Raw genomic sequence first — 143023 nt, forward strand, 5'->3', positions numbered from 1 at the left:
AGCCCTGAGGTGCTTGGGTGTTCAAGGACCAGAAAGCCTGCTGCCTCCTGGATACGGCGGCTGCCTGAGAGAAGGCAGGCCCCAAATGAGCCTTGCTGAGGCATTCTCCTTAGGAAGAAGAGAGGAGTGACTGAAAGGAAACAGCCTTGGAGACAGGGATTTGGAGACAGAGCCCAGCCCAGCCCTGCTGGCTGCCTTTGCTTCATGCTGTCTGGGAGCACAAGCCCACACTTTCCAGCGTGCCCTCAAGAAGGAAGTGCTTGTATTGGGTACTCAGGAAAGGAATGAAGCCCAGCGTCCTAGAGTGGCTTGTTTACATCATTTTGCTACAAAGGCCTTTCCTTGAGAGTGTTGCTTGTTTCCCTGCTGACACAGGAGACACACTTGAAGCAGGGTGGAAGTCATGGTCCCGCCTGACCTCATCTTTTAACAAGATGCTGCCTTAAGTTTGCAGACACACGCGTTTACATGACACTGCTCGAACACAGCCTGGGTTGTGTGTAATCATCGTCTGCTGTAACCACAGTCGGATGGGATATACCTCATAACGTCTGAACACAGGTTTCAACAATATAATACAAAAATATAATTGGCATAGCTAGGGTGCCAACGTGGCTCTCCTTAGGAACTGATCTGATCCAAAGCAATTTAGTTCCCGGGGTTCATTATAGCCTAAGTGGGCAGAATGGGGATGATCACTAATACTTACACAATGGTCTTTATATTCCTGGTGACAGGACTGTTGGCTTTGTGAAGGCCCCATGAAAGGTTCCAAGAATTATTGGTTATGACACCCTCTGAAGCCGTGACATGTACAGACTAGAAACATAAGAATGAAATACAGACTACAAACCCTTAGCTAGTTTATCCTAATCATATTGACTTGGGATTGGAAGAGCAGTAAAAGAGGTGTGACCTTCACACAGAGAAAGACAGGTGAGGTCAACAAAGACAACACACCCAGGAAATGAGGGGTGGCCCCAGGGGTTTACCTGGAACCTGCATTTGGAAACTGACCCAGGTGGCTTGTATGCCTTTGAAGTAAATTTTAGGTCCCAGTGAATATCTTCTCCCTCTATGTTGTCCCCAGAGTAAGATTTATCTAAACACTTTCTGGTGCATTTTCAAAAGGCCAAGCTTGCTGTTGCTTGTGGACACTGGTGTCTACCTGGAATGGCCTGGATGGCGGGATGGTCACCTGTAGTGCCTGATCGCGAAGGCAGAGCACGCTCACTAACACCTAGGCTGCTGCAAACCTCCAGGGACAAGTTTCAAGATTCTGTCTATGTGTGTGTTGCGCCTGAGATTGGTGATAATTCAGAACAAAAATGCTTGTGAACTGCAGCAGATTATTCATTTCGGAAACAGTGACCTGCTGCTGTCAGGACGAGCCCGTCGTTGACTGTGTCATCAGGACTGGGAGATGCCAAGACCAAATCTTATGCTTCTGCTGTGTTTTTATCCTCTACACCTTGCCCAGCACTAGGCCTGAAGGCATGAGCCTAAACCTGAATGAATCCACAAAAGCAAACAGATACCGATGGAAGGATTTGGTGGGATTTTCATGGCAACTTCAAAGGAAAACTTAGAAGTTAGGGAATAAGGTGGATGATTCTTTCCTACTATCCAAATGATCAGTATAGGAAATGCTTTTATATTCTTGAAATCTTTGCTAGAGACTACCCTTGTCCAAAGACGAGTAAGTAACTACCTTCAAACAGACTGGGGATATCACTAGGGCTGCTTGGGCCACATACAAAAATTTAACGGCAACAGAACACTGATGTGTTTTTTACTTCTATTCCCTGGGGGTATGGGGGGTGGATTCCCCAAAGTTCGTGTTGCTCTGAGGTTAATGGACAGCATATGAATGTCCATCTGGGCAGTGTGGACCTGCTGGAGGGCAGCCACGGGTGACTGAGCCACTCAGAGACACGTGCCCTGATCTGGCTCTGTGTCTCACCAAGGGTGGGCCTGGCCGGGGGCTGCTAATCCAGCCCATTTCTCTGTGTGACTGCTGAGCTGGAAGATATTTCCTTGCCTGCAGATCTGGAAGAAGTGTGCCTAACAGCAACAGCAATCAGCCAATACAATGGTGTCTAAACAGGCATGTGGTGTGGGCCAAACCCATCATGCATGCCAGTGGGTATTGGGCTGAACATGTTCCTGAACCCTTCTTACCCGCTGGTCACATTTGCCTCTTGCAGAAGGGACATGACCCCCTGAAGGGACATGTGTTCAATTATACAGTCACAGGCAGGGGGGTGAAACAGGCACTCTTGGTAAATGACTTCTAACCCCTGGCTTAGCCCATTGGGTCACACCAACTTCTTTGCTGTCTTTCTTAGGTTGCCATCAACACCAACTGCTTTATCTAGAAAATGCTTTTCTCTTATTTCTCGCTGTTGTTTTTCTTTCCCTGCCTCTGTTTTTTTGTTTTATTTTTTTCCAGACACACTTGTTGGACACATAGATCAGGGAGGCCCCCAATTACTCGATCTGGGTGGGCTGTTATCATGTATGGACACATCTGCCTGCTGGTTCGCTCCTCCCTCACAACTGGCACCTGCAGCAGGGAGATGGCTGCTGTGTTGGAATCTGGAGAGGCACAGCTGTGGTGTGGCTCAGCTGAGTCCTGGCTTCCCGCCCCTACATGTAACCAAGAAGACTCCACCTGAGTGCTCCCACCCTAGCCCAGACACACCCCTCACAGCCTGTTTCTTCTCTCCTCCTGTGATGTCTTCTCGCTGCTTGTTAGTCAGGTAGACGCACCCTGGGCTAGGAGGCTGTCATAGCCTGGAGCGTTACATCCGGGTCAGGGATGAACCTGAAAGGGACATCTCTGAGGAGAACTGACCATGACTGCTCCGGATCAGGAGGTGGTGTGTGTGGAGCCAGAGAGCCATCCTGTTCACCCACTGTGACTCAGTTTTCCAAGCAGGACCATTTACCTAAAAACAATGGACTGTTCTCAGCGCAGAAAGCTTGGAGAAACTTGAACAATATAAAGAAAAAACCACCCACAATTCTCCCACTAACATCTCACTGTTTTGCATGTCTTTCACACAAGCAAATCACACTGTGTGTGCAATTATATATTCTGTTTCTAAACAATAACCTTTCTTGTTGTAAACATTAGACATGTCATTATGTAGCATTCAGAAAATTCAAACACAGAGAAGGAAAGAGAAGCAACTTCTTGTTACTCCATTGAGAAATATCAAATGTTAATGTTTTGATGTATAACTTTTTGATCTTTTTCATATGCATAATAGATCAAAAGGAGGGAAGCAAAATAGATTCATACTTCACATGCTATTTTGTAACTTCACTTTTTCACTGAACTCAGTCTGAGCCCTGTTTATGCCATTGAATATTCCTTCACTTCAATTAGATGACAAAGCATATGGATTGTTACATTTCCTTTAGCCAGTCTCCTATAAGTCCCTTGCTTTGGTTTTAATTTCTCCCCATTATAAGCAGGACCAGTTGTAGCTAGATCTTTGCATCCCCTGTCCAGTTGGATGTGTCTGAATCCCCGGAGCCTGGTCCCCTGATAGATAATGCAGAGACTCCCCTGTGCTTGCAGGGGGTTTAGGGGTACGAGTGCTGCTGCACTTCCTGGAAGGGTTACTGTTGTTTGTCAGTTCATTCAGGGAGTAGGTGGTGTTGGTGGAAATGGTGCATGTAGTAAGTGAAGAATATTCATAAAAGCAAACACTTCCATGGCACTTCCCATGTGCCAGGCACTGTTCCAAGAGCTTCATTTTATTTTTCAAATATTTAATCCTCACAACAACCCCATAGCACAACAAGCACTATTAATTAGCTTAGCTTTTAGGTGAGGAAATTGAGACCCAGAGTGGCTAGGTATCCTGCTTAGGGTCGCAGAGCTGGGAAGCGGTAAGGCTGGCCTTCCAAGCCCTCTGCTCAGGAAGCTATTTCAAGGAGCCATTTTCTCTGAGGGTATGCCGTTGGGAAACAGGGGTGCAGCAGGGTAGGCATGAAGCAAGATTTCCAGATTCCTATGCATCCTTGCTGTCCCATGTGATGGTAATAGGCCAGTGACACAGGCATAACTTAAGGGAGCTCTTCAGCCTTTGGGTTCTGCCTCAAAGATCGGAACACCTTGATAATAGCAAGGAAGTGATTATTTGAAATGGGTCATTATCTTTTAGACACACACACACACACACACACACACACACACACTGTATACTTGGGAATTAAATGGCAGGCTCTGTTTTGTTTGCCTCAAAATAATCCCGGGGGGAGGGCCTTGCATAATGACTAGATGGAGTGTGAGTGATACAAAACTAGCCATTAGTTGATTTTGTTGACACTGGCTGCTAGGTACAGGGCACTCTCTTTTCCCTCACATTTGCCGAGACAATTTTCAACAATCTCAACTCATGGAAGAGTGCATGAATGCTCTTTGTGGGGACATTCTAGCAATGTGAGGGTTTAGAGTTGAACACAAAGACAAACATGGCTTTTTATTGAAACTTTCTAAGAAGTGTCCTCAGTGTCCACCAGTCTGCAGAGAATCCTCTCAGCAACTCCACCTGGGCCAGTGAAGCGAGTGCTAAAGTTCTCTCTGTTATTCAGGAGTTGTCATTTTTCATCCTCAGCCCAGGAATGACCGGGATGGGTAGAGCGGAGTTCAGGAGATAAGATACCCAAGTAAAATGTTAACAGCCAAGGTTGTCGGTAAATATCCTAAACCCTTATAGGAAGCTGGGGCTGGGGCTGGGAAGCAGGGCTGTGCCCCCTACCCCGTGCTTATGCCCTTTCCTAAGGAGAGAGGAAGAAAGGAGCACAGAGCACAGAGCTACTCCCACTTTCTCAGCATTATCCTTCTTTTTTTTTCATTAAAGATTTCTTTATGCATACAAGAACTGGGGTGTAGGCCAGAGGTGTGTGTGGGGGTGCGAAAGGATTCACCAGAGACAGAGTGGGGAACAGAACAGGCGGATAGACTAAAACACACTACTGAGGGGAGCAGCGGGTGAGGCAGGAGAGGTCTGCTGCGCCATGTGAGTTGCTCCCTGGCCAGCCGGGGATTGAACTCATGCTATAGAGGCTGCAGACAGCTTCAAAGGGCTGTGCTTAACCCCTTGCACCACCAGGGAGGCCCTCAGTATTATCCTTCTATGGTGTTCACAGCTGAGCCTGTGTCAGGGGCTGGATACAGGATGTGGCACCTTCATGGCCCTCAGCTCCTCTTTTATTTTTATAACTAGTGGCCCTCTCTGGGCTGAGCACTTAGCAAAGGGAGACTTACTCTCTGGTTGACTGAACTAAAGAGTGAGAAAACACCTTTCTTTTAACACCTCTGTCTGCCATATTTGGTGGCAGAAGTTAAAACAAACCAGGCAGCTTTGTATTTCCTCAGTGACTTAATTTGCTGGGAAGAATAGCAGTGTAAGGGGATATATATAATCTGCTTCAAAATGGATTTTACATTCTAAGAGAGTAATAGGAAACAAAACCCCTAAAAGATGAGGCAGTCAGGCCAGTGACAATGAACTAGCTGGAGGGACTCCCGTGGTGGGAAGATCCTGGCCTCTTGGATCACAGTCTCCTATCCTGCCCACAGAAGCTCAGGGGCCACCCACCCGCCCCACCCTCTTCCTGTTGCCTCCTCTTTGAAAGCCAATGCTCAGTTCTCAGCTTAACTCAATATGGTCTACACCAGGCCTTAGGGGAGCAGAGAAAACCGAGATCCACAGCTCTGTAACTAGGCCTCCCGCAGGATTTCAAGCAGCGCCAAGGGTGACTATGCCTGATATTTCCTGTCTGGAGGCAGCAGGAGAGGCCTCCAGCTCTGCAATCTGTCCCCGCTGCTATGGTGCAGCCCAGGGACACAGCTCCCCGGTGGAGTCACCACAGTCTCTTGCCCACGTCTGCACAGCTGGCCTGGGATTGCTCTGTTGGGGGTTGGGGGCTGGGGGCTGGGGGCTGGGGGCTGGAGTGCAGGTGAGTGGGAGAAGGGTGCTCCAGGAGTCAGGCTCTGCGTGGGTTATAGAGAAGCTGCCCAGAGGGTCCCGCCGAAGCTCTCTGGGACCCTGAGGGTACAAAGTAACTGGGGTCCTGAACATTGTATTTTGCATTGTGGACAGACTCGCTGGCATAGACACATCAGAAATGTGAGTTCTCCGGCTCCCAACCAAGCCCGAGAAACAGGAAGCCAGACTGAAAAGGTGTGAGAGCAGATTGTCAGTGCCCTGGCAGCTTCCGAGCACACAGCCTGGGGTAAGCACTCTAGAAGTAGGTGTCCAGGGCTTCTTTGCTTATGGGCAGGCACCGCCCAGCTCCCTGGAGCATGGAAGCTCCCACAGGGCCTGCAATTCCACCACAGGTTTTTTCTGTATAGAAAGCCCTTTCCTTTCCTTTTTCTTGACTTTAAAGACTTCTTCCAAGTTTTACCAAAGTTCCTTCACCTTTACCTGTGAGATTTATTCTCTCACTCATGTAAAAAGGTCCTAGATATTTTCTTGACAAGCCCAATGGTGAAAGCTTGAATCTGCCGTCTCGACAGAATGTAACCAGAGGTGTTTTCATTAAAAACAATGCCAACTAGAAGGAATGCAGTTCTCCCAATCTACTGTACAGCTCAGATGGAATCTGGGGAATGATGTGTTTCATCTCTAAAAGAAACATTGACTATTTCACAATATTTCCAGAGGAGAGACCAGGATGTTGGGAGATCTAGAAGCAGGTGCTGGGAAGACTAGTTTGAGGAATCAGGAATGACAAGTCTGTGAAAGATAAAACAGAGTAGGCACGGCAGCCACCTTCCAGCCAGTGAAGGTGTCTGGTGGTTCTAAAGGTAGAACCAGGACCAAGGGCATGGGGTGGGGGTGGGATAGGGTACAGATTTTGACTTTACAGCAGCAAGAACCTTCTGATCATCAGGCTATTTAAACATGGATAGAGCTCAGTGAGGCAGTGAGGCAGGGCCTGGCCTGGCAGGAGCCCAGCAGAGGCCCGGCAGCCACTCCAGGAGAAAGGCTGCAGGAAGGCCTACAGGGGGCTGGTGATGAACTCAAGTTCTGCTCTTCTGTTGCTCCCTAAAAGGCATGTCCTGTTCACCATCACTTAGGTAAGCGGATGTGCTAAAAAATTTCAGTGGCTTTCTAGCAACATTTAGACTTCTTATATATTTGCAAAAAATGAATTAAAGTGAACAAATGAGAACCATGAATCATTTTTAGGTTACTTTCTTATTCTCTCTCTCTCTCTCTCTCTCCTTCCCTCTCTCTCCTATTACACAGAAGGTTTTTTTTTACTGTTTATTTTTTAAATCTTTTTATTTATTTATTCTATTTTAGATTTATTTATACAAGCACTGGGTACAGAGAAGCGTGGGAGGGTGAGAGAATTCACCAGAGCCAGAGCGGGGAGCAAAGCAGGCAGAAGGACCGAAGTACACTGCTGAGGGGAGCAGAGGGCGGCAGGAGAGGTCTGCACACCATGCGGGACCCTCACCGGTGGCCGGGGATCGAACCGGCGCTGCAGAGGCTGCGGGCAGCTTCTCAACCCAGCGCTCAACCCAGTGCTCAACCGCTGCGCCACCGGGGAGGCCCCAGAAGGTTTTAATTTAAATCTTGGGTGGTAGAGTTTTGGAACACGTTAAGGAGTTTAAGTTCTGTTTTTTTGTGAACAAAATGTCAGTAATATCTAATCTGGTAAGTGCTTCTTTATACTTTTTTCCCTTTTCCACCCATTACCTCTGGTTAAAACCATATTTGTGTTAAAGAAAAATCATTAATGCTCAACATATTACAAGAAAAATGTAATAGAATTGCCAGAATGATCCTGGAGGAAAGAGCACACAAGGACAACACAACTAATATTGAAACAAAGAAGATAAAACAAAGGAGGAGGACTTTCCACAGTACTAGAAAGAGATACCTTTCCATTACAATAATGAAGATCGTGCGAGAAAATACACATCAATTTTAAAAAAAAGAAAGCCCAGAAATAGCCTCAACTCATTATTACCAAAATCCCCTGTAAAAACAGTAAGAAAAAGTTAATTATTCACAAAATAATTAACTAATTGAAAAAGAGAGCCCCATTTAGCCTTTAGACTAGAAAAACAACAACAAATAAAACCTTGGGAAGTATAAGGGAAGTATTAGGGAAGAATAAAGGTGAACATTTGTATAATCCCTGGTGAAAATGCATTAAAAAATACTGAAGACAATCTGAAATGAAAAATATTGATAAATTTAACTTATAACTGTCTAGGTATTGAAAACAACAAATGAAATCTAAAGGCAAATGACAAAGCAAAAAGGAAAGTATTAACAACATACATGAGAGTTAATATGAAAATGTATAAACAGCTCTTACTAAGCAGTAAAAAGACAGACAGACAGACAGACAGTCACAGATGGTAAATCAACCTGGGGAAATGTAAGTGTGTAAATGAACATTGGGCATTTGAGTAGTGTGGCTCATGCAAATTAAAGACATGAGATTCCATTTTCTGTTTATTCAGCAGAAAACAATTTTTTTTTTTTGATGTAAACTTTTAGCTTTGGCTTCAGTTTGGGGAAGGAGATGCTTTCATATAGTGATGGGTGTGTGAAGTAATGTACTTTTTGGAGGTTTATTTGGCTATATATCTTAAAAGTCTGGATAATATTCAGACTCTGACAAAAAAAGTCCATTTATGGGATTTTTTTTCTAAAGAAACAATTTGGGCTATTTTACAGGGCTGAATTGTAATGAAGTTTGTTCAAGCATTGAGCTCTGGTACCTATTGAAATGTCTAACAATGGTGATTGATTAAATCAATCTTGCAGTGTCCTATGCCACCATTAAAAATGTAATTCCATTAATTCCATATTTAATGATGATAATTGCTATATTGTTTTCCATTGTGTAACCATCAGAACTCATCACATGGAAAAATGTTCATCGTGTAGACTGTTGTTGTGAAAATAGCTGTCATTTATTTATTTAATTCTAGTTGGTTTCTTTTTTAATAATGGAATAAGCTTTGGATCAAAGCAGCAAGATTTGGTCTGGAAACTTAAAGAACTGGAGCATAATTATGGCCCAGGGTGCTGTGGTGTCTTAAACCATCCCCCTGGCTGAAGCACTCAGCCTCTGCTCTGGAGGACTTTTCTTGGATGACCTCTGAGTTTTGTGAGCCCTGTGTTAATGCAAAAGGTGCACCCAACTGGAGGGAGGGATGGAGGTGTGCAGTGTGCCAGGTGGAATCACCCCTGGGAACTCATCACTGCCAGGGGGCTTCTGTTGCATCTCCCCCAGGCCTGGAACTGTGCTGAGCCCTGACCTGCAAACCACCATTCCACCCTCTAGTTTGCATTAAACATACACTCAGGCACAAGTGCCCAAGAGCTGGCCAAGGTGCCAGGCAGGCTCCGAGGAGACAGCAGGTTTTGGGGAATGATGTTTCCCTCACACCCTCAACCCCTGTCCTCTCCTCTCCTGCCCTTCCTTCTCCACCATCACCCATAGGTCTGAAACTAATACAACTTGGGAGAGGAGATCCTCTTGAAGAAAAAAGGAGTAGAAATTTATGAAATCAACTTAAAGATAAGACCTTGAAGAGGTCCATGTAAGTGAGTGGTCTGAAGCTTAAGCTTTGTGGTAAATCCAACTTCAGTGCTGGATTTGGGTTTTGTCATTTGCATGGATTATCTTTTAATTTTTATTACATATCTATTTCTAAGTTATATTAAATAGTTTAGAATTTATTAGATATATATTTCTAAACTATATTAAATATATTTCTAACCTATATATGTTTAAACTTTATACAAATGGCATTCTCCATGATATTTTATGCAACTTGATTTTCTTTTATTTGTGTTTGGGAAATTTCTCCATGTTGATATGCATAGCTTTAGTATTTTTTGCTTATTTATCTATTCTATTGTGTGATGATCAGAGTTCATTTACCCATTATTCATTTTTAATTGCAGTTTTTTCAGTAAAAATAGCAGGTTGAAAGACAAAAATAGATTGTAAACACACACACAGCAGGGCAATTAAATCAGAGTCATTTTATTTTAAGTCTAGAATAGAAACTAGGTCAATAAAACAGGATCTTAAAAAGAATCCAGAAATAATACCAGGAAATCAGTATATGATACAGATAGCATTTCAAATCGGTGGGGGACAATTACCCATTTATCAAGTGGTACTGAGGGAATAAGCTACATATGTACAAAATAAATAGAAGCCAATGTCTACTGACATGACATACTGACATTATAGCCCAGATGAAACCCTCAAAATAAAAAAAAATTAAGTTATTAGGAAGAAAAGAGGTTAGATACCTAGTCAGAACTTTGCTGGCTTTGCCATTGTAAAGGTTGCCCGATGTTACACTGCCAGTGTCTGTCTGAAACACCCCCTTTGCTGCTAATCTACCACCGGGTTAGAAGATAACTTCTTGGAATTGTTTGTAAAATTATCAGTGTGAGGGCTCACACTGAGAGGATTCCTGAGATAAAAGAAGACAAGTTTTATGGCTGCTATTTACTTATTTATTTATTTGTTTGTTTATTTATTTATTTATTTATGTACTGTTTTCTGTGTGGAGTGGTGTTTTGAAGAAGTGCTGGCTTCAAGTCTAGAAGGTGGCCAGGTAGAGAGGCAGGTACAGCTTCATTTATTACTAAATGGCAAAGGCACTGGGTTTTTGCCATAGGAATGAGCTGCCAATAGCTGAAATGTGTGAACAACCCTTTACTGAGACAGAAGCTAACGTCATACAGTATCTGCTCTTTTTTGTGGTTTTCTGCAAGGATATCCCTAGACAAGGCATGTGATTATTAATGAAGAGTTTATAAGCAACAACCTTTTGCAGCTGAGAGGAATGGGGCTGGCGGGGTGGTGCAGTGCTATAATCTCAGGCCTGCTCTTTGCAAAACCAGAAGGGGGAAGGGAAGGGAGAGCCACAAAGTCCATGTGTCACAGATAGGGATTTCTGTGGATGTCACTGTCTTCGCTCTTCTTCATACCACAGTAACTCAAATGTAATAACTCAGAGGAGTGGTGGGCAATCCACAATGACCCCCAGGCCTGAGAGCAGGGCCTGGGGTGCACGAGATGGCACCAGCTAGTTGGGGTGGGGAGTGATGACCAGATTTAACAGAAACACATAGAACGAAATCTCCAAATTCCTTCCAGCACCAGTGCTGTCACTCCAAAGAGCACAGGGCCCATGCAAATTACTGCTGTGATGTGTATGTACAGCATAAACTGTGGAAATGCTGCAGAGAAGAAATGGCCTGCTCGTAAGCCTCATCCCAACCATGACATTCACCTTGGGCAGATGCACAATAGATGGAATCTCTTGGTGGAGATGCCAAGAGAATGGAGACTCCGGGACAAAGCACAGGAGTCCAGGACGGGTGGGCTGTCTATGTTCTTAGCTTCTCCATCTCTGTGCCTCAGTTTCCCTTTAATACATGGGGAACTTCACTCTTTGCCTTGCCTGAATTCTAGCTTTATAAAAGGCAAAGATAATGTTCCTGGAAGTGCTGTGAGCTCTCCGGGAGGAGACAATGTTGTGGGCTGAAGTATGGCATTGTCTCTCCTGAAAGGCCTACCTTGAAAGAGAGAATCAAAAGAAGGGTCTGTGGACTGTTAATGCAGCCTCTTTAGGATACAACTTTTTCTGAGGGATGGCTACCATTCTAGCAGATTTGGAACCCTCACAGCTTTGGGAGGGCATTGTAAATGTCCCCAGATTGATGGAATACTGGTCCTGGAAAGGGCCTTAAAGATCAACTTCCTCATTTTACAGCCACAGAAAGGGAGACTCAGGGGGTCAAGGGACTTCTCCAAGGTCACACTGCTCCTCCCAAATCCAGGTCTTTGGTTGACATGCTGAATGCGCTTTTCACACAGCTTCACAAAATGTGGTCCTCTGATGTTGCATGTCAGAATCACCCAGTGTGTGTGGGTGCCAGGGAGATGGTGGCAGTGGTAAATGCAGATTCCTACCCCAGACATACTGAATTGAGTCTCTGGGAGTGTGTATTTTAGCACTGACAATACTGAGGATACTCTGCTCTACTTCAACAACTCCTTGAAGCATTGGTTCTAAATGATTCATGCAGAGTAGCTACCACTTAGAAACTCTCTTTGAGAACATAGAAAGAACATACTGGAAAAACTGCCTCTGAACGATGCCATGCCCTCAGCTAACCACAATGTATGGTGTGAATTGAATGTCCTTTAAGCTACAATCACAATGTATGATGTGAACTGAATGTCATTTGAGTTGAATGTTCTGAACAATCAAAGCTTGTTTGGGAAACCCACATGCCTCATGTGGCTCCTTTAAGAACTGTTTTCCTTTTGGTTCTGGGGTGGGTGTGTTCCCTGAGCCTGTCACTCCCAGCTTATCTTTCCATACCCACCACCTCTCTGACACATCTTGCTTCATCCATGTGCTCTTCAGGGCTGGACAGCAGGTGGTTACTGATACAAGTTGAACCCACCTCTCCCCCTAATCAACCAAGAAGGAGCTGGCAAGGCCATGGAGATAAATATAGCAGAAATCTTCCCAGAGGGAGCCTCTAGAGAGGCTAACTATGGTATGTGACTGAGTGTGGACAGACTGGCAGCTTCCACCTCATGCCCCTAAGGGCCATTGCAAGCTTGGTCAGCTGTGCCCAACACTTCCAAGCAGAATTACTTTGATAGATAAACCCTCTGAAGCCAGTTTGGTCCCTGGTTGCTCCATAGCTGCCTGGGTAGGCCTTGGGGAAGGTTAGTCTCTGGGGGCCAAGCACAGGCTGCTCCCCACCTCCCCCCTGAGCCTAGTAGGCGTGCTGGCTTGGCACCTGCAGCTCTGCACCTCCTCTGACCAGGTTATCACAGCAAAGACAGAGAGTTGCATTTCAAGAAGGGCCCCATTAAGGGGAACCAGTCATTGAAGGACAACCTTCCTGTCAGGGCTGACTGGACAAGGCTGCAGAAGTTTCTTTCAGTCTCCTTTCATTTTGCATGTTTTAAAAATCACATCTTTGGCCCTGTGAAGCCGTGGGAAAGGGCTGTTATTTTAATTTCTCTGAAAGTTGCTGTAGAAGTCACAGGAGCGTAGGGCAGGCTACCCCCCAAATTCAACTCAGTGTGGAACACTAAAAAGGTGCTCACAAATGGCATTCCAGTAAATAAGCTGGGTGTGGCCCTGGGGGCTGGACATCTGGTTGGGGGGGCATTCATTAACATCTCTGAGGCTGGCCCCACCGTGGGGTGCGGGCTGCAGACTTCCAGACTCAGAAACCTGTTTTTGTTGGCGTCCTGAGAGTACTTTAGTTTCTCAGGGGCTGATCCATATCTATCAAGCTCACAAGATTAATATGTGGAATTAGTATGCCAAGTTACCCATAAACTTAGAGTGAGAAATAAGTGTGTCAGTGCTCTCTGTAGCCAATACTCGTGGAGCCAAAGGCTGACTCAAATGCTGACCCAGTGAGCACAGAACCAGATATGAACTGAATGATTCTTGGCACCAAGATAACTGGTGAAGCTTTATCAACGGTCCAGCCAAACACACTGAGGCACTGGCAGGCCGCCAGCATTCATGTCCTGGGCCCCGGCGTCATAAGGAGTGGGCCACAGAGCTCTTGCTGGAGTTTCCTCTTTTTTTTTTTTTTTTTTAAAGATTTATTTATCCATGCAAGAGCTGGGGTACAGGCAAGAGATGCGGGGGGTGAGAGGATTCACCAGAGACAGAGTGGGGAGCAGAACAGGCAGAATGACTGAAATACACTGCTGAGGGGAGCAGGGGGTGAGTCAGGAAAGGTCTGCTTTACCATGTGGGCTGCTCCCTGGCCTGGGATCGAACTCGTGCTGCAGTAGCTGTGGATTGCTTTATAGTGCAGTGCTTAACCTGTTGCACCATCAGGGAGGCCCTGGGGCTTCCTCTTTCCTCGTGCTACAGGGACAGGTGCTGCCAAAGTTTCTATCTATGGCTCTTTTTCTGCTACCCGATTTTAAAGCACCTTCTGATGACTTCATTCTTTCCCCCTCTATAATTCAAATAGTGCTACTTTCCATCCCCTGGAAGTCAGATTCAGCATCTGTGCTCTCACTCAGGGACTGCACATTTCTGATGTGTGGTGTGTAGGCTTCCGGATTTTTCACTCAGAGGAAAGCAAAATATCCCTCATTGCCAGAATGGTGAGGGGCCGCCATCCTATAACACACCCCTCAAACACTAACTGACAACACTTACAATCAGGCCTCCCCAGAGAAAGTCAGTGTCGGGAATTTTATTTGACCTTTTCCTCCCCCGCACTCAGTGGTGCAGTGTGGATAACAGAGAGCTTAGATGGAAGTTGGTTAAAACTTCCAACTGTCGTCGAAGGAGGCCACTGACACTAAGGAAACCTTGCAGTAGGGTTTCCCAGTGGAGCGGTGTGGAGAGGTGTGGTGAGCATCCCTTTCCTGCCATTGATGGAGACATCTGCCCTGCCCGGGGAACCTCTATTCGAGATAGAAACATCCAGCTTGTCCAGGTAGTGGTAACAGAGTCAACATCACCCAGACACAAAGCATTAGACATAAAGGATGTGACAATCAGCACCGTACTAAGTGTTCCTTGGATATTAGACACTCACTACTTATTGACTGACCGACTGACTGGCTGGCTGGCTGGCTGGCTGACTGGCTGACTGAATAAATAAATACCTGAAGTCCAATACCGCATTTCACACAGGAGGAAGCTGAAGCCACAGGGGGCCACTAGTTTGCTCTGACTCTCACAGCCAGGTGGTAGCACATGGGACAGACTTGTATTGACTTGAGCCTCAGCTCTGTGCTGTGAGATCACGATGATGGCAACTGGATACATCCAGGAGAGCAGGGGTGGGAAGAAAGAAATAAGGGTGAGGTTAGGAAATGTGAAAAGAGTAAAATAATTTTGAACAATTACAGAAGAACCCAACCAGCATCAGCCACCGTGCTTGCCTTTGTCTTGGGCCCCTACCACCAGGTGCTTGTTCTCCCTCCTCTGCCCCTTGCCAGCCAGCTTCTTCCCGTGCCGGGTGCCATTAACATTACCTTGCTTCCAACTTTAGTCTCTCCCCCACAGTAGAAATATATGATCCTGCATCCCATACTAAATAAAACTCCACCCAACTCATCTCAAAACACATCTTTTATTTCTCTTTTACTCTTCACCATCAAGTACTCGAGAGGAAAGATGCAGACTTGCATCGCTCCATATTTGGTCACTAATTCCCTGTGGTTAAAGCACTTTAAATGCATCTGGGCTCAGCTGAGACATGTTGTGAGTATAAAATAGACACTGATTTCAAAGACAATATGAACAAAGAATGTAAACCACCTCGTCAATAATTATTTTGGATAAATAGGGACAAATAAAATATATTACATTACTTTCACTTGCTGCTTCTTGCATCTTTCATGTGGCAACCATGGAATTTAAAATCACGCGTGTGGTATGCATTCTATTTTTACTGGGCAGTGCTGGTCTAGACTCTGCTTCCAAGCCTTTACAGACCACGTCAAATATAAAACATGATGCTCATAAATCAAAATGGGCTTTGAGTCTCGGGAAGAGCTTGTGTTTTCAAACAAGTGTCTACAACAACATTTTAAAGGAGGGGAACAGAGAGGGTGTGACCTGGGAAAATGTGATGGAAATATTCCTGAGGACAGCTTAGCACAATGTGACTGAATGGGATGCCCATGTGGGGCGTTTGATGCCCAGGTTGGAGGAGGAGAGGATGGGAGGCAGTGGGAATCACCGGCATTGCCCAGACAGCATCAGAAGACCTGGCCTGATGCTATTCAGGTGACCTCCTGGAAGTCTCCAAGCTTCCCAGCATCCCTCTTGGTAGAGTGTATGCACTGCTGCACAGCTCTGTCCTCCAGCCCCTTCCTCCCTCTTCTTAGTACCTGGGAAGGCTTGAGCAAATGACTGGAGATTGCTAAACCTCTGTTTCTCCATTTGTTACATGGGGACTGTGATACTGAATTTTATGGTGTGGTGGGGGGGTGGTCAATGAGGTTAACACAAAGTCTTTTTTTTTTTTTTTAAGATTTATTTATTTATGCACACAAGAACTGAGATGCAGGCCAGAGGTGTTAGGGGTGAGAGGATTCACCAGAGACAGAGTGGGGAACAGAACAGGCAGATCGACTGAAATACACTGCTGAGGGGAGCAGCAGGCGACACAGGAGAGGTCTGCTGCACCATGTGGGTAGCTCCCTGGTCGGGGATCGAACTCCTGCTGCAGTGGCTGCAGATAGCTTCATAGGTTGTGTCTCAACCCCTTGTGCCACCAGGGAAGCCCAAATGTTAACACAAAGTCTTAAGGACAGAGAATCCTTCAGGGTCACCCAGCTTAATTCCTGCCCATACACAGGCATGACCCCCAGTCTGTGCTGTTCATGCCATGGGTGGGAAGCTCTTTGTCTCACGGGCCTTGTTTGTTTATTTTATTTTATTTTATTTTATTTTGCTTTGTTTTGGTAAAATAAACTTAACATCAAATTTGCTATCTCAACCACTTTTAGGCATACAGTTTAGTGGCATTAAGCACATTCACGCAATTGTGCAACCTTTCCACCACCCTCTCCAAGACATTTTTACCATCCCAAATGTAACAACAGTACCCCATTCCCCTGTGCTCCGAAACCTGGCAGCCACTGGTTTTCTGTCTCTGTGACCTCAGTTACTCTCGGTACCTCGTCAACGCTGCATCCTAGAGTCTGCATCCTCACATTTCACTTAGCATAATGTCTTCAAGGTCCGTCCTTTTTACAGCACGTGTCAGGCATGCCCTTCTGTTTTACACCTGAGTAATATTGTTGTGTGGAAACACCACATTTTGCTCACCCATTCCGCCATTGTCAGACCCACAACTATTGAAATCTCCTCTCTCCCTGTTCCTGCATATGGTGAGCTGAAATCTGCCTTCCTGTCACTCACACTCCCTGCCAGTGCTGCCCCTGGGGTCACACACTGGCCCCTTTCCACAAGAATCCCCGGATTTAAAGAGTTCCTGAATCCTCGCTGCCAGCTCCTTTGAGGATAAGCAGTTTCTGACTGTTTCATAATTTCAGGCCCTTTGCCGATGTGGTCACGGTCTTCAGACCCACATCAATGTACCGATCTCCTTTTAAAAAGGAATCACCCTGACATTTGTTTAGGAAAAAAAAAATTATATCATCTTGCCATGTCAAATAACCAGGTCTACACAATTTGGTTTTCTAAATAAATTAGAAGTTTTATTAAAAAAAAAAAAGCAATCACCCTGAACTGTGCTGCCAGCCCACCCAGGTACTGCAAGCTCTCTTATCTTGACCCTTTACTAACACTGCCTAAGAATGTGTTGCCTATTTCAGGCATCCATGTTCCCCTGATTCATTTATTGAACTATTTTTATTGGGTGCTTTGCAAGGCGAGGCAATTCGGTGTAGTAGTTTAGGACTTGAGCTCTGGAGTCAGACTTCCTAGGTCAGAATCTAGGATTCATTCCTGGCTCTGTGCCACTGGATATGTTTTTAAATTCCCAGGGCCTCAGACTCCTTATCTATAAAAAGAAATAATAACAGAATTTGCCTCTTGGGTTGTTGTGAAGATTAAAGGAATTAGTACAGGTGAAACATCAGGAGAGCATCTGGTCCCCTATCACTGGGCCATTTCCCAGCACCGGGCTGAGGGCTGGGTTTCGCAGGCGGCCAGGCACACCAGTTGTGAGTTCCTGTGGTTTGCTGTCTAGTGAAATGGTTAGCCAAGTAAACCATTCCATGACAACTAGAATTTATTCACAGGCAAACATATAATTAAAATATGTATTTTTAAGTAGAAATAAACCCCAATTATACTGCAGTGCAGGTGGTCTTCTGATCAGGGAATTACTAGGTGATATAGGAACACCTCACTTGCCCTCATTTATTCACTCATTCATTAAAAATAAATATGTGGTAGGTTCCTGCCGTGGTGCAGATTCTGGGAAATATTGTGAACAAACTGATGATTTCTTTCCTGAGAAGCTTACATTCTACTGGAGGGAGACAGAAACAACATCATAAATAATAGTAAGACTGACTATATTTTTTACTAATAAGAAATGTACATATCTATTGTGTTTGGGGGATGTAGAGTTGGCGTGATTGGCAATGAGGACTTAGAGATGACGCCAGATGCTTTTTTTTTTTAAGATTTTATTTATTTATATAAGCACTGGGGTACAGGTCAGAGATGCAGGAGGGTGAGAGAATTCACCAGAGACAGAGCAGGGAGCAGAGCAGGCAGAAGGACCGAAGTGCACTGCTGAGGGGAGCAGCGGATGAGGCAGGAGAGGTCTGCCCTGGACGAGGCAGGAGAGGTCTGCCCCACCATGTGGGAATCTCCCTGGCCAGCTGGGAATCAAACCGGTGCTGCAGAGGCTGCAGACAGCTTCACAGCGCTGTGCTCAACCCGCTGCGCCACTGGGGAGGCCCTCCAGATGCTTTTGCTTGAGTAACTAGAGACAGACCTATGAGGAAGGGTGGCTTCCCAGAGGAGGTGATGTCTAAATGGGGGTAGGAAGAACAGGTAGAGGTGGTTGTGTCAGTGAAGAGAGCCAGGATAATGTTCTGGAGCTGGAGCTGATACCAAGCTTACTCCGGTGTCATGGGAAGTCTTACCAGCTCAGGACTGCTCTGTCCTGTCTAGTAGATCTATGCTGTACAGGATTTAATGGTACATTTTCACATTTTTTAATTTTTAAATTTTTTTTAAAGATTTATTTATTTATGCTTACAGGAACTGGGGTATAAGCCAGAAGTGTGGAGGGTGAGAAGATTCACCAGAGACAGAGTGGGGAACAGAACAGGCAAATTGGGTGAAAACTGCTGAAGGGACTAGCGGGCGAGTCAGGAGAGGTCTGCTGTGCCATGTGGGTATCTCCCAAGCCGGCCAGGGATTGAACTTGTGCTGCAGAGACTGCGATAGCTTCATTGTGCTGTGCTTAACCCCTTGTGCCATGAGGGAGGCCCCTAAATTTTCAAATTTTCGAAGATTTTTAAAACAAGTTACTCTTTGTTTTGTGTCTTTTAAGAGTTGGTAAGTGTGCATCCCATGATTTTTTCCAGTAGTGGATTTAAAAAAAAAATTGGTTTAATTGAACTTGGTCAAGGGCAGAGACCTGAGTCACACCTTCTTTCCTGCTGATATTGGTCCCATTAGTAAACCCTTCTGGGGTATGGCCACAAATCAACCCAACAATAATACGATATTACACAACCTGCATTTCTCCCTCTTATGTAATAATAACAGTCCTGTTATTAGGAGATAAGATATATGAAAGTGCTAGAGTGTTCTCCAGTTACAACTGTGACTTGGCCACCAACTTCTGGGAATGGAGAGACATGAGGACTAAGTGAGCACGGGGCTGTCGTAGAGCAGATGCTTCAAGGCCAGAGGAGCCACTCTGTGTTGCCACCTGTATAAATGTGCTAGATTGCACATTCTGTCCTTGGACATGTACACAAGTCTTTAAAAGAAACATGCTTTACTTGCACAAAACTGAATGGTTTTGAGAGACTGTTAATGCAATCTTGAAGTAACTTTTGTGGATGTGAGACAAATGGTAAGAATTTGAATTGGTCCTTTTATCATAATATTAAAATCAAGTCTACTGAGATTATCATGTTGTATTGTTCATGCTCTGGTTTTATGTACTTGCACTTATCAAAGACATTTTGATAAGAAATATATGTACTTGCATTTGGGTAGAAGAAAGAAAAGACCTAAAAAAGTAAAATTAACTGCTGATTAAGCAGTTAATTAATTCAGCAAGTTATGAAAAATACCCATAGTTACAGTAAGAGCTGACAAACATTTGTCAAACATTAGGAGGAAATGGACATTTGGGGATATAGATCTATACATATTATATATAGGCTTTATATCCCTTCTCTTTTAATCATGCAATGTAGAAATTCTTTTGCCTATTTTATAGTTGAGAAACTAGATCAAAATAGCTAAGTAAAATTTCCAAGAATATACAGCTAGATAGTAAGTGGTAAGTCATGACTTCTGACTTCAAAGTTCACCTTTCTACTATGTCCTGCTTCCTCCTCAGTTGATTAACAAATGTTTATTGCTCCCCTCTTGTGTGCAGGAGGTGGTGCTTGGTTCCTGGGCTATGGGGGAGTAGAAATCAGGGATTCTACTTTCCCTGGGACTTAAGATCTAGAAGGAGGATGAAGACATGTTCTGAAACAACCACAGTACAAGGTAGTAAGTGACACATTTCATGAGTGTGGTATAGCATGCAAACCCTGCAGAAATTCAGTGGAGGAGCCTGTTCTATGCCAGGTGGAGACACAGTTGTGAAGATGTGACACCTGGTGTCTTTCTCTTGAAGCTGTGTGTGTGCTGGGGAGTGATGTATAGCTTGGGGTGGTAGGAAGGAGAACAGGTGTGTGCTGGGGACTGGAGTAGCCCTGTAACAATGATGGAGGGCAGACATGTGATCACCCTAGACTCAGCTCTAAGTTGCTGAGGGAAGAGGAAGTCTTCCATGACTTTTCCATAGCACAAAAAGTGGGTCAGTCACTTTAGTTCTGAGTCTCTCATGCACAAGTCTCATGAGTGTATAAGAAGATAATATATTTTTCTTCCACATGCATAAATATTTCTGAATTTATAGTTATGTGTTGATTTATACATGGGGGGAAAGCATAGAAATCCCAAGGACCCAGCTCATGAATTTCTACAAAGTGAACACAGCCACATAACTAGCACCGGGGTAGAGAGATAGGACATAACCACATTGTGTCCCTCGTTGTCCTGCGGCCACGAGGGTGATCACTGTGCTCATTTTTATCAATTAGTTTTGTCTGGTTTTGAACTTTATATAGCAAGAATTATATCTCTTTCTACTATTTTGTGTCTTCTTTTTGCTCATCATTAGGTGTGAGATTCATTCAAGTTCTTGCTTTAAGTCCTCATTCTTATGCTGCATTGCATTGCATTGCATGAACGCACTACAATTTATCCCATCTGTGGGTGTGGATATTGGGGTTGCTTCCATGCAGGGACTACTGTGAATTGTGCTTCAGGAGTGTTTTTGTACACGTCCTTTAGTACATTAAGTGTGCATTTTTGTTGGGTGTATATTCTGGAATAGAATTACTGGATCCAAGGTTATATGTATGCTCAGCTTTAGTAGATGCTATCAAACAGTTTTCCAAATTGTTGCTGGTTAGTTTTTAAAACCAGACTAGAAATATTCCTTCTGATTATGTTGACCAAATGCCCTGGTTTTTGTTAACCTGTGCTGGGCAGGCAGGTTTCTTGGGAAAATCTGCTATATAGCATAGTGTTATATGGACAAACATGATGAATTAACACTTGTGGGTTAAATTTAGAAAGATGTATTTATCACATTAAGTGGGACTCTGGAAGTACCAAAGTAGAATTAAGGACTTCGCAGTTCAAATGTGCCAGGATTTTCCCACAGCCTGAAGATTTAATTTAGAGGAAAAAAATACCATCCAACTCCATTTAGCAAATTGGGGGCTTTGGATACTGGTGCTCCCTCCCCCAGCACAGTAGCTGAAAGGTTCCTTCTGGGAGCCCAAAGAAGGGGGAAGATTTGGCTGTTCTCTGAGGCCCCTCCCAGCGCCCCTCCTTCCTCTGTGTCTGAAGGCGACCGTGCATGTGGGGACCCAATGCCCATCCTCAGTTCTCCTTCTTCTGAGAGGCTCCTGTAGTAGCTCAGCTCTGGCGGTGGCCGTTGGTGACCCTGGTCCTGGCGTGTCTTTCAACTGTACATTCACAGTGGCTCTGCCATCGCCCTCCAGAGGCACCCGAAACTGAGGTGCACACTTGAGAGACACAAATGACTAATGGCCAGGAGAAACATTGCATGCACAGCAGGACACTATGGACAGAGAAGACAAATGTGACACCCAGATGGGAAATGGCATTGTTGGTGCTTCACAGTCCAGGTGAGCTGCATCCCGTGAGGGCAAATCCTGGGAGCAAAGGCGCTTATCACCAATCTGGGTCTGTCTCCAAAGTATAAACTTTGGAGCTTCATTATAGCCTATGCCATCTCCTGAAGAGTTTCTTGACACTTCTCAGCCATCTGTTGGAGACGTTGGCTATATGGCAGCGGTGCTGTCTGAACACTAGTGAGCTCTCGCTAATGGAGTGCAGGGCTCGGTATAAAATTCACCTGGAATTTGGCAAATGAGGCCGTATGCTAACGAGCCATATCAGGCAAACCCAGCAGAGTAGAGAATTAATGACTATTGATTTTTGGAGAGCGGGTATCTGAGATAGGACTAATGACAGCAATAAAGAAGTCTTATCAGCCCCAGGGTTTATTTCCAAGGCGGGTGGTTGATGAGTGCTAAATGGAACACCTGGTTTTAACCCAGCTCTGCACTACTCACTTTTGTGGCCTTGGATGCATTACTTTAGCTCCTGAAATTCTTCAGTTTACCAGTGAGATATGGCTTCTAGATCGCATCATCATCATCTAGGTCTCTTCCAGTTCCAGGGCTTCACCATTCCATGTTCCTAAAAAGGGCAGCACACTAATTTAGCATTTGTGACATGCACTTTGGAAGGAAAAAAGTGACTTTTCTCTCTTCTCCACAAACTGTGTGCAGAGCTTCTGGATCTGTGTGCAGCATGTTTTAATTTCCTGGAGATCAGGACTGTGATGTTTTAATGCTATTATATAGGAACTTGGGAGCTCTTTTAAATGCAACTCTTACTCATTTAATAAATAATTTTTTGCATGATCTACATTTTCAAAGACCTTAGGGTGTACAGGAATGTAAGACATAGCTGGCAGACTGTAACACAAAGTGGAGGGTGATGGGAAGGAGGCGTGGAGAAGCCATAGACTTCGGCTCACCTCCTGGGGGTCAGAGAAGGCTGCTTGGAAGGGGGACCATCTGAGCTAAGAAATGAGTACTCCCCAGGTGGAGGCCTGGGGAGCCCTTGCTAAGAGGACCACTGGTTCAGGGAGATGGTTTGGGATGGAAAGCAAGGATGGCTCCAAGTGGGGTGACCATATGTCTGAGCTTTCCCAGGACAGTCTGATTATAACTTTTGTCCTGGGAAAGTAGAGTGGTTAACAGTGTCCCATTCACTCTTAAAAACTGTCCAATTTGAATGATAAATTATCTGGTTGCCACAGCTGCAAGTAAGGCTGTCTCAGGGACTGAATATACCCATGCAACAGGATCTGAGAGGGAGAGAGAGAGGAGTCAGTGGCTCTAAGCTGACCAGTTGGTTGCCTGGGAAAACAGATAAAATACAGACAAAAATGGCATCAGAAAGAGTTGTTGATTGGGAGGAAGGATTATGAATTCAGTTTTAAATAAGAAACATGAGCTGGATGGGCCTGTACACCACTGAGTCCACCCCTCTTTCTGCAGATAAGGGTGTTAGGGGGAAAGGATGTCCTGAGATAATCTCATACAGGCTTTGTGGACTCCACCCCCACTCCAGACCAAAGCCATCAGGACATTGGGAAAGACAAATCCCATCACCACCAAGGGGAGGGTGGCTGGGACCTGAGGGTGGAGTTGGGCAACCAGGTTGGATATAAAAACCAAACACGTGGGCCTTGCTCGCTCTCTGGCTCGTGATCGCTCGCCTCCTGGCTTCACCGCTCCTGGCTGGCGGCCAGCTCTCAGAGCGCCATTTTGGGATTCCTGATCGGCGGATCGGGTAGGACTCATTTAAAACTTTGTCTCCCACTTTTCTCCCAGAGCTGTACATTTCCTCATTTCCCTTTCCCTTGTAAATAAACCTTTTATTAACCTTTCACGTGTGCCTGCAGTAGAGCATTGATAAGTCCTTTTAAGCGCGCGGGTGAGGACCCACAGTCAGGCACCCCGTTTTGTATCGGGGTTGCTCTACAACAAGGGAACTAGGGCAAGAAACATTAGTCAGATGAAAAACACAACAAAACACAACAAAACAAAAATAAACAGACAACTATAAACCAGGGACGTCATGCAGGGGAGGGAGGAGGAGGAGCAAGGGAGGGAGGAGCACAGGGGACTGAGGTGATGGAGCACAGGTGCCTTGGTGGTGGAAATTCTACGGGGACTACCTGAGAAAGGAAAAGCAAACATTGTTTAAAAATGAACAATCTCATGCCATTCGCAGCAACGTGGATAGAACTAGAAGGAATTATGCTCAGTGAAATAAGTCAGAAGGAAAAATATTGGATGGTTTCACTTCAGCAGGAATATAGGGGAACCAAATAAGACATCAGTGTAAAAAAAAAATAATAATGCAAAATGCAACAAAATAAAAACAGACAATTATAAATCAGAGACATCCTGCAGGGGCGGAGGAGGGAGAGGTATCAGAGGGAGGGAGGGAAGAGCACAGGGGACTGAGGTGATGGTGCACGGGTGCATTGGGGAAGGAAACTCTATGGGGACTACACCTGAGGGGGTGGGGGGAAGCAAACATTGTTTAAGAGTGAACAATGTTGTAATAATAATAATGTGATATACCTAAAAAAATAAAAATTAACAAAGATAAAATATATATATAAATAAATTTTAAAAATTAGTCAGGACTGGAAGCCTGGCCTCCTGGCCCCTAGTTGGTGCTCTTGCCTTTCCAGCTCACTGGATGAGTTGAACAGAGTCTCCCACATTGCTCAGATCCTACAAATGGGACCTGATTGGGAAGTAGGATCCTTGCTGATATAATCAAGTTAAGGTGAAGTTATATATGCATTTGCTGGGTCTTTAACCCAATGTGACAGGTGTCCTTATGTGAAAAGGGAAATTTGGACACTGACACAGACTCGCAGGGAGAAGCTCATGTGCAGACAGAGCAGAGAGTACAGCGATGTACCTACAAGCCAAGGACACCAAGGATTACCCAGAGGCAACAGACACTAGGAGAGACAGGGAGGATCCTCCCTTGGAGGGAGCCTTGGCTCACACTTTGGCGCTTTAGCTGTTACATTTTTGTTTTTCTTTGAAGTCACCCAGTAGGTGTACTTGTCTCGGCATACCCGGGACAGCGGTACTCTGAGTTCTAGATTCAAGTGGAATATTTAGGTGATGCAATCAGAGAGGCACATGGAATGTGGGCCTGGAGTGCAGGGGAGGGTTCAGGGTTTAAACCTGAGCCAGGGCTGCTCACAGGACATGGGAAGAGAAGAAAGGAAAAAAGGGAAGAGAAGGAAGAGCTGAGGGCAGGCCGTGGAGAGGAGGAGGCAAAGGGCGCTGTGGGAAGGGCAGGAAGGGAGAAGTGAGAGGAATTCCGGAGGAGGCAGAGGTCAAGAGCTTCACGCAGAGGGGCGGGCTGATTGGGGACTGAGGTCATTGGTGACCTTTTCAAGAGCTCCTTTAGAAACGTGCAGGGCTTAGAAGCCAGGAGTAAGCGCATCCTGACTCAGGAGAGGGCAGCGGAAACTTGTTCTTTCAGGGACCTCAGCTTGGAGGGGAGCAATAGGTGTGGAACAGGGATGAGGGATTTTCTTAGGCCATGAAGACATTGAGTGTATTTACAGAAATAGCTGAGGAAGGGGGGAAATGACAGGTGTGGGGTACTGAAGTAGGTGGTCCTTGCAGGCAAACATGCAGCCAAGGCTCAGGATCTAGCCACTGCCTTGTCTCCATGAGTCTCTGCTCTCCTCTGCTACCCACTCTGCCCACCTCTGGGGCCCTGAGTCACCCTCCTGGACACAGGATCCGGAGCAAGCGTGGGCCTGAAAGCCGTGCAGAGACAGCATGGCCCCAGGTGGTGAGGGGTCCACAGGCACCTTTGGGTCTTGTCAGTAGAAATGCAGGGGGCAATGGAAGGAGATGGTGCAGAACAGGAGTCAGGGGGCTGTCTCACAGCAGTGCAGGCCCAGCCTCCCCATGAGTGACAGCCTCCGTGGATTCAAGCAGGAGAGGCTGTAGCGGGTGAGCCCTGGAAACAGGCTCCGGGCCATTAGCATTCCTCACTCCCACTGCTGATTAAGCCCCAGCTCTGACCCTTATCCTTCTCAGCCTTTGTAAAAGAGAGCCTGGTGAAGTGAGGATGCTCAGTTTTGTGCATGATGGCCTCTCCCACCTGTACTTTATTTGACGTGGGTTTCCAGAGTGAGGCTAGCTTTTCGTCTCCATGTCTTCTTCTGTCTCATGGGGACACCCTCAGTATTAATCACAGGTAGAGTTTTTAGGAAATAGTGCTGTATTTAGGAAAACAAGGGACTATGGGATTATGGGGCCAGATACATATAGAGGGAAGAACCCCACATGTCCAGAGACCTTCCCGACCCTCCCTACGTATAAGCTTGACTTAAAATGAATGGGGCTGCAGATGAGCATACACTATACAAAACAAAAACAGAAAGCACCTTCTCCCTATTCCCGCCACACCCCATGCCGGCACCACACCATGCAGGGTCTGGGAGACGCACACTAGCTGTGCCTGTTCAGTGGCTCAGGTAGTGTGCTGGGGTCCAGCAGGAGACACAGCATTGGCTAAATCCAGGGTAGGGTTAGGCATCTCTGTGTTGCATGGGTGGGCAGGCCATGTCAGGGCTAGGGCTATTGTGGGGGGGAAAAAGTAGATTTTTGGAGAAAGGCTGAACCTCTACCCTTTATACTCTGCACTAAACACCTCCAAAATTATATACATTTCACCATGAGCCTTAATTCTATTTTTTTCTTCTGTATTTCTTTAACCAGGTGATAAGTATCAGTGTTCATGGTCAACAGATAAGGTTGAGTCTGTTGACTTAGCTGGTCAGTGGTGGAACCATGAATTCAAAAGGTCCATGATTCCAAGACAAGTGCTCTTCACCCTGCAGCTCTGTCGCTTCCCTTTTCTGAGTGGAGCTCAGCTCCCGGTTGGGTTAGGGCATTGTGAGGCCATCTTCAAAACTTTAACATTCAGGAACTTTACGTAAGACCTGGTGGCACCAGCAATCATTGTGAGCCTCTCACCCAGCAGGAGAGAATCATACTTCTGCTTCAGGGCCCTCATGCTGCTCCCTCCTGGTTTGACACTGTGGTCAAGGCACCAGGTTATGGTGTCTGGGATATCACCAGTCTCTAAGCAGGCCTTCCGGAGAGGTCGAGGACCAGAGCTGGCCACTGTGTTCTAAGATCCAGGAAAGGCTTCTTCATCATTACGTCCATTTGCTGCCAGACACAATATTGTTGGAAGGGCTAGAGGAGTCACCCTTAGGTTGGACTTCCAGGAGTAACTCTCAGATCCATATCACCAAACTGGCTTCCAAAGGGAAGCTCCGCCACATCCTCCACTAAGGAAAGACCCTGAAGCTATGGTGCAGGCATCAAAGGTTGCCACCATCCCTGCTGCCATCCCCACTGCCCAGCTCCTCTCAATACCCATGAACCTGGGGAACGGACCCTGCAATGCTGTCGCAGTTGCAATACTGCCCTCCCCCACTGCTCCTAACGCAAGTGACTATGACCTTGCAGGGCAGCAGCAACATCAAAGCAGCAAATGACCTCTCTTTCTCCGGTCTACCTTCCAGATCTCTCCAGTTCATCTTCTCTGCAGAATATAACTCATATCTTGACTCCCAGCTCCAAGGAAGTCTCTAGAACATGGTTTTAAGTTTTAAGGTTAGGATGGGTGCTGAGTTCCAAATTGCCATTATTCTCCATGGGTAGGGAGAAAAAAAATATTGAATCCAGATGATAAACATTCTAAAGATTTTGTAAATGGTTGTGGCTTTACATCAATGAAATTAAAATAAATCTTATGTTTCTGAAGTTATGTTTAGAATTGTTTACATTAACTGACCAAAAGGTAACTTCTTTCCACCAATATCACCATTGCAAAGTTCAGGTTTCCCACACAGTAGATTATATCCTGAAAGAAAGATTCATTTTTTAAATTGTAGAAATAAGTATTATTTAAGCCTGAAAATAGAGTAAAACTCATTACCTGTAATCCTACGTCCCCATCACAATAACCACGTCATTCTTTCCATGTGCATGTTTACATCTTTTTAACGTGGACAGAATTTTTATTTTTCACCTACTTTTACATCATAATAACTTCCTATGCTGTTATATAATACAGTCATAGTATTTAATAGCCCATAATATTTCATGAATACATATGTCATAATTTACTTAGTCATTCCTCTAGTTGAACATTTAGGTTGTTTACAACTACTAATTACTATAAATAATGCTTTGAGGAAGAGCTTTGTACATATGCAGGCTTTGTGTCACATTCCCAAAAGTGGGAGAATGAGTTAATATGTACTGGCTAAAGGGTATTCCATTTCTAAATGAGTTTCAACTGCTTTTGATCAAATGGTTCTTAAAAATCACCACTGGTGGGCCTCCCCTGGTGGTGCAGTGGTTGAGCGCTGGGCTGCAAAGCTGCCCGCAGCCTCTGCAGCGCCAGTTCGATCCCCAGCCACCGGTGAGGGTCCCACATGGTGTGCAGAGCGTTCCTGCCACCTGCTGCTCCCCTCAGCAATGTACTTCGTCAGTCTGCCTGTTCTGCTCTCTGCTGTGGCTCTGGTGAATTCTCTCACCCTCTCGTGCTTCTGACTGTACTCAGTGCTTGTGTAAATAAACTAATTAAAAAAAATCACCACTGGCAAAAAAAGTGAAACTTTTTTTTCTCGCAATCACTAAACACAGAGCTTGCACTAATCTTGGGAGCTACAATTGGCAGCTACGAAAGTGGGACATGATGTCTGTGGGCTTGAAGCCTCTGTTGACAATGCTCAGATCCTGTATCCCTGGGAGCTGTCTGGTTGTTGTGACCTGAGCGTTGGGACCAGGCTGAGTACAGAGAGTAGGTGCTGCATCTTGAGGGTTCCACCCTTTCATATCTCAAGGCCCAGCTGACCAAAGCCTTTGCTGGATAAGGTGTCTGGTGTGGTAGTAGCTGATCAGCTAGAGCCAAGCCTTAAGCCCTGGAACATACACACTCCAATGTGCAGGTGCCATGCTGTCATGGAGACTTGCAAAAACATAAGGACTTCCTTTACTTTTTGTATTATTATTTATATAGAATAACTGGGGTGTATAATATAGTATATATAGAAAGTATAATATATTTATATGTATAATATACTTATGCAGTAAGTATAGTATACTTACATAGAAGAACTGGAGTGTATAGTATAGTAGTGGGGTGGGGAGTGAGAGGATTCACCAGAGACAGAGTGGGCAGCAGAACAGGCAGAGCGACTGAAATACACTGCTGAGGGGAGCAGCGGGTGAGACAGGAGAGGTCTGCTATGCCATTGGGTCAGCTCTCTGGCTGGGGATAGGCCTCAAGCCATAGCAGTGATAGCCCTGAGGCCCTCCTCTACTTTTGGATTCCTCACTTTCCCTCCAGATTAGCAAGACAATTTTAGATTAAAATAGAGCAGTCTGGGTTGCACTGTAAGGTGCCAGCTTGGGATGATTTTAAGAAGGAGACAAGAGTCTTAAACAGGCAGATGAATTGCTGCAAGACTACCCCTCGGCCATTTTGCACTGTGAGGCCACAGCCCTCTGAAGACCTCTCAGACATATTAAGCCCAGGGAAAATGTCCTGGAGGTGTCTACACAGAAGGACTCCATCCTGGTTACTTATTTTCTTGGTCAGTCCAGGGCAAGATAGATGTAGGCCCTGAGAATCAAAAGAGGGAGAAATTTAACTATGTATTTTCAACGAGACAAAAAATTCAAACAAATGGGTATTCTCTCCAATAAAGTAGCCAAGAATAGGACTTTGCCTTTCTGTTACACAAAAGGAGGTTCACCACTGGTGTCCCCAATTCTAGAACTCCACTGTATTCCCATATACGCCTTCCATCCGAATCTAGCCACCATAACCTCTCCATAAATGACACTTTCCCAGTTCAGGCCTTAGGAATGCCAAAGCTTACAGAGCAACCAATACTGTTTGCAAAACCCGGGCTCTGGGGAGGGGTTCCCCCTGAACCACTCTTCCTGACCTCCCTCCTGCCCAAAGCACATCCCTCCTGCGGCCTGGCCGACCCTCCCCACTGACCAGTCCCTAGCCTGTCCCAGCCGGGCAGCACCACCCTCCAGGTAGTACAACTTCCCGGGACACCTCTCGCCCCCGTCCGGCTGCTTGGAAATTTACACTGGACACGACGTCACATAGGGAGGCGGGTCCCTACTGTCCCAAACACCAATGGCGCAGCCGCCGCCAGCCCCTTCTCTTCCCGTGATTGGTGTCTCGGGCCCCTCCGCTCCACCCCAGCCCGCCATGGCGTCAGGCGCCGCAGCACCAGGGAGGTGGGTCCCACTTTAAGAAGTGAAGTTTTTCGCCCCCTCCCCCTCCCTGCCCACCTCCTGCAGCCTCCCGCGCCCCGCGGAGCTGGCGGATGGAGCTCCGCCGCGCCGGCGTAGGGAGCCAGGCCGTGGGGCGCAGGATGGATGGGGACAGCCGAGATGGCGCCGGTGGCTGCAAGGACGCCGGGTCGGAGGACTACGAGAACCTGCCGCCCAGCGCCTCCTTATCCACCCACATGACAGCCGGAGCGATGGCCGGGATCTTGGAGCACTCGGTCATGTACCCAGTAGACTCGGTGAAGGTGAGGCGCGTGGAGCCCGAAGTTAGGCACCGGGCGAGCCGAGAGGGGGGCGCGCTCGCGCGCGTCTGCAGCCCGCTCCGCGGCAGCGTGGGGCAGCGCTCGGGGCCACGCGCTCCCGGGCCGCGGCGCGCGTGGGCTGCGGCGCGCGGGGTCTCCCCGGGGCTGGGCGCGCGCAGCCTGGGCGCCGCGAGTGCGCTGCGCAGCTCCTTCCGCCGCTCGCCGGGGCGCCGCGGGTGCCCCAAACCCGCCCGGGTGCCGCTGTCGGCGCCCGGCACCGCGGTTCCCGCCGCCTCGCAGGGCTGGCTCCTGGCGGCGCTGCGATCGGGGAGGAGTGGCGAGTGCCACCAGCCGTGGCCGGGCGGCGGGGCCCCGAGGGAGGCGGTCGGCGCAGCTTCAGGCAGTCGGACCACGTCTGCCCGCGCGATCCGTGGTTTTGGGGCTCGGCTTGTGGCAGCTGCCGCTGCGGCCGCGGTATCCAAACCGCGACGGGGCGGCCACGGGCCGGTGTGGGTGGCCTGGGCTGCCCCCACGTGCGGGCTGTCTGGGGAGCTCGGCGCCGCCGCGGGCTGGTAACCAAGCTGGGGCGGAGAAGCGGGGCCCCGCGCGGCCCGGCGCCCTGCGCGAGCGTGTGTGTGTTTTCTGCACCCGGGGTTTTTTTTGGGTGGGCGGGCATGGGAACAACAGTATTTCTGCTGGTTGTGGCAGCTCTGTTGGGGGTACGGGTTCAGCGAAGCCCTGTGTTGTCTTCTCTTCTCAGGGTTTTGCACCTCTTCCCCTCAAATTCGGCCGCTGAGGGGCAGGGAGTCTTGCAGGGCCACTCTCCGGAGGTTTCTGTTGCGGGAGATGGGCAGGCGGCAGAGCCTGTGCTCTGCCACCTTTTCCTGGGTTGTGTAACAGGCGCTCAGCTTGCCTGACACTTCCCGGGTAGTTTTAAATGCTTTTATGTAGGGAGGCAACTTTAGCCAGGCAGCTCTCTCTTAGCCTTCTGGACTGAGAACTGTAGGCCTGTTCATGTCATGGAATTACCAGGGGATAGAGTGGTGCAGGGAAGTGATGCTAATATCACACGCTGCACTTTGTAGGCTGACTCCAGCCACAGGCAGCCCTGGGGTTACCAGATGAAGAAGCTGCAGCTTGGGCAGGTGAACTGAACAGCCTGCTCACATGCCACATTGTATTCTCTTGACTCCAGCCCCAGTGTGCTTTGGTAGGTTTGGGGAAGTTATCTTGGGGGGCCACAGAGCCTCCCACCAGCTGCTGTATCTTATTGCTGATGCTGGCCCCACATGCCCAGTAAAGGCCAGAATGTGGGACTTCTTGTTTTCCCAGCCCTGGGCAGCTCTGCAGAGCTGGTGGTCAGTGGCTGGACAGCCACAGGTCCTGTGGGAGAGGACCTGGTTCTCATTAAGGTGAAGTCCTTAATTGCGCTGCTGGGCCTGGCCATCACCCCTTCTGTTCTGCCACCATCCGCTTGGGGTTTCAGAAGAATGGTCCTTACCATCCACAGTTCTGAAGGCCTCTAGGGATATCGAGTCTCTTAGGTTTTCAAAGCTCCTCCCGGGAAGACCCTGGACAGAAACCAGGTGATATTTATATAGGAAAGAATCCCTCACGTGTAGTAAAATTCCTTGTTTTTTGAAGTTGTTGTCTCAAGTGTCCCACAGAGTGTGGGGAAAGTTAGGCAGGGGGAGATGTCATTTGAGCGGGCACTCAGCCCACTGGGTTAGGGAAATGAATGTCCCGTCAAGAACGATACCACTTCTGAGGCCCTTGGCCTCTTTGCTGAGAGTTTAGTTCAGAACATCATTCTGGCTTCTCTTTAGAAATCATTAGTCATGCCTTTTGAGCTGCCCTTGACACTGTAAAGAGGCATTCATCTCACATCTTTAAATTATGTGATCTGTGTGTGTTTAGTTTCCTCCCTGCCCCTCCTCCTGCCTGGTGCTGGTATGTTTTGAACCAGGCGTCACTGTGTACTTAGTATTCCCTTTCGTAGCCAGTTTCACCTCCGGGCAGTTAACACATGTGGCACGAGGAGATGGTGGGGCCATCCTCGACAAGCCGCCTGCCTTAGAATGGACTGGAAAATGAAGGCTTGGGGTCAGCTAGTCGGTGAGAGCGTGTAGGTTCTGGGACTCTAAATGTGACTTTGAATAATGACCTGTAGGTTTTCCACGCTTTTTCTGTACCGGGGCTTGTTTTTACAGCACTTCTCATTTACTGTTACAACTTTTTTGGAAGGGGTAGCAAGGATGATTCCTTTCATTTTTCAGCCGAGACAAAGGCACAGAGAGAGTTAAGCCCTGTTGCATGATCCCAGCGGGGAGGCTGTAGCCCAGTGACAAGGTCTGCCAAGATCAGCACAGTTGTCTGTGCCCAGCATGAGATATCAGCCCTGCGTTGTCATGGACAGGCTTTACTTGGGGAGACCTCAGTGTGTTCTTCTCAAGTACGCTGGATGATGGGGGTCCTGTGTAACTGAGGCAGGAGTCCTGGAGGGGTTTCAGACCCTTTTCCTCACATACTTCCTCCCTTGGGCTCTGTTCTTTGCCTTGTTTTATCACTCCCAAAATAGGCACTGTGGACCACTTCGGTGTCTCCCTCCCCCTTTTTAACCTGTGCCCTGTTCTGTGACTACAGAACACCTGTCAACCTCCTCCATGTTACTTGAAATTCCCAATAATTATTGCAACTGAAGCGAAGTCAACGTAAATCGTATCTTGGAAGAAAAAAAAACTTAATTTTTTAAACTTTGATCTTGTAAGGTTAATTAAGAGTCTTGGGTAGGCCTGCTTTTTTCCAGCTTTTCAGTTCCAGCTGTGTGGCTCGTGGACCCTAGTGTTGGTCACTTTGCGCACTGAGCCTGGCCAGCTGCCAGATTCTGTTATCATAAGTGCAGAAAGACAGCTCACTGATGCTTACAGTTACATATTAAATATCCTTGCCTGTGAGGTTCCATCCAAATCTCTGCTTTTCAAAGTATGGGTTATGACCCATTAGTGGGACCAGTATTTTAAAAAAGATTGGGGAGAGCACAGATTATAAGCATGCATGGCATGCAAATAAGAAGTGTTGCTTCATGGATTTCTGTTTGGGTTCTGTGTGTCTGCATGTTCCCGGGGTGGCTGTGTACAGCGCACGCTGGCTGCGGATCAAGGTTATGGCCAAAAAAGAATGAAGAACGCAGAACCTGATGGTCACTAATATCAAGCTCTAGTGGTCAACAGCCTGTGGTTATTAAATGGGGATTTGCAAGACCTTTGGCAACTTTGTTTCTCCTTGCTGTGTTGTCTTCCTCCTTCCCATATGGGATGAGTGCTCCCAACCTGTTAAGGGCCAGGCTGCTGGGGCCTGTGGCTGCAGGCTGCTTCTGCAGTTGGAGCCCTGGCAGTGGGGCCACAGAGGGAACCCCAGCCCTGTAGGGTTTTTGCCTTGTGATAGCAATGACTTGTTCCCTCCCAACTAGGGCTTTGCTGCAGGTCTCCCACGTGCCTCCTCCTGGTGCTCCAGAGTGGCCAGTGGTGTGCTCACCTAGCCTAGTGCTTGGGGTGGATGTAAGAACCCCTCGTCGGGAACTCTCAAGTCTGTGGGGAGAATGCCAGGTGGGTGGAGGAGGAAATTCCAACCAGATTAGGCACACCACTCGTAGACCATGCGAGTCCCGAGGTGGTGAAAGCAGGGGCAAAAGGAAACAGGAAAGATTTGAAGCGAGGGAACTTCCTCTGACCCTCTCATAGCCTCCTTCTCCCGTTGCTTGTCAGGGAGATGATCTGCTGGGAGAAGCCCTCCTTCCAGCCAGGGCGCCGAGGGACCTGGAGCACCGCCGAGCTGACAGCCGTGTGTAAGGCTCAGCATCCGTCTAGGATGGTGGTGTTGAGCTGGTTGCCAGCTCTGCATGGCCCAGTTTTCTATATCCCTGCTGACTCTGACCAGCTTGGAGCCAGGCAGGTCCAGGGCAACTCAGCTTCTGCCTTTACACCTCATGGTCCCAGCATAGCAGGCCACCCGGTGGGAAGGGTGCTCAGGGAGGTGAAGGCAGCTGCTGCAGCTGGCTGCAGGCTGCTTCTGCAGTTGGGAGTCTCCTCACCTACTTTAGTGCTTTGGAAATGAAGTACAGTAATGCCATTAATTTTCCAAAGGGTGTAGGTCTTGTCTCTCCTCCCTCTGTCTTTTTCTGGTCTCTCCCTTCTTTTCTGTTCTTTGTCATTGGGAGATGGTTGGCTTAAAAGGTAGACTTGAGGGGGCGGGTGTCATGGGGTCAAAAGGAGGCCCAGAAGTGTCTATTGAACTTCTGTCCTTCGTTTCTGAACTCCCAGTAGACATGCTGATTCCCAGAGTGGGGGTGCTGGGCCTGACGCTGTGTCCCCCCCAGTCCCAGAGTCAGCACTTGGTCCCCAAGTGCTGGAGCCTCCTGCCTGCCTTCCCCTGACACCCCTCAGAAATAGGGGGGAAATACACCATGGCAGGGGCTGGAGGGGACCTCTAGAATTATAGTGACCAGTGAAGGCAGCCCCAGCTTTTCCGGAGGGAGAGGAGGTTGGGTTTGATGGGGGGATTTAGTTGATTTTATACCTTAGGCCACGTGGGGGTGTCCCCCTGGGATGGGCCGGGGAGGCTCAGGGCTTCCCATCCTTCTTCCTGGTTTGCATTTGGGCATGTTTAGCGACCTGTGCCCTGCGTTCCCTCGGGCTTTCATGCCCGCCCTCTTTGGAGCAGTGACAGCGCTCAGGCAGGACTCAGGGCCTGTTTCACATGCTTGTGTTCCGGCCCTCCTTCCCACTTCCTCACCCACTGGGTGAACTGCCTGGCTGGTGAGCAGCCTCTGGAAGCCTCTCTCACACCCCCAAACTTTCTGGCTCTTATCATGTCTCCCCTAGTATCTGGCCTTTCTTTCTCAAAGAATTTTATTTTTGTTTGTTTCTAATCTTAAGCAAGCCGTCTGGCCCCACAGAGCTGGCTGCAGACACATCACCGCGGCCTGTGTTTGCTGGGCTCTTCACCTGCGGCCGAGGCCGCCCCGCCCAAGGCTGCCCTCCGCACCCCGCCGCCACCTTGCATCTCACAGCTGACATTCTTCACGGGATGGGTGTAGCTAACCACTTTCTCTTCATTTAACTGTGACCCTTCTCTCAAACTCCTACTGAGTTTTCACACTCAGAAAACCATTTTGGACTATTTAACTTACTGGGTGTGCAGGACACTCAGCATTTCTGAGTTTTCATGTTCTTATCTGTAAACTGCAGATATTAATTTTCTTCCTGCTTCCTCTCTCCTGACCCAGCTTTGCTTCCTTCTCTTATTTTTCCACTGTGCCCACTGGAAGTTCCTTGTAGTGAGCTCCCTACGTCTTCACCCTCATGCTGCCTGGACCCTGTGGCCCCGAAGTGTCTCTTGGGTCCTCAGGTCTCTCTGCCACTGTTCCTTCCAGTACCAGCCGGTTCAGGCCCCAATCCCGATGGCCCCTTGTTCAGTTGGGCAGCTGAGTCCTTCCAGAGACGTTGCCTCATTGGTACCCAACATTCCTGTGTTCTCTGGCTCCGCACAGCCTCCTGACCTTGGATGTTTTCTGGTCAGTCTGCATGGTCTTGCTTCTCAACCGCCGTACCCCCACACTTCTCAGCCTCCTCTGCCATCTTGCTTCCTAGTTCCTAAAGAAACCCGGATCCCAGTTGTTCCTCTCCCTGCTGCTGTCCAGCCTGTTCACTGTGCTAGCCCCTCCTGTCACAAGGTGAGGAGAGTCCACTCTTCCTCAGGAGTGACCCCTTGGGGCTAGGGAAGGGTGATTTGTCCAAGCCATCCACCAACACCTGGATGGCAGGTGGCAACAGCGTACATGAAGCTGTTGTTGCATGTCTGGCTAAGTTCTCAGTGAAGGTCACGGAGGTGGTTAGTCTGGCATCTTTCTCTTGACTCTCCTAGTTTCTAGTATCTCTAAACCCCACTGCCACCCCATTTGCTCCTTCTCTAAAGTCTTTGTCCATGTCCAAGGCTGCCCCCTCTTACCTTGGTGCCCGAGTACTTCCCTCCTTCCTCTTGGAAACAAACTCTTGTTGCTCTTTTTTCTCCTTAAAATAGCAAGTACATGAAAATGTCCTTCACACTCGGTCTCTACTTCCTCACCTTATCACCTCTCCCCCGCCCCTCCCAGGTCTTGCCTTTTGCCCAAACTCGCTAAAACCTCATGGAGGGTGCCAGTAACCTCCTTGCCTAGACCTGACATCCTCTTCCTGGCCCCTCTGTTGCCCCTGCCACTGCTGAAGGGGCTTGTGTGTCACCCTGACACCCTGCAGCTCTCAGTCCCTTGGCAGCCTCCTGCTCTTCTCATATTCTGCTCTGCCCTCTTCTCCCCCAGGCACCTGCCTCAGTTTCCCCTGGGTCCTGACATCAGAGCAGGCCGGGGTGTGGTCCAGTCTCAGTGGGCTCTGGGTATCCACTTGACTGCCTCAGTATCCAGGATGTCCCTGCCCTTTGACCTGCACCCCTCTCTCAGAAGCTTGGCTTTGGCTTTTTCTCGACCCCCACACTCCCCAGTCTGCTTCCAAGACTTGTTCCTTCTGTCTGCAGCGGTGACGCCTCTGTTCTCTTCTCCCATGACAACCTCGGTCCATGGACCCAGCCTCTCCTCTTCAGTGATGGCTTCCTCTTTCCTCCCAGCACCACACTTCTCTATTGCCCCCTCTGCTGTGTATTCCTCCACAGCACTGATTACTTTCTAACACATAGTGTTTACTTATATATATTGTATATGGTTTATTTTTTTCATAATGTTTTTCATGTTGCTAATGGCCTGTCTCTTGTCATTCAAATGTAGGCTCCCAATGGGTAGAATTTTTTTTCTCTTTTATTCTCTGCTGTGTTACATCCCTAGAAACAGCACCTGGCATGTAGTGCATGCTCAGTTAGGTATTTGTTGAATGAATTACTGCAAATCACCGATAGCTGATCCTGCTAACGTTCTCCAGGAGCAGTAGAGCCCTCAAGGGGGCTGAGGGGAAGCTTCCAGATCTGGTGGTTTTTATCCCCATCTAGCATCCTCTAGCTGCTCCGGTTGTCTTCAGAATAAAACTTTTGTGGAGTGCGCAGAGTCCCAGGCCCTCCTCCTGCTGACTTGTCCACCGGAGTGTGACATGGAAAGGTGTTCTGTGAGTTCTGGTTGAATGAATGAAGGCAGAGTTTTAAAGAGTTGTAGGGGAAAGGCTTTGAAGTCTGCTATTAAATGATTACTAGGTTTCCATTTATTTTTAAAATTTGTCAGTGTTGAACAGAATTAGATATTTGTATATGTATATATTGGATGTTTTGTATATATTGTGAAACGATCACCACGATAAATCTCATTAATATCAGTCATCATACAGTCACAAACTTTTTTTCTTGTGATGAAAACTTTTTGATTTACTCTTTAGCAACTTTTGACTATGCAATCTGTGTTAGCTATAGCTGCCATGCTCCACATTACATCCCCAGGAAGTCCTTACTCATTTGGTAACTGGAAGTTTGTGTCTTTTGACCACTTTCACCAACACCCCCCACCTCTCCACCCCGACCTCTGGCATGAATCTGATCTTGTGGTTTTTCTTTTTTCTAGATTCCACATATACCTGAGATGACACAAATGACAGGCTCTCCTTTTTATGTCTGAATAATATTCCATCATATAGACTGCATTTTCCTTATTCTTTCTCCTTTCACCCACTGATGGGATCTCTTAGGTTATTTCCATAGCTTAGCTGTTGTAAATAATGCTGCGGTGAATATGTGGGTACAGTTACCTTTCAGAGTTAGTGTTTTGTGTTTTTTGGATAAATACCCAGAAATGGAATGACTGGATCAATGTGGTAGTTTCTTCTATTTTAATTTTTTGAGGAACTTCCTGTTTTCTGTAGTGACTGGAATTTACGTTTCCACCAACCGTGTAGGAGGCGCCCCGTTTCTCCACATCTTTGCCAACACTTGTTATTTCTTGTCTTTTTTAAGGCAGCCATTCTTACAGGTATGAGATGGTATCTCATTGTGGTTTTGATGTGCATTTCCCTGAAGATTAGTGATACTAAGGATCTTTACATCCACCTCTTGGTCATCGATCTGCATGTCTTCTTTGGAAAAATGTCTAGAGCTTCTGCCCATGTTACACCTGAGCTTTTTTTTTTTTTTTTAAGATTTATTTTTATTTATTTATGCATACAAGAGCTGGGGTGTAAGCCAGAGGCGCGGAGGGTAAGAGGATTCACCAGAGACAGAGTGGGGAACAGAACAGGAGGGTTGACTGAAATACACTGCTGAGGGGAGCAGTGGGCGACACAGGAGAGGTCTGCTGTGCCATGTGGGTCAGCTCCCTGGCCAGGGATCACACTGGCTAGCGATAGCTTGATAGTGCTGAGACTTTAACCCCTGTGCCACCCAGGAGGCCCTGGACTTTTTTTTTCCTTTTTCTATTTTATTTTATTGCATCGTTTTTGAATCCATATTGTATCATGCCCACAAAAAAAACTTTCTCTGCTCTTTGGGTTATCTTTTTTTTTTTGGCTATAGAACCCACAAGCCACAGTTACACCCCACGAGGCTGTTAATTCATCTGGCTGGCTATCTGCTTAATTCGTTCCACCTTTACTGAGTGCCAACCTTGCCAGGCACTGTGCTAGACACCAGGCTGGTCACCAAAATAAGTCCTGCCTGGGTCTGTTCCCAAAGTATGCTCTCTATAATTAGACCCTGAGCTTAGGCGGCAGGCCGCTCCCTCTGAAGAGAAGAATGGCTTAACTTGATGTCACTTTCAAATGGGCACAGGGTCTGGGTGTCTGGATGCCCCTGTACTCAAGCCTCCATTGGAAGGGTGAGGCCTGCCGAGGGGTGTCATTCCAGGCTTCTTTGCCTGGCACCTTGAGTTGGCTCCCTCTATAGGGAGACAGTGACAAGCCCCCCATTTTCCCCACCCCCATTCTCTTCCTTACTTCTGCAGTTGTTAGTTATTCTGGAAGCTGAAATTGGCTCCCAGAAGGTACCTTTGAAACATCCCCTACCCTATCCGTAATCCCAGACAGCTGGGAAGGGCTGTTGTCTGGTCACTAAGAGGTGTTACGGTTTCACATTCATACTTTCTCTCTGAAGAGGAAACAAAACATGTTGAAATAGAGAAAAATCTGAGCAGCAGCTCGGTTGAAGCAAGAGTTGCATAACAGGTTTAGGAAACGTCTGGCCACCTGGGGTCAAGTTGAGGGACTGCAGCTTCGCATCACTGAGAGGACCTCCTTGTGGGCCACCAGCTTCTGGAGCCATTGGGCGTGTTCAGCTGAGAAACTCAGCTGTGGCACCCTGAGGTCTGGCTGGCAAAAGCCCCTGGCTGATCTCATGGCACTGGCAGCTTTTGTTCCCTGGCGTGGCCCTAAATACTACATTCGAGATGCTCTTATAGGCGGGGGCCGGTGAGAAGGGCGTGTGTGTCTCAGACTACGCTGGTGTTGAGGGCCCTAGAAAGGGAGGGAATGGATCCATGAATTTAAGTGCTAGTCCTGCCACCAGCCAGCTTGAAACATTGGGTGAGTCATCTCTCCGGGCTGGTGGCTCCTCGTCTAATAGATTATATTAGTCTCCTGGACTCATCTCCTTGCTTCCCTACTTGTCAGGGTTGTTGAGAAGCCCAGTGGGCAACTTTTGTAAATCTTAGCATGCCCAGCTAATGACAGATCCTATCAGAGGTAATATGCTTAAGATTAAGACAAGAGCAGTTTAGATTTCAGCACAGGCTCTGGGGCCAGACAGCCTGGATGATGCTTGGCAAGTTACCAAAATCTGTCTTGCCTTATTTTTCTCATCTGTAAAATGGGAAGAACAATATCTACCTTGGAGCATTGCTATGAGAATTATGACGCACCTAGAAGGATAAGAATTGTGGCAGGTACACATTAAACCCTCGGTATTAGCTTCTAGTATCATTTCTAGAAGTGTTATTACTGGAAAGCCTGGTTATATTTGTATGCTGGTGTAGCGATGTATACTGCAGGATTTTTACGTGATTTTGACCTATTCTGTCATATGATCCTCTTTAGCTCTGCCTTGAAGGTAGGAAAAGGTGTGTGCTGTTTCTTATTTCACAGATGAGAAATTGAGTGTCCGAAAAATAGCATACCCTGAAACTGAGGCCTCTTTCTGTTACACCAGAGCGAAGGGGTGACTTGAGAAAGGAATTGGGTGGGAGCAAGCAAGCGAGGTGCTGGGTGCAGACTTAGAGGTTAATGATGCAGAGCCCCTGAGCTGGGCTCTGAGGAAATGATGGACCCTCTTAGGAAGGAGGAGCTAGAGTTGAGGAATCACTGGCATGAAACGTAGGCTGTAGCTTGGAGCTTACTGGCCACATACAACTGTAATGGAAGGCAAGGGAAAGATGACATGGTTATTGCCACCAGACCTGGAGCAAATTGCAGCTGCCTTGGCTCTTTCTTGTTTCAGCAGGGAGATGACTCGATAGAATAAGTGAACTGTGACCGACTTGAGGGTTTTCCAGATCATGGCATAAAAATGACTTCTTGGGGGCCTCCATGGTGGCGCAAGTGGTTAAGCACCGCACTATGAAGCAATCTGCAGCCTCTGCAGCACAAGTTCGATACCCGGCCGGCAGGGAGCAACACACATGGCGCAACAGACCTCTCCTGTCTCGCCCACTACTCCCCTCAGCAGTGTATTTCAGTCAGTCTGCCTGCTCCGTTCCCTCCTCTATTTCTGGTGAATCCTCACACACCCCACCCCACCTCACATCTCTGGCCTGTATTCCAGCTCTTGTATGCATAAATAAATCTTTTAAAAAAAAATGACTTCTTGGGAAGAGCAGTGCATCATAGTGCCTTGGTCTACAGGGCTGCAGTTTTCTCATTTTAAATAGGGAAGAACACAATGCTTGTCTTGCCTACCTTTCACCTCTGCTTATTGTGTCTAGTAAGAAAATACAGCCAGGTTTGCAGTGAACAAGCTTTTAACCATTTAAAAAGTATAAATAAAGCTCTCTGCAGGTGCCAGGTCATGGTATTTATTATCAAACTGGGATCCTGTTAAGGAGTAAGGTTAGCTTATTGGAATGGAAACTGCAGTCTCTGGTTCCAGCGACTGTAGGATTCACTGCAGCTGCACGGCCTCAGGTGCTTAACCTCTCTCCTTACACAGTGTCCCCCATCTGCTGAGTGAGACGAGTGTGGCACCCTGCTGCTGCCTTTGTAGCTAGGTGATGAGGATGCCTGTTATACACCAGGTGTGCTCAGAAATACATTTTAAATGGGTACCATAGGACCCAGGGGAGGTACTGCTGAGGCCAGGTGGCTGCAGACCCGGTAGGAGGCTACCTGGGTGCCGCATCTCCGGGGGGCTGTTTTATAAGCTCCCTTTTCCTTCATAAGTGAGCCTGTCCCTTGAGTGCCAGGCCCATGAGGCTGAGGATGTTGTCGAGAGGGAAGGTAGCAAATCCTCCCAAAGGGTGCAGACCCTTGGCCTCCTCCCCACCTTGTCTCTCCTGCCTGTTTTCCTGGCTTGCTCATGATCATGGGAAAGTAAGGAAAGGAGGTAGGACACAGATGCATTTGTCTTGGGGTCCCCTGTCCTCCTGCTACTACATCAAGGGCCTTGCTGGTGCTCTGACTGCCCCCAAAGCCTGGCAGGAGGAGCAAAAGGTGGAGGGTGGGTGCCTGCAGCCCACAGAAAGCTTTCTACCCAGGGTCGTAGAGGACAGGAGCTCACCAGGCGCTGCCTCTGACTGTTGGTGCTCTGCTCCCTGGTACTAGAGGATGCCCCACGGGTGTCCTGGTGCTGTTGCCAGCCTGGATTAAAGGAACGGGTGTCTGACTCATGATCGTATCCAAAAGTCAGACCAGAAAAAGAAGGTGCCAGTGTGTGAGAGTGGAAGGGGTGAGCCCGGGTATGTCTGTCCCTGAGGAACCAAGAAGTCTCTTTTTTCCATCTCTGTTTCTGTGGCTTGTTTGGTAAATGTTGTCTTGTGCCTGATTCATAGCAATGTCTCTGCTGAGGAAGGGTTGAAAGGCATTTGCGAAAATGCAACTTTATGCCCTGGACTTCACTGAGTGACTGAATTAATTCAGAAGGTGGTGTCTGTGGCGAATGGCCACATGTGCTTGGTGCTACAGAGCGGGGGCCCTGACCCCTCTGAGGTCCTCTCACAAGGTACCCCTCTGGCAGGTAGGACAGAGTATTGAGGAGTCATTCTTGTTAGGGGTACAGAACATGCCCTCCCTCTGGCAACTTGATCCTTGTTGGGAGGGATCAGGAAATAATACCTTGATGTCCATATCTGGACTGCAGGAGACACGCATTAGGACTCAACTGTACTATTCCCTCTGGCCCCGAGAACGTCACAGCGTGTCGCCGAGGTGCCTGGTCATCCGACGGACACCCATACTCTCCTGACGCTCTGATTTATGGCTCTGCAGAATTGGCTGAGAATGCTCTTGTGGTCTGGAGGCACCACACTGGGGCCTGTGTCCCTGTTAAGAAATTTCCTCCATCTCTTCTAAGATTTCTTCATCTTTTCATCTCACTCCCTGTTTGGTCACCAAGCCCGGGAAGCCTGGCCTCCTGCCTGGTGGGAGTGTCCGCTCCAGAGCTGAAGACCAGAGGTGGCGGGAGCGAGGCGGAAGGGAGGGGAGCTGCCATATCCAAAGTGTTTCTGCTTATAATGGGTTCATAATTAATAGGTAACATTAGTGGCAAATGCCAGAAGGAGCAGCAGCCAGATAAATGGCTAAGAATTAAATGGAGTCATGTGGTTTGTTGAGATGAGGGTTTGCCCGAGTGACCTTTGCTCACCCAGGTCACAATTTGTGGGATGACGAGGGAGAAACTTGACAGTGTGGGCAGCGGCTCCGCTTTCCTGAGGACAGAGGCCATCTGGAGACACCCAGCTAGCTGCAGGGCCTGTGCCTGAACCAGGCTCCTGTAGCATGCTTTTTAAAGACAACCCTGGAGCTGAACATTTTTCTGCCTTCTCTTTCCTTTACCCCTACTCTCCCCGTCAGATGCAGAGGGCTCAGTTTCCAGGGCTCAGTTTCCAGTGATTTGGGGCCTCACCTGGGCTTATATAAAAATTTTCTTCTGGGGTTAGACAGAAGCTTCTGGAAAATGTTTTTCCATAGACCAGCCCAGTGACATGGCAGGAACCACGGACCCCAGGCTGGCCTCTGTTTCTGTGTACGTGGATTCCTCTGGCATAGCAGGTCTTTGTTACGAAGCCTGTGGGCTGGGTGTTTTGAAGGAGGACGCGCGTGGGCCTTTTCTAGTGTGATTAGACACTGCTGAGCTGTTACCCAGAAGAAATGGCTGGGATAGAAGCAAAGATTTAATCTGGTTTAAATAACACCGTAGAAAATGCCTGTGTGTCATTGTCAGTGAAAGGTTTAAAACCCCAAAGTGCGTTCTCTTTTAATGTAATTAAGGTTAAACTTTTTTTTCCCCATAAATCTTGGCTTCTCAGACAATTTGTCAGTTAATGTACTTGTGTTGATGCAGGTCAGGAAGGGTGAAGTGTTACCGTACTTTGGAAATTATAGAAGATTTATATTTAGTCCTTAGACATCAATGTCAGCTTCGGAAACAACTCTTCATTGTAAAAAGAAAATATATGCGATATGTTTTCAAGTTGGAATGACTCTCAGCTCCCTCTTTGCTTCCAAAAAATTCTTCCAAGTTGTGGAAGGAGATAGGAGTAGGGCTGCCCTGTATCACTATGGGGTGCTTATCAGCACCGTCGTAGGTGACAGCAGGTGTTATCCCCCTGGGATCTAGTGCTGTTCCCGCCACAGCCTTCTGAGAATGGACCCTGATGGATGATGACGGATGATGCTTTTCCAACCTGGGCTAAGAACTCTCTCTTTAGGCTTTCCTGAGTGTCTCTTCCAAGGGTCATTTGTATTTTCTGATAATGCAATCATAAGAAAGTTTCTGAAATTCCCTTTCAGGACCTAAAAACCAAAAATTACTACAAAGCTGAACTTTTACCAGAAACTGCTTTAAGTTGAAAACAAATTTCTGGTTTCTGAGCAGTCACAGTTTAAGGGACAGGTGGAATGCTTGGCAACTGGGATTGGCCACTTGGGGTGTTGCTTGAGTGTAGAGGGAAGGAAGTGAGGAGAAATAGGGAAGGAAATGGGGAGAAACAGGGCCTAAAGTAGATCCTTTCTGTATACACACACATAACTTTTGTATTTGCATTTTGGCGTAAATTATAAATACCTTAACATGACTAGAGGCCAAACAGTGGGGTAATACTGGGAAAACATTTGTCCGAGTCTCTCAGCTTCTTCATCTTTAAAATTTCAAGATTGAACTGAAACTAAATGGTCTTTTAGGATGTTTTCAGCCTAAAATTTCCACTCCTTATTTCTATCAGGCAAGGCAGTATAACTTGGGGGCACTCTCTTTTGACTGTGAATGTAAACTATAGATTTAGAAGCACTTCTGCTTGAAGAGGATTCTAGAGAGACCCCTGCGGTGGAATTCTACCTCTACCAGAGCCTTTGCATCCAAGGGCCCCTGCCTAGAAACGATCGATCGATCGTTTATTTAATTTACATGAAACCTCCAACTACACTTACAAACTGCGAACGATTTATTCAGGCAGTTTCAGAAAGAGTGAATGGCCATTACCCCACCCTTGAATCAAGGGGAGACTTGCAACAGATGCTTCTGGAAGGCCCTGTTTATGGCTCTCTGTCTGACTCCTTCCTGCCCGGGACCTTTTGCAAGTTCACTACCAGGAAGCTGAGTCATCAAGGGTCAGACAGCATAGCCAAGGTCGCCCAGCATTACCAGCTGTACAGATGGGGTTAGTCCAGATGGCTCGGGCATTTTGGGGGAGCATTGGCGGGCATGATGGTGGGGGAAGCTGCTTCCCACCTTAAAAAACTAAATACAATATGCCTCCCCTGTCCCTCCTAGATCCCCCAAACACTCCTTGGTTTGTGCCCCTTTCAGATTTCATAGTTTTGTGCTATTCTGTTTCATTCACCCTGTTCTTCCCCCTCCCCACTTTCTTGTCCTACATTCACGAGTACAAGGCCAGACAGAAACCTAGCATTTAAGTAAAAGGCCCTGCTATGCCACCCTTTTCAGGGTCAGCTGACTCTAGGATTCTGTGTCCTTAATCCTCTTCAGACACATCTGGTACTGCCCAGCCTGCTCAGGACCTCTGGCCACATCCCACCTCCTACTACCTGTACCCAGGGAGCTCGTTTCTCCTATGTTCACCTGCTTGGATCCCCCTGCCTTCAGGTCTCCACTCCCCAAACCTACATGAGATCTCCTGCCCTTGTCTGCATGGCACCTTCTTCTACTTTGCTTCATGAGTTTGCAATTTTTCTATGAATTTTGCTTGCCCTTCCTCCCCTGCTAGACTATAAACTTGAAGGCCACATCCCTACGCCTGCTTTGCTCCCCCCAACACCCCAGCAGCACACTGATATCAATGTCAGGTGGAAGGTTTGGGGGACCACTGCAGTCTGATCCCTCGTACTCACTGGGAGACCCTTCTCCTGTCCCTGCTGCAGACTCTGTATCAGAGAGTTTAAGCTATACCCCTGAGCTCTTTATTTCCAGGACAAGGGTCTTAGTAGTGTGAAGTTTTAGCCATGATTGAAGGTTCCTGCCATCCTCTTTGGCATCCAGAAAAACTTAAAAGGGGCTTCTCAAAAAGCTTATGAAATAATTTGTACATGCAAGTGGAATCTGGAGGCTGGAAGGTGACTCTTGAGGATGTTTCCATTGGTGTCTCACCATCTCTCCCCCTTAGGGCCTCAAGTCTGCCATTTCTGGTATTTTGTCATTTTTCTCTGTTATTGTCTGGTGTGACAGCTGTGTGAAGACAGCAGAATGTCCCTTCAACTGACCTGGCCCAGCCTACACATAAATCATCTGATGTTCGGGAGATCATTTGATCGTTGTGTTTCTGGGATATGTGACTTCAATACCATCTGGGCAATTTCACCTGGGCACCTAAGTAGGCCTCTAGTATTCCCTGAACTGTGAAGCCCGGCTCCCCCAGGCCTTATCTTCTGGACCATGGTGCCCCACATGGTTTGGGGAGGACCGTGTATATGGGGCTTATTATTGCCTGCTTTTGTATATGCCTATGGTGAGGTTTCATGTGCCTCTGAATCCTTGACACTCAGCTAAACTACAGCACTGGGCCCCAAGATCGTAAGTGAATGATTTTGTCCCTTCCTTCATGTTTCCCTTAGACATTAATGGGGGGCAGGCCTACAGACATCCCCTGATATAATTACAAGCAGAAGAATGAGTAAGAGAAGGCTGGCAACGGGGCCACTTTGAAAAGTCTATTTTCCTGGCGGGTAATAGGCTAATAGTGGGGCAAGCTGTGGAAGGTGTGGCCTCAGGGAAGGGTGTGGAAGTGAGTCTTGCAGAAGCCGGCAGGACCACACTTGACTTGAGAACCATGAATAGGGTTTCTGAGGAGTCTGGCTCTCTGGGTCTGTCGGGGTTGGGTTCCAGGAGACTTGTCACCCATAGCGCTCCCTCCTGGGCTTCCCTCCTCTCCCTGGCTCAGATGACAGCGGCAGACTTGTGGAACCACCTGCACCATCAACCAGTCACTCCCACACAAGCATTTGGCTGGTCCTGGGCACTTGCCTCCATCCCTGAGCAGTTGGAGTACTGACTCCTGAGATAGCTTTGGGGGTGGCCAGGAAAGTGCTGTGTCATCCGGGCCAGGGGCCAGTGGGAAAGAGGAGGAGCCAAACTCTGCATCTTAAGCATTTCTGCCTTCCCTTACAGCTCTGCCTTCGGCCCCAGAGCCCTCAGGTGCTTCCTTCCCACCCAGGCTCTGGAGCTAGGGATAGTGCTGTGCCTTAGAGACTTACTGCCTTCGCCAGAAACACGCATGCTACCATCCCAGGTGTTAAAGCCAACCTGGGGAATTAGTACAACATGACAATATTTTAGAACATGAATGCCTGTGGAGTGAGCTTTGATTATATTTGAAATCTCTTAAACAATTGAGGTGGAAGACACATAACATAAAATTTACCAACTCAATGTTTTCTTTACGTGTACAGTTGAAAGGTGTAAAGTTCCTTCACATTTTTATGCAACCAGTCTCCCAAACTTCTTTCATCTTCTCGAGCTGAAACTACACCTATTAAACAACAATTTCCCATTACCCTTTATCCAAAGCCTGACAGCTGCTATGAACGTAACTATTCTAGGAACCTCATATAAGTGCAATCATACAGCATTTGTCTTCTTGATTTGCCATTTGTGATTGGCATATTGCATAGAGTCCTCAAGGTTCATCCATGCCATAGCACATTCAAGGCTGAATTATATTCCAGTGTATGGACATACCACACTTTATGTATCCATTCAGCTATGGGTGAACTCTGGGGTTGCTTCCACCTTTTGACTGTCATGAATAATGCTGCTGTGAACATGGAGGTGCAAGTATCTCTTTGAGACTTTCCTTTCCTTTGGATATTACCCAAGCAGCAGGATAGCTGGGTCATATGACAAGTCTATTTTTAATTTTTTAAGGGATTTTCATACTGTTTGCCATAGGGCTGTGCCATTTTACAGTCCCATCAATAGAGCACAAGGATTCTGATTTCTCCTGGAATTCTGTTTTATATGTGTACAGGTATTTTTATGCTGCAAGTAGGCCTGATAGGTAGATTGACTTCCTTTCAAATAAAATACACCCACACATACTGGTTTTTCACAGGACTCTGACTTAAAATGTTAGAGGCCAAGAAAGGATTTACTTAGAGACTATATTAATTCTATTCATTCAATAAATATTTGCAATTGTTGAATAGAATGTAATTGTGAACAAAACAGAACAGATCGCCTTCTCTGGTTTACCTGCTGGTGGCAATTTGTATTGACTGTGGGAGGTTGATGCCCAGCTAGGTGAAATTGTTACAGGTCAGGAAGGGGGCACCCCAGAACCCTCAAACCTGCCTGCTCTAAATAGATTCTGCCATCTGCTGCATCAAGACAAAACATATAGACCCTTAATGGAAAGGCATTTTAATACAGTTAGTGTGCAATACAGAAAAGACAAAGAATGTAGTTTACAAAGCAAGAACCCAAAGTTACCCATGCTCTCATGGGTAAAAGTTCCACCCAAACAGGACTGGCCAAAGCAAGACCTGAAAACCTGCCATAAGTCTAAAGCACCTTTCTGCGGGGATCCATAGAAAAGGATCAGAAACAGTCAGACAAGTCTGGGAGGAGAGACCAAAATCAAAACCAAGATGACAGCTGCCATTATTAACCTCCCTATGGGTCTCTCACCCACATCTGTTCCAACCAGTCCAGGACCAAGAAGCAAGTGCAGTTTCTTCACTTGTCTCTGCTCCATGTGCCTCCTCTAGGTCTTCTGGCTCTCCATCCTGCTTCCTTCCTTCCCCAGTCTCCTCTCCAGCTTCTCGCCTCCCTGTTCAGCTCTGCCCTCCTTTGGGTGGGGCAGGGAACCTGGAACCTCCCCTTTTCCCGGGGACTACCTGTTACAAAATGACTCAGGGATTTGGATGAGAGTACTTTGGTCTTCTTGGAACAGGCCTCTCTCTGTTCAGCCATGTTCACTTTCAAGTGCATGTTTCAGGGAATCACCTGCTTGGTTAAGTGAGATACACTTAACCAACAAGCCCTGCGCACGACATGGAGATCCAGAAACCAAGGAACCTCAGAGCTGCCCGCACCGTAGTGGGGACTCAAGTCCTCCAGGGCAACTGTGTAGCATCGGGGAGGGGGCAGAATTCTCATAGAGCTCCCAGCCCAGCCTGTAGCCTCACTCGGCCCGTCCTGGCTATTTCCCTACAGTCCAGGGGATACAAGCTCAAGCTGTGGGGAGGATCTTCTCCACAGTGGTCACCCGGCGGGGGTGGGTGGCCTTCTGCTGTGCTAGGAACATGGTGCTGAAGGCCCCTGCCAGGCCCCAGACTTCAGCACCATTAAAGGTCAGAGCTGCCCTTGGCTCAGAGCTTCCTGGAGTACTTTCACCTGGACCCTTTGTGCCCCTGTAAACTGACACTAGTGATTCTTCCCCCACTGCTCTAGCTGTCCAGGCTGCCTCTGTTACACAATCAGGATTTATGTAAGCAGCCTGGTCCATTCATTTGGAAATGCTGAGCGAGAAAGCTGAATATGGGATTGGTGGGGGAACAGAATCCCTTAAGGGGCTGCAGTGGGCGAGTCTCCTCACTCTTCTGGGCCTCACTTTTTTCTTCTGTTAGAAGGTGCAGGGAGCTAAAGGAAACTCAGGAGCCTCCCTGGTGGCACAAGGGGTTAAGACGCAATCTATGAAGCTGTCCACAGTCACTGCAGCACAACTTCGATTCCCGGCCAGGGAGCTACCCCCATGGCGCAGCAGACCTCTCCTGGCTCACCTGCTGCTCCCCGCAGCAGTGTATTTCAGTCAGTCTGCCTGTTCTGTTCCCCATTCTGTCTCTGGTGAATCCTCTCATACCCACACCTCTGGCCTGTACCCCAGTTCTTGTATGCATAAATAAATAAATCTAAAAAAAAATAAATAAAGGAACTCAGGAGGTCTTCTGTGCCAGGCTGTGCAGGCGGGTGTGGGCTTCCCCCCAGGGCTTAGATAAAAACAACAGAGGCTGTACACCGAGCCCAGGCAAAGGGCTTTCATTCATCCTTTCCCTTCGTCCTCTGGAGGCCGGTTATTATTAAGAATCCCATATACAGATAAGGCAGCTGGCTCGGAGGGATTGAGTAACATGCTGAAGGTGCAAGGTGCGAGGAGGAAGTGGCAGGATTTAGGCACAGGTGGGGCCCCAGAGCCTGTTCTGCTGGCCACTATGCGTCTGGACTGGGCGTGAGGGGATTGGAAGGCCACCTCACCTTCTCAGGCCTCTTTATGGTTAGAGGGCACTGAGGTGGGGTTTCACTCCTGTTCTCTCAAAGTCAGGTTGTAAGAACAGAGGACTGGAGTCGAAGAGTGCCTGTGTGCCCTGTGCCTGGTAGCTTCCTTCTGGAACCCTAGGCTTTTCCTTGTGTGGTTTATGGGCTGTCCTACTTTGTAGTATAATGATTCGATTCAAGCATGTAATGAGATCCTTTGTGCCAAACTGCCATTTTTCATCAAGCAGGCAAACACACCCACACCTCTGGGAGAGATTCAGCTAGTGTTGGTGTGGTTCTTCATGAGATTTCCAAGCCCTTGTGGCAGATCAGGGAGCATGCTGGAGAAGTCATCATGGTGATGACAAATGTGGGGTGAGCAGCGGCTGCTCTGGGCTAGATGGTTGACGAGCTTCCGTTTTCTTATGTGTCCATCTTTGGAAGCTTTTGAGATAGGGATTTTTACAGAAGAGGGAATTCAAGTTCAGAGTTTAGTGAGTTCCCCAAGTGCATCCAGCAGGGGAAAAAAGTAGACTGGGGCTTCATTTGTCAGGGGGTTGAAGACAGGACCCATCTTTGGGTCCTTGGGTCTTAACATCTGGCACCGGGTGGGTGGCTAAGTGAGGTTTCCTTGAGCTTCTGGGACTGGGATGTGTGGGAAAACATGGTTGAAGGGGATTAGACAGGGAGGGTCTAGTGGAGGGTGATCAGCTATGGAAGCTTGGGCAAGTCCTATAACTGTGTCCTCATTAGCAGGAAAAAATGGGGGGTAAGGGGGGTGGCAGCACTCCAGTCAAACAAAGGACCCTAGGGAGTCCCCCGTGCAGAACCAATGGTGGCAGCACTGCCGGGGCCGAAGGAGGGACCAGGGAGCACAGCCACTGTGCAGAAATCTATGAACTCACATTCAGAGCCTTCACCCTGCTATTCTGCACACAGTAGGTGCCTGGTGCTCGGGGTGCCTGACGCGCCTTGTGGCGCTTCCATGTGGACTTCTTCCGTAGTTAAACTTGTTCTCCCAAATGACATTATGATGCTTCAGCAAGTTTACCTCAATGCCAGGAGAATAAAAGTCTTTTGAGAAAGAGGCGTGTCTCCAGTTCTGCTGTTGACATCTTGTTCCTACTTGTAGGTGGGGTGTTTATAAGCCAATGACATGGCCCGGGCTGCTGAGTCAGGGGAGGCCCTGGGGAGGCCAGCTTACTAGCAGTGAATGAAATTCCTTCTTGAAAGCAGCCTGACCATTGGCATATTCGTGGATAAGAGCCTGGCTGAGCCAGACCATCTGCCTTCCATCTTGTCTGTGACATTGGGCAAGACATCCCCTTGGAGCCTCATTTTCCTTGTTTGTAAAATGGGGATGATCAGCTGTGAATGTTACTGCTTTAATTAGTACAATTATTTTGTGAATGCTGCTTTGGAGCTCAGGGAAGCAAGTTGATCTGCTGAGGACACACTATCTGATAGTCTGGCTGTGGCACCAGGACGTCAGACCCCAGCGCTCTGCTCATCTCCTTGGAGCTGGGCAAGGTGGGTGCGGTGACCAGTGCTTCAGACTTCTCCATCCTGGTGCCCTCCCTTCTCTCTCCATCTGCCAGCGAGGTCACCAGTGCCACCCATGAGATTCCCTGGTATCTTGGGAACTTGCCTACCTGTAGAGCAACAATAATTTAATCCTTTGGGCGGACCACAAGCAGGGTGTTTTGAGTGTGTCCTGGGCATGTTGGGCCTGAGCCAGGCATGGATTCTTTCATCTCTCCCTCCGCCTGTAGAATTTTCTAGAAAAGAGGAGAGACAAGAGCTGACTCCTTGGGATAATAGAATAAGGGGATGGCCTGCTGCCTGTGGGTAGGGAGGAGACCTCAGCGGCTTGTGGTGTGAGTGGCCTTGCAGATGGCCGCAGCTTTGTGAGCATCGCCGGCCTGCAGGAAGACGTGGCAGAGGCCCACTTCTTCCAGTGTGAGCGCTGGTCTTGCTTACTGTGCGGCTCCTGTCAACCTGTGCAGTCGTAACCGCAGAAAATGCTTGACTATAAAGTAAATTCCAAACTCCTTAGCAAGCTGTTCAGAGCCTCTCATAGTCCAGCCCCAACCTGCCTTTCTCCCAGCAAGTAGGTATTGATCTGCAGTTCAGCCAGGTTCCGGTGTCCCGGCCTGCATCTCCACCAGGACCTGCTCTCCCCACGCCCTCCCAGCACATGGCGTGTTCACACCCCGCAGCTGAAACTGTTCCATCTCTCTGCCTGTGCTCTGCCTTTGTTTCTCCTAAGCACCACTTGTACACAGTCAAACACCCAAATGGTGTGGCAGGGGGTTGGAATGGCAGTTCCTTTTCTATCTGATGGGAATATGTTCCCTCCTTCTGGGCCCAGCTCAAATAACCCCTCTTCACCCTTTCCAGGTTGGATGTGATTTGGGGTCTGAGATCTTACACTGTGGCCTGTTCCCAGAAGTGGTGTTTGCCGATGTGGCTTTTTCCCTCAGAGACTGAGAAACTTGATTTTGGTTGTCTTGGTGGCTTTCGTATTTTCTCCCATGGGTATGGAGGGGCTTGGAAAATGCAAGGGGAGGGGTTGGGGCCCTGCTGTCTACCTTAAGCATTTGACTGTTGTTGGACTCAGTGACTGTCAGTGCTGCTTGAAAGCAGTTGGCAATCAGGATAGAATTAAACTCACTAGTCTGATTTCTATTCTGAAGTAGACACTAGATGGTAGATGCTAACATTCCCTGGCATTTTCCTAGTGTGTTTGAGGCACCTGAGCCTTATTTCCTTTCTCTGAGAGAAAGTCTGGAACAGATTACTGGCCAGCCTTCCTCAGCCAGCGCTGCTGCTCGGTGGGAGTCGGCCTACTCTGTGGGGTGCTGTGATCCTTGTTCACCGCGAACCAGGACCCCAGTCTCCCCACAGCACCTGTCTCAAAGGAGCAGTGAGGCAGTGGCTTTTGAATAAAGGATTACTGGTTCATTTTTGAGAAATTGGGAAGGAGGGTCGGGAATTGTCACATGTGTCCAGGCAGTAACATAGTGACACTGCAGGAGCCTGGACTGGGCTCTGCTGGGCCCTGAGGCTTCCCCACCAGCCCCAGCTGTTCCTTTACTTTTTTGGTCCTTCTCTTATGTAGCGCTCCCCTTCCTTATACTCTTGGGCTAGTGCCCATGATCCCGTCTGGGCCTCTGGGCCTCATCTGAGAGCAGGTGCTATACTAGGTGTGCTCCCTACCTGGGGCCTCTGTTACATGATCCTGTGAGCTCACCTGGGACAGAGCGCGATTTTCCACTCCTCCCTCCTTCTCTTCGTAGTGAGCAGGTCAACAAGGCTGGCCTTCGTGTCTTCTTAGGAAGGAGTGTCCCCCTCCCCCACTGTGCCTGTGCCAGGAGATGATGGAGCTGGTTCAGTGCAGATGCAAAGTTTGTCATTGATGTGGAGCCCTTCTTGTAGTGCGTTCTAGACCTGGAGGGAAACCAGGCCAGAGAACCAGGCTTTCTGATTTCTGGGTCAGGTACTCCTCTCCATCCTGTCCCTTGAGAGCAAACGCACATACACTTGCTCTGGAGTAACCGCAGAATAGCCCAGAGCCTTTCCCCTATATGCGTGGCCATTTGCCACTCTCTTCCAGGCTTGACTTCCAGGCCCCCTGCTGAACCTCTACCTGGGCTGCCTCAGCGGCCTTTTGGACGCCTGGGGCTCATTTCTACACCACTTCTCCCGAGGTCCATTGTTGGCTACTGCTGTGTTTTCTCAAGTGTGTTCTGCAAGGTAGAACTAGTTATTAACTAAGACAAGGCTTCCATTGCCAAAGACAGCTAAGAAGTGCCTTGTTAAATATTATAGTTCAACAGGCTGCTTTCCTGACGGATTTCCCAGGGCCTTTAATATGCTAATATGCATTATGAATTTTGCATTAATGTGCAAAAAAGGAAATTATAAGGACTGCAGAGCCTATCAGCGAGGCCCAGAGCAGCAACCGAAAGCCTGGAGGCAAAGGCTGCTTGTAAAATTCTTTTTTTGTTGTTGTTTTTTTTAATCCTAGTCATCTCTTTATGCAAACTGTTTCACTCATTTTCTTTTTTCCTTCTCTTCACCACCCGCCTCCCCGCCACCCACCCCCACCCCGAACTAAAAAATAAGTCATGGTGAATGAATACACAGAATATCCAATTGACCTGAGTGTGAGTTCAGTGACGTCCGTAGTTCATGTTCTTGCCCCACCATCACCCTGTCCAGCCAAAGACCTCGTCTTTGTTTCTGCAGAATCAAAATTGCCTCCATTAAACAACTCCCCTTCCCCTCCCCCACCTTGGCACCTACCATTCTACTTTTTTTTTAAAAAATTTATTTATTTATGCACATAAGAACTAGGGTATAAGCCAGAGGTGCAAGGGGTGAGAGGATTCACCAGAGACAGAGTGGGGAACAGAACAGGCAGACTGACTGATATACACTGCTGAGGGGAGCAGTGGGCGAGACAGGAGAGGTCTGCTGCGCCGTGTGGGTAGCTCCCTTGCCGGCCAGGGATCAAACTTCTGCTGCAGAGGCTGTGGATAGCTTCACAGTGCTATGCTTAACCCCTTATACCACCAGGGAGGCCCCATTCCACTTTCTGTTTCTGTGGTTTTGATGACTCCAGGTACCTCGCATACAAGTGGAGTCATACAGCCCTTGTTTTTCTGTTTGGCTTATTTTACCCAGTGTCATGACCTCAAGGTTCACCCACGTGGTAGTGTGTGTCAGGTTTCCCTTCCTTTTGAAGGCCGAGTAATATTCCACTATGGGGGGGTCACCTTGTGCTTGTCTATTCATCCACGCATGGATGCTTGAGTTGCTTCTAGTCACCCCCTTTTTCTCCTTCTTTGGACCAGCCCTCAGGACCTTCTAAGGCAGAGTCACTAGGAGAGAGACAAAGACTAGATATCTCTCTGGTCCCCTCCTCTGCCTCACTTCCTAGCTGCCTGCTTCAACTGCTCTTGCCCTCTCTTGGGGGGCACTCCCAGGACCATCTTGGTGCATATCGTTTACTCAAGTCTCTTCTTTAAGCCCCTTATCTTATACTTCCTTCTCCCCACCATATTTTCCTCTCTATCCTCGTGCTTGACCCCAAGTGGGTGCTCCCTGCAGGCAGGTTGAAGAGGATTTGGCCCAAAACATGGTTGGTGTGGCCTTGGTGGACCCAGAGGGGTCTTGATGGGCTACCTGCCTTTGTCCCCAAACACGTCAGTAAGTGGTGCCCACCTTTGAGTTGACCACACTCTGAGACTCCTGAGGTGTCCTTTTGTTTTCTGTAGCAGCCTGATGTGTTTGGGTTTAGTAAATTACTCTGATGACCTCACCCCTGATTTAAAAGGGGGAGGTAAGAAATCCACCCTAAATCCCCCTTGTCCATCTGTGTGAGCTGACTGAGGAGTGGGTCTGTAAGGACAATGCCTCTTGATGCCTTCACAGATAAAGCGTGGCTGGGAAGGGGATGGCCATTGTTGGTTAAGGTTAAGGAAGTGGCTCCAGGTCTCAGAGTTGGGATCCTGACACCATCACCTGCTTGGCTGGCTCTGAAACCCTGGCACCTCGTGGGCATCCCAAGTAACCACAGACGACTCCCTGACTTGCTAATATGGTTATTAGCAAGTGCTGGGGCTGGCAGGGGCTTTATTTAGAGCTTCTCCAAACTGAGTGGTGATCAGAGTTATCTGGGGAGTTGAAAAATGAATTTTGAATGAATCTATGCTGGACTGATGCCTGGATTGATATTTTTAAACATTTCCCAGGTGATTCTGATAATCAGCCAGTGTTGTGATCCTCCTTCATTTTCCAGTTGAGGACACTGGGGACCAGAGACAAGATGCCACAGGCAAGCCCCCTGGGCCCCAGCTCCTTGCTATGTGTTTTCTCCCATGGCCACCGCTGCTTGTGTTGCTCTTTGGCTTCTCCTGCAGGAAAGCCTTTGATGGGGAGAAGGCAGAGACAGCCCCACAGTCCTTCCCCAAGATGGGACTTGCCCCTGGGAAGGAACTAGCCTGCCCAGGTGAGGCCTCCAGGGATGGGCTGCCTCTGCTCTGCTTGTGGCTCTGCAGCTCACATGCTAGGCTTGAGCAATACATCAAAATGTGAACCTTTTTTTTTTAAAGATTTATTTCTTTATGCATACAAGAACTGGGGTGCGGGCCAGAGGTGTGGGGGGGTGAGAGGATTCACCAGAGACAGAGTGGGGAACAGAACAGGCAGACTGACTGAAATACACTGCTGAGGGGAGCAGCAGGTGAGCCAGGAGAGGTCTGCTGCACCATGTGGGTAGCTCCCTGGCCAGGACTCGAACTCATGCTGCAGAGACTGTGGACAGCTTCATAGATTGCATCTTAACCCCTTGTGCCACCAGGGAGGCCCCAAAATGTGAACTTTTTATAGGGAAAGATCTAGATTAGGTGTGTGGGAGGGCCAGGTCCCTACAGAAAGACTGCTCATATTTAATGGGGGTGAGTAGGAGACAGAAAGCAGCCTCATCCCAGCTGGTTTCCTAAGTTGCCTGCATTTGTCCATCCATTCATTCATTCATTCATTCAGTTAGTATTTGTTGGATCCCCTGTGAGCTGGACACCATTCTGGGGGTGTATGCTGTAGGATGACTCCCCCACCTCCGCAGAGCGATCCCTTTGCAGAGTTACATACTAGAGCTGGGATACCCAGACTCTTGATGGGTTCTTTGTTGTTTTCAATAATAGTGATAGCAAAAGGCGTGGGTTTTCTCATTTTATTTACTCAGCCATTCTCTCAAAGGAGGAAATTGAAGTTCGGAAAGTGACCATCTTGCCAGGGTCACAGCATAGGTGGTGGAATCTGTGTTTAGCCCTGTACCCTGATCACAGAGTTGAAAACTGGACTCTCCTTGTACGGCTGCCTGCACTAAGCTCTTGCTTTCCAGCAGGGCAATAAGAAAAAAACTGGCATAACACAAAATTTTATTTGCCCTAAAACTTGCACGATATCGATTGTCATTTAGCATGTGGTGCTGCATAGCCTTTGCTGACTCGGAGGAAGCAGCTCTGCTCTTCCAGAGTGAGCCTCTGTGTGTCTCCCACTTTGCATGGTCCCCAGCAGGGTGCCAGGGAGCAAGGGGCTGTTCCTGGCACCAGCCAGGTGCCCTCTGGGTAGGTGGATCAGTTGCTTCTCCTTCCCTTGGTCTTGCATCCTTCATTATTAAGCTCCTGCAAATCATTTTTGAAAATGAAGGGTTATAATAGAAAATAATTAAAAGTACAGGGACACTGGCCCCATCTATCCCCACTGGGTCCTCTTCTGGGAATGTGGCATCCAGGTGCCCTGTGGCGCCTCTGCCTAGGCCTGGGATGTTTTCATTGGTGATAGGAAAAGAGGTAGAGCAGTGAGTCATTAGTAAAGTGAAATTTAATTTAAAGTAGTTTTTTCATTAGAGGTAGTGTTTGCTTTTTTTTTAAGCATTAAAATTATCCTTTCTCTGCAGAAACGATGATTATCATAGTGGGTGATGGTGTTTTTTTATATTGCTACTGTTTCATGTCCTTTCTTGGTAAAATAAAAAGCTGGCAATGATGTGCCCATTGTCTTTGTGGTTTTACTAGCTGTTGAAAGCCAAAATCTCCTGATTTAAAAGTTACTTGCATCTAAAAAAAATGCCTCCACAGCAATGTCTAGACTGTTAGGTCATAGTTGGAGCCTGTGTGGGTACCGTGTGGTACCGTGGCCTATAAGGTGGACACAGGTGACACCTACTCTCGTGTCTAGTGGATGAGAGATGCAGAAAGGAGACAGGAGTATACATAAGCATTTAAGAACAAGGCCATTTACATTTAAGTGCTGACTTGAAAAGACAAAATGTAGAAAGTATTTAGAGTTGTTGAGGGGGTGAGGGCTGGACTATTCTGGGGAGATTTCCTGGTAGGAACCGAACAGGAGCTTTCAGGACATGGAGGTTTTGGATGAATGAGGACAGAAGACATCAACACTGGTCTGGAAGCCATAGGACAACACTGCTGCTGACATTTCACTAGGTGACTTTATTAAGGGTCTTCACAGACATTGATTTGTTGCAGCACCATTATTTTTAGTTGAGGAGCCCAGAGAGGTTAGGGGATTCATCAAAGGTCACACAGCGTGCCAGTGGCAGGGCAGGTCTTCCTGCTTCAAATCCTGCCCCCCTCCATCTTTTCCCCGCCTTTGTGAGCATAATGAAGTGATGTGACTGTGTGTATGTGGGGGAAGAAGAGGGGAGGGAGAAAGAGAATAAAGGCTTTTCTTAAGAATTCCTGTTATAATAAAAATCAATTGTTTTCTCTCACTCTCTGGCCTTTCTTTCCTTCTTCGCCATCCTTGTTAACGCCCCCTCTTTTCTTGTTTTCTCGCCCTCTCAAGACACGAATGCAGAGTTTGAATCCAGATCCCAAAGCCCAGTACACAAGTATCTATGGAGCCCTCAAGAAAATCATGCAGACTGAAGGCTTCTGGAGGCCCTTGCGAGGCCTCAACGTGATGATGATGGGCGCCGGGCCGGCCCACGCCATGTATTTTGCCTGCTATGAAAACATGAAAAGAACTTTAAATGCCGTTTTCCACCATCAAGGAAACAGCCACCTAGCCAATGGTATTTTGAAAGCATTTGTCTGGAGTTAAAAAGTTCTCTCCTTCAACAGACCTTTCCCCAGGGTTCTCTTCCCTGTGACCCAGCAGCCTGACGCCTCATCTCTGCCACGCTTGCTTATGAATAAAGAACTCTAGAGTCGTGTGTGCCCGCACACCCAAGCACACACGCGCATGCACACGCGTGCGCACACACATACACACACACAGAGAGTCCTTTTTCCGTTCCCCTCCTTTGTTTTCTGAAGCCTGGGGAAAGTCGGTGACAGAGGTGTTTCTGTTTTTATTGTTGTGTGGGTTTTTCATTTTGTTTTTTAAACATTCCAAAGCCATTAATGATCAGATCTAGGAAAACAAAAACCCTGAATAGAAACAAAACTTTTGAATGCTGGATTCCAAAAAAAGTTTGATCTGGACAGCTTCTTTGAGACTATTTAAAAACTGGTTCAACAGGTCTCTACAACGTCAAGATCTAACTAAGCTTTAAAAGGTCAAGAAGTTTTATGGCTGACAAAGGATTTGCACCAGCGCAGATGGCCTTTCTCACCTTAAGCTTCTGGGGGTTTGGGAATTGCACCCCATTTCTGTTCTGTCTGAGTTGCATCTCTGCGAGCAAGGGCTGAAGTAGTTTCCTTTGGTTGTTGCAAGGGGAGGTGGGAGGGGCCTGAGTTTGTGGGCAGCCCTTGCACAGGCCTGTGTTACTGGCTTGGTTGAAGGGTGGGTTTTGCTTGTGATGTGGGTTTGACTGTCAGGTTTTCTCTGAGTATGAATGGGACTGTGGATAGCAGCATAAGGTGCACCTACTTCAAGATTAATCAGTCTTCTACCAGCAGGGCTAGATGTGAGCTGCAGGAACTTTCCCTTCCTGGTCTCAGAACCCGAGAGCACCCCGCCATCCTAAAGCCTTGGTAATAGCTTCCCCTGGCTGGTTCGCAGACCTTTGTTTTACTTATTAAAAACTGGCCTCTAGTTGCATTTATTGAGATGGCCATGTAGACCCATGCTCTGATGCACCCCGAGTCTGTGGCCCTCTTGCTGAAATTGCCTTATGTAATGGTTTCGCTTGATCACTAAACCTCTTGAAGGGAATTTAACCGAACCCAATTTATTTCAAGTTCTGCCCAGTGCTGTCACTGCTGTGTTTTGTGTGCCGGGTGCTTTTTGACCTTTGGATAAATGTGCGTGGAGGAAGGAAGGGAAGTATATGCATTTCTGAAGGCTCATCCGGTGTCCGTCAGTCCTCCACCTTCCAGAGGTTATTTTAATAATGGGCAGTGTCACCTGCAGAGGGAGAACAACCAAAGCCAAAAGCAAAATTCCAGTCTGATTCAGTCTTTGGAAGTTCCTGGTTTTGGAAATCAGACAGGATGAGCCCCTCAGAGGGGTCCGCCAGCTCCGAGACCAGCTTTACAGACTAACCCTGGACATGCCACATGCAGATTTTCCTGAGCCTTCCCCTGCCCTTGCCTGTTTTCTTAAAAATGCCTCAATTTAACTAGGGATTTTCTTAAAGATTTCTGACTTTAACCCTTTTCGCTGTGTACATGACCTTATCCCCTTCGACTGTTTCAGCTTACGGGCAGAGGGAGTTGATCTGTAGACAAAGGCCAGGGACAAGAGAGAATTAAATCTATATAGTGGAAAAAGCCATCAGGTGTGTTTTCCGAGCACCATCAATGTTGGCCGGTCTAACCTTTTCACAGGGTTGCCTACAGGAAAGGAAGTGAGGTTGCTGCAAGATTAAAATGTGAATAACTCTGTCTGTGTTACCCCCTCATTTTTATTTAACATTTCCATGGTCATTTGAGGATTGTAAGAGTCAATGCTTATCTGGGAGGAGTTAGTAGTAAATTTTCATTCTTAGAAAACTATATCCAGGATTCCATCTGGTTTTAGGTTCCAGGAGCTTCCTGAGATCAACCAATCCCACCCAGAAGGTAATTTTTTGGAGTTTGTTTTGCAGGGATAGCTGGGAGTATGGCCACCCTGCTCCACGATGCGGTAATGAATCCAGCGGAAGGTAATGTTTCATCGTCCCAGGGAGTGGCAATCGGGTTGTGCAAAGGGGCAGGAGAAAATGTGGCTGGAGGTGTGGGGGGCACAGAGGGTCAGACAGGTGACGCCTGGCTCCCAGAAGAAGCAGAATTCTTTAGCACCTTGTTAGAGACCTGGAGAAGGAGTGCAGGCATTTGAACTACATGGTATTCCTGTTATCTCTAACAGTGTGATTCCACGTAACGGCAACATTCCTGGGAGCATGTTAGAAGTGCTGATTCCTAGGTCCCACACTAAGGTCAAAAGCTCTGGGGATAGAGACAGGGAATCTGTTAATGAGCTCTCCTTGTGATTCTCTTGCACACTTTTTTCAGTGCTCTAAAACCTGTGCTCCCGCACACACAGACCCACAGACCCACAGACACATAAACACACATCTTTCCTCTAGCCCATAGAAATCTGTATCAGCCCTAGACAAATTTAGGGGAACCCATCAAAGGCCATTTATTAGGACTTATGTTCAATTTGCTTTTTTAAAACATGAGTTTATTGTGGGAAATTTCAAACATATGCAAATATAGAGGAGATATTCTTTTGACCCTCTGTGTAACCCTCACTGCACTTCAAAGATTCACATTTGGCCATACTGTTTCATCCTGCCTTTTCTTTTTTCTTTTGACTTGGGAACATTGTAAAAACAATTCCTAGCTGAACAGATTGGAATTCTGTCAGCTTTTTCTATGTCCTGGTGTCCTAAGGTGACTCAGTCTGAATAGTGAGGGCCTATAGGCCTGGGCATACTCTCCACCAGGTGTCTTTATGTGAGGTGGGGGACTCTACCTCCCTCCCCACCTGAAAGGGGTCCTTGCAGACGGAAACTTGAAGGTAAAAATTGCAACATATTAGTTTGAGTTTGTTATACTTCTCTGTGTTTTGTCTTTTAAAGTTTCTTATTTGTTCTCAGCTGTTTGCATAGCCCCATAGACTGGGGACTTGTGACTGGGACTTGTTCTGATATTTAAGGATGTGATGTGTCAAATTAGGAGGTGGGGTTTTCTTTTTTTTAAGGGAGGGAGGAGGGGTTCATGCAGACACTTGGTCAGTGAACAGTTAGTTAACATGTCTCCCATGGCAAAAGTATTTATATTTTTTAAAGAGAAAAAATGAGACTCAATTCTGTCCTCTTTGTATTGTACTAATTTAAGGACTTCATTTCTTTAAAAGTAACGCATATTATTGGAGTTTATCTGGCAATGCATGAGGACAATTTAAACTCTGTCTGAGGGACCATAGTTGGCCCCCATTTGCCACCTGTCCTTTAAACCATCAGTTACTTTCGTGTTAACAGAGCTAGGAACTTAATTGGAGTTCATCATTAAACTTGGACTGACATAATTCTAGTGTCTCTTCCAAGAATACTGTGACACTGACATTAAAAACACTCAGAAGCACAGGCCACTGGGAACTAAGGACAGAACCCTTGCACTGGGAACTGAGGGGGCAGTGGGTCAGGGGCCAGGATTAGGTTGGCAGCCACTTCTACCCAGTGCAGCCAGCATCTCGGGGATGAGATCAGTGAATCTAAGTGGCTGCCTGCTTCCTGGTTTAGGAACCACCTTAAATAAGATTCAGGCAGGAGAAACTTCATGAACTAGCCGCTTTCCTGGCCCTAAGTCTGGAGCCACGTTTTTAATAGGATTGCCTGGAGCTGGCCCTCCGTGGCTTCTCAGGCTGGGCTGTGTGTGTGCTGGCTCTTTGTGACTTGTTACCGGTGTGTCTAAACTCGCTTGTTTCTCTTTATGGCTTGGCTTCCTATTTCACTCCGACCCGGGGTGGGGCCAAACCCAACCAACTGCCCGTCTGGCCTGCCCTGCCTGTGGACAACAGTTGTGAAGCAGCGCTTGCAGATGTACAACTCGCCACACCAGTCGGCCCTCAGCTGTATCTGGACGGTCTGGAGGACCGAGGGCCTGAGGGCCTTCTACCGGAGCTACACCACGCAGCTGACCATGAACATCCCCTTCCAGTCCATCCACTTCATCACCTACGAATTCCTGCAGGAGCAGGTCAACCCTCACCGGGGCTACAACCCTCAGTCCCACATCATCTCAGGTGGGCTGGCTGGGGCCCTGGCCGCAGCCACCACCACCCCACTGGACGTCTGTAAAACCCTTCTCAACACACAGGAGAACATGGCCCTCAACCTGGCCAACATCAGCGGCCGGCTGTCAGGCATGGCCAACGCTTTCCGGATGGTCTACCAGCTCAACGGCCTGGCCGGCTACTTCAAGGGCATGCAGGCCCGAGTGATCTACCAGATGCCCTCCACTGCCATCTCCTGGTCTGTCTATGAGTTTTTCAAGTACTTCCTTACCAAGCGCGAGCTGGAAAATCGAACTCCATACTAAAGGAGCAGGCTGTGGGAAGTGATTCCGGAGTCTTTCGTTTTCAAAAGGCTTTCCCTGCCTGCTTCCATTCCTGGCCCTCACACCAAGATTGTGTTTGCAGGGTGGGCCTTCACTCTCGACGCCCTAGAGAGAGAGGAGGACAGGACAGCTGCTCTCCAAGAAGGCCGTCCACAGGCACATCCGAGGTGGTGGTAGGTGGGGAAGGACTTTGGAAGGGGAACGAGAAATTGCTTTTTCTCTTCCTCCCCTAAGAGGAATGTAGCTTTTCTGCTTCACTGGAACAGTCTCCTCCCTAGAATCATAGATCACGTGGGAGGGCAGAAAATGTGCGTGACTGAAAACATTAAAGAAAAGAAGTGTATGTATATAAAAGTTCCAGTACACAGTGTAAAATAGATGGATAATGTTTATCCTTTATTTTTCTACATAGATGTTTTTGGATTTGTGTGTGTGACTGTGTGTGTGTACAACTAAGTGTTACAGCTGGAAATAGAAAGCTGATTTAAAAAAAAAAGATGCAGAGGGCTGTATCTTTCCACAGGGGAGGTAATAAAAAGCTCTGAAGTAATCAACTGCTGAATATGGCCTAAAATTGTGTTGAGCCCCTGGTGGAAGTTTGACTTGAATGTAAAATAATAAAGTTTTTATTTTGAATTTCTCTTTTCATGGGGGACCAAAAGGTACGTTGAACAACAACAAAAAAAATAATTTACTACTAGCCACTTTTTTCCAATTGTTTGGTCTTACCTTCATGTGCCTTTTCCCTTACGCTCCTAAAAATCCCAGAACCATCTGCCTGGGGTAGTTTCTCTTGCTGTATGTAAGCCACATGCTGGGTGGCAGGGTCACCTACTGGGCGGTTTGGTTTTCTTTCCTTGTGAATGACAGGAGTATGTGCTCCCAGGGTCAGCACTTACAAGCCCTGGAGTGCCAGTGTTGGGCCACTTAGGGGCAGGTCGTTGGGATTAAACCGACCTTGATCTAGGACTTCATTCATCAACCTTTTATGCAGGCACTTCAGGTATTCTTGACTATATTGACTAAATCTCTTGACCTCCTGTTTTCATGTTCAGTTTTAGGGATTTAAAAAAAAAAAAAAACAACCTAACAAGTGTGTCTATGGCATTTGTGTCTCCCCTGCCTGCCATTAATTCCTTTCAGAGGTTCACAACGTACGGCAACAGGAGCCAGGTTCTGGAGCCAGCCGGCTGCTGAATCAGACCCTAAGGCACAAGTCGGGTGCCTCTCCAGCGCCATCCTTGGCCTCGCCTGGTCTGCTGAGGATGGAGGGCTGAGCCACCTTTTTCTCTGGATTGGTGTGCTGGAGCTAGATTACCACTAAGAAAACGCAAACCTGTTTCCGCCAGCCTCACCCTTCACCCTTCGACTGATTCCCAGACCCCTCTTCAAGACCGGATGGCTTCACAGTTTCCTTTTGGAGCCTTTTTAAATGAGCAGGAAGCATGTGTGTGTTTTCATTTTGGAAGGCCTGGTCCTGACCTTGGCCATGACCTCAGGCAAGATGAATGTCATGCAGCTCGCTGTGGCGCACACTGAGCTCTTGGATGCTGTTACCTCCTGGGAAGAACTCAGGTGGCCCTGGACAGTTCTCATCTGGGGCCCTGCACTCAGTGCCTCCAGCTGTGCTTTCTGGTCAGAGAGGAGTATTGCCTCAGACAGCTTCCACGAGCACCCTGTGAGTGAGCCCCTGCTTTGGAGTTGGGGGCACATCCACTGGTGTCCCACTAGGGGGTGCACAAAGCCCGTGGAGATCATGCACTATGAGAAGTGTTTACATCTCTTCATGTGCCTGCCTTACTGTTCAGTTCTGTGAATGGAAGGAAATACTAGATCAAATTCTGAAAAAATTAGTCACCCCTTTTTATCCACTTACAATATATCACACAGCTTGAAAATGTTCCTTATAGCACTATTTTTTTTCTACAATATTTAGAAAAGCTGTCCACCTCCCTAGGAAAGTTCATTGTGGAGGGAGACCAAATGGAAAGGTGGGAAGCGATTGGGAGAGTCCCTTGGCTGCTCCTGAAAGTCTGGGATTAGCTGGAAATGCTTTCCCCACTGGGTCATCCTGAGCTGAATGAGCTGTGTTACTGAAAAAGCTCTGAAAGTTGTGAAGCACTATAAGTGGTCATTCATTTTGTGGGAAATGACTTCCCCTGGCCCTGAGCTCCAGTCTCTGCTGTTGCCCCATGCAGATTGCAGTCCAGCTGCTTGTGGCTGACTTTGCAAAGTTCTGAACAGGAAAAATGTTCTCCCCGCTCCCCAGGCCTGACACAATCATGGCATGTGTCCTTGGTCCTTGGGAGTGGTGTCTGCAGCCAGACAGAGCCACTGGAGTATGGTCCTCACACGTGAAGTATGTGCATGCTTGCACACATGTGTGAGCTCTTCTTAGACCACTATTTGAGATGCAACCACTTGTACATCAGTTTTACTTTACCTCTCTTTTTTCTTTTTGTCTTTTTGCTTTCATGCTTATTTATTTTTGTTAGAATTGATTTTCCCAAATGGGATGAATCTTCAGCCCATGCCTATTTTTTTCTTAACTTTGGATTGAATCCAGCCATTTGCCTGGACTACATGTGTGGGTTTTTTTTTTTTTAATGTTGGTGTATTATTTCAAATGTTGTCCTCCAAAGTCCCCCTCATCTCTAACACATTAAGCCAAGAAAGTTTTATTTATCTTTATTTAAGAAAGGTGGTGCCTGTTAAATGCGATTGTATTGCTGCTTCCTGCCTGCAAACGCACAATGTATGTTATCAGGGTGAATAAGTCTTATTTCTTAAATACCTCTAGTGAATATCATTGTTTTTGCCTCTCCTTTGTTGCCAACTATTTGAAGAAGGGGAGAAATGTGTGTTTATGAGTGGGGATGTTTCTGATATGCTGCTAAGGCTGTGACATGAGCTAGAGAAAATAAAGCCTCGATCTCTGAAGTGTTGTGATTCTGTGGGGGGAGTATTTAAGAGGTCATGGACAGAAGTTACCTGATTCATGGGCTTTTTTGCCTATTCCAGTCACTCATTAAGGACTGGGACCCATGGTTTTGGTGGGTCCCAGCCACCAAAACAGAGTGCTTTTTCAGCCTCTTGTGAAAGTGGGAGCAGATTCCCTCCTGGGCTGCCGGAACCGCCCATGTTATCACCTAGGCCAGGCGCTGGAGCCTCCTGCTGGCTTTGCTCACAGTGCTGGGGAGGCGTGGGAGTGGGAGTGGTACAGGTTATACCTATGTGGTATTCACAGTCCTGGGGCCCGCTAGGGTGATGTCCTCGCTTGTGTGTGTGTGTGTGTGTGTGTGTGTGTGTGTGTGTGTTCGCGCGCACGCGCATATACACACGCACACACACAGTGGAGGTTCTGGAGCCCTAAACATGGAATACTCAGAGGGTAGTCCTTCCAACAGGTCACAGCTTGAGCCAGAGAACTAAACCTTTTGGGGAGGTGGGGGTGGGGGTGGTCCTGGTTTCCTTTGGGAAATCAGGGGTAACACCTTCACAGGGTCCCGCAGGTCAGAGGTGCTATCTCCACGCTGACCACTGAAAGCCTCGGGGGTGGAGAGTCTATGCAGGTGGGCTCTGAGGACCAGCCATGCATGGGCCAGGGTACCAAAAGGGGATACGGATGCTAATGAAATACTGTGCCTCTCAGAGGTGGCCTGAAGTTGCAGTTGCGTCCCCTCCTCTGTGGGTGTCCGGCCTGGAGGTCCTGTTTCAGCACACATGGATCTGGTCAGTCAGTGCTGGCAAGCCTGGTGCCGTGGGGGGAAAGCCAGTGGAGAGGTGGCTTCCACCCGGTTGGGCCCTATAGCCTAAAAAAGTTCAGGGAAGACATGATCTTAGTGCAACCAAATCTACCCTGCCCAGTCTGTTGAGGCCACGCTGTCCGGCCAGTGCTTGGGACCTGCCTCAGTGATGTTCAGCATTCAGTGGTGTCTTGCTGGACATGAGCTTGAAATCAGGGAAGGTGGGAATATCTACCGCACAGAAAGAAGCAGGTGTCCTACATCAGGACTTTTAAAGAGCTGATTCCCCAGTCTACCCTCCTTGGGCTGTGGCAGGTGTTTGCTGATAGGAGGATTCGCTACATGAGTGCCTCCTCTTCAACTCAGGGTCCCCTCCCGTGTCCGTTCCCTGAGTTCCCCTTGTGATGAGGCCAGCTGTCTCTTCGGAGCCCTCTCCAGCACGTCCTCACCCCTCAAGTTCCAGCCCTGGAGCAGCAGTGAGGGGAGATACCCCTTCCTCCTCTCTGCGTGGGCTCCCAGCACCTCCTGTTGGTTGATCCCCTCTCAGGAGACTCCACTCCTCCCTACAGGAGTGGCCTTAAGGGGACACCAGAGAAGAACAGGAAAAGCCCCCTGTTGCACAAGGAAGACACCAGCAGGGAGGGAGTGAGTGACTTTTGAGAAGGTTGTCTCTGGCACCAGGCAGAGTGCAGGAGCGGCCTGAGAGTGATGAGTACATTTGGGAAAACAGCTTGATTTGCAGACATCAGGCCTTATAGGAGATACCCTTGTGGTGAGCAGCAAACGAGCTTTAACTTCCATCTCAGGTTATGATCCATCATGAAGGATTGTTGAGCCATGAAGAGAGCTTGGTCTGAGGAATAATCGTCTGGCAGAAGTGGACAGGATGACATGGAGACGGAATCATGAGGAGGCCAGGTTGGTTTGTCTCACCAGTGAAATTCACAGGAGGGCTCATGAAGGGAAAGACAAGGGAGACTGTAACTGAAGGAGTATAACCAGTGAGTGCAGATGTGGAACCAGCAGAAGTCTGGGTTGGGGAGGGGGACTGGAGGGCAAGATAACAGGTGGTCTGAAAGAAGTGATACGGCAGTGTCTGGAGAAAGGTCTGCTTGGGAGGAACAGCAGGTGATGGCAGAGAAGGTACCTCATCTCTGAACCCACTGATCTCTCAGTCCACATTCTCCTTGGCCTGCCCAACACTGGAATGCTGAGTGCTTGGCCAAGAGCGCCCTCTAGCTCCCAGTCTCAGCTTCCATTTCCCTGCCTTCCTCCAGGCTGCCCACCTTGACTAGCCTTTCTGGTTCCCCCAGCAGCTTCATTTCCTTTCTGCGCCACCTAAGCATGGCTGCTCTGGAAGGTTCTACCTTTGGCTCTCCTATCTGTCTACACCTCGGTGCTGATCTGCCTTAATGGCTTCAATTGGCCCTTCTGAAAAGATAATTCACAAACATGGGCTGTAAGCACCTGACTTTCCTCCTGAGTTCCAGATCTAAATATCCAGGTGCCGACTGAAGATTTCCCAGATCTCTTGTCCCCTCAACCTCATGAGATGCCCCCCCACCCCAACCCCTGCTTGCAGAGGCTTCCCTTGTCCCTGGCTCATCACCTCCAAGGGCTCCTCCATTCTTACTGACTAAAAATAGGCTCCCCAACATATGCCAATGCTAATTTAGTCTCATGCAAAAGGGGAGCAGGATGGATATATGAGCCCATAGGCTATTCTCATTAGCAGGGCGCTACCGCCTTTCTAGGCCTTTATTCCCATTGGAATGTCCACCCCTTTTCCTAGTGCCTCCCAAGCTCCCCTCTGTCCATCAAAGCTCTATGCTGAAGGTGCCATTTCCTACCCACAGCAAAGCGCTTCCAGATACTCTTCTCAGAGGTGATCTTGTTCTTCTCGTCAGCACCTGGCCTAGGCTTCTGCTTCTACCTCACGCTGTCCTTCCCCACAGGCTGCCCAGAACATGTACCCTTGAGATGTATTCACCTTGTGTTCTATATGGCCCTCCAGCTGGCTGCTTTTCCCATTCTGCATAAGAGCACAGTCATTGTTAATTGCAGTTAGCTGACTCTAACTATGGGAATGCATATGGAGATCCCTGAAGGAATGGCAGTATTGGTGCTTGGGAGAAAAGTCAGAATTTAGCTAAGGATTTGGCAGTTATCACAAGGGGTGTGATGGACAGTCCAATAAACTCCTCTGTGAGAAGGAAGAATATGAATCCAGATGATACTGACAATGTTTTAGTCTTTGACTCAAGGCAATCAAAGCCTCATCATTGACTTCGAGTCCTCATCAGTTTCTGTTGCTGTCAAGGACTCACTACTGAAAGCTCTTGAAGACATCCAGAGCTACATGAGGGACTATGGATTCTGGTTCTCCATTATTGTCACATTGGTCGTGGTAGTGGCTGCCTTTAAGAGAAGAGGCGGTTTCAAAAGAAGAAATAGAAATTAGTGCTGAGAGTGCTTGCTCTCATGAGTGTCATGATTCTGGCTGCCTGGTAAATAGTGAAAACACAGCAGTAGATGCTTCTAGCTTAGGTTGACACATAATGAATATATATCCCTATTCACATTTTGAGCTTAATGCAACCAGGTGAGTGAAATATTGGGGCAAGTTTTCTCCCTTTCCTTGATTATATCTAAAGTTTTGGAATGAAATAATTGCACATTTTAATGAAAATAATTGTGGATATCCACAGTATCTTTTTTTTTTTTTAACTTTGAATTGGGGTATAGGCCAGAGGTGCAAGGTATGAGAGGATTCACCAGAGACAAAGTGGGGAGCAGAACATACTGACTGAAATACACTGCTGAGGGGAGCAGCAGGTGAAACAGGAGAGATCGGCTGTGCCATGTGGGTTAGCTCCCTGGCCAGGGATCGAACTCTGGCCTTAGCAGTGATAGCACTGAGACTTAACCCCTAGGCTACCACGGAGGCCCCACAATGCCATTTTTCTGTATTTCTGGGCTTCATGAAGTTTTAAGGGGCACTGCTTTATAGTAATCTCTTCAAATATCGAGAGTCCTTAACAATAATAGAAGTTCTGGAGACTCCAGGCAATGCCCAAACTTCGATGGCCTTAAAGTCACCAGCCTGGAAGCTGGTAATATCCAATTGCTAAGAGTTTCCTTTGTTTCTTGCTCTCAGCCTTTTCGTGTTGCAGTGAACTAGGGCTGGGGAGAGCACTCATTCACAGATGTTCTTAGAGTCTTAAGGTTGTGCTGCCTCCCAGTGCCTCCCAGTGTCCCCTCTGTCCATCAAAGGTCATGCTTCTTCGGGCCTCCCCAGTGGCGCAGTGGTTGAGCGCTGGGTTGCGAAGCTGCCCGCAGCCTCTGTGGCGCCGGTTCGATCCCCGGCTGCTCCCTGGGCCACAGGAGGAGTGTCCCACATGGCGCGCAGAACTCTCCTGCCGCCCGCTGCTCCCCTCAGCAGTGTACCTCGGTCCTTCTGCCTGCTCTGCTCCCTGCTCTGGCTCTGGTGAATTCTCTCACCCTCCTGTGCTTCTGACTGTACCCAGTGCATGTATAAACAAAACAAACAAACAAACAAATAAATAAATAAAACATGCCTCTATAAAAAAAAAAGGTCATGCTTCTTCTGATTGCTGATTTGACTTAGATCAAACCTTGTTTATTGACGCCGTCTTGAATTTCCATGTTGGCTTCTATAATCTTTTTTTTTTTGTTTTTCTGTTTTGTTTTGTTTTGATTTTTTAATTTTATGTATTTTTTACCTTTTTCAGTTTTGCACAATGTATTCATTTTCATTTTGATTATAGTCCCCATACAATTCCCACCACCCTTGTTTTGATCTTACTCCCTTCTCTCCCCCCACCCCCCATAGTGTGTCTCTGGTTTATAGTTGCTTGTTGATTTTGATTTTTACTTTCTTATAGTTGTTCTTTTTCCTGGTCCCTTATTTAAGTTTTCTAGATTCCTGCTATGAGTGAGACCATCCGGTATTTTTCTTTTTCTTTCTGGTTTATTTCGCTGAGCATGATCCCGTCCAGCTCCATCCATGTTGCTGCAAATTGCATGAGTTTATCTTTTTTGACTGCTAAGTAATAGTCCATGGTGTATATGTACCACAGCTTCTTGATCCAGTCATCTATTTTGGGACATTTGTATAACCCTTTTGTTTTTTTAAGATCAGTAAGTTTCTAAATGCCAAATTTGAAAAGCATACAATTGCCTTACAGTGAAATACTAATACATGGAAAATTTTTTGAATTTGCTGTATAATGAAGTAATTTATTCACTTTGTTCTATTTTAACCATTGAGCACACAGTGAATAAAGATCTAGATGTTAGTCCTGGAGATCACTAACTGGTTGAGTGACCTTGAGTGGCCTTGAACATATTATTTAATCTCTATGGTCTATAGTTTCTTTATCAGCAACATGAGAGGGTTGGGTCACAAGCCCTATAAATAGTTCCTCCAGATTTGATAACCTATGTTTATAGTACATGCTATCCAGCCTCTAACCCTGTAATTAAAGTAGGATTACATGCTTTTTATATGAGATTTGGAGAATCTTCACAGATCTTTTAGCCTATCTGTCATAATAATTCATCTTTTTGCTTTACTACCTCTCATATCTCACTTCTACTACTCTGCAAATAAAATATAAAAAAGCAGAAACTTGATAGCATTTCCAACCTCCCCCATCTGAATTAGTGTTCCTGTGAAGACTTTTGTAAGCAGAGATGGTATAAAGAAAAAAAGCAATTACCATTCACTGATATGGAAAGTAGCTTTTGAGCACTCCCAAAGTAGTCATAGCAAACAAGGCCATGATTGCACAATGACCTGCATAAAGGCACTCTTGGGGGAGGTGCTTGGATGGGCCATCTATCTCTGCTGGGGCCAGGCTGCCCCAGAACTGCTGCTGCAGCACAGAGGATGCGACTTTGCTTTTCACCTTTTGTCTTAAAAGCAGAAATCCTCTTTGGGTTTCTTTCAGTTGGTGAGAACAGGTACTAATGTAGGTCTTTCATCAGAGTCAAGTGGCACAAAATAAACTTTCAAAAAGCAAGAGATGCTTATATAGGAAAATCCTCTTTAATATGTTTTTAATTGCTACATTCTGTAATTATTGAGGATTTTTTGCATCTATGTTCATGATATATATTGTTCTGCGGTTTTTCTTTCTGGTAATATCTTTGTTTTTGTTTTTTTTTATGTTAGGGTAATACTGCCCTCATGGACTGAATTAGGAAATATTCTCGCTGCTTCTATCTTCTGGAAGAGATTGTGGAGAATCATGTATCATTTCCTCCTTTAATGTTTATTTGAATTTAACTGTAAACTCGTCTCGGTCTGGCACTTTGTATTTTAGAATGCTATTAATTATTGTTTTCACTTCCGTTTATAGTTTTCTCTTGACTAATTGCTCTAGCTAGGACTTCTGATACTACGTTTAATAGTAGTGGTGAGGATGGATACACTTATCTTGTACTGGATCTTAGTGGAAAGCCTTTTGATTTTCACCATTGAGAATGATACCAGCTGTAGGTTTGTCGTATTTGGCTTTTATTATATTAAGGTATGTTCCATTTATCACCAGTTTTTCAAGGTTTTTCATCATAAATGAATGCTGAATCTTTTCAAGTTTTCTTGGCATCTCATGATATGATCATAGAATTTTTACTTTCTTTTTTATTGATGTGATGAATTACATTGATTAACTTTTGGATGTTGAGCCATCTTTATGTTCTTGGTGTAAATCCCACTTGGTCATGATGTATAATCCTTTTAGTGCATTTTATTTGTTCATGAAAGAAAATTATGGTTTGCCTAATATCTTTGCAATTATCTGCAGAATCATCTTTGCTCTTTAGAGATCAAAATTTACCTGAGAGTTTTTTGAGGTAAGCAACACTGGATTTAGGGTGAAGTGATAGCTACCCTATAAATTAGAGCAGGTTTTAGAAGGCTTGTAAATATTGTGTATGTGCATATATGGGCATGTGTGCACGTGTGTGTGGAACATACCTGTAAGGAGGTCATGGTTTAGAGTCAAGGGGTGTTTTGAGGGTTAATATGTAACTTACTGTCTTCACTGGAATGGAACTTATTACTTGTGGAATACAAATTTATATTTGTTTTCTTAGAGCAAGCAATTGTTTTGTCCAGCCAAATCCCTGAGTTTCTATTTCTGGCCAGAAGGTGGCATCTGGCTTTCATTAATACACAGTCACCCACCTCATCTCTCAACTCTTGGGCTGGTAACTCCTCTGTCTTAGCTTCTAAACTCTTATTGTATCAAAATTTCCTCTCCCCTAAATGGCAGCATTTCTAAAGGAAATTGAGTTAAGTTTTTTTTTTTCCCCGGGAGACTTTGACTTAACCTTTTTGTGTCTGTAAGTCATATCTGCATTAGGGCATGCGCATATGTTTTCTACTATTTTAAATGAATGTTGTGTTGAATATATGCACCATAATTTATGCCTAGGGGTTTTCTCTGAAGCTGAAGGCCACTTGCTGCATCAGGGAGACTTGAAAGTTAAAGCCTCCAGGGTCAACCCAACCTGGAAGGGCAGGGTGGGTGGGCAGGACTCCATGGCCGGTGGCTATATGCCCCCGTTCCCTCAGTAAGGACAATACCAGCCATGCTCTACATGGTTCCCCAGAGAATAGCAGTGGGTTTGGGGTCTTCTTGCTTGTGGTGCCCCCAGCTGATAATGCACCCTGGACAGGTTTATCTTCCCTCCTGCCCCTTACATTGCACACTCTCTCTCTTATTTCTTCTTGTTGGCATCATCTTTAAGGAACTACCTGCATGCAGTTCCTTAACTCAGGCTCTGCTTTGGGGGGAACTCAAGCCAAAAACACATGCACCTTTGCTCACTCATGTTTCTAGAAAAACTCGCTCTGCAAGACAGTAAAGTGGCACCAGACCTGCGATGCATGCATCAAGTCATCTGTGAGATGAGAGGATAGGGGTTTACTGGGTGCTGGGTGGGTGCAGCAGGTTTTGTGAAGGACAGACTCACCCACCTCCATGTGGGACACATGAGTTTGAATGGAGAGTACCAAGAGGACATGGGGTCTTGTGAGCAGAAGCTGGAGTTCTGGAAAAGAGCTGAAAGAATGGAGAGGCCTGCTGGACTGGAGTGGATGATAGACTAGAGGAAGGAGAGGTTTTAGAAGTGGGAGGAAGATGAGGCATCGTTGTGTTGGGCGGAGGGCTCAGAGGTCTTCCTTTGCTTGGGATTCTATTCAGGTGACAGCTTTACTTCTTTTTGGAATCATGCTATGGAGAGAAATCCTTTTCAGCAGCAAACCTTTTCCTGGTAAGTTGTTAAATCCAGATTTACTAGTTGAAGTATATCATTTTTGCCTTTTCCTCCCTTCATTCTGAACTTGGAGCCTCCTTCCCTGCTAGTCTTTTCCCAGCTGTAGCATCTTCCAGAAGTTTTTTTTTTTTTATTTTTTATTTTTTTTTTTTTTTTAAGATTTATTTTATTTATTTATTTATTCATACAAGCACTGGGTACAGTCAGAAGCGCGGGAGGGTGAGAGAATTCACCAGAGTCAGAGCAGGATGCAGAACAGGCAGAAGGACCGAAGTACACTGCTGAGGGGAGCAGCGGGCGGCAGGAGAGGTCTGCGCGCCATGTGGGACCCTCCTCTGGTGGCCGGGGAGCAGCCGGGGATCGAACCAGCACTGCAGAGGCTGCGGGCAGCTTCACAACCCCGTGCTCAACCGCTGCGCCACCGGGGAAGCCCCTCTTCCAGAAGTTTTGATTGTACTTTAGCCCATCCTACCAAGACAGTGTCTTTACCCTGACAAGTTGGGACATTAAGAGTTTACAAAGTGTCTTCTCTGAGGACTGGCATCAGTATTTGCACCTGTGATGTTTTCTTAAGGAAAGTGCTGGAGGTAGGGCCCCTGTCCGAGCGCTGGCAATGTATATTTGCATAGTATTTTCTAGATGGCAAAGCACTTACACAGACATTGACTTACTTTCATCTTGACAATAATCCCATTATCTAAGCAGGGTAACTCTTGTTCCATTTCACAGATAGAAAGGCTTGAGAAGTTAGGGGACTTGCCCAAGGGGACACAACTGATTAGCTCCAGAGGGGGATCAGAATCCAGGACTTATGACCGCTAGACCACTAGGGAGACAGCATAAGGGAGACAGTCATAAGGGAGACAGCAACAAGCACAAGTGCCAACCAGCCTACAATCTCAGGGCACAGTCTGAGAGAGACCTGATGAACAGGAACAGGAAGGTGACATTGGACTCCAAGTGAAATGAGTTCCAAAGGTGGAGTGTGTCATGGGTACTGAGGAAGGACCCTGGTAGCAAGGCTGAGAGGGAGCACGTGGGCCATGGGATTCCAGATGCTTTAAACACAAAACAAAACTTACGTTAGGAGTGTCTTTTGTAACTTCACAGTTTATTTTGGACAAGAAGATAAAGACAGAAAAGATACATGAGTAGCTTCTAAACAGTATAAACAGATGTATGAAGGACATAGCATTGAGTGACCACTGGAACATGCAATATTGGCAGGGCTTTGAGTGTCAGGACGGACAGCTGCTTCACCTGCAAGGAGACAGACCCCACTGAGGACTGGCTTCAGGGTTGTGTGACGGGGTTCAGGACCCCGCTTACTAGCCCTGGGACCTTGGACCAGACCTTGTGTGCTGTATTTCCTTTTGTGTTACATGAGTATGAAAATTCTAAGTTCAAAATTGTGCTCACTGTTGTGGAGACAGTGAATAATACACGTGAAACTGATGCCTGTGGTGGTTGAACTGGCTCCTCCTCCACCCAAATCTGTGGTCCATGTTGCTAGAAGCATCTTCGAGTCCAGAGGAATTGACTCAGAGATCTTTCCAGGTTCCCCTGGGCCGGGACTTCATGTCCATTTAGTGCTCTAGATGCAGTGCCTTAGGAAGATCAGCTTTAGAGGAGACTTTGGAAGTGTCTGGAACAAATATACTGACTCCAAAACATGAAAACAGAAGCATCAAAATTAACAGCTAATTAAATGTTAATAAAACACATCAACTAGTTGACTACTTCTAGTTCTCATGTAACCATTTAGAAATAATAATCAATAGGAGATGTGAGTAAATTGAACATTTTTGATTGGATGTGGGGGAAGGATTCCAGGGGTGGGAGGGGCTGAAGTTCTCCTCCTCAGGCCACTGCAGCCAAGGTCTCAGCAGCTAGAGTCTGGGGTACTCAAAGTCCTTCTGACTGTTGTCCTTTGCAGGTGAATCAGATAGGCATAAGAAGGGCCTGGCAGAAGATGAGGAATGAATTGGACCAGAGTTCTGTGGACTCTTTCTCATTAGTGGATAGTCTTTGATACCTCAATAACAAGGCAATTAAAAATTCAAATTTGACCTAACTTTATTTTACAGATTTAGTAGTATTTACAATACTACTATTTACTACTACTATTTACTACATTGTAAATTTACAATGTAGTAAATAGTGGTATTTACAATGCCTCCCAGTCTTCCAGTTTCAGGTAGAGACAACACTGCCCCCCAACCCAATAAAGAAAGTAAACTCTAGGTTTGAGAGGACATTCTTATTACAATCTGTTCCTATTTGCTGAACACCTGCTTTATTTAAGCATATCCTCCCCTGTGTTCAGTTACAGCACCACCTTCTCCCATGTCTCCTGAGACATAAATTAAAGCAGCTATGTGTTGTAACAAGAAAAGGACATGATTCCTCCAGGGGGTTGGAGTTCCCAGAGTTGTTTTCATATCCAACAAGTAAGTTCAAATTTATGCCTCTAAGAATTGCTGCATTAAAGCACAGATAAATTTTAGGAACCCAGAAAATTAACCGCTAGAAGACCACCAGTCACTAAACCAGTATGTGCGATAAGGATTTAGTAGGTAAAGTATTAGAAAGTGAGCATGCGTGCATGTGTGTGTGTGAGTGTGTGTATGTGTGTTTGTGTATTCCTTACAATGGAAGTCTTCAATCTGTAGGTGGAGCCTCAGCAGGCATGCTTTATAGGGAACTCCTCGAGATATTTCTTATGCTCCACAATTAGTAACAATGATATTTGCATCCTTTGTTTTTTCAGGAAGTTATAGAGCAAAGTGAAGAACACCTTTCTAGGAGGGGCAAAGGCAGAGTTGTCTGTGACTTTTTGAAAGTCTACTGAACCTGAAACACAGCTTGGGAAAGGGAGGAAATGTGACCAGGATGTGCAAACTGTCGAGCAGAGCACCTGAGCTAACCTCAGGGCTAAAGGCAGCCAGGAACAAGGTGCATAACGTTTACCTGGTTTGTTGAACAGGTGTCATCTCTGACATACATCACTAAGAACCCAGCTAAAACAAAAGCAACTTCCTCCTTCTCCTGCTGTGTTGTTTGCACTTGACCTCAGGGTGTTCTGGGGCTGGCAGGTGAGAGGAGGGATGTGGCTGTGATGCGGCTCAGTGGGGCTCAAGCCCCGGTGACCTTTAGCTGGAACACGGTCTACAGAGGGCTGGTGCCCGCATGCCCCTCCTCCCAGGATCCTCTTCAGTGAGTTCTCCAGTAACTCCAACTTCCTTTCTTCCAACCTTGACAATGGGAAAGGCTGTGAGAAAAGATTTACTGAACCCACTCTTAGGAAGAGGTGTAAAAAAAAAATGGAAAATAGAATATCTTGAAAAATTGTCAGAGTTGCTGATTTATCTCACATTTTTTTACCATGATAAGGTACAGAATAGTTCTCACACACACAATTCCCCTCAATTGTGCTGCCCTTTTGTAGTCAGCTCCTCCCTCCACCGCAACCCTTGACACATTTTCTCCATCTCCATAATTCTGCCTTTTCTGGAATGCATGACTACATTGCATTGCTGAACGTGGGACACATTCCAAGAAATGCAGCATTAGGTGCTTTTGTCATTGTGCAAAGGCACCCTGAGCAGTGGACTTTGTATGCTTTGGAGCGTGATGAACAGCAGGTTGAATCAAGCACAAAGGGAAATAATGCTACTGGGAGATGTGGCCACCACGACATGGATAGGCTGCTGCTGGGGTCAGACACTGACAGCTACAATATCACCAGGCATTAGGAATCTGGGGGCCATCATCTGTGTGAAGTTCATCATTGACTGAAGCATTGTTGTGTGATTCATCATTGTATCATCTAGCATGTGTATGTACCATAGTTTGCTCACTAATTGAAGGACATTGGATGGTTTCTTTAGTGGTTTTTTTTGTTGTTGTTGTTGAATTGACATTGGTTTATGACATAGCATATGATTCAGAGGTATAGGCTCATCTATTTTAACTTTTGGTGACTATGAAAAGCTACTCTAAATGTCTGCATAAAATCTTTGTAAATATACATTTTAATTTTTCTAGGTTAAGTGTTTAGGAGTGGGATAATTGGGTTATGCAGCAGGTATATGTTTAATTTTATAACAAATTGCCAAGTAGTGTTCTAAAATGGTCATGTTATTTTTCATTCCCACCAGTGATGTATGAGAATTCCAATTGCACTAAACAATGTAAAATAATTTTTTAAAGATTTATTTATTTATGCATACAAGAGCTGGGGTGTAGGGCAGAGGTGGGTGGTGGTGGTGAGAGGATTCACAAGAGACAGAGTGGGGAGCAGAACAGCAGAGCTACTGAAATACACAGCAGAGAGGAGCAGAGGGTGAGACAGGAGAGGTCTGCTGTGCCATGTGGGTCAGCTCCCTGGCCGGGCACTGAACTCCTGCTGCAGTGGCTGCAGATAGCTTCATAGTGCTGAGACTTAACCTCTTGTGCCACCAGGGAGGCCCCAATGTAAAATAATATTTGCTCTTAACAATCACACATTTTTTTCAAAAGTTTAAGAAATATAGTTTATTATTTTTATCCAGAACTTAAAATTTTTGTTACTCTTCATCTCTCTTAATTCCTGAAGTTCTAGGTTTCCTTTTAGTATCATTTCCCTTTAGTTTTAAGAAATTTAACAGTTCTTTAGAGATGAAACTCAGGCTACAAATTCCTGAGTTTCCTTTATCTGCAAATGTCTCTGTGTTGCCTTGAGGAGTGAATTCAATGCAGCTAAATGCAATTGACAATTCTTTGTCAGCACATTTGAGACTCTATTCCACTGTTTTCTTCCAGGAGAAATCTACAATCATTTGAGCAGTGTCTCTCTAAGTGCCAAGGACATCCTCATCAAAGGCACAAATGATTGGATTTTCCTCATGCTCCATTTGAGCAAGTAAATCTGGTGGATGGGAATCTAGGCACTGGGGCAGCTTGAGCCAGACTTGATAATTCAAGGATGCCACCCCCCAGTCCCCAATGAGTACCTAAAATGATCAAAGTGGAGAACATGGCTACTGTAGCTTTGTATTCCCAAGGGCAGAGCAGAGGTCTCCATATTTATCACTTAGATTCATTGCCACTGAGTTTATCCACGGGCTGGTCTCTGGAATCAAGGGCTCAGCCCTAAGGTGTCACAATGGATGCTTTGTCCCTGGAGATGAGAGACAGGCCAGACCTTGCCAATGAGACAGGCCACCTCGAGCCTTTTCACTCCAGATGCTGATGACTCCCTCATGTTTACATGTGAAGAAACTGTGGTCTCCCAGAAGAACACCAATGAACTAAATCCTGTGTCTTATCAGCTCAGACTGCCTTAAAAAAATGCCATAGGCGGGTTAGCTTAAACAGCAAGCATTTATCTTCTCATAGTTCTGGAAGCTGGGGAGTCCAAGATCAAGGCTCTGAAAGATTAAGTTCCTGGTGAGAGCCTGTTCCCTGGCCTGTAAACAGTCAACTTCTCTGTGTGTCCTCACATGAGGACTCTATAAGAGCACACTATCATGGACCCCACTCTCATGACCTCATCTAAACCCAATGTTCTCCCAAAGGCCATGTCTCCAAATACCATCACTTTGGAGGCTAGAGCTTTAATATGTGGATTTGGGGAGGAACACAAACATTCAGTCCATGATGACTCAGGGCTCTGTTTAAACTTCTATATTGTCACTTGCTGGAGGAGCTAGAGTCAGGTGATGGTGGTCTCTGTACTCATTTTTTTAAGAAAGAACCCTACATGAACAATGAAAATTAATTCTTATTTGAAATGGGTCTCTTAATTGCACCAGAATGCACTTTAAAATGAGCAAGTCTTATCCCTGGAATGTACGTTTCAGACTAGGATCAATTTTAGACATGTCATTTCTGTAGCTAAAATGAAAGGAAAACAAATTTTATTTGATCTTTCATAAGAATGTTCCTCAGTCTCTTTACTTCTCCTGCCATCAAATTCCTGTCTTGCTTGAAAAGTTATGTTAAGTGAATTCTTTACCTCTTTGCACAGAGATGAACAGTCTCTGAGTGACGGGAGAATTACGTGGACTCGGTGCTCCCATACTTGATGTGTGACTTCAGGAAAGTTGCTGTGCTTTCTGGGTCCTAGTCCTGCATCCACAATTAACAGGTCATCTTCATTAACAAAAAATGAAGAGTACAGATCTACTTCAAATTGGGAACAAGTGCACCGACTAAGCTGAAATTATGTTTTCTTAGAATGAACAAAAATGATACAGAAATTCATTGTTTCGAGCAGATGATTTTTCTGGAAATGCAAATGCTGGCATAATACAATGGCCTCCACATCTTTTTTGAGTTTCATCCTACAGTTGTAGTTAAATTTTTGAAAAAAGGGCCTCCCTGGTGGTGCAAGGGGTTAAGATGCAACCTATGAATCTATCCACAGCATCTGCAGCACGAGTTCGATCCCTGGCTGGCCAGGGGAGCAACCCACATGGTGCAGCAGACCTCTCCTGTCTCATCCGCTGCTCCCCTCAGCAGTCTATTTCAGTCAATCCATCTGTTCTGTTCCCCATTCTGTCTCTGGTGAATCCTCTCACCCCCCCCCCACACCTCTCACCTGTATCCCAGCTCTTGTATGCATAAACAAATAAATCTTTACAAAAAATTTTTTTTTGAAAAAATAATCAAGAATTAGTTCAAGGACTGCTGTTGGGAGTGCAAACTGGTCCAACCACTATGGAAAGCTGTGTGGAGATTCCTCAACCTACTAAAGATAGAGCTTCCATATGATCCAGCAATTTCACTCCTAGGTATTTACCCAAAGGACACAGAAACATTAATTCCAAAGAGCACCTGCACCCCTATGTTTATAGCAGCACAATTTACGATAGCTAAGCTTTGGAAACAACCCAAATGCCCAAAAATAGATGACTGGATCAAGAAGATGTGGTACATATACACAATGGAATATTACTCAGCATTCAAAAAAGATAAACACATGCAATTTGCAGCAACATGGATGGAGCTAGAAGGGATCATGCTCAGCGAAATAAGTCAGAAAGAAAAAGAAAAATACCAAATGGTCTCACTCATAACAGGATTCTAGAAAACCTAAATATGGACTGGGAAAAAGAATAACTATAAGAAAGAAAAAAATCAAAATCAACAAACAACTATGAACCAGAGACACTCTTAGGGGGGAAAGGAGGAATTGGGGTCAAAATCAGGGTTGCAATTGTATGGGGAATGTAAAAATAAAAAAAATACTAGAAAAAATAAAGAATTAGTGCAAGGGCTTCTCTTGATTTAAGGATACTTAGGTCATTTTTTGGAGCAAATTTATATCATCATCTTTGCAATTTCCTCTTCTTCCATTAACAATTTTACTTCTAGGGGCTCTTGATTTATCAACATAAGTGCATGTGATTGAATAATTCTTCATTATCAAATTGATTGATTTTATAAACATTTTCATTAAAATTTTCAATTTTATTTTGCAGCCAGTTAGGATTGCTTTAATGTTTAAATGATCTGGAGAGACTGGCCAACAAAGATGTTGACCCAAAGCATGAAACAAAACACCACCAGTGAGTAAGGAGGGATGCTTGAAAAGGGTCTAATTTTCAAGTGGAAATTCATTTAGTAAACACTTTCTTATTAAGATCATTTTGCTTCCTTATACAGCCTCATATCCTGGACAATTAACACAAAATAATGAGGATCCCTTTAAGGTTTTAGGAGCTGAGCACATTATTGACTCATACCTAAAGTAAGATGGTTAAGACAAAATAGGAATTGTATAAATAGCAGACATTTTAAACAAACAGAAGGATTACATATTAAATATTTAACATTTTTCTAAGATCTAATTATAAGCGATGCACCTATTGAGTGTAAACTCCTCGAGAGTGTTTCCATCTTGATAAATCAACAGGCAGGATCAAGACACTCAGCAAATGTTAGCTGACTGTTCACTAAGGTTAAAGTACAAATAGGTAGCATTCTACTAATTAGTTATGTAATCTTGATTATCTCATACTCTCCTAGAAAATGAAGAAATGGGATGAATAATCTCTGGGACACGTACCGCTCTAATATTTTATGACTGTATTCTGTCCTAGGCACTTAGAATCAGTTTCACTGAACTTTCTAGATCCTAGGGTGAGTCATAATACTTCTGAGATGGAAAGAATGTAGAGATATATTAGTAGGCCAGAGTTAACAACATTAGAATGGAAATTTATTAACATGTTTATTATGTCTTAACTTGATTTGAGTAACGAAAATAATGAATTGCATGGAATTTGAAATTCAAAACCAGAAACTGCAGGTGTAAATTGTGAGATCCCAACTGTCAATTCTTGTGCCTGCAATGGAAAGCCGTCCCACACCACTTCATAAAAAGAGAATGCCATCTAGTCTAGAGGTACCAGTGCTTTTCATTGAGTGGCGGGAGCGAGGGGAGGGGGGAATTGGTACGTAGCCTGCACAAATAAAGTGCACATATTAAGAATTTCCCAGCACAAAAATGCATGACTGCTTGTTTTTCTCAGGCTGTCATTTGTTCTGGAAGAATGGAAAGGATTTGATATCCTTAACGCTAGGGTGTGTTTAATATCTGCCCAAATATTCAGGCCTAGGAATTTGCTTTGACCATGACTCTACAGGGGTATCAAGCCTTAGCAGGGATATGTTAGGAATAAAGCTTTGCAAACCCTCTCATAGCCCAACTTGTGTGAAGCTTCCATTGCATCATAGTTGATAGACTAAGAATCCTTGTCCCCCACATGATCAGTGGGTGTTATTGGTAAGAAAAACACTTCATCATTGCTTGTCATTAAACCAGTTGGTCACTGGAGTAGATGGTTTTGTAGTTTTTTGGATACTTTCTTATTCTTTGAGTATAGTATCTTGAAGCACTTATGGAGGCTTTATTTTCTCTTCTTTGTAAATGCTCTATGTAGCACTTGGTTGAACAAAATCTCATCCAGTTTTGTAAGTACTGCAAATGTGTAGCTCTGGTCTCCCCTCGTTTTTAACTATGTAAGAGCATACAACCTCCTGTTAACCCATCCCAGAGTTTTATAGAATCAATCACAAACTAAAGCTCGTCTTTATCCATTTTAAAGTACTTTGATGTCAGAAAGCATTCAATGAAAATTCTTCTTTGGAAGTTCTAGGTCCCCAATTTACATTTCTTTTTTTTTTTTTTAAATCTTAGTACCTACAGGAAACTATAAAAAATCAGTACAAAGACATATTTCATTAACACCCAAAGAACATGTAATTTAAGGCAAACATATGGATGTGAACATAGAAGAGGAAAGGAGAAAATAAGATAAAATATTAAGTCCAATCTAAAAAAAAATTAATCCCAATCTGTAAACTATTTATGTCAATTATGAGTCAGGAGAGAAATTTTGAGTGTGGGGAGCAAGATTACTTGGAAAAGACCACAGGGACAAAAGTCTTGGGAATTTGCAATCCACTTTTTGATCGAAGAGAACCCATAAGACCATTTCAAGAAATTTTTTGGGAATTTGTGGGGTCTCAGAGATTATTTACAATATGTAGAGAGAATCAGAAAACTGTTTACAGAAAAAGGATGGAATTCCAAGCATATAATGTAGCCTTGAAAAAGCACTGGAATCCCTAATCAGTAATAACTCATGTACTCGAGACACATATTGAAGACACACATTCGAGACACACATTCGAGACACACATTCAAGACACACATTCGACCAACATGAACTGAGCAACCGCAATATGTCTGGCTCCATCCTGGGCACTTGGTTCCTTTACCTAAACTACACTCATTTGAAGGTGGTGTCATTAGACTTGTGATATAGATGAAGGTGGTCATTTGGAGGCATAAAGCAGTAAATGAGCTGGCCTTTCTCCCAAGGAGCTTCACACATTTACACATATGAAAGAGCCACTAAATAAAACACACTATAGCAAATATTAGTTTTCAAGAACTGTCAAAGACTGAGTCATTCTGGAGAGTCTGCCCAGTTTTCTGGGCCTTTGAGAGGTTATCCCTTAAAGTCTAGCATTAATGAAAATTGTACTTATCTCCAATACAGTACTTCCCTTGATAGAACAATTTATTTTTTACACTGGAATCATTTGTACTTTATTGTACCTGCATTTTATGGTTTTTCTATCTCCCTCCACCCCATAATTGGTTTGTCAATGTATCTTTTAATTTGCAGATGATTGTCTATCACGGGCTTGAGAACAAACTAATCTTAATAGTTGGGACTGTAAAATACCCAACAAATTAACCTTAAATTAGTCAATGAGTGTCCTCTCTTTGGAAATTCCTCTAGCGCTTGAATTGATGGCTAAGCAAACCATCCTCTCCTTGTTTTAGAGCTTCTTATGTGATCCTTATTATGTTCTGGAAAATTGATAAGTCAAGAGAACTAAGACTAGATGGGTGAGGTATTATTGCATATTAAATCTACTAAACTGAATATAATTGGGCACTAAGCATTACAGACTTGATTTTTGAAGTTATGAAGCAGTTGAATAATCTTGAGCAATACTGTGAAAGGAGTGATAGTTGTCTAGATGTTTCCTCAAGAAAGCAAAGAGTTAGATTTTATTGGCAACACTCTAGGAATTATCAATCCTCAATTTTTGAAGGATAGTGCTGAGGCCAAGTGAAGTGATTGTTTACTTCTTCAAGGTCACACAGAACCAATTCTAAAATCTGGTCATTTGACTCCTATGACCAATTCTTGATTATATTTATAGTCACTGGTAAATGAATGTTTCTGAGCTGAACCAAAGAAAATATATCAGGAGACACATGTTTGAACATTAACTTACATGAACCTCAACCCTCTCCTCCCCTCCCCGCCAACCCCCAGCTCTCTTCTCTCCACACTCTGCCTATAAATCCTGGTCACCTCAGATTCCCCGAACTTCTATTTCTGTAACTTACAGCTCCTTGGAAGCTCCAGGCTCTTTCCCAGTTTCTGCTGCAGCTTGGAAATGTCTGCAGGCAGCACATTGGGCTATGAAAGAGCTCACCTATTTGGTCTCACTTCTCATCAGAATCTTAACCTAATTGTTGTGCAGTATCTGAAAAACAGTAATTTCATACCTTTTTTCAGTTTGCTAATTATTTTTGCTGGGAGGGTAATTCCTAAAGCAGCTAATCCTCAGTTTGGGCAAATCTAAGCTTCGACATTGACCGCCTCACTTACCCACAGGCCACCAAGGAAGCCTCAGCACCTCGTTTCCATTCTCCATGTATATCCTTTCCTTCTTTGTCAGAGAAAAAGACCTTCCGACATAAACTCTAAGAGGAATTAAAATTGAATTAGGTGAGAAATTATGTGACCTGCTTTTAATGATTGCAAGTCTTTTGCCTTAAGATAATTATGTTGTATGCCAGGCAGAGAAGTTAGGACTGGAATTGTCCAGCTCATTAAAAGAGTGAGTAGATCACTGACTGCTTACATGAATAAACACATTCTTGCCTTTTGAGAGTGCACAAAACTAGCAGTTCAGGAAAGTACAACAGAGCACAACTGACTTTCAGCAAACCATCAGGCAGGGTCTGCACAGTTCAGCTCAACCTGTGCTTATTGAGTGTCCAGTCTGGGCCCAGAATCCTACAGGTTTTAGGAGATGCAGACACAACCAATACATGTTTCCTACAGTTTAGATTTAGATTCTGCCCCATCAACAGATTGTATCAACATGATGTGGCAAGTGATACGGTGAAAGAATGCAGAGATTTCATCACAAAATTGACAAAGAGTTGCCTGACTCAGCTTGGGTCTCAGAGGAGTTTTCAGGAAACTGTTCTAGTCTGGACTGAAGATGACACTGTCTGGATGTCTGTGCTGCCATTTACTCCCTCACTGCAGGCTGTGATTCTGGAACTTCACAATGTAAGTTCCTTATCATTCTGGGTAGCTTTTTCCACCTATTTAGTTGCATCTCCTTATCTAGTGCAGATCGAGCCCAGATTTTGGCATTAGAGTCTCAATCAGCCTTTTTTTTCATTTCGTATTTTCTTTCATCTCTTTGGATATTTTATTTTATTTATTTTATAGAAAAGCAAGAGATGTATTCATAGGTAGGGAGAAAGACAGGAACGACAGAAGCGTTTTCTTCTTTGAATATTTTAATGGGAAATTGAGAAGGCCAGAATTAAAGATTGTGTCCTGTTAAGATAATGATGATTATATTCAGATTACAAGTGCTTCCTGGTACTTGTATCTCTGTGTGGGCCTCCCCTTTATAGTTTCAGAGGTTACTATGTCAATACAGTGTCAATAGGAGAAATAAAAAAACATGGTGATTTTCAATATTTTCACCACAATGATCCCTTTTATTGTTTCTCCTTTGTACAAACCAGATTTTAACAGATAGCTTATAAATAGTTTTTGATAATTAATAAAAATTAATTTAGACATGCCATTGCTAAGTAGAGCTTCTACTTGATGAGCATGTAATTTTGGCTGGAATCAATATAATTTAGCTAAAAGCTAAAGTCATAAGGAGCATATGTTGAGAATTTGCTGGATGCCAGGCCCTATCTTTAATGCTTTTTTTTACATCAAAACAGATAAGCGTCACAACTATCATACAAGGTAGATACTGTTATCATTCTTATTTTAATCAGGAAACAGTTTCACAGAGGCTGAGTAAATTGAACAAGTTTTCACAGCTAGTGTGTTGTGGTCCAGACTCTAAAGCCTTAACTTTTATAATACACTGTTGATATTTGAATCAGATACTACAGTTCTCGGAATATAAATAAGGGACTCCTATTAGACTCTCTGAAACAATGAAAATAGCACATAGGCACCCATCCCTATGGTGGGGACACCTAAGTAGAAGTCTTTGTTCTAAAATGTAGAACACTGATTAGTGTCCTGGCCCTTGCATTAAGTAAATGCAGCCCACTGCATGCCAGCTTCAGGGAACTTGAATACAAGATCAGATACAAATGTGATATGTTGACTGGTTATACCTGGAAGCGGGAATAGTCTTACTCAGTGTGCTTGTAACATAACCAGAGTTTATTTTTAAGAGCTGATGTTATTTAAAAGAGAACACCTCACCCAATAGCCTATTATCCTGCAAATATGTATTTAGGGACATCTGAAGGTGTTCTATTTATCTAATCATCACTAATGGCTACTTTGGATCTATGACAGCGGAACGTGTAAATACAGCTCTCCAGAGCTTTCTCAAGCTATGACACTAGGCCAATGACCATAACAGCATCTTCAGAGAACAGGATTTCCGTGAAGCAAAGTCTGTGGAGTATCAACCAGGACTCGCAGTACAATAGGAGTTTCTCATTAGGTCATTTCAAACTGCACTCTTCAAAACTGAATGTCAAAACTTACCAGGAAATGTGGGTACCACTAAGATGTGAATACCAGTAAACATGAAAACCAAACACTGATATTTTTGAAAATGAGAACAGGGTCAGCATGATTCTTCATGAGCAATAAATAGATAATAGGCAAGGAGAAGTCAATTAAAAAGGGTTTGTGCAGCCAAACCAAATATACCAGCAAAGTTATGATAACATTGATTACTATATAGTAAAATAGAAATTGCTGATCTTATCCAGAGGGGACACAGATACAATTCCAGTAATTTAAGGCTTATAGAGAAATGATTAACTTGGCTGATGAAAGCCGCCTCTTCCACACTGCTCTGTGATCTGACATCAGACGAAGAGTCACCTTGTCTTTTTCACTTTGCCAGTGGAGCACAGCGTGGCTCACGAGGCCCTGCCCGGTGCCTGAATTAGTTTGGTTTAACATAGTGTCACAGACTGGCTGGCTAAAAACAACAAAAGCTTATTCTTTTTTTTTTTTCAGTTGATTCTTTCTTCAAATTAATTAATTAATTTTTAGCTGAGGTACTTTTGGGGTACCCCTATCAGGTATCACTACTATAGTGCACCCACCACCAACTCACCCATATTCCACCACCACAGACCATTCTTTTTTCTTACCCTTCCCCATGCCCTCCTTCCCTGATGCTTCAGTTCTGTAGTCAGCGATCAAGTGTTAATTTTTTAGCTAAAACGACAGAAATTTATTCTACCACAGTTCTGGGGACCAGAAGTCCAAAATCAAGGTGTCAGCAGGATCACATGCCTTCTGAAATCCATAAGGACAGTCCTGCCTTGCCTCCTCCGGCCGCCACTGGTCTGTCTACAATCTTTGACCTTCCTTGGCTTTGGGCTGTTTGACTCCCACCTCTGCCTCCAAGGTCACGTGGAATCTCCTCACAGGAGTCTTCACAAGGAGTTTTCCTTCCTGTGCCTCACTGCTCTGTCCTGTTGGATGAAAGGCCTACCCTTTCCCTCACCCAATTGACCTCATCTTCACTAATTACATATAGAAGGATCCTATTTCTAAATATGGTCCCATGTGAGGCACAGGGGTTAGGCCTTCAACATATATTCTGGGGGAGGACCCAATTCAGTCGATCATTGCTCCTATTTCTTTGAGCAGAGTTTCCCGATTCAGTTTGAGCTTTGTTTGTCCAGCCTGTTTGTTGCTCTGTAGCTGGTTATTGTGCCTGTGCCCTCAACTGTGCCTTGTCATGGGCCACCTCATATTATTAGTGCTGTCTTGTCTCCCTAAATACATTGTAAACTCTTTGATTGGTACAGAATTCTGACTCAAACTTATTTCCACAAAGCACATAAAATAGTGGTTTGATATCAGCAGCACCTTCTACTCTTACAGCAACTTTAAACTCTTCAGAATTCTTTGACACAGTCCTTTCAGTGTCTCTGTGCAGTGGATTGGATCACTGGCATTATCCTCATCCAATAGCCAAAGGAATTAGAATCAAAGGGGTGAACCCCAGTAATGAGACCCATGACTTGGGCTAGTCCCAGTCACATTTTACTGAAAAACTTCTGCATTCTGCCCACATTCCCTGTAACTTCATTAATAAACCAGGAGTCTGTGTGGAAACAAAACCCTCCTCACTCAAGGCAAAGTGAGTGAGAGCAGAGAGAGATGTGTGTGGGGCCAAATCAGCCTTTTCCGCCAGCACACACAGGATGGAAGTTAGTCCCAGGAGCAGGTAGATCCTGCTCCATCTCCTCTAACTATTCCTGCTCTTTTTCTCCAGCAAAACAATATAAAACTTCAACTTTTTCTAAACTTCTGACCTCGCCTAATCTCAGTCTAAGACAGCTGTTCCTCTTCTGTTCTGTTTTAGTGAGATACTTCTCATTACTCCTCATACTGTGGGATCTCCTTCCACATCTTCCCACCTACCTTACCTGGCTAGCAGCGGGTGCAGAGAAGAGGGGACGTGTGAGCAGGGGCAGAAACCAGGGACGTCCTGACTGACCAAGGGCCAGCTAGTCAGGGGTGTGCCGCTAGAGGAACCACAGCCACTGTGTGCACAAGTGGGGGGACAGTGTCCAACCCTAGGGGCCGTCAAGAGCCTAAGGTAACCCCCTTAGAGCAGGAGGGGACAGATGGAGGAGCTTCACTTGGGGAAAGGCCTTGTATGTGAAACCCTGCTGTGGGTGCATCTTTCTCTCTCCCTGGTGCTCACAAATCAGGGATTGGAAAATCAGAATCAGCTTAGAGAAGATAAAGGAGGGGGAGAGAGAATAAAGGGAGAGAGAAGGGAGAGGGAAGGGAGAGGGAAGGGAGAGGGAAGGGAGGGACAGAGGAAGGGAGAGAGAGAGGAATAGGGAGGGAGTGAGGAAGGGAGGGAGGGAGAACAAGAACAGGATGAAAGAAATAATGAAAAATGCTAAAAAAAAACCAAACCAAACCAAAAAACCTTACTCTGAGAAGTGGTTAAAATGTGTCATGATGTTCGCTGCCACTCCAAATGGATTCATTGTTGTCTGGCTTTTGACTCTGAATTCTCTGAATCCTGGATACTCTTACCTACAGGCTGGGCATCATGGAGTAGTAACCAGTGATTTAATTAGAAAGAGAGAGCGCTTGAGAAAGTGTATCTGCAATAATGGAAGAACTTAAGTGCAAAGGCTCTCCAAGTGTAGAAGCACAATCTTTACCCAGGTGAGGAGGAAAAGGTGAGGTGGAGATGGCTCTGGGGACCGGTGCAGGCTGGTGTGTGGCATCGACCCTGAGAGCAGTGAGAAAACCCTAAATGGACAAGAAGAGCAAGACATGTATGCATGATTGTGTAGGCATCGACCCTCCTTACCCACTCTCTCCCCCTGTGTGCGTGCATACACATGCACACACATGCATACACGTGCACACACACATGCACACACACACACACACACCCATGCATGTCAGGCTCTTCCAACACTCTAGACTCAAGGTCTAGTTACAACCGGAGGGCTGGAGCTCTGAGGGGGCTGGGGCAGGGCAACCCCACTGCTCGAGGTCAGATCTAAAGCAAGGACCCCCTTCCAGAGGTGAACAAGGAGTCTCAAAAGGTCGCAGGTGTTGAAACTTCCAGGTGCCTTAGGGCTCTAGTAGTAAGGCTCTGTGCCTTAAGTCCTTGTACTGTGCTAATGAGTAAAGAGATCTGAGGTCATGAAAGGTCATTAGCTGGGAAAAGCCAATCAAGGCCTGGAAGTTTGAAGCCTGAGGGCACCCCCACCTTCTTCCTCAGCAAAGCACCTTCGGGTGAATTGGTTGCCCTTCCTGCAAAGTGGATGTGTTCTGTGCTTCAGCTCGGTGCTTCTCAGGTGCTAATGTGCACTTAGTCCCTGGGGACATTGTCGCTGGGGAGATTCTGATGGGTTCCTTAAGGGATGGATTTTGATCCCACACTTCTCCCTCAGTAAGAAAAAAGTGCCTTCCTCTGGGCAGACTCAGCACTCTGAGTGACTTTGCAAAAGGAATCCTTTCCCACAGGACTAGTGATGACAGAGTGGACTTCAGCCCCTGCCTCCTCAGACAGTGCCTCTGAGCAGTGCACATGCTGCCCAGCTGTGCAGGGAGTCCTGAGCATGTAAGAAACCACCTCCTGCACTTCAGCTAGGTTAGCACTGCTTAGGGGCCACAAGAGTGAGCTGCAACTGTCTCCTTCGTGGCACAACTTGGTCAAGCCAATCAAGGCACCTTTCTAACTCAGTCTTCCACAGGAACATCTGTTTTTCTCCGGAGACTGCCAGAATGACGTGGTGGAATGAGCAAAGTCATCCTCTATTAAAGAAGAGCATAGGACCCCTGGCTCCCCACCCTCCAACACACCCTTATTCAGTCTAAAGCTCTAAGTGGGGACACTCTTGTTCCCCATCCACTGCTTCTGCTGGAGTCCTCACATTTGGAGTTTTACAGCTCATGTCACGTATTAATCCAGGATCTAAACTATTAAGCTCTTGTATGTACTCTCAGTACGTGATTATTATCTGGTTTGCTCAAATCTTTTGTTTCTCATCAAATATTACTCCTTCTTTATAGGGGTTCATACATAAAGGCAAAGAGCCAAGCCTGAAATTTCACTAAGCTGTGTGTTTACCTTGGATGGCAGGATTCTGTGTGGTGCCGGACTCTGAAAGGTTTTCTTAGCCACACCTCTGCCTGGACTACCTTGTTATATCCTGTCTATCACTGGGGAGAAATCCAAAATATTTATTTGTCTAGCAAGAGTTGCTGAATTCTTTCCTTTAAAGGAACTTAAGGTCAAGGTTGGTTAAGCAAAGGAACCAGCTAGGAGAAGTACCTGGACCAAACTTGACCTCAGCTGTCCCCAGCTTTCTTTGAAGGGTTTGGTGCTGGTTACTCCAGATCTTTTGAAAAGAAACAGAAAATTCTGATTTCTCTATGTAGCAAATTAAAAAGGTCAACCGAGTAAGTGCAAAGATCCCTGGGCTGGAAATTTGGAGGTTCAGTTTCTATTAACTGAGCCTACTTTTCTTGCTCTCTCTGTTAGATCTATACAATGAGCAGGTGAATAAAATAATGCAGAAGATAGCTTTTAGTTCACATTGTAAAAGCCTATGAAGCTTGGTGGCCTTAGCAATGTAATTTTTTTCTCCTAAACTAAATTTACAGAGGTAAAGCCCAAAAAGTCCCGCATGATAGAATGATGGGGCCAATTTGTCATTGAAGTTCTTTCATTTGGGATCTCTTTGTAAAAGTTAATGACTTTGTGTTTTAGTTCATACATAATGAGTTGTGGGTTTTAATAAACTTTAACTCCATTGCATTTTCAGTCCCAACATTTAGATGTTGGATTCCTATCAATAACAAAAGACCAACAACCTAATGAGAAAATGCGGAATGATGTATAAATGTTCCCCCACAAAGGGAAATACAAATGGCTCTTAAACCCATGAACAGATACTAGATTCACTCACAATAAGGTCAATGCAAAGTAAAGGTTCTCCAAGGCACCATTAATCACCTGTTAGATTAGCAAAGATCAGAAAATGTGTTAACATACTCTGAATTTTTTGCCAATAAATGACTGATGGTAAAGTATGATACATCAATGCTATGACATAATATGTAGTTGTAAACAGAGAAAACAGAATAAAACAAAGAATAAGAAAACTTCTCAATGTGTCAATAATGGAAACTTTTGTAATATCCTGTATTTTATGGTTAAAATGTTGAATAGAGAGCAAGCTACAGATTGCGATGTTCAGCTCATCATCTTTTGTTTGGATTGTATAAACAACTCATGGATTTCTTCTCAGCTAAATGCACCTGTCTTCATGCTGGGTGGGACATGACAGTTGTCAGGTTTTTCTTTAGGGTGTGTCGATGTGGTGTGGGCAAAAGTAGGAAGGCTGTGTTAATATGGAAAATTCTGGTGTGTTGAATATTGTGTGTTTGAATATTGTGTGAATATTGCTGACTCCTTAGTCATACCCTGCTGCCTCAGTTTACAAACACAGCGACAACATAAAGAACAGAATCCATGAGTCCTGTTCATCAGCAGAACCCATCTTCAAGAGTGGGAAGCATCTAAAGGTTTGGGGGGAGGAGACTGACTGGTTTGACAGAGCCCCAGGCTAGAGAGGGTAAGTTAAGCAAGTTTGCTCAGGAAATGACTGAGAGGATAAACAGAGGGGATCAAGATGACCTTGATTCAGTGTCTCACTTGGACATGCATTCTTAGCAAAGGAAGTTTTGCTGGCACTCGGCCATGGAGGGAGCTGCTAGGCAGGTGTCGGAAGGCTCTACCTCCGTTGTCCCAGCCCCTCATCATCTCTGACCTCAGAAGGCTACCACAGGTTGCAGTTTAGGCATACAAGCCAAACTACTGAAACCCACCCCCACAGTGCGGGCTGTGGGGCAAGACTGGGCCTTTCCTACCTCCACCTAAGTGGAGGGGCTGTTGGAAGACCAGTGGTCGTTATGTGCCTGGCCCCAGAAGCTGTGTGCAGGCAGTGCAAGCAGCAGCGGAAGGCAGGCATTTTACTGCCCACCACCAGTGGCCCCACTGGAGCTCAGGCTGCTGGCAGGGGCTGGCATGATGGTGGGCTGCAAGGGTTCCCCTATCATGCTGCCCCAGGGCAGGCAGCCCTACTGCGGCTGCAGAGACAAGGTTGCCCTGCGCTGGAGCAAGCTCCAGCAGAGGAGGCAACATCTAGTCCCTGGGTCAGGGCTGCAGTGGGGAGCATGGGACCCCACTGGGCTGGCTCAGGTGCTATGGAGCCCTCCAGCTGCAGACAGTAGAGAGGCCTCTGGATTTGGTGCTTGGATGCTATGGCTCAATCAGGTGCGAGCTATGAGCTAATGAGTAAATGGTCCAATCAGTGATAGGATTGAAAGTGGTCCAATTAGACTTGTAGATGGGGGACCCTGGAGGAGGTAAGGCGGGGAAGGAGCCAGCATGCAACTTTCACGCTCCCTCTGGGAAGCATGCTGTTCCTGGTGGAGACTCAGACTCAGTCTCTCTCACAGAAGGACTCTGTTTCTGACCTCCAAAGAAAGCAAGAACATCCAGCAGCCAACCTTTGAAGAGAGAAACTGAAAAACTTTGCAGAGAAGCCAAAAATTTTTGCAGAGACCAGGCCGGCTGCCCCTGCCTCTGGCCTGCCTCTGGGACAGCCTGAAAGGAGCACCAAAGGCTCCAGGGGCCTGGTGTCTCAAAGAGCTGTTTGTTGGTGTGGGCCAACAACTCACAAAGCTGTTAACATGGTGTTTCTGACACCACCATCTCCTAGTGACCGGGGTGACTACACACTGGCCAGTGCTACCCAGTGCTGTTGACAGGGGACCAGCACTTTGTGTCCGGGTCACCTCTGAGAGCCGTTAACCTCCCCTGACCTCTCCTGACCATCCAGCTGTCTGGCCCAGTGTTCCGTGCTGTCCATCCCGACCTTCAGACTGTGGCTGGGGCTGCTGCAGCCTCACCTCCAGCTGCTGAGAGTTGGACCCTGGCCCACCGCTTGCAGGCACACCACGAATTCCAGGCCCTTGTTGGAGGGATGGCACTATCTTGGATGAGCAGCCTTTTGTTTGGGACTTCTGGACACCATGGGCACTACCTGAGGTGAGAGAACTGGCCACCTGTGGCCTTAGAAACTCTTTGTTTCCCTTGTTTGTTGATTAAATCCCACTGTTGTTCCCTGAAGCCCAGTGCTCTTGCAATTGTGCGCGTGGTTGAAGAACCCGCAGACAGCGGCCTGTCCTCTTCTGGGCACTGTCCATGGGTGGTGAGAGCCTTGCTGTGGCACTGTTTCACCACCTCTGCAGTTGCCTTGGTCCTCACTTGTCAGCTAGTTAAACATGTCTTGCATTTAAGACTGAGTTTACAGTCAGAAAGTTTGGTTTCTGATCCTGCCTCCACCACTTGCTTATCTGCTGAGTAACTCTGGAAAATTATAAAAACTCTAAAAAGACTCAGTTTCTCTACAAAAATATGAGTAATAATTGCATATGTCTACCTAATGGAGCTGTGACAATTAAATGATTCTTTCAAAGTGTTAAACACAATGCTTAACATTTAGTTCCTCTGCACCTGCCTTCTTTATTCCCTTCACTCTAGGGATCCATCTTAACTCTGGTGCTAGTCTTCCTCTAGAAAACCAGAATCCTCTAAGTAGCCCCTAGGCATCTAGGACCAATGCCACTTCTGATTCCATTTATTCCAAATCAAACGGATGGTGGAACTATAGCCACAAGGCCCTGAACTGAGTTTGATCCTAAGAGCACATCAGCCAAAAATTTTGCTGAAGGTAAATTAATGCACAACTACATGCATGGCTTACTTGAACGCCTGCATTTGGCATGTTAGAAGAAAGTTAAGAAAATGGCAATGCTTTAGGAACATTGGAGCTTCCAAGGGCATATGTCATGCCGGCTTAGAGAGCTTGACTTCAGTTATTCAAGGGAGGTGGGACTTCCTTCAGGCTGCGGCCATTTGATGGGGCTCCCAAGAACCAGAGGCAGGTCTCCTCATTCGCAATTGCGAGGAGTAGGTGTTCAGAGAGAGGAGTATCCTAAGAAATAACAAAAGAGGTTTTTATGCCGTTCATGGGTTCAGATTCATAGTTTTAGCCAATTACAGACTATTCGATGTTATCTCTCAGTTTGGATTTGTTTCCATTCTGCTTAAAGTCAGCCTCTTTTCTTTGAAAAGGGGTTTATATGTACAGTGGTTTATGCTTTCAGTGCTTTGGGTCTGGTGTGCAAATAAGACACTGTCTCAGTGTGTTCAGCTGGAGAAAGATTTTTATTAGGTAAATACAGCAGTAAGTCACCTTTTCATCCTTACATACAAGGATGTTCAGCTTTTTATCACTCTTCCTGATTTGCCAAAGGAAATGATGCACTTACCTAGCTGAATTTTTCCTTGTGTGAGTTCACAGCACGCAAAATGTTCTTAGCAAGAGATACACCATTTGCTTAAACATTTTCTGCATAGAGACAGTAGGTTTTAACTTCATTGACAGGAGCAGGTAGTATGGCTCCGACTGTAAAACTGAGTAAAGGTCAGTCATGCTCCTAAAGAATGAAAAACTGGGGTCTCCCTGGTGGCACAGCAGGTTGAATGCAGCACTGTGAAGCAGTCCGCAGCCTCTGCAGTGCTGGTTCGATCTTCGCCAGCTGGCAAGAATCCCACATGGTGTGGCAGACCTCCCTTGTCGCACCTGCTGCTCCCCTTAGCAGTGTATTTTTGTCGTCTGCTTGTTCTGTTCTCCACTCTGTCTCTGGTGAATCCTCTCACCCTTCTGGGCCTCTGGCCTGTACCCCAGCTCTTGTATAAAAATAAATAAATATTTAAAAAAAATGAAAAACTGAATTGGTGCCTAGTTGCCTGGTATGAATCCACACTGCAGTGTTGAATAGAAGTGGCAAAAACAGATGTCTTATTTCTGATCTCAGGGCAAAAGCATCCAGTCTTTCACCAATAAGTTTGGTCTGAGCTGTGTGTTTTTGTATGCACCTGTAGGAGGTGGAAGAAGTTCCCCTCTGTTCTTAGATGTTCATTGTTTTTATCATGAAAAGATAGTGAATTTTGTCAAAGGATTTATCTGCATCTATTATAATGATCCTGTGATGTTTGGTCTTCACTCTTAAATTTTTAGATTTGTATTGTTCATTGCAATGTTAATTATAATCTACATCCTCAAGATACATTATTCCTTCGATGTACAGACTGCTTTGTTCACAATGGGGTCTTATGTTATTTTGAAATGATGCCGTAAACCCCAGCAGAAATGTTGTCTGTAGCCACAAGTTCAGAGCTGTGAGTCTAACAATCTGCTATCTTCACAATCAAGTAGCGTGCTCGCTGCTTTCTTTACTCTGTGAAGTGGGTTCTGTGCCAGTTTACATAGTGTTAAAGAATCCTAGCATTGGAAGGGAATTATTTGAGTTCTCTGGTCTTCTGCCCAATGTAGGGATCTCTACAATATCCTCAACAGGGGATCATCCATTTGAGATCTGCTCTTGGGGATTAAAGAAAGTCTTGGAAAAGGGACAAGTACTCTGCTATGAAATTTCAGTACTGTTTTTCACAAAGACACAGTTTGGGTTTTCTGTATGTGATTATTTTCTAGACTAAGAGGAACTCAGCCTCAATCCTGACTTACTGTGTAGACCTAGCCAAGTTCCAGCTCCATCAAGATGTTTCTTTCTTTCTCTGTTAGAAGGCAATGTTAATGATGACAGTCATAATATCTTTTTTTTTTTTTCTTGTGGGACCCTCGCGGGTGGCTGGGGATTGAACTGGCACTGCAGAGGCTGCGGGCAGCCTCGCAACCAAGCGCTCAACCGCTGCTCCACCAGGGGAGGCCCGACAGTCATAATATCTTATTGATTCTATCTGTCCCAGCTTCAGAGATGTTGGGAGGCTCGATAATATAATTTACATGCAGACAAAAAAACATAAAATTCCAATTATTAACATCAGATGACTTTTGTATTATTTGAAACTCAAGGAATGGGTATTGATGCCTTAAAAAGGTAGGCAACCACTATTCATTTTAGTTCCTTAAAAGTGCAGGAAGGCAGAGCTCAGGGGGATTATAACAACAATCCCATCAACAGCTTTGTGCTTCATTACCTTAGACATTATCTCTGTATGGACCTTCCCAAGAAGAAGTTGAGTAGAGGAGCCCCTAACCTGAAGCTCTGCGTTTCTCTTGTTCTTCTAGAACAAGTTGCATGCAACTTCCACATTGGCATTTTCTCTGAAGGAAAAGTGAGTGTTCTTATAATATCTGTATTTCAGCAAATGGACTATAAACTTCCAACATGTCTGTTTCTCCTACCTCGCTTTTCCTTCTATTTAAAAAAGAAAAATCCTAAATCTAAGTAAGCATGGGCTCCCACCAATTTAGATCATTGGTATGCCTTTGAGGAGCCATGGAAGCTTTTAGCTAAGATCTCCCAGGCAGAACTGGACTATTCTACCAGAATTCACTTGATTTTCCCTTTCAGATGTTGTGTTTTAGTTAGAATAGCACAAAAAAAAAAAAAAAAAAAAAAACTAGATTTGAAACTTTGAGAATCACTCCTCTTTCCTGGAGCTTTTTTTTTTTTTTTTTTTAAGATTTATTTATTTATGTATACAAGAGCTGGGGTGTAGACCAGAGGTGCAGGGGGTGAGAGGGGAGCAGAATAGGTGGAGCCACTGAAATACACTACTGAGGGGAGCAGAGCAGTGGGCAAGGCTGCGCCATGTGGTTACCTCCCTGGCTGGGGATCAAACTTGTGCTGCAGTGGCTGCAAATAGTTTCACAGTGCTGATGCTTAACCCCTTGCACCACTAGGGAGGTCCAAGCTTCTGGATGTTTTTTGGAACCCTTTCCCTGCCTTGGAAATTAATTACTTGGAGAGATAAGGGCATCAGAGAGCCCATCCCCTTGACCTACTGCAGCAGGCCCTGCTTTGAAATTAGCAAGTTACTGGATTGGTCTTGTCAGCTGGAACCCTTGCTTCCTTGGGGAGGGAGGTTGGCAGTTGTGCCTATTACTCTATTGCTGCCCAGTCTAGCTAGAGAACAGTCCAGCATTATAAGGATCTGGGTGCGTGGGGGCTGAGAGCTCTTGACAGGCCTGTAGCTAAAGGAGGGCACAAGTGTGCTGCAAGCAGCGCCTCCCACCCAGAGCCCTTTGCCAGGGATGACAGGTCGTATTGTCTGCATGTTGCTACTTTGCCCTGATAGGGAGGAGTGGCGGTCTCTGTGTCAATGGGAGGTGTGGGGCCTTGTGTATGTAACACTTTTTAGGAGTCCAAAGTTCCTAAATTCCCCTTCTGCTTTGTCTTGGCTTAAGGACCAAACTGGAGATGATTGATTTTCTTTCCCAAACACTCAGGGTCCCAGAAGCACTCTGCAAATGGGGCATATAGCAAAAGTGTTTCCATAGTCTCCTGGCTCTGTTTTGTTAGCTCAGCTGGTTGAAAGCACACACAACACAGGCGAAGTGTGGCTCCTTTTCCTTGTGGGCCAGCTAGCTTCATTCTGTCTGGGGTTACATTCTGTCCAGGGGTACATGGACTGTACCCCTAGCTCCATTCTGATAAACCATCATAAATAAACTAATGCCTAACAGAGTGCCCAATTATGGTAGGTACATGATCTGTGTTTCTTCAATGAATGTAGGTAAATTCATCAGAGAATCCTAGAATGACAATAATAAAAATAATTTCAGAGACCATCCACTGTATCCCTTTATAAAATTATTTGTCAAAGAAAAACAGTTCAAGTCTCATTCAATTATTTCAGTTGTATTTAACTTTTCTCAATTGGAGGGCAAGGATTCTTTTATTTGTCTTTTTGTTCTTCCCTGCTCCCAGTGTTTGGCCTGGCAGGTAAATGGAACTCAAGTGTAGGTGCTCACAACTGATCTATAGGAATGCCCTTTCCCAAACACCACACAGGATACAAAGGCTATCAGCATGTAAGGTTTTGAGTAGAACAGCCTATAATCTAGGGGAGAATTCACCCAGAGCTGTCCTGCTCCCCTGGGAATAGCTCCCCTGGAGTTGTCCTGCTCCCCACTGCAGGCAGGGTGGGGATGTGGGAGTGGGGGAGACCTGGCCTATGGGGCTGCTATTTGAGACAGTCCCTGAAGGCCTCGTTGGTGACAGAGAAAAGACCATTCCAAATTGTTAGTGACCAGAGGGCAGAACCAAAGACTAACCTTTTTTATTTTGCTTAGGCCTGGTGCTGAGGTGTAAGAATTAGTATGTAGAGAATGGCACTACTTTTGGTGACTTCAGGGGGTGGGGGAGAGGTCATCTAATTTAATAAAAACATCTAGTTCTAGAACAACATAAACTAAGGGAAGACTTATCCCAGGGAAAGATCCTTTGGACTGATCTCATGAGCAGATATGGTGACCTCTTGCCATTTGCAGCAACATGGATGGAACTGGAGGGGATTATGTGAAGTGAAATGTCAGAAGGAAAAAGAGAAATACTTGATGATTTCATTCATGTGGAATATGAAGAAACACAGCAAAGGACAGAAAAAAAAAGAACCCTTGAAATCTGACCACAGAATTGAGATTACAGGAGAGGGTTGGGGGGGTTGCAGCCAAGGGGGCGGGGCCCAGTAGGCTGTGGGGGAGGCCTGGGGGTGCCCTGGTGGTGCCCTGGTGGCAGGTGTGGTAACACACATCTGAAGAGGTGTGAATCTGTGCCTCTGAGTCACATAGAGTGTTGTAAACCAACCTTACTTCAATATGCTAAGTGAAATAAACAAATTATGATTTTACTTTTATTGAAAATCTAAAAATAAAACTGTGATGATAACAAATCAAGCTGATAGATACAGAGAACAGATTGGTGGCTGCCACAGGGGAGGGAGTAAGGAAAGGGATAAAATGGGTAAAGGGGGGCAAAAGGTACAAACTCTCAGTTATAAAATAAATAACTCAAAGGGATGTAATATATAGTGTGGTGATGGTAATTAATAATACTGCATGTCATATATATAGGCTAAAAAGGAAATGAATAGGAAAATTATAGAAGTCAGTCTCCCTCTGTATTATTGAATAGTGATTTATAAATGTAAATTTTTCCAATCAAAAATAGATTGGCAAGAATAGATTTTTTAAAAAAATGAACTAATTATATGTGCTGTGTTGAAAGTAAAGGAATGGAAAAAAGATATTCTATGCAAACAGTAACAACAAGAGAGGAGAGTGGCTATACTAACATCAGACAAAATAGACTTCATCTCAAAAAAGATTACAAGATGAAAGGTCTTGTATCTTCTCTATGAATCTTTTTTATTATATAACAATTAGAAACATTACACACCTAATGGACCATCAAAATAGATGAAGCAAAATTAAACAGAATTGAGTGGAGAAATAGGCAGTTCTACAATAAAAGTGAGGAGTTCAATATCCCATTCTCAATAGTGAAGAGACACGAAACAACACAATAAACTAATTAGATCAAACAGACACATCCAGAACATTCTATCCAACAACTGCATACATATTCTTCTCCAGTGCACAGAAAACACCTTTCAGCACCCACCATATGTTAGACCACAAATTAAGTCTCGGTAGATTTTATTTTTATTTAAAGATTTTATTTATTTATGCACATAAGAACTGGCGTATAGGTCAGAGGTGCAGGGGGGTCAGAGGATTCACCAGAGACAGAGTGGGGAACAGAACAGGCAGATCTACTGAAATACACTGCTGAGGGGTGCAGCGAGCAAATCAGGAGAGGTCTGGGTTGCTCCATGTGGGTCACCTCCCTGGCCAGGGATTGTACTTGTGCTGGCAGTGACTACTGATAGCTTCATAGTGATGAGATTCAACCCCTTGTGCCACCAGGGAGGCCCATAAGTAGATTTTGAAAGGTAGATTGATACAATCTTCTCCAACTCAACCAGATGAAATTAGAAATCAAAAGCAGAAGGAAAAAAATCACAAATTTTTGGAAATTCAACAATGCACCCTTAAATAACCAATGGATCAAAGAAAATCTCACAATAAAAAAAAAAGGAAAAAGAGTTCCTGTGGAAATGATTAATTCTAGAAATTCTACATAACCTGGAGGGTTATGTAGTGCCAAAAAGAAGGAAAAGTTCTTTAAAATACCACTCTGATGGGGTGACCTCAAAGGGACACAGGAGCCAAATAAAAGCTCCTAAGAGCCAAAGTTAGGACAATTTAATCAATAAAATAAAATAATAAGCTATAACCCAAGTTATGAAGTGAATTTGTATAAATTCATACTGATAACAGTAAGCCCATAATCCAAGTCTTATGAGAAAAACATGAGACAACTTTTAACAGAAGGACATCCTATAATATACCTGAACAATACTTCTCAACACTGTCACTGTGGTCATCAAACCCCAGGAGAGTGAGAATTCACAACAGGAACCAAGGAGATAAGAAGATAATCATGAAATGTATCTTGTATGGAATTCTGAAACATTAGGTAAATACTAAAGAAATCTAAATTTTTTAAAAGGACTTTTAAAAAGTTAATGATGCATTATTATTGGTTTGTTCTCTATTTTGAATGTACCGTGGTAACATAAGATGCTAATAACAGAGGAAACTGTTTTTTGTATATGGACATATAATTCAGCATTATTTCTTAAAAGACTATCCTTTCTCCATTGAACTTCCTTTGCTGCTCCTTAGCCAAAGATCAGTTGACTATATTTATATGGGTCTATTTCTAGACTCTCTATTCTGTTTTACTGATCTATGTCTATATTCTTTTACCAATACTACAGTGTCTTGATCATTTGTACCTGTGTAAGTCTTGAGGTCAGGTAATGTAAATCCTTTGACTTTATTCTTGGTTAGTGTGGTGTTGGCTATTCTGGGCCATGTGTCTTCATATTGTATTTCACACTTCTTTTCTTTGAGAAGTAATCAGCCTTTTATGATCATAGCTTCTAAATTAGTTGTTCACTATTTGTCCACACCTGGGGACAGCTAAAGTCATTTTAGACTGCTTCAAAAGATTGCTTTAGTTGTCTTAACTTTTCTCTGTGTAATACAAATATATTAGCATCACTATCACCATCACCATCATCAGGCGCCAGAATTCTTCTTAGGGAAAGGTGCCATTGTTTGGGAAAAGGATTTGGTAATCTGTTCAGGGAAGTAGTTACAGTACATGACAGCAAAGGCCAAAGCAACACAAATGGTGGCTATATGTTTTGGTTGAAAGAAGAGGACTCTCTTTGCTCCCAAGAGGAAGGACTCAGAGAGGGGAAAGGAAAGAGAAAGTAAGGAGGAATTAGTATATGAAATGAGACTGACATTTACAATTGCTGAAGCAACTAGTATAGATTCCACAATTTAAGATTAGAGATCTCTGCTGCTTAATTTAAAAATTTTCATGCTGCTCTGGGGTAACAGTCTCTGTTGTCCCTCACCACCTCAACATATTTTCAGTCATGCCTACCACACTTACCAATTCTTTGTGTGAAAGTTGTTTTGTTCTAAGAATTCAAGAAAGAACTTGAGTTTCACTTCTGCAGTGAAGAATAGACAGCACCTGTGGAGACTAAGAATTAAATAAACCTGCTTGGAATTAACACTCATCTTGCTGAAGGTTTAGATTTTGACAGGGCATAAATGGGGATTTGAACTAAGCTTCTCTGACTCTCAAGGGGACAGGAAGCCCAGGTAAGCTAGCATCTGCACTACAAATATTATAGTAAGGACTCCTTTACAGTCTCAAAATACTCTAACAGCATTATTTTCTTTGAATCTATTAATAGTCATGTGAAGTAACTTCTTTAGATTGTATAAATCTAACTCAACTTATATTAGCTGGACATTGTGACAAATTAGTGGGGATTTGCTTATGTGATGTATTATATAAAAATTTTATTTTTGCATTTAAATTTATTCAAACTTATATCACAATAAGAAGGATCCAATGGCTTCAAAAATGAAAGAGAACTCATTAAACACAGACTGATGGAGTTGGAAAAGAACTTAGAGACTATTTTAAGATAAAGCTAAAGTATAGGGAAGTAACTTCCCTAAGGTCATATGACTTCTGAGCAGCAATTCCTTGGATTAATTCAAAGAAAGAGTTGGTAGGTAAAACTCCTTAGTAGGGAAATTTCCACCGCAGGCCACTTCCCCTACTATACTCAAAAATTTAACTTGGCCATGGATTTGGCCAGCTCAAGGATGTTCATGTCTTTATATCCTTTCCTGTATTTTATAAAAATGTCCACATTATTTTTTCAGTAAAACAAAAAGACACAGAAAGGGAGAGGATATTTGCACATAATACATCTGATAAAGGACTAATATCCAAAATAAATAAAGAACTCATGCAACTCAACAAAAGAAAGCCCAATTAAAAAAGAATAATGGGCAGAAGAGCTAAATAGATGCCTCTGAAGAACACATACAGATGGTGATAGGCGCATGAAAAAATTCTCCTCATTTTTCATCAGGGAAATGCAAATCAAAATCACAATGAGATACCAACTCACATCCGTGAGAACAGTCCATGTCAAAAAGGCCAGATGCAACAAGTATTGGTGAGGATGTGGAGAAAAATAAAGCCTTCTATACTGTTGGTGGAAATGCAAACTAGCCTAGCCCCTATAGGAAACAATATGGAGATTACTTAAACTATTAAAAATGGGTGTACCATATGACCCAGCAATTCTTATAAATGTCTACCTAAAGAAAACAAAAACACTAATTCAAAGGAGTATCTGTACGCCTGTGTTCATTACATCATTATTTTAAGTTATGGAAACAACCTAAGTGCCCAAGGACAGAGGAATAGATCAGAAAATTGTGGTGTAGGGCCACCCCTGGTGGCTCAGCGGTTGAGTGCTGGGCTGCGAGGCTGCCCGCAGCCTCTGCAGTGCCGGTTCGTTCCCCGGCCGCCAGTGAGGGTCCCACAAAAAAAAAAAAAAAAAAAGAAAAGAAAAGAAAATTGTGGTGTATATATACAATGGAATACTACTCAGCTATAAAAAAGGATTTGAAACAATATGGATGGAGCTGAAGAAAACAATGCTAAGCAAAATAAATCAGAAGGAGAAAGACAAATACAGCATGGTCTCACTTATATGTGGAATATAGAGAAATAAAGAGTCAGTCAAAACCAAATCAATAATAAACTCAACATAAACTCAATACTGAAGCAGTTAGAGGGGGAGGGTGGTGGGGTGAGAGGGGTGAGGGAAGAGACAAAAGGAATGTGGTGAAGGATTGTTGGGGCACTGGTGGTGGGTAGGGTGTAAATGTTTGTATTTGAGAAGGTTTTGAACCTATTCCAGAGCATACACAAAGATGTAAACCTATTTTACCTCAATAAAAATATTTTGGAGAAAAAAATCTAAGGCAATCTGAATAAGACATGGATTTTAATAACAAGTCTACATGTTCATAAAACACTGGAATTTAGCTTATTCGGAAGCCCTCCCTCCTTTATCCAAAATTTTCATGGCTGAAATGACCTTTTTCCAAGAGCTAGGAGCCATAAATTTTTGCAGCTGGACATGTTTAGGAATGCCTCTTAGCTATTTTTGTTAATTTATTTTCTTTGTCTGTGTTTGTGCAATCCAGCTTTGGGCATGGAAGCAAGCAGCCCTGGTCACTAGTTTTCCACCCCTAATGATTTAAACTCAGCAGACATAGTTCCTCCTCTGTGGAATGATCCCCTATGGAATCCCCTAAGTTATAGCTCAGCCTAGAAGAATTGACTATATCTAGGAAAATCACCTTCAATTACCTTTATGGTAATTTTAGTCCACATTCTCCCCTGAGTCTGTTTTGAAGTCTGTGTGTAAATCAATCAATCAATCTATCATTTATCCTGTTAGCTAGCTTTATCTATATCTGTCATCCAAATATCCAATAATATAGTGATTATAGGTTATGGAATATTAACTCAATGGCATATTAAAATGTCACAAAAAATGCAAATATATTTTATATGTGCTTTTCCAAGACGCTACATAGCAAATTCTATTAATTGGCCACTGACTATGTTTAGTGATAGAAAGCAAAATTTGTATATATGCTTGGATAAAGATTAGACATTTTCTCAAAAAAGAGGAAAGTGAGCTGACAATTCTTAATGACCTAGTATATGCTGGATTTATCACATTTAATCCTTAGAACATCTCTGTAAATAAGACACAATTACCTCTATTTAGAGATGAAGAATCTGTCTCAGCAAGGTAATTTTGCCTAAGGTCACACAATACAACCAGGATACAACCCAGGCTACTGGACAGTCCTAAAGATAAAATCCATGTGATTTTTATTAATCATGATAGATCTAGAGAAAACTGGGCAATCAGGTTAGGTAAAGGGCTCAGAGTTATAAGTTAAAACTAAAATAAATGAGGATATTTTTGTCCCCTTCCATATTCTCTACATTATTATTCTGAGTTGGAGGGAAGGAATTGTACAATAAAAAGAACATATGATTTCTTTGTCCTTTTGCTTCTAGAATAATGTTATCTCTCTCTGGACATCCATTTCCCAGGCAACAATATACAAGTTACGAGGTCTTCAGACAAGACTTCCATAAAAAGAATGTAATAATTTAATGCCCAGAATGGAAGACAGGGTAATAAAGCAATCAGTATGTGCAGAACTAAACTTAGAAATTTAGAAATAGAAAAAAACTTTTCATGTCTCCAGAATTCTTTCTCTTGCTTTTCTCTCTTTCAGTGTTCCATTTTCTCTATCACCTGTTGTCTCTGTTGAAATTAATAAACATTCAAATTTGGAAAGACAGGATTCATCAAGTTTAATTCATTTCTTCCCCCCCAAGAATATCCATGTTTTAGTTGAAGATGTTTTAAGGCTCAAGAATGAACCTCTGGGAGAAATGTCAGCTATCAAGCAGCGGGTGTCAATCAATCAGTAGCTCTGCATTGTTCCTGGAGTCCTTGTTTCCCTTATGAATCCAGGTTGGGACCTGTAGTGCTGATTTGATTCTGTTCATCACCATTAGGTTTAATCTCTCCATTTTCCAGAGGAGTAGCTGAAATGCAGAGCAGTTGGGGAGATTTGCCTTTACTTCACAGTTATTAGGTGGTTGACTGGTGGTTGACAGGGTCTGTCCCTGGAATCATAAAACCAGAGGGCTGGAGAGGGTCCTTTTGTTGTTTCAAGCATGTCCATCCTTCTTAGAAGGTGCTCACCAAATAGCTGTCACTTTCAGTGACACAACACTCACATTAGCCCAATGACTTTTCAGGCATTGCTTATCTAAAATCTATGTCGGGCCTCCCCAGTGGCGCAGCGGTTGAGTGCTGGGTTGCGAAGCTGCCCGCGGCCTCTGCGGCGCCGGTTCGATCCCCGGCTGCTCCCCGGCCACCGGAGGAGGGTCCCACATGGCGCGCAGACCTCTCCTGCCGCCCGCTGCTCCCCTCAGCAGTGTACTTCGGTCCTTCTGCCTGCTCTGCTCCCCGCTCTGGCTCTGGTGAATTCTCTCCCTCCCGCGCTTCTGACTATACCCAGTGCATGTATAAACAAACAAACAAACAAACAAATAAATAAATAAAAACATGCCTCTATTAAAAAAAAAAAAAAATTTAAAAAAAAAAAAATAAAATCTATGTCACCTTGATGATTCCACCCAGGACAAGAGAAAAAAAATCTAATCCTCTCCTTGACTCACCTGGCCCTGGTTTCCCTTTTTCAGGTTAAATATTTCTTAGTTTCACTAACTCTTGTCATATGGCTTTCTCAAAACCCCTGCATCATCCCACATGTGCTTTTCTGAGCTTGCTACAGTTTTCTTCAAAGTTGGGTGCTAAAGACCAAACTTCAGGTGAGATCTGGATTCATTCATTCATTCATTCATTCATTCATTCATTCATTCATTCATACAGTCATTATTCACTTAACAGACAGATTTGATCCGGGTCATACTTCTCTGTTCAGTGCAGGGAAGGGAGGGACACTTAGCTCCATTGCTCAGGATATAACACACTTTTGGTGGATGCCAAGATGAAATTAGTTCTGGTATTTAGGGGTTTATGGTCAACGAGCTTTGGTAAGTTCTTTCCCATGGCCTCCTGCTATAGTGTGTGCCTCACTCTCTTGCGAGTTGTTTCTCTGTGTGGGAAGCTGGCTCTATTTTTGTGAAAACCCATCCTGCTACTCGGCGGTGTGTGTCTGCACAGGCTTTTATAAAACCAATTTGGGTTGTGATGGGAACACCTTTCCTCAGATCCCAGTCCAGCTTTTGTTTCTTCCTGATGCCAAAGTCGACATGCCCCCAGTCTGTCTCTGTAATAAAACCTAATCTCTAGGACATGCAGTTGTATCTCCATCCAGGGGTCAACCAGGAGCCAACGAGACGGGTGGTGAGCTCACATCTGCACCCAGATGCTTCCACAGACTGTGGAAAACTACCCATTTTCCCCTCCCCCTGGATTTGCACTCTGCTGTCCTTCCTCCTGCGTCTGCACTCTTCTCATGCAGGAGAACTGGCTCAGAGGAAAAACAGACAACCAGGAATGCGGCACACAATTCATATCAAGGTCTAAACATCATTTCTGGAGTTGAGGTTCTAGAAACATGAGGCTGTGGGACTTTTACACCACTGACACCTCCCATGTGTCTTCCCTTACCCAGCTGTCACTGCTTCTGTCTCTTTTCTATGTGAAGATTTTCTTCCAGTGGAATTTCTTGATGTGAGGATCTTACCTGCCCTTTTACAGATAAGGGAAATTTAAAATCCGGAGGGATCATTTGTGTGAGTCATCACACTGAGAGCTCTGAATACATGTCCTAAATTTCCACCATCAATTCACCCTGCCGCTTGTACATTTCACCAAGGGAGCAAGGACAGAAAGTCTGTATCATTTGTCAGTGTCTCTCCACTAGTTCAATCAGAGGTCCCTTGTGCTGATGGGCACATGACGCGGGTTTCTGTTGCAAGAGGAAGATGTAGACCATCTAATAAAGCTAAGTAAACCCCGCTGTGAGCCTTCACCTGAAGCAATCTCAGGACCCACTCCACACTCGCCATGCAAGACACAGAACCTGAGTATACTAACCTCAGGCAGACTTCCTCAAAGAGGGCAACAAAAAGCATCAAGGATCTAAGTATGAGTATAAACAAGCTCTCAGCATGAATTCAGGGAGAGATTCCAAACTTTTCCACAAGAAATGACATCTCTCCCTCCCCCGAGTTCATGTTCTGAATATTCTCCGCATTCTTCTCTGTAAAAGAAGAGGGCAGAGCTAATACATTTCCATCTCTCCCATTTTCAGATGTTGTTTAGATCAAGTTTAAGCTTTTCTGGCTTTGTGCTGGAGTTCTGGTGCCAACTCTGCATTGTTGCCTGCAAATTTTATCAAAAACTGTGTTGTCACAGGCATATTCCTTCCCTCACCCCGTGAACCACTATCCACCTTACCCATCTCTGCATACACACTTAAAAAAAAAAAAGCTTAACATTACCGATTTGGCAGAAGGAAGTGTAAATGTTATGTCAGTGTGAAGACACTGCTTGATGCCGCCAGATGAGTTGTCATGAAAGCGTGATGCTGATGGATAGGTGTTCAATGCCACCTGTTGCTCTCCCAGGACCATGAAATTCTGTGGCCCCAGGGCAGATGAAATTCCCCAGCAAAAGTGAGGACGGAATTTTCTGTCTTCTGTGGGGCAAAGTGTGTGGTGTCAGTCTGATGGGCCTGGGTTGATATCAGTGCCTGATATCCGGGCACTGCAGGCTCTTTCAGCTCTGTGTGAGGGGTTAATGGGAATGAGCTGTGCTGTCATGGATTGCAGAGGACCTTTCAATGATGTCAGGAATTCCAAGAGCAGGAGACTTGAGAAGAAAGTAAGGAAAGTGGAACATCTGTTCTCTGTAAAGAAAAAAAGCAAGTAAAAAGCGACCCAAAAACACACAACCTACCCCTAACTCCTCCCTTTCTGGCTTGCTCCTCTAGCTCTCTCTTCTCCTGGCACCTGTGAGGTTAAAGAACAAAGTAGTTGAAAAGAAGCTAAGCAAGTGATTGCTTGGCAATTACTTGGACATTAGAATTTTTAAAAACTATAGGTACCTGGTCCCTACTTCCAGATATTATGGTACAATTAATGTATAGAGCAATCAATGGCAAGTATGATTTTGTAAGGGCCTTAGTGCACCAGTCCTTCCACCCACATGGCCAATGGGCATCCTGTGTAGACAATTGGTAGTTGAGACTAAATGCTATTGGGTGTTCACCTTCAAGAGAGCAAAATCAGCATTTATTCCCAATGCACCATGGGTTTCTAGGCTTAGAAAAAAAAACAAACAAAATATAACAATCCTACAATGACCTCAATGTGAAAATGGGACTTCCTCTGTCCCATCCCTTCTCTCAACCTATCACCACCCCAATAAGGGATGTGCCCATTGCTGCCCACATGTCAGAAGAGGCCACACAACATGCTTACTCTCAACCTCTCTCTAAATCTGTCCTACACACTAACTGGGACCCAGAGAAAGCTCAGGAATTAAGGGATTAAGTCAAGGCCACATCTGGATTCTTTGCAGAGGTAGGAAAAACTGAGATTCTTCTTTCCCTGTAGACCTTAGATAAGCCCTTTGAGGAGTAGTCTGTGTGGAAAGCTTGCATGAAGGCCAAGTCTACTGCTAAACTAGGAGCTTGTCATGTCCCAGGCCAATCACCCCTGCCCATTTTCTTGGGCAGCAGATAACTCTCAGCTTCAAAAAAGAAGCTCTGGTCACATGTTGCTTGTGGCTGTGGGGGGTGGTCTGGATGTCTGAGTGCAGAACCCAGTGCTCTTAGTCTGGTCTCCCCCTTTCCACTCAGATTTCCTCCTTGCAAAGAATCATGGTGGTTGTGGCCCTGAAAGTGACCTAGGAAAAGATGGTGTGGTTTAAAGTGAATCCCATGGCCTCACCCAATCCCCTCCACAGCGGGGCTGCCCCCCTCCATCCCCAGCAGCCGGGAATATGGGTGCAATGAATCACAGCTATGTTCTTTGATGGCCAGCACCTTCCCCAGAAAAGTACTGCATTTCTCAAGGTTACTCTCACTTTCAGGAGGTGGCTGGTGCTGGGGCACAAGTGTCCGCCCCCTTCCTCAATCTGCAGTACCTTGAATCTGCAATACCCTGGCTTTGGAGAACCTGAAAATACTGGGTGATGCCTCAGCTGCACTTACATGAAGGGCCGGGTCCTCTTGCCCCTCACCCCTGCCCTCCTCACCCCCTAAGGAGCATCTCCTGAGCACACTGTCAATAATCTTCCATCACAGGGCGACCCAGTAAAGGGACTAACTCTTCAGGGCCACGCTCCCCTCTGGGGTCAGCTTTAAGATGCAGGTTATTAATATCACCCTAGAAAACGACTGGCTTCATCGTTAGAAGGAGAACATTTTTGTCAGGTGTAAAGGTCCGGGTTTCATTTCCTCCTCCAGCAGCTCTGGCCACCTAAATTGGCCAAAGGGGACCAATGGGACCACCAGTGACAAAAGCACAGTGACTCCAGAAACCCGTACCTGAAGGAACTTGAGAGACAGACTGGAAAGGATTTCCAAGTACCACAAACATGTGGCGTGCTCAGGGAGCTGCCGGGGAAGGCAGGGATGAGGTGAGGGCGATATTGAAGGAAGACTGGAAAAGGGACAGGAGGAGCTAGAACTTTCTTTAGAGACAAGAGATTTTTGCTTAATTTCCCGGATTGGTTACTTTTAATGGTTAACAATTCCACATCTGTTAATTTACTGCAAGAGCCTATGTAATCTGAGAGCTGGTGGCCTTCCAGGGGAGGGGGGCAGGGCTGGCCGTTTGTGCAAAGAGTTAAATCTCATGATGCGAACATGCCGTGAGAGGCCCCACCTGTGTGTACAATGTACTTAAAGGATTAGAGCAAACTTTGAAATTATGATATGTTTTACCTAGAGTAAGCACCTTTCTCTTTAAGCTTCCATTTCCTTGAAGGAGGGGTAAGAAAACCTTCAATTCTCTGAGGTAATCAGGGACATGAAACACTCTGCTGTGGGATTTCATGAAGGTTTAAGTGCAGACAGATGAAGGATGTGTTATTTTTATATTTTATTTTAAACCTATTTTCAATACTTGTGATTCCAATTCAAAGGTGTTGCTTGCAAGAGGTCTATCTGCCCTGGAGGAAGGTGGCATTTTCAGGGCAAAGCAGGTGCCAGGGGAGTCACTGTCAAGTGGGGTGGTGGGAGGTGAGGGGGGCATTTAAGAAAACTAGGCTGTGGTCTCCAGGCTCTATGCAGGGTCTTCAAGAAATGTAGTTGATGTTCTTTATTTAAACAAAAGGTATGCCTGGACTGGAGCAGGTGATTGTTAAACTGAAAATAAATTTCTTTTCCTCCATGTGACTGACCAGGAGGAGAAGAATGAACCAGTTTAGAGAAGAATGAACGTCCCCTGCTGCTAAGCTACTGCTTTTGATTCCTGGTCTCCATAGATTTGTCAGACAGGCTGGGGAAGGGGAACAGGAGCTAAAAGTCTTGTAGTCTTGACGGAACAGAAAATCACACATAGGTATGTCTAATAAAGACACAGCACTTTATTTTAAAAACACTCAAACATTGCCAAAAATACTTAGAAAAATAAAGTTTGGTTGAGTTCCTTTGCTAAACTTCAAGTCACAGGCTTTTATGTTGCAGATGGGGGCAGAGTTTGTTATGCACATGGAGAACCCAAATGAATTTATCAAAACAGAAATAGGCTGTTGGGGGAGTGGTCAAGAGCACCCCCTTCCATCTTTCAGACACCCACACACCACCTCTTCAAGTGTTCTACCAGCTCAGATATGGATGAGTGACTAGTTCCAACAGGGGAAGAGCAAGGTGGGTCACAAACCAAATGAATTTTAAACAAAGGCTTTTGTTTTTGCAACACAATATACATCACAGTCAAATGTCTCATACTTGCAGAATGCAGGCTGAAAGAATAAAATTCAGGGAGTTGGCAGAACAAGGGTACTTAGTAGAGAGTGAGAGCCAAATGCTTCCTTAAAAGACACAGAAAAAGGAGAAAGCAGCTTGGGCAGCTCCACCCTGTGCATGTGTCAGCAGCAATTGGCGTTGAATAATATTTCAGCGTGGATCCCAAGTGATAGAAAATGGGGTAAAATGGGCCAACTTTCTATCAGCTTTGGCAGTTTTGCCCCCAAAAATAAATTGGCCCTTTTAATAGGAGGAAATTGAAAGACTTCTTATTAATCAGAATTAAGTAGTGGGGTGAAGGAATTTCCAGGCCTCATGGGACATCATTATTACCTGGCTCTTTGAATTCCATGTCTTCCCCGAGTAGCAGGCCACCTGAGCTAACAAAGATGAAAATAGAGCGGTGGTCAAATTTCTCCTTGGCCCTCTGCTTACTGTTTCTGAAGTCACCAGGTGACTCATTTTGGGGGATGCTATTTTTTAATAAGCATTAAGCAGTCCCTGAAGAATTTGGACAGTTTCTCTGTTTGATGATGGAACCCATTATCATGTTGTATTTTGAACACTGCTTTTTCCTAGCCTCTTCCTGCCGTCAGCTCTTTCAGCTGGGCTTTCTATATCCAGATTGCCTCTACAGCCATCCCTGAACATGAACCCTCCCTCTGTTTCATGACACAGCTCCCCAGGACCTGACCCTTCGGCCTGCCCTGTGTCCTTCTCTGATACCTCTTACTTCCTCTGCCTGCAGGGACCCCACAAGCTTGTCAGGCTTTGAACAGTAACAACAGAGTCACCACAAAGTCCTACAAAAACAGCAGTGACCTTCTAGAGCTGTCAAGTCTTTAAATAGAATTTGGGATTTATATGTGTATATATTTTTAAAGGAATAATGCATGTCAAAAAAGCCAAATCAGAATCAACTCCCCCCCCCTTTTTTTTAATCTAAGAGAGATAAAGCATTGGGGGAAAAAAATAGACCAGATCTCAGGCTAAATAAGGAAGGTGTATGTTAGGGGCAGCCAGACTGGAGTGAAAGTCTGGAGTGAAAAAGCCCTTCGGTGGGGGATTGCTGTAAAAAAGGAACAAAAAATAAAGAGAGGGAAGGAAGGAGCTTATAGTAAAGAATTATGTGCTCTGTCACGGTGTCATATGAATTATAGCCTGAGAACTCCAGGAATCTTCTGATTCTAAATTCTCAGACCCAGAGCAAAATGGTCCAGAAGAAGCTTATCAACCTTTTCTAATAATAATTAAAAAAATACACTGATCCTTTCTTTCCCGCATCAGTACAGAAACTCCTCCTTAGGCCCAGGACAACGACATGTGGAGATTCTTCTGGCACAGGCCCACCCTTTGCAGCAGAGCTCTGTTTACACAGCTTGTCTTAAAACCACTGTGAGTGCATCTTGTTCTACTTGGGCCACCCTGTAAATACTTACATTGGTGTACTATTTAAAAAGAAATAAAAAGAAGCTTATATTTTCCTCTCCTCCTACTCATCTCCATATCCCACTCCAATCCGTGCTGTTGCTTGATGTGTTTCTCTGTAGGACCCCTACATTTCCCTGTTCTTAGGGGGATGGAGCGAAACCTTGATCATACTCCAAGGGCAACGAGAGGCTTTTGAACTTCAGTTCAGTAGGTGACCTCCTCATCTGGATAGGTCCCCTATCCCATCAGGTTTGCTCTTGTAGAGCCCATTCCCTGTCACACAGGAGGCTGGAGTTGTGGGTAGGGAATCCTCAGCAGTCATGTGGACAGCTCATGATGTGGATACAAAAATCATAAAAGTGCTGGAAGCAGCCTTGACTTTGTCCCACCCCATTTCAAGCAGATCTCTAAAAGCAAAAATGACCTACATTATGAGTTGGGGAACTATTCAGCTATTAACTTTCTCATGGTCCCAGATCTTTCACTGCCCACCAGTGAAGAATCTGGGATTTCCATGGAAACTTCCAACAGTTTTGGTCTGTGTGCTTCTTGCTCCCCAGTTCTCTCTTACCTTGGCCCCGAGGCCTTCCAGAGACACCACCTGGGGGAGGCAGTTTTTGATCACACCTGAGCTGGCATTACCAGAAAGCTGGGCTCCAGCTCCCCAAGCAGTAAAGGTAGGGGTAGTAGGGGTAGCTGTTGTACATGGAGATGAGGGACGCTCGGGAGAAGCCCTCCTCTTTCAGTGCGGGCAAAGAGGAATGCTTCTCCAGGTCTCCCAAGTCCGAGGTGAGCTGCTTTCGCTTGGTCTTATACCGTCTGTTCTGGAACCATATTTTCACTTGTGTTTCCGTGAGCTTGAGGTTCTTGGCCAGGTGAGCCCTCTCAGGGGCTGACAGGTACTTCTGGTGGCTGAACTTCCTCTCTAATTCAATGACCTGAGTGTGGGAGAAGGCAGCTCGGGAGCGCTTCTGTGGAGGCTTGGGGGCCTGGGGAAGGCTTGGGAGGGCGCCTGGAGTGTTTTCACAGTCTGATAGATAAGTCTCAAAGTGCCTATCTGGAAAGGAGAGGGAAGGAGCAGGGATGGGAAGGAAAAAGTTACATGTTACCAGGGAAGAGAACAGAATTCAATCCACCCTTATCTTTTCAGTGAGGAACAAACAGCCCACTGTCATCTTGGATACATTTCACTTTTTTCACATGACTAAGGTGCTCTCCCGAGTAAGGCGTGAGACAATATGTATATTTTGTATTAGTTTCTAATGGTCATCAAGAACCCAAAGTTAGAGGTGATTAGTGGTAGAACTTCCTGCCATATCAAGTAGAATTAAATAGGGATTCTGTGCGCGTGTGTTGAGAGGTGGGAGAACCGAGGCAGTGAAGACAGAAATAAGATACCTGCTGAAGAGAAACGCAAAGGTATCCGGTGTTACCATCCGGTGGCAAGAGCGCGCTTGTGTGATAGGAGAGGCGGTGCGGACGGAGGGCAAGTTTATTCTTTGGCTTTAAGCCCCTTTTCTGTAAATGTCCCATAAGAAGTGATGGGAAAGAAAATAAATCTACTCTAAAGGCTTCCAACCATGTTATGTTTTCTGCAGACTCTCAAATGGACTGTTTTACTGCCCATGAGATCGAGAAGCAAGGCTGAACCCCAATTTATTAATATTAATACGTGATTATCGTAATTTATGTTGGTTATAGTAAGTGCCAAGGAGTACCGTGGGGCCTGCGAACAGCGGTGGCTCAGGGAGCCGGTGTTGGGGTGTTGGGGTTTTCTCCAGGGTCGCTGCAGAACTGGGGTCGCCGGGAGCACGCTCGCTTTTGATCCCGGACCCCAAGACACCGCGGCGCCGGCCAAGGTTAGCCTGCGCTGCCCTTGCTGAAGGGGCAGCAGAGACGCTGAGCCCGGCATCCCTGCAGCCCGAGCTCGGGGAGGTCCGGCGAAGCCCAGCCCTCCCGCCAGCACAGCCTGCAGGCCGGCCCGCCCCAGCGCGGCCTCCCGTCCCCGCCGGCTTACCTGGCTGGGTCTCCGGTGTTGCCGCGTCCCCCGACGCGGTGCGGGGCCGGGTGCCCAGCTCGCCCTCGGGCTCCCGGGCGAGGCCTCTTCCTCCCTCGGGCTCGGGCGCCAGCTCCGGGTCGCGCCTCGGCTCCGGCTGGCGCGGGGGCGGCGGAGCAGGGGGCAGCCGCTCGGCGCCGTCCCGCAGGATGTCTTGGATGAGAAACGAGGTGAGCGGCTTGGACTGGGTGGGCGGCGCGGGCGCGGGGCTGCAGCCGGCCGTTCCCGCCTCTTCCGATCGCGGCTCCGGAGTCCTGAGCATCCTGGCGGCGCCCGTCCCGGGCGGCTCCAGCCCCAGGCAGCGCCCGCAGCGCCCGCGGCTCCCGCACCACTTTCACTTTCCGGGCCCCGCGCACTTATAGCCCCGGGAGCGCGGCGCGCCGCGTTGCCATTGGCCCCCGGGACCCGACGGCGCAGCGGATTGGCCGCCGGGGCTCCAGGTAAGGAGGGAGGAAAAGGCGAATCTGTGGCCCTGCTTCCTCTCCCTCTTGCCTGCTAGATTCCTTCCCAATTTTTTTCTCCCCCTCGCCCTTGGTTTCCTCTGTCCTCTGCTGTTTCCCCAGGTTGGAAGTGAAATTATAAGCGGGTTTTCTTTGCCCCAACACACCTGACAAGTTTAAATGCGTCTGCGGGAATAATGATGCAGAAAAGAAACACTCTTTGGCCCTCCTGGATTGTTAGAGCGCCTTTACTCACGCTTCACCCATGGGTGGACAGTCACTACCACCGCGCTTTACAGATGAGAATTTGGGGTACTCCATAGCGATGAGGGATGGGGGAGAGCTGGATCTAACAGACTCTATTAGGTTTCTGTAAGAGACATGACAGTTAAGGGCAGTAACTGATTCCAGGCTGGATTCTGTACTAGACGTTATTAGGGAAACAGATAAACGTGGAATAGGAATAATGGATTAAAGTATTGAATCAATGTCAAATTTACAGAAGCTGATAGAAATAAACTCTCAAGTATGTAGGGGCAAAGACGCATGATGTATGTTTCTTACCCTCAAATTGTTCATAAGCAGCTATGTAGATACATAAGAGACCACCTGATGAAATGAATAGGTTAAAAAAATATTAACAATTGGTGCATCCGGGCAAAGGGCATGCCCGTGTTCTTTTGAAATTTTCATTTATGCAATTTTTCTATGCATCCTGGTTTAAGGCACCTTCCATTCGCCTGGAAACCTCACCAGACGGTATGCTGAGAGGAGGGGCCAGCAGGTTATTGTGGATAAAGCAACTACTGAAGGGACTTACCCTGTAAAATTCAAAGGTCTTTGGCAAAAGTTTTCTTCTCTCTCTGTCATTTTTTCATTCCAATTTTTTTTGACATTTTCTTTTGAAATAGTTTTAGATTTACAGAAAATTACAAAACTGGTAATTCCAACTCCCCTCAATGATGTCATATAACTGTAGTACAATATGGAAACCAGGAAACTAACACTGAGCTACAAACTCATTTTCATCATTTGAAAACCTGATTCATTTCTGTGTATAGCTCTGTGCAATTTAATTGCATGCACAATCAAGGGACAGAATCATTCCAGTATCACAACAGGACTGCCTGTGCTATCTCTATATTTCTGTACTCAAACCCCTTCTCTCCATCCCTGACCTCTGAACATTAACCCGTTCTCCCTCTCTATGGTTTTACTATTCAGAGAATATTGTATAAGTGAATCAAACATCTTATTGTACACACATCTTATTGTACTTTGGAATTGGCTTTTCCCCCCACACTAAGCATAATGCCCCTGAAATCCACTCAGATTATTTCATGTAGTAATACTTAATAGCTTTTTGCTGTAGAGTTTGTTTAATCACCCACATGCTGAAGAGCAGCAAAGTTGCTTCCAGTTGATAATTTGAATGAAAGTGCTATGAACACTCATGTATAGTTTTGTGCAAACAAGTGTTTCCATTTCTCTGGTATAAATATGCTGGAGTGCAATCGCTGGGTAGTATGGCAACTGCAGTTGAGTTTTGTAACTGTCCAGATGGTTGGACCATCTTAGGTCTCCATATATCCATATATGCATTGGTATTGGGAATCATCACTGTTTTTTTTATTATTATTTTAGCCATGCTAACAGGTATGTAATGTCTCATTGTAATTTTTTTAAAGATTTATTTATTTATTTATTTATACAAGCACTGGGTACAGTCAGAAGCACGGGAGGGTGAGAAAATTCACCAGAGCCAGAGCGGAGAGCAGAGCAGGCAGAAGGACCAAAGTACACTGCTGAGGGGAGCAGCGGGCGGCAGGAGAGGCCTGTGCGCCATGTGGGACCCTCCTCTGGTGGCCGGGGAGCAGCCGGGGATGGAACCGGCGCTGCAGAGGCTGCGGGCAGCTTCGCAACCCAGCACTCAACCGCTGCGCCACCGGGGAGGCCCATGTCTCATTGTAATTTTAAATTCTATGTTGTATTTCCCAAGTGGCTAATGATGTTATCTTTTTAATGTTTATTTATTTTTGCTTAGAAGAACTGGGATGTAGGGCAGAGCTGTCAAGGGTGAGAGGATTCACTAGAGACAGAACAGGCAGATCTACTGAAATACACTGCTGAGGGGAGCAGCAAGTGAGACAGGAGAGGTCTGCTGAGCCACGTGTATTGGCTCCCTGGCGAGGGATTGAACTCAAACCTTCCTGGTAATAGCGAGCCCCTAGGCCATCAGGGAGACCGAATATTGAGTATCTTTTCACGTGTTTTTTACCATCTATATCTCTTCTTTGTGAAATATCTGTTCAAATCTTTTGCCCATAATATAATTGGATTTTTTTTGGCTGTTGAATTTTGATATGCTCTATATCAGCCTTTGTTGAATATATGGTTTGCAAATACTTTCTTCTGGTGTGTAGCTTGTCTTTTCCTCTTTTTAAAAGTATATTTTCAAGCACAAAATTTTTAAAATTGGTGATGTTAAAATTATTTTTTTATTTTATAGATTTTGTTCTTGGGGTCATGGCTGAGAACTCTATTTATGCCTAGTTACTGAAGACGTTCTCTTGTGCTAGCTTCTAAAAGATTTATATTTTATTTTTAAAGTCATAATCCTTTCTGAATTACTTTTTGTATATGGTGTAAGGTTTTAGTTGAAATACTGGGTGGTATTTCAAATCAGTGGGGAAAATGTGAATTATTTAATAACTAGTACTGCCATTTGGAACACATAAAGTCCTATTCTTATAACAAAATAAATCCCAGATGGCTTAAAGATTTAAAACATGCACTGGTACATAAAGAAAAAGTTTAACCACACTCATCATTAGAGAAATGCAAATCAAAACCACATTGAGGTACCCCTTTTCTACCTATCAGAATGGTAGAGGTTAAAAAGATGGATAATATCCAGTGTTGGTGGGGGTGTGGGGGAACAATATCTCTTACACTGATGGAGGAAGAGTGAATCAAGTGTGGATATTTGGATGACAACCTATCATCTGTCAAAATTAAAAATGGACATATCCTTTGATACAGATATTCCAAGCTTAGAGATTTAGCCTAAAATATACAGACACAATTTACTCACTCATATTCTCAATTTGGTCAGAGACTGATTCAAGTTGCAAAAAAAGGTTGTAGAATGAACCTGTTGTGTAAAATAAATAGTTAGAAGTTATCTCTATCATATTTTGCATTTTAACTTACAGAACTTATCTGTAAGTCCCCCAGAGCCCTACTTGCAGGCAGTGTAAGTGGCAGCTGGTAGTGGGCATTTTACCACCACCCTCTACCAGTGGCCCTACTGGGGCTCAGGCTTCAGGCAGGGATAGCAGTGACATCGTTCCCCTACCACACACACCCCTCCCCAGGACAGGCAACCCCTAGGTCAGGGCTGCAGGAAGAGCGTGGGTCCCACTGGGTCAGCTCCATTGCTGTGGCTTCCTCTAGCTACAGCAGTAGAGAGGCCTGGAGGATTTGGTGCCCAGATCATAGAATGGACCAATCAGGTGTGAACTATGCGCTCATTGGTGCTATGGCCCAAACAGCCATAGCATTGAAAATGGTCCAATCAGACTAGTAGGTGGGGAACACCTGAAAGAGAATATAAAACTGGGCGTGTGCCAGCTTGGGATGCACCCTCTGACTCACTCTGTTCCTGACCTCTGAAGAAGAAAGAATTCAGCAGCCAGCCTTCAAAGGAAGAAGAGAAGCCAAAAAGCTTTGCAGAGAAGTCAAAAGAGCTTTGCGGAGGCCAGGGGCAACCACACCTACCTCCAGTCTGTCTCTAGCATTGCCTGAAAGGAGCACCAAAGGCCCCAGGCTATTTGTTGTTGGTGTGGGACAACAGGTCACAAAGAGCTGTAACGCTGGTGTAACTTACACTGCTGCCTACTGACCAGCACTACTGGTCAGTGCTGTCCAGAACTGTTGACAGGTGACTAGTATTCTGTGTTCAGGTCACTTTTGAGGTCTGTTAATACGGTATATCTGGTCATCCGGCCTTTGCTGACTTTGAAGATGAGCAGATACAGAGGAGTGAGCCTAGGAACACGGTGGCTTCTTGAAGCTAAAAAGGGTAAGAAATGGAGTCTCACCTAAGCCTCATTCTAGAAACCTGCTGACTACTTGAGATTCACCTAATAAAACTCTTTATGAATTTCTGACATCTAGAACTATTGGATGATGAATTCGTGTTTTCAGCCACTAATTTTGTGCATTTGTCACAAAGCCAATAAGAAATGAGCATGGACAACATTTATTAAAGGATTCAGAAATGATAAGAAAAACTTATCAGTTCTGTCTTGATCATATGAATATAAACCTTGTTCCTTTTTTGAAGTTAAAATTTGTGTTTAGACCCACAATCTCATGTACTCATTGCAGTTTTATACATTAAATTTTTCTTTACATATTTCCTTCTAGTCTTCAGCTCTGATTAGAAGTATAATTTTTTATTCTATCTTTCCCTCCCAATTATTTATGTCATAAGCACTTACATGTTTTTCCACTGCATATTTTAGAAGCCAACTATAATAGATCAAAGGACAGCTAGAAGGGAAATTGGAATAATCAAAAAATTTCTTGGTTTTCCAGGAAAGAAGCTGAGGTTTACAAAGACTGCAGAATTATAATTAGAAGTCAAGTCTCATACTCCCCACCACCCCCAGCCCAAATACCTTTCCATTCCATCAGCTAACATCCTTCCACCCCACCTATCTCCAGTGTGCTTCTCTCCTCCCTTGGGAACAGGATAGGCAGAGCCATCAAAAAAGAGGGACAAGAGGATGGATGAAACCACCCTCACAAGACTGGCCTGCATTGTGGGCACCTGCCCTCCAGCGTGGCTCAAAGGCTTTGCCTCCCCTGGAATAGGACTCTGTGCCCTCCATTTTCCCATAAGGCATCTGGATTAAAATTCCTGTCATGTGTTAATGTGAAATGCTATGTGCATTGGGTGACACGTTAAGTTTCCGCAGCTATTTACATAATGGTGTGAATTAGTCAGACTTTTCCAACCGGTGGTTGGCAGAGTGCAGAACAGCAGGACCTGAGAAACTTGGCACAAGAGAACAGCTGGAGGGCAGCCCTCCAGGCCCAGGAAAACCACTGCTCTCAGACGTTTGGCATTTCTAATAAGCTCCCTAGTGAGGAGTGATGACAGTGCTGTTGGTTCAAGGCCCCCAGAGAACCCTTGAGCAACAAGGAGCTGAGGCTGGAGCAGCTCTGTGAGGTGGAGGATGCTGTGTGAAGTGGGGGAGGCCACTACAGACCACGTGACCTGTTGTCTTCTCTCTGAGGGGCTCTGGACCTTGTGTGTTCCTGTGCCCTTTGACTCACTCAGAAACCCGTTCATGTTTCAAATCCCATCTGTGCCCAAAGGCCTCCCTCTCTCCATCCCAAGACCTTTTGAAAAAGTCTGTTCCTTCACTTTAATTGTTTATGCCGGTTTGCAGGCCTCTCTGTATGGCAAGAGGGGTAGGATTTGGGGGAATCTTGTCACAGATAATAACTCAGCCTCATTATGCCCCTCATGTGTCCTCATCACTTAAGTCACAGGGGGAGATTTATTGGGCAATAGGAACCCAAAAATATTTGCTAAGGGTGCCCCTCACCTCCCCTCTGCCCCCCTCTGGGGCTTCCTGATGCTGGAGACCCCCAGGTTGCTCGCCTGCCTCTGCCCAAGCTTCCCTGTGCTCTAGCTGGGTGGCCCACTCCCTCCACGCCTGGTCTGCTCAACAGCTTAACAGAGGCCGCACAGGGACACAAGCGGGGGGCTGTTTGTCGAGGGGGAAACTCTGAGCTTCCCATACCACTTTGGCTGACAGAAGCAATTTGAGACCTGCCCTCACACTCTCCCTCCTGCTCTTACCCCCACCCTCACCCCACCCCCAAAGCTGAGCAGGTTATGATAGACTCATTATGTTCCAGAGGGATGGTATCCAGGGTGGTGACCATCTGAGAAGGGATAGAGCCAACTTCTGGGGATGGAGGTGGTGAGGACATGTCCTCACTCACTTGGTGATGGGTTGGGAGCTATGACTCTGCTTGACTCCCCAGAGAGTTCTACTGACCCCTGTGACTATGCAGGGCCTGGGGGCCCAGAGAGGCTACCCACAAAGAAAACTGCTTTCTTCCAGACCTACAGAATAGGGTTTCTTTGACTGACTCTTTCCTGAAAATTATTTAGGACAGTATAATCACAGCCCGCTGGGCAGGGGAGGAATCACTCAGCCAGGGCTTCGCCTTTGGTCAGAGGTAACCTGGCCCTGTGGGAGGGACTCAGGCAAGACCATGGCAGTATTCTCGCAGTTCATAAGGGAGATGGCCCAGGCGCTGGAGGGGGAGGGGCTTGAAGATACTTCTAGACCCTGCTGCTGCACCCTGATGTCTGAAATGCTTTGACATAACAAAAATTTCCATCCCGTTCTTACATTTATTCAGCTTCCCCTCTTTGGACGGAGTTGTGGAAGAGGGGGACAGAGGAAGAAGGGAAGTAGAGAATAATCTGGAAGGCATGGAGATAGGCTGTGCCAGGGAGAGGAAGGTGTCCAGAACCAGGAGGCACTGTGGCATTCCAATCTGAAAATTGCAGTCTAATTTACTAGCAATGTTTGCTTTACCAACCCTTCAGAGTTAGTATTCTAAATCCAGACAATTATATTTTAGCTACACAAGTTCAAACCTGAGGGAGGATTTGTAAACAGGGCCAGTGGGTCTATATTCTGATCCTAACATAGGTCGCCTACCCTTAGCTAAGTCCCTTACTCTCCTTAGTTTCTTTAGCTATGTGAGAACAATACCTTAAATGATATGTTTGTGTACTGGAAAGCGCCTCATGGATCTCTTAGCCACCAGCATCATTATCATTAATATTTATCATTAATATTTATCATTAATATTTATCACACTGTCTTCTTCTGTCCACTCCCAATTGTCAATATCCAAATAGCAAGGCAAAGGATTTGACCTGAAAAACCAATCTGAAATATTGCTCAAAACCAAATTGGTGGCCTTGGGTGGAGGACTAAGGAAGTCGCAGAATTCCTTTCAGACCTCCCCAGACGCCTCATAGTGGGAAACTGGAGGCAATGGTGTCCCCTAGTGGGCAGTTTAAGTCCTGCAATCTATGGCTGCAAGTCACTTTATAGGTTCTATTATCTCCAACACGAATGTTTTCTGGTTACATGTAATGTGCTTACAAGACTTGGAATACAGATGTCTCTGGTGGGGGCAGAGCCCCCTGGAATCTCTGTGATCTTTTACATTTTAAACATCTGAAGGCGTTCAATTAGGTCCCTGATGACTCTGAGTTGGTGACGGTGATATCAGGATCATATCGGTGAGATATGCGAAGAACACACGTATGTTGGAGGCTTGATCATTTGCAAATACAAATGCTCATTTAGGTAGCTAAATAATAATAAGGAACAGCAGCCTGAAGTGCCTATGGACCAACAACAGAATATAGTAGAAAGTAAGTGAGATTTGGAGACTCAACTTCTCCCTTCATCTTTAGTGGTGGTGATTTTGGATATATTTCTTAAACCACTGAGACTTAGGGTCTAATTTGGAATCTTGTTGGACTCCTTGGATACCAGAATTTAGCAAGCAACTGTGGTAGTCTTGAATGCTTAGTGAGCTTAATAGACACTGGTCTTTTTTCACTACCCACAAGGCACCTCTTTGGCCTGTCTCCTGCTGCTCCTCCAGTGCTTCCTCTCAACCACACCATTAGAAAAAAAACCCCATGGAGCGCTCCATGCCCTCCTTATTGCCATGTTCTGGCAAGGAAGTGGAAAAGGGAGCAGTAAAAAGAAAACTGACAAGGGGTGGTGAGAAGATGGGGCAATGAGGTCATTCAGAGTAGAGTTGAAAACATGACTGAAACTGGCCGCATGTATACTTCCTAATGCAGACTGTCCTCGTCCAGCATACACCCAACAAAAGTGTGCTCATTTATCACCAAAAGACATACACAAGAACGTTTACAGCAGCACTGATGATTATTGCCCCAAATCAAAGCAGCCCCGTGTGCAAACACAGTAGGGGAGATAAGCCTGTGTCGGTATGTTCACACCATAGAAAACTGAGCAGCTGAGTAAGAATGAAGGAAATTGTGACTGCGCACAATGACACAAATGCAGCTCACAAACATAATGTTGAGTGAAGGAAGCCAGACAATAGAATATATACTTGATTGCACTATTATAAAGTTCAAAACCAGGCAGGCTTAAACTATGGTTTTAGAAGTCAAACTAGTGCACCTCCCTGGTGGTGGTGCAGGGTTTAAAGTCTCAGCACTATCAAACTATCAACAGCCACAGTGGCATGAGTTTGATCCCCCATCAGGGAGCTACCCACATGGTGCAGCAGACCTCTCCTGACCCGCCCGCTGCTCCCCTCAGCAGTATATTTCAGCAGATCTGCCTGTTCTGCTCCCCACTCTGTCTTTGGAGAATCCTCTTACCACCACTCCCCCCACATACCTCTGGCCTATACCCCTGTTCTTGAATGCATAAATAGATAAAAACAAATCTTTTAAAAAAAGTCAAGCTAGTAGTTCCCTTTGGAGAGGGTGACAGAAAGGGGGTAAAAGGGAGCTTCTGGGGGGCGCATCTTGACATTCTGTTTCTTGATCTGGGTGGTGATTGCCAGAGAAAATCACTTCATGAAATTTAATTTAGCTGTCTATGTTGTGCACTTTTCTCTATATGTGAAATTTCAGTAAAATCTATAAAAATAAAGAAATAGGGTTAAGTTGATTTCCTCACCAAGAGGCTTATGCTCTTACTGGGGAGCAAGTGGAGAAATGATCAACTAGAATGCAGAGGCGAAATTTGTGCTATAGCAGGGAATAAACCATGAGCTGCAGGAGTAGAAAATCCTGACCCGGAAGCTCAGGGAGGGCGTCTTCTGGAGGTGGTTTCTGAGCTAGGCCTCAGGGGCAAGAAGAGAAACTGCATTTAGGGTGCTTAGGAGAGCCAGCATCCTTTACTGCCTGATAGAAAGCACATGGAAGAACCTAGAAATGAGTCTAGAAATGTAGGTAAGAGTTGAATTACGGTGACTCATGTTAAGTGAATTGGGTTAAAGAATGTGGATTGTGTTTTGAAAATGTCTTCATCAAGAAATTATGTTTCGTTTTGTTTTTTAAAGATTTGTTTATTTATATAGGAACTGGGGTATAGAGGCCAGAGATGCAGGAGGGTGAGAGGCCTCACCAGAGACAGAGCAGGGAGCAGAACAGGCAGATCTATTGAAATACACTGCTGAGGTGAGCAGCGGGCGAGTCAGGAGAGGTCTGCCATGCCATGTGGGTTGCTCCCTGGCAGATGCTGCGGACAGCTTCACAGTGCAGTGCTCAACCTGCTGCGTCACCAGGGAGGCCTGTTCTTTTGTTTTGTTTTAAATCCCACAGCAGCAAGGAGAAATGGCCTGGAGAAAAGAGAGTGGAGGCAGGGAGAACAGTTAGAAGGTAACTGCTGTGGTCAAGTGAGAGATGATGATGTGAACCTAGAGCGCAGCAGTGGGAACCTAAAGTTAGGTAGGCAAGGGAGACAGGTGAGAGAAATGGGGCACTGGAGTGTCAGCAGGGGTGCAGGTAGGCTGGAGCAGCTTGCACAAGAGAGGGAGTATACAAGGTGAAGTGGGGAAGGCGGAGAGAGATGAGCTGGGCTTTAGGTGAGGTGTCTGGGAAACACGCCCATGAAGATGTCCAGGAAATAACAGACCTTTGGATCTGGGATTCTGGGTGGAGAATCAAGCTGCAGCTGTAGGTATGGGATGTGAGAGTTACTTGCATCGAAATGGTAGAATGTCACCAGAATAGACGACATCAGCTGGGACAGGGCAGACAAGTTGAAAACCGTGCTGGTGGCACCATCCAGACTGCTGCTTTCAATGTTGTTCCTGCAAGCTCAGGCTCACACACACTATGTTCCAGGTTCCTCTCCACATCCTAGCAGAGTTCCAGTCTTCCCAGTCACCCTTCCAAATGCATACACCCCTCAAGGGACTTGTCTCAAGCTTCTCTCTCTCTCTCTCTCTCTCTCTCCTCCCACTTCCCTCCAGCCTTTCTCTTTCTCAATTTTTTCTTGAAGTGTAACTGACATACAGCATTATATCATTCCAGCTGTGCATGTAATAAGTTGACATTTGTGTACCGTGCAGGGTGATCCCACCACAAATCTACTTCTCATCTATTCTTAGCAGTTTTTCAATTTTGTGACACTATATTAATGCTTAAGGACCCCACACTGTGTACTACATTTAGGTAACTTATTGATTTTATGACTGGAAAATCATACATCCCCAACCTGCCAAACTTCTTCTCTATTATGATGTTTTCCTGGATCACTTGGTTTGATTTATTCTCCTCTCAACATCTGTTGTACTTGCACTGACTGGTCTTCTAGTTGCCTGCATCCTTTACCAGTTGAGATACATGTTCAGCTGCTCTAACAAAGGCCAAAATAATGGTGGCTTAAACAACACAAGTGTTGTTTTTTCTCTCATATAATACTCAGAGTAAAACTAATAAAATGATTTCATAGTCCTGGAGAACTAGAATCCTTCCATGTCATTGCTCTGTCATAATCTAAGATAGCTACAACTGCTCCTGCCATTTCATCTGTAATCCCTATAATCCAGCCAGCAGCAGGAAGAGAAGAGAAGTGGAGGAAAGGTCCATACCATTGAACACTACATCCTGGCAGTGGCACACATCACTTTTGCTTACATTCCCTGAGTCAGAATTTAGTTACTTTGGTACCCCTAGATGCAAATGAGTCTGGGAAAGATAAGTTAGCTAGAAGGCTGTGTGCTTAACTAAAACTCTTGAGTTATTGAAGAGAAAGAGGGAAATGGGCATTGGATGATAGCTGGAGGTCTGCCACATTTCTCCAGTTTAAAAGCATCTTCTGGGTGGGAACTCTGAGTTTAGACATTCAATGATCTAATGACTTATATGCATACAGCAAACATTCTCTGGTATTCCCTGTAGTTGGTGCAGAAGTGTTGGTCTGGCCCACTGTTTTCTCTTTAATATTTATTTTTATGTATGCGTATAAGAACTGGGGTCTAGACCAGAGGTATGGGGCATGAGATGATTCACCAGAGACACAGTGGGGGCAGAACAGACAGATCCACTGAAATATACTGCTGAGGGGAGCAGTGGGCAAGACAGGATTGGTCTGCTGCACCATGTGGGTTAGCCTCCTGGCTAGGGATGAAACTCAAGCCACAGGGACTGGTGATAGTTTGACAGCACTGAAACTTTAACCCCTGTGCCACCAGAAAGGCCCCTGGCCCATTGTTTTCTAACCTTGTTGAAGACAAGGACTCTAATGCATCCTGTGTCTCTCTGGTCCTATGAATCTTTTTGAAAATGTTATGCTGGTATTATGTTCCCCCACAATGCTCAACTAACTGTTCATTGACAACTTATTAAAGTTGACCTATTGGAGAAAGGCTAGAAGAATAAAACAGAAGAATTCTTTTTTCACCATGACCCAAAGGTATTCTTTGGGTCCCTGATATCAAGGCTCTGACGACCCCTGCCAGGAGCCAGATCCCTACCACACATAGGCTGAGTTTCCTCTAGAGAATTCTGACTACTGAGGAATGAGGTCAGAGTCTGGGTCTTTAATGCAGATATTAGTGCAAACAGTACAGGAAGCCAAACGGCAACCAGTCATTTGAAGTCATGGAGTCCCTACTCTGACAGTGACAGGGTGTGCTGGAAATAGACTAGAATGTGAAACAGACACGAAGCTGATGGTTTAGGAGGGATTATAAACAAGGAGGGCAAATGCATTATGATGGAGGAATGCACAGTGCTTGGGGGCAGGTACCAGGGACCTGGCCTTGGGGAGGTAGGGTCCTGGGGAGGCATTGGGGGTTCAAAGCAGGACTGGAGACAGGAGCCAAGGTTTGCCTTTGTCTCACTAAAATCCTGATTTAGGATTCCAATTTCCTGTACCCTTAGGTTTCAGGCAATCATGCTGGGCTAGTGACAGGAAGTTGGAGGAGTAATTGAGGCATGGGTGGTAAGGAAGCAGATTTGACTGAGGCCAGCTTGTAGGGACGGCCCCACAGGGACAAAGTTAGGAAGCACTCAGGTCTGCAGCCAGGGCTGCTGGGCATATCTTTGCTTTTCTCACAGTGGAATCTGGACTCTGTCACTAAGACCACATCCTTCTCTCAGTATGAGGGTGGGGGAACTTGCTGGAGTCTAAACAGAGAGTCAGAGAGGAAGAGAGTGACTTCCCAGGAAGCTCTCTCCTGCTGTGGGGAGGTGGGGGGAGGTGGAGCTGCAAAGAGAAACAGCTCAGGGCTGAATTCGCCACACTCTTCAGAAGTTGGCCCTCTGAAAGCATGCGTCAGCATCTCCCAGGGTTCAAAATGCAGGAGGAAGTATGGGCAAAGGGAAAGCAAACAGAATTTTAAGTATTATTTGCTTATAATGTCTGAAGACAGAGTCACACAGTCCTGTCTCTCCTACCCCCACCCTCCTCCTCTTTGGCATCTTGCTTCATATTTATCCCTTTTTCCCAAAGGCTCCCAAGATGTTTAGGGATTTTCCCTGGCAACAAAAGAAAACCGTGTCTCTCAATAGCCCCCTGGTATGGGTGAGGACTTGAACTCCTTGTTGAGAATCAGGAGATGCAACCCAAGGATGGAGTCTAGTCTGGCCTGTCACTAGCTCACATTGCGCTGTCACCTGTCTGACCCTCAGGCTGTTCTGTGAATGGGAACAAAATGCCTCACAGGGAGGTTGTGAGCACAGAGGATATACAAAAGTCCAAAGGGCGGACCAGTGTAAGTGCTATTTTTTTTGCATAAATAGGAAATTTGTCCAAGGTTGTATCTTGCCTTGCAAGACAGAGCTTAGAGGCCAGGACAAACTCCAGCCAGAGCACAGGTAGACCTGTGAGGGGTGGTCTGACCAGCAGCATTCTTTGTGCTGGTGCTCAGGGGGAAATTAGCTCCATTTTCAGTAAATACATCTATTGAGGTACTTGCATTCAATGGGGGTACAATGCAGAATGAAATTGAGCCAACTAAAACCAACTAAATACAACAGCATGGATAAGTCTCAAGTGGAATAAAAGAAGTAAGTCACAAAGAATACATGCGGTACGATTCTATTTATGTAACATCCAGATCAAGTAAAATTAAACCATATTGCTAAGGGAAATGTCCATATGGGTAAGCCCATAAAGAGAAGCTGTAAATTATTATCACGGAGTTGGAATAGCTGCTATCTCCTTGGGGAAGGAAGGAGGGCAGGGGTTTGCATTCTGGGAGGGGTATGGGAAGTAGGGCTGCTGGGGAGCTAGTGCCCCCTGTTATTGCCTTGAGAGGGGGTTACATCTGTGTTTACTTTGCAGTTACTCTGTAAACTGCAAGGATATGTTTTATGTCTCCAGGATATACAATCTAGCCTACACTCTGAAAGAAAAAAAAAAAAAGCATCTGAAATCAGCGGGGCACCACCTCAAATTAGAAAAATAGCCTCAGAGATTCATCTCCTCGATTTTGCAAATTTTACAAATAAAGACACCAGAGCCCAGATAGGTTACAGCCTTGCTCTAGGTCACACAGTGGGTCCCTAGTCTAACTGGAGAACAGGGTCTACAACTCCTAACTCAGTGTTCCTTTGTCCCTTCCCTCTCTCTGAAGAGGATTCTTTATGGGAAGGTGGGAGTTCCATTGTTTTGTGAAAAAGAAAAAAGGATAAGTAAGCAGACCAGACTGATATAATAAAGAACTGGCATAAACACTGAAGACTGTAAACACTTTTCAAATGGTATTTAGAAGGATTCGGATGTATCCCCTCCAAGTTACGTATTCTTGAGAAAATTTACAAAAAACAAATACCAGAATTCTCTGGCAACTGAGATCTAGAGTGAGACAGACTCTTGCTCCATCTGATTTGCAGATGGTATCGGGATGAAGCTGCTGGAAGGGGCTGGGAGGGGGAGAGGAAGGACAGGGAGCCAGGAAGTCTGCAATTTTATTGACTTATCCACCTGGCCTAGGTGAGCCCCCGCGCCCTGGACAGTTGGGAAAGGAACTTGTGCTATCTCTCTGAGAGCTTTTTTTGTTTTGTTTAGAGGTCAATTACTTCCCATTTGGGGAACTTGTGAACATTAAGAGGTGACTGGAGTGACGGGCCTGAATGATGTAGATAAGGGGCTGATGGCTTAGAACAGCTCCCTGGTGAAAGCCCCTTCCAGGATAAGCTGTGGTGAGTAAGCACACAAAGAAGGGGCAGCTTTCAGTGCAAAGGAAAGATTACAGGGCGAAGATGGGCAGCTGGGGGTGGGCCTGGTGAGCTGGGAGAAGGATGTGTTTCTAAGTGATCCTGACAGGCAGAGAATGGGGAGATGGGAAAAAAGAATTTTCCTTTGCTCTCTTTGCCTTTTGGAAAGAAATTGGTGTGCTGTGTCCCAGGCTTTTTGTGCTATTGCCTGAAGAAAACACCACATGAATTACATGGGGACAAGGTTCTTTTTTGTTGTTGTTAGTTCAGTTGTGGTTGTTGTTTTACCAATAAATATGGAGGGTACAGCAATTTGAGAGCAAAACAGAAAGTGCCCCAGGTTAGCAGAGCATCTAGGACCTTGGGTATATGTGAGATAGAGCAACACCTCCTCCCAATTTTCACACCCCTTCAGCCAACTACAAGCACTTTACCAATGCCCAGAAACAACCCTTGACTTGCACATGCCATTTACATTTCTCCAAAAGTTCTAGACATTTCCCGAAACTTCTCCCAGTAAATAGTTCTGGGTTAGTGTGATTCCCACACTCACCAGGTTTAATCCACCTTCTCTAGGTACCCTCTCTAAGCACCTGGCTCACACTGGGCTTTGTTTCTTTTTAGAGAGAGCTTATTATCTGTCCCATTTGACACCAACATACACCTCTTTACATTTTTATATGCTTTCTCCCGTTAGTCTCTGGTGTCCAATTAGATAATAAATTCCTTAAGAACGGCTGTTAAATCTTATTTTCTCTTGTGACACTCCTGGGAACCTTCAACTAATGTAGTTGGCTCAGCCTCTTTCCCCTTCACTTGGCCTCCACACAGCCGTGGCTCCTCCGCCAGTGCTTTCCCGCATACTGCAAAGATCATGGGAGGCTGGGCCTATTCAGAACATCACTTATCTGGCAACTGCTTCTTCGGTTCCTTTTCTGTATCAAAAGTGGGTAGAGAGTGAAGGAAATAGCATTTATTAAGTTCCTACTTGGTGCCAAACATTTTGTGAACACAATGATCTACATTTCTAGCATAAAGAATTTCCTTATCCAAAGAACAAAGGATGTTAAAAACTTAACCTCTAGTATTTTAGAATCTGATCTTGGAAAAATTGAATACAACTCACTTAACCACTGAGCGTCAGGCAGATGGTTCCTTGGTGGCAGCGCTGAACTAAAACCCACTGTCATGAATCTACCACCAGTCCTGGGGTAACTTCTTGTCAGGCATCTGCCCCAATGTGAAAGAAGGATGAGGACACTTTACTTATGAAGGTGATTTTAACTGTAGTCTCTATTTATTAATTTTCATTTTATTGACCAGTCAATAGATATTCGTATTTCCAAATTTAAGATATACATAATTTTTAAATCTCAGGGCACAGCACTGATTGCATTTCTAAATGCAGTTCTATAAACAGTGAAAATGGAGTAACGAAAGGATGAAAATTAAGAGAAAAATCTAAGGAAATGGTAATAAGGAAAATATGAACAACTACTCTTTTCTCTAAACACGTAAACTTTAAGAGGTAGAAGGTGTTGATAGTCAGGTCTACTTTACATAGAACCAAGCAGCCTCTGTTTACCACACCAGGGCATATTTAGAAATGAGAAAATGCAGGTCCAGTACATTTTAATTAAATATTATAATTTATTGAGTAACAAAATTTAACTTTTGACAAGTTAATGATCTAGGGGTCGAAGTGGCAGAACTTCTGCTGTTTAAAAATACAACGCAGGAAACAGCAGGAACCCCAATTTTCCTATTAGGTGCTGCCAAAGACAAATTTCCCCTTTGACCCTGAGCTCCCATTAATAAAATTAGTTTCTTTTCAATCTTCAGTTTTCATGACTTCTGACATTTTGGGGCAGGGTGTCAATGTTCCCCTAAGTTTCCCCCTAAGTTCAGTCTTCTTATCCTTAACTTTAGGATTTATGGCAACCTGGGGGCCTCCTTTCCTGAAGCGAAATTTAGAAACCCATTGTGTTCTGAAAGAATCTAAAAGGGGAAGGAGTAGAGAAGAAATCAGGTAACCCTCTTCTGGTGGGGTCCCCTTTGCTTCCTAAGGAATCCTTTGTACGCTGAGATCTCAGAACATCTGGGTTTCACTTTTACGTTAATTTGAAGTTGTTTAGAGCAAGCAAGAGAGGAGTGGATAAATTCTAATGAACCACACACGCAAGCACGCACAAGTATATTTAGTGTATTTACTCAGATGCTGAAGTGCATACAGGAGATGAAATGCAGTGACAGGGAAGCGGAGAGCCAGGATGTGAGGAGTTTACCTTCCCGAGAGCAATTGTGGCTCCAGGAAAGGGTGCTCCATCGGGTTAATGCTGAGACCCCGGGACGCATCTGTTGGAGGTGGGTAGGGGACTTTAAACCCCCCAGGGGGATGTGGTTCCCCAAATTGTGCCTCTTTCTGACCCCCAGTCATTCTATTCCCAGCTCTACGACCCCCTAGTCATTCCTCCTGTCTTTCTCAGCCCTCTCCCACCCCCAGGCCTTTAATTGAAGGGTCGAGGTCCTCTAGAACACCCCTCCTTCAGCCCCCAATACCTTTTTTCGACTGCTGCCCACAAATTAAAAGACTTCTCTGGGTTTGAGGCGTTGGGACTGCTCTGGATAAGGACACTGCAGCCACCTCGCCTTCCCTTTGCAGCGACTGCTCCGCGGGAGGCTGGTGTAGTCCCCAGCTTGCCTCTCGGGGCAGAATGACCCCAGGACCTTCGGCGGGGTGGCTCCACGGCGGCAGTTCGCAGTCCCAGAAGGATCGACGGGAAGACACTCGCCTTAGGATCGCCAGTTCCCTCCACTACAGCAACCCCTTACCCCTCGCAGGGACCCATAAGCCCAGGCTGGACGAACGAAGCTCCCGGCCTTGCAGAAAGCCTGAGCCAGGGTCCTCACCAGGCCCTGACACCCTGCAGCGTGGCGGGCAGGTGGTCCTGGGGGCTGGTGCTCTGACTGCTTCCTCCGAAGCGGGCGCTGGCCAAAGGCGCAGGCTGTGCAGGTCCCGGGGGCGCGCCCGCGTAGCTGCCGCTGTAGCCCCCGCGGTACGAAGCGCTGGCAAAGCCGCCGCAGCAAGAGTACGGCGCCCCGACTGCGCCGTAGGGACTCGGGAAGGCGGGTGCGCCCGGGGCCAGGCAGGGCTTGCCATCCCGCACCAGCACGGGCACCGCCACCCGGCGCGGCGCTAGGGGATGGCCCGCCAGTTCCAGAGACTTGTCCTGGCGCTGGCGCTTGCACTTGTAGCGCCGGTTCTGGAACCAGATCTTGACTTGCGTAGACGTGAGCTGCAGCGCGCTGGCCAGGTGCTCTCGCTCGGGCGCCGACAGGTACCGCTGCTGCTTGAAGCGCCTTTCCAGCTCCAGCACCTGCGCCTGGGAAAAGAGCACGCGCGGCTTCCGCCGGGGCCGCGCTCTCGGCTGCTCCGCGGGGTCGCCCCGCGCGCCGTCGCCGCTGGTGCCATCCGAGTGCTCGGGCACCCCGGTCCCGCCGGGGAGGGACAAGGCTGCGCTAAGGCCAGGCTCTAAAAGCACAGGAAGGAATATCGTCAGCGCCCACCTTAAAGCTCACCTGAGCAATTCTTACACTTCAAAAAGCAACAGTCCCTGCTGGCCTTCAGCGGAGCCCCTGCTGGCCTTTCTGCTGACCCCTCATCCAGGTCCTAGGCGGGTCTGAATGTTCCCATACCCCAAGCTTTGTAGCCTTTGTGCCTGCTGGCACATTTGCAAATTGTGACTCCGAGGCTTCTGAGTACAGTCCTGTCCTAAAAGGTAGACTTTAGGTCTAGTCGAAGGCAGTTTCATTTTCTTCTTTAGATGAGTGTGTATAGGCGAGGGGGTAGGAGGCCGGGTCGCTATGATTCTAATCGCGGAGTGTAATCAAGTTTGGGGAGGCTTTTGCTGTAAGGATCAAGTGTGACTGTGGGGATTTACCAGTCACCTGGGGGCTGACTTTTAATGAGGTCTGTGTGGAGGAGAGGGGGTGAGGGTATTGGTGACTTGTTTGCTGGGAGATTCCTGTTTGCCTGGTTACCCCTCGTGGCCCTGTGCCCATCATGGAGTACTGGGTTCCACACCCAGGAGCGAGTCCCCCACCTTCACCCTATCTTTAAACACAACTTTGTCTTGGGTATTCAAGTGTTCCATCGGCCCCAGGGAATCATTTCCTCCTTCCATGGATGTGAGACTATAGTCCAAATTAACAAAATGAAATATTTTCTGACTCCTGAGCCCAGAAAATGAAGTTGTCTAGGAGGAACATATAAAATTGGTATTCATATTTGGCTTTTTAAAAAAATCATCTTGTGCTCCTGTGGCATCTCCCGGAAAGCAGGTGGCCATTGGCCTAGCTCTGACTTCCTCTCCCCTGGGGGCAGCCCCTGGGGGACCACCTGGGGCCCTGGAGTGGGTGGGTTAAAACTGGCGGAGACCCCAGCTGCCGATGCAGTCCCAGAATCAGGAATCCTGCAAGATGCTGCTTCTTCTTCCTATGTCCCCACCGCTCCTTATTTTGACTTGCACTGTATTAATCCAAGGGTGGGTGGAGAGGAGGCGTTGCGTTTTTATGAAAACTCATGCCAGGAGAAAACCAGAAATGTGGAAGGGATGCAAGCTCTCGGTAAGGCTGGAGGACAAACCTAATTAGAGCCAGCTTGGAACACGATTCCAAATCCCCATCCTCATTGGCATAGTCTCCTGGGGCTATTTGGTATTCAAAGTTTAAAGAAATAAAATCTTCCTTCAGAAAAGTCTCTACACAGAGAAACTGAGGACATGTTGCCTCTCAAAGAGGAAAAAAAAATATTGCAGAGGTTTTTCTTGCAAATAGAAAAGTAACAACTGACCTCCGGTGACACCCTGTAACAAATTGAAGTTGCCAAAGATGCAGAAGGGAGGGCCTGCTTTGCACTCCAGCACAGGCCAGAACCTCTGGTACCCCTAGTCGCAGTACTCTCCCCAGCATTCCTGAAAGCAAGGTGGGTGGATCAGAAAGGATGAAGCTTGCAGAGTTTGGAGTTCCTCAGGACTGTCCTCTCCTGGCATTGATCGCTGCTCCCCTGCCTGGGCTTGGTTCTTTGAGCACTGAGCTACCCCTTCTCCCCATAGGGGACACACAAGCCAGGGATTTCCAGCAGAAAGGGAAAGCTCTCCCATCAGTGTTTAGCTGTGAGGTGAGAACTGTGGTTAGAGAAGCAGGACCCTTCTTGGTGCCCAACTGAAAATGGATTTGTCTGCTCAGCTGCCCGGGGCTCGCAGTATTTAGAGTCTGATGCAGAAAAACTCCACAGGCTTCTTCAAGGGCAAGGAAAAGTTTAATATCCTCCAGGCTCCTGGAGCCAGTAACTAACTGGCCTGAAAATAGAAGATTGAACTGCAGCTAGCCTCTTTGTTTCATTTATTTGGTTATTTTGTGCCTTGGATGGAGGGACTCTGCATAGCCAGAGAGAAAGGCCCCCTAAGCCCCAACCCACCCACCCCTAGATGCTTGGAGAGGTCTGGGGGCAGTTGGCCTGGAGGCTCCGGATGGAGGCACAGAGGATTGGTGGGATAAGACTTTTCCAGGTCTTTTCCAGGTCTCTGCCGCCAAAGCTTCCCAGGTTGTTGGAGTCAACTGAACACCACTCCCCACTGACCCATGCCCATCTAGCCAGTGGGACGCAAGGGTTGGGCCTCTCCTACAGCACAGGAGGTTGCTCCTGTTGGAGACCAGGATACTGGACCCCACCAGAGTTGCCTCTTTGAGCAGCCAAAAGCTTTGCAGCCCTTGCCAAGCTCCCAGGCGATGGATGCTGGTGGTCATCATAGGGTCCTCCAAGCCCAGGGACTCAACCCCTTCCCCCAAGTCACCTTGCTACTTCTCCTTGTAAGAAAGAAGGACGATTAGGCCAGCCAGGTCTCTCTGCAAGCTCCAGGGAAGAGCTGGCCTGGATTGACTTCCAAAGGGCCCAGCTCCTTTGGTGGCTTCACTTTTGGGGGACAATTTAGAGAGTCTCAGAAATGGCAGGGAAGGGTGGTAGTGATGAGATGCTGCTAAGATACTGTAAGCAAGAGAAGCTGGGGTTCCTGGGAACTGTAAGCATGGGCGCTGCATTTGTGTGGGAGTCAGAGGACAGGCTGTGGCAACAGTGAACCCCTTAGATTCAGGACCTTATTTTCATTAGAGATGAGTGAAGTACACTGGGTGTCTGAAGAGGGCAATAGAAGAGGCTGAGAGGCCTGTTTTTTGGACTTTCCAGTGAGGGAAGATGGGCCTAAACCTCAGAGTCAGAAGACAAGGAGTTGCGTTTGCCTCATGCACCAACTACAGCGTTTGTCCCTTGCGCTGCTCCCCTTCATCTCCAGGTAGGAGCTAAGACCCAGAGCTTATACTCACGTGGCTCGCCCACCGGCTGCTGCTCATTCATCTCTGTTACACCACCGGGACATGCAGGGGGTTCAGACTGGTCTTGCCTTCTGTTGCTGCTGCTGCTGCTGCTACCGCAGTTGTGAAACTCTGACCCTCCTGGTTCTGGATTCAATCGCAAATACTGAGAATTCTCTTGGCTGCCTCGCGCTCCCTGAAGTGGCAAGACCTGGGGCCCAATCTGCTCGAGTTCCAACCTTAGGATGTCATTGACCGAAAAGGGGGTGGAGGTGCCAGGGCTCAGAAGCATCCCGAATGCGGAGGGGGAGCGGGTGGGGAGTCCTGGGTTTCCACGAGGCGCGGTGCCCGGAGCTTCCAGTCTGCTCTCCACGGATGCAGCCGACCCAGGCTTTGGGACGGACGCCCAGCTCCCTTGCCTGCACCTTCCTTTGGGCCATCCCTGCCCGCTGGGTGACCGGGACCTAGCGATGAAATCGCAGGCCGCCATTGGTTCACGCAGAAACCACGTGCCAGCTACCTTCCCCCCCGGAGCGCTTTCTTCCCGGGTCCTTCTAATTCCTTTCGTCTCCCGTCATCTGCCCGGGAGCCTTGGTTCGTGTTGATGGTCCTCAAAAGCAAGGGAAGAAGAAGAGACTGTGCGGCGCGGCTCAGATCTTGGCGAATACAGTACAAACCGAGCTTGGGGTCCGCTGGGGTGTGCAGGGGTGGGGGAGGTGCAGGACGGTCGTGGAGGTACAGGGGTGGGGGTGGAGGCCTGTTCCCTACGCGACCCAATCCGCCTGCTCCGCCTACCTTAGCTCAACTGTCCACTCCTAAGGCAGAGGAAACCTGAGGGGAGACTGCTGGGCTCCTGCGGGATTTGAGGTGCACGCGGGAGTCTTAGAGGGCACCGACGTGGGGCCAGGCGACCGGGGACTTCTTCCCGAAGTGAGGCTACATCGCTGGGGAAGAACGGGGGTCTAGACTGAGGCAGAAAATTCTCCCTTAGCCCCATGCCTGGGTCTCAGGACCCGGGATCCGCCACTTCCCACAAGTAGCCTCTCAACCCTGGGAGCCAAGAAGGGGGTTGGGAACTTTAATGAAGGGGGGTGGTCCCCAGCCTGTTTACAGGCTTCTGGAGTGGTTGGGTGGGAGACAAGGAAATGTCTCTGCCCACCTGCCGGGTCCTGTCGGACAGGATCCCCTAAATTCCTTCTCTGTTTCCTCTTCTCCCCATAGTTATTTTTGTGCAGTGTAAAAGAGAGAGAGAGAGAGAGAGAGAGAGAGAGAGAGAGAGAGAGAGAGAGAGAGAGAGAGAGTACTTGGTGCTCTCCAAAGGGTGGGAAATTTTGACCAGCATTAGATTGCAGAAAGACTCCTTTAACACAGCCCACACAGAGTCAAGGGAGCAATGCGGTGCAGGGGTTAGGAACGCCAAGTCGGAGTGGGCAGGTCTATCCCTGGTCTGGGGTCTAGCAACTGTGGGCTCTGCACACACCATTTACCTAACTCAGCTCGCTGTCATTAGCATGGAGATAAGAACAGTCCGTGGCAGGATGATCCTGAGAATTAAGTGAGATAGTGTGCAGGAAACCATTAACGAACATCCACTGCACTTATTATTCATGCTACATGGATCAAGAAAACGGGGCGGCCTGAGCAGTTTCCAGTGAAGAGTTTTAAGAGTTAAAAAAGTTTTAATCAAAATGAGATTTTGCTAGTCCTTTTGGGAATTCAGAGCAAATGTTTCTTAAATAAACCTCCTTAGGTGAATTCAGTTTTGCTAGAGTGGTCTGGGCATTATTTTTCCTGAAACTCAGCTAAACTAAACACATTCTCTCAAACTAGTGGGTGCAAAATTTTGTCAAGTTTCATGGTTAAGTCAAGTCATGATTTCTCTTATGCTTTATTACTTAATCTTTACAAACAACCTATACTGCAAATATTTCTAGCTTCTTTTTTTTCAGGCAGGAGCTGGGATCAAAGAGGTTAAGCCATTCAAATCTTGGCCCAGCTTGTCAATGCAGGCGCCACGCCTGTTTTCCCAAAACAGGACTCTCTCCTCAACCCTAATGTCTTTCCTGAAAAAGATAGCCATGCTTCCCCTTCAGGGATGTAAAAATCTTGCAGTGGCTCATCCATTAATTTTGTGATTGTAAAAAGGCACTATGCACACTTTGGAAAAAATGGAAAAAAGAAACAACAATCTATCCAGAGATAACATTTAGCACACACCCTTCTATTTTTTTTTTTTGCATGAGCTCATAGGATATATGTAAGTGTGTGTATTTTAATTTTGCATCATAACGATGTGCAGAATTGCATTAAAGAGTTTTGGAAACAGGTTTTTGAATCACACTATAATAGACCATGTTGTGGTTGTGTTTATACTTTTATAAACTATTTTTTTCCATCACTGTAAATAATGCTTCAGAGAACATATTTGTGCCTTCATCCTTGTCAACATTTTGGATCATTTCCTCAAGATAAATGTGTGGGGGAAAAAACCAGTAATAAATCAAATATTTTACCGCTCATAAATCATCCCACTCCTCCCTAGGAAAACAGTATTGTCCTGTCCTCCTTCCCTCAGAGGTGAAAGCGTATGTCCTGTAGGCTGGTGTTTTCAGCAATTCCTGACATCCAGAAAAAGCAAATTTCCAATCTTCATTCCCAGGATGCGCCCCACCGGCTGTCCCAGTAGCTAGACTCGGTCCCGCCTTCCCAGCTGGCTTGGGGGCGACCCTAGATGAAAGCGTTGAGCTGCAAACCTGTGAGCGCTCTGTTCTTGGGAGATGGCCGCGGACTGCCTAGCTCTGTACAGTGACAGAAGAAAGGGACCTTGGGAGATACTTGGCATCAGAAGTCTTTAATTCAAATCCTGCTCCCAGATACCCACTCTTGCCTTTCTGACCTAGTTTGTAGCAAGGATCAAAGGAGATTCTGTAGGTGGAAAGCCTTCCCAAGATCTTCATTACGCAAAGGGAGCCCTGGGCGCAGCCTCCCGCGGACCCTGGAAAGAGGCACTTACCGGGTTACTTAGGCTAAGCTAGAGGGGTTCTTTCCACGGTGTGGGGGAATCGCCCCAGCGCACGTTACTAGCGCCCAGCTCTCGGCGCGCGACTCTCCCCAGACCTGGCTCGCTTGGAGTCACCGCAGCAGCTCGGATCCCCGACCCTTCATCCCCTCAGTTTGCTCCCCTCTCCAGCACCAGGGCGCACTGAGAGTCCCCATCTGGAGAGTGGAACAAATAACGCCAACTCGCTCCTTCAGGGTCAGTTGGAACAGCGATAGCGATCGCCCTCACGGCCTAAGGAGAACTCTGGCCACCAGGCCTCTAGCCAGAGTGTCGGGGAGGGGCGAGGAGTGTCAGCCCCGAGGAGGGAGCGGAAAAGTCGGAAGTTCCTAAGCTCTTAAGCAGGACTAGGAGCTGCATGCGCCCACATTGTGTGTGTGTGTGTGTGTGTGTGTGTGTGTGTTGCTCTTGAGTCAGGATGTTGTCATTTCTGGTGTTGAAATGAGATAGAGTTGGCCATCACAAAATAAAACATTCAAACCAATACTCAGTCCCCAAATATGTGATGAGCACCCACTCTCTAAGCATACTGAGGAAATGAGGAGGCTCAGTCCTTTTATCTTATTCAATTCTTGCAGGGGAGGCAGACTTTTAAATTATTTTCTTGCACTGTGTTAACTTTTACAATTTGTGCACAATATTTATTGAACCTTTTCCCATTCACGGTTAACAAAAGTCTTTTTCTCCCTCTATTTCTTTCAGACTTTCCTAAAACAAAGGAATTATCTCTTTAAAATTCGACACACAACCAGGGGACTTCTAGTCAATTCTGGTGCTAATGGGCATGGAAGCTTTTGCAGGAAACCCACTTTCTGTAACTTGTGTAACCTGAGAGCAACACCCCTCTGGGACTAGTCCAGGACTCTTGGTCAGCTGTGGCAGTTGTATCCCCAGGGCCTAACGGCCCCCAAAGTAGGCCTCTAATAAATATATTTGTTGGATAAAGGATCTGTCCTTTTTGCCTAGGGATAGTTCTAGGGCACCCTGAAGACTGATCCGGAAGTGTCTGGCTGACCCTGGATGGAGGAGACTCTGCTGTGGGTGGCACTTACTGCTTTGTCCCAGTTTTTTTTTTTTTTAAACTGGGACCCAATTTTAAAATATTATAATAATTTATTTATTTTTGAGCATGTGAAGCATTAACATAATTCTACATCAAAATTGTGCAAAAAGAGATACCCAAAGAAGTGACTACTATTCCATTTTCTTTCTGTGCTCACATTTCCCCTTCTTTCCTGTTTTCTGCACAGTCCCAATCTCAAATCTCAGTTTATCTTTTTCTGTGCCTTTTTTTGCACAAATGAACAGATACATGTATATTTTCACTCCTTCCTTACATGACAAGGTAGCTTAATGCGGACACTCTTTCTTGTTACAACACAGTGACTTTTTTTTTTTTTTTTTTTTTTTTTTTGTGGGACCCTCACAGGAGGCTGGGGAACAAACTGACACTGCAGAGGCTGCGGGCAGCCTAGCAGCCCAGAGCTCAACCACTGCGCCACCGCCACCAGGGGAGGCCCACAACACAGTGATTTTTATTGAGATTTTTGTATGGATGTTATGCTTCTGATTGCTGCCCATGGACTGCTGCTGCTTTATAAGGCAGGTGTCACGGTTGCACCAGTGTCTATTCTGTTGTCTCCCCTTTGCTCAAAATCAGTGACACAATGTATTTTGTCATGAGATTTGGGGTCAAAAGAAAATTGCTATATAATTTATTTAGGCACAGGCAAATTCCTTTCCAGAATGGCTGTGCAGGTTTGCATCACAGTAATGTATGAAAGTGCCTGCTTCCTCCATTAGCTTAGCCATCACTGACTTCCCACCAATCTGGTAGATAGGTGAGAATTGGTAACATAATTTTTTTCACCACTGTTTTCACATATTCAAGGGGTATACATTTATGTATATAATATGTGTGTTTGTGTGTATGTATAATATACACACATGAATAATATGCATATAGACATAAAACACAAGTACATAAAAGATTCATTTAAATTTCACCTTTCCCCTATTTCTATCAAATTTTGAGTATTTCCTATATATCAGTAATTTTAGCTATCTGTGCTATATGTTGCAAATATTTTCTTCCTGTTGGTCCATTATCTAGACTTTTATTGCAGGCATTTCATTACAATATTTTAAATATAGTCATGTGTACTATTTTTCTTCTATTGTCTCTGCATTTGAGTCATAGTGGGTAGTCCTTATCCTACACGAAGGTTAATCACCCATATTTTCTTCTCATACTTGTATGATTTCGCTGTTTAAAATACAGTCTATTTAGAGTGTATTTGAGTGATTGACGAGAGTTAGGATCTAACATTATTTTCTCCCAAATGGCCGTTCCGGGACCATTTAAACCCTTTGCTTGCTGTAACTTTCAGAAGCATTCTCTGCGAACCCTTAAAAATCAGAGAAAAACCTCGGTGTTGCAGGAGAATGGAGCGGGCAAAGAGTTCTTGGATTGTTTTCAAAACAACCCGCTTCGCAATTTCTCCCCGCCATTCCCGCACACGCCGCTTTCAGGCTTTCTGTGACCGAGATAACTTGTCTTCTTGACAGATGGGAGGCTGGAAGCCTCCTGGCCGCGCTTGGGTGCGGATGCAGAGGGCTCATTCGCCACCTC

The 143023-nt window shown here is 45.8% G+C and overlaps 3 protein-coding genes and 2 long non-coding RNA genes across 9 annotated transcripts; 1 reads left to right on the forward strand and 4 right to left on the reverse strand.

Moving 5' to 3' along the window:
* Positions 1-26649: 26649 nt before the first annotated feature.
* LOC129144948 (uncharacterized) lies at positions 26650-30060 on the reverse strand. The gene is made up of 3 exons (XR_008549801.1): positions 30011-30060; positions 29110-29626; positions 26650-27856 (listed from the first exon to the last, which is right to left on the reverse strand). It is a non-coding gene; the product is annotated as an uncharacterized LOC129144948 (long non-coding RNA).
* Positions 30061-30158: 98 nt separating this feature from the next.
* On the forward strand, positions 30159-66683 carry SLC25A37 (solute carrier family 25 member 37). 5 transcript variants are annotated; one of them, XM_037495788.2, is made up of 4 exons: positions 30159-30261; positions 58803-59031; positions 60991-61047; positions 62910-66679. In XM_037495788.2, exons 2-4 carry the CDS (start codon positions 58809-58811, stop codon positions 63428-63430), a joined length of 801 nt encoding a protein of 266 aa, XP_037351685.1. In that variant the 5' UTR covers positions 30159-30261; positions 58803-58808; the 3' UTR covers positions 63431-66679. The 5 variants fall into 5 exon arrangements, with proteins under 5 accessions (XP_037351685.1, XP_037351689.1, XP_037351684.1 ...); XM_037495787.2 differs by lacking the exon at positions 30159-30261 and adding an exon at positions 30273-30560; XM_037495792.2 differs by lacking the exon at positions 58803-59031 and having other exon boundaries at positions 62910-66683.
* A 45695-nt stretch (positions 66684-112378) lies between these two features.
* Positions 112379-116511, reverse strand: NKX3-1 (NK3 homeobox 1). Its single transcript, XM_037495848.2, has 2 exons — positions 116211-116511; positions 112379-115250 (listed from the first exon to the last, which is right to left on the reverse strand). Exons 1-2 carry the CDS (start codon positions 116509-116511, stop codon positions 114832-114834), a joined length of 720 nt encoding a protein of 239 aa, XP_037351745.1. The 3' UTR covers positions 112379-114831.
* A 3277-nt stretch (positions 116512-119788) lies between these two features.
* On the reverse strand, positions 119789-127200 carry LOC129144949 (uncharacterized). Its single transcript, XR_008549802.1, has 3 exons — positions 127015-127200; positions 120579-120764; positions 119789-119843 (listed from the first exon to the last, which is right to left on the reverse strand). It is a non-coding gene; the product is annotated as an uncharacterized LOC129144949 (long non-coding RNA).
* Positions 127201-133870: 6670 nt separating this feature from the next.
* Positions 133871-137625, reverse strand: NKX2-6 (NK2 homeobox 6). Its single transcript, XM_037495746.1, has 2 exons — positions 137346-137625; positions 133871-134496 (listed from the first exon to the last, which is right to left on the reverse strand). Exons 1-2 carry the CDS (start codon positions 137623-137625, stop codon positions 133871-133873), a joined length of 906 nt encoding a protein of 301 aa, XP_037351643.1.
* Between the last annotated feature and the right edge of the window lie 5398 nt (positions 137626-143023).

The sequence above is a fragment of the Talpa occidentalis genome, unplaced genomic scaffold (genome assembly GCF_014898055.3).
Source record: "Talpa occidentalis isolate TD23 unplaced genomic scaffold, MPIMG_talOcc4v2.1 talOcc4.8, whole genome shotgun sequence".
Classification (NCBI taxonomy): Eukaryota; Metazoa; Chordata; class Mammalia; order Eulipotyphla; family Talpidae; genus Talpa; species Talpa occidentalis.

Coding starts and splice junctions, on each gene's coding strand:
- SLC25A37 (XM_037495787.2), top strand. CDS start 30,351: ATGGAGCTCCGCCGCGCCGGCGTAGGGAGCCAGGCCGTGGGGCGCAGG. Junction 59,032..60,990: donor AAACAGCCACCTAGCCAATG/GTATTTTGAAAG, acceptor TTTGTTTTGCAG/GGATAGCTGGGAGTATGGCC. Junction 61,048..62,909: donor GGTAATGAATCCAGCGGAAG/GTAATGTTTCAT, acceptor TGTGGACAACAG/TTGTGAAGCAGCGCTTGCAG.
- NKX3-1 (XM_037495848.2), bottom strand. CDS start 116,511: ATGCTCAGGACTCCGGAGCCGCGATCGGAAGAGGCGGGAACGGCCGGC. Junction 115,251..116,210: donor AACACCGGAGACCCAGCCAG/GTAAGCCGGCGG, acceptor TCTCCTTTCCAG/ATAGGCACTTTGAGACTTAT.
- NKX2-6 (XM_037495746.1), bottom strand. CDS start 137,625: ATGCTTCTGAGCCCTGGCACCTCCACCCCCTTTTCGGTCAATGACATC. Junction 134,497..137,345: donor GCAGCCGGTGGGCGAGCCAC/GTGAGTATAAGC, acceptor CTGTGCTTTTAG/AGCCTGGCCTTAGCGCAGCC.